We start from the raw sequence: 144,179 nt of genomic DNA, 5'->3' as shown, positions 1-144,179 counted from the left end.
ACACCCTATCAGCAAAATGGGAGTGTTGTTCAACCTTGAAGGACTTGCTCATTCCATCAGCACAACAATTGGGAACAATTTTTGGCTGTCTGCAAAGAAGAGTACCATCTGTATCCAGATAAGGAGCTGTGGAGTTTGAACAAAATACAAGGACTATTCCCTTTAATTCAGAAAAAAAACCCCAGATGTCTTATTGTCTGATCTGGTTACCCCTGAGAATTCTGTTCTCTTTAAGGATATGATTTCTCTCTCATCACACCCAATTTGGATCAAGGTACAACATGGAAACAAAGTAAAGACTGATGGAGTGCTATCTGTGGGGTGGGGTGGGGGGAGGGAAGCAAGATTGGGGGAAAATTGTAAAACTCAAATAATAACTTTAATAAAAATTAAAAAAATAAAAAATACAAATGGGCAAATTAAAAAAAAGCTCCTTTAAAAATAGAATTGACCAAATGAAAAAGGAGTTGCAAAAACTAACTGAAGAATAATTCCTTGAAGAATCAGCTGGAACTAGAGGAAGCTAATGACTCTATGAGACACCAAGAATCAGTTAAACAAAATTAAAAAAAAAACTAAAAAAAGAAGAAAATATAAAATACCTCATTAGTGAAACAACTCACCTGAAAAATAGATCCAGGAGAGACATTTTAAAAAATATTGGACTACTTGAAGGCCATGATCAAACAAAGAGTCTGGATTGTATTCTCCAAGAAATCATCAAGGAAAACTACCCTGATATTCTGGAACCAGAGGGAAAAATAGTCATTGAAAGAATGCATTGATCACCTCCCAGAAGAGATACCAAAATGAAAATGCTGAGGAAAGTTGCGGTCGAACTCCAGAATGATCAGATCAAGGAGAAAATCCTACAAGTGGTCAGAAGAGGAAATTCAAATACCAAGGAGACACAGTCAGGATTACACAGGACATGGCTGCATCAACGTTAAAGAATTGAAGGGCCTGGAATATTACATTCCAGAGAAAAGGGAGCTTGGATTACAACTAAGCATCAATACTTTTTCAGGGGAAAAGGTAGATATTTAATGAAATAGATGACTTTCAAACTTTCCTGATGATAAAACCAGAGTTGAACAGAAATTCTAATCTTCAAACAGGAGAGTCAAGAGAAGCAAGAAAAGGTAAACAAGGGGAGCTATTCAATAAGATAAAACTGATTATATCCCTGCCCAGGAGGAAGATTCTCATAATTCTTGAGAACTGTAACTCCATTAGATGGAGTATACGTAGGCTGAAAATATGGACATAAGTTGATTTTAATGGAATGAGTTTTTAAAAAAACCAAGACATTAAAAAGTAAGTGGTTGCAATGAGATAGGAGGAAGGTGGAGGTAGAATGGGATAAACTATATTACATTAAGAGGTACAAAGTATCTATTGTAATAGAGGAAAAGAAGGGAGGGGATGAAAACTGTTTGACTCCTCTCATCAGATTTGGCTCAGAAGGGATAACACATACATTAAGATGGTTTAAAAATTTATCTTACCCTTCAAGTATTAGGAGGGGAAGAGAGGAAGAAGGAATGGGAGGAAGTCTCCCATAAAACAGAAGCAGATTATAGAATGAATTAAAAACCAGAATCCTACAATATGCTGTTTACAAGAACACATTTGAAGCAGAGAGATACAAACAGAGTAAAGGTAAAAGGCTGAAGTAGAATATATTAAATTTTAGATGAAGTGAAAAAAAGTAGGGGTTAGCAATCCTTATCTCAGACAAAATAATTGCAAAAATAGATCTCATTAAAAGAGATAGGGAAGGAAACTATATCCTCTCAATAGGTACCATAGATAATGAAGCACTTTAATATTAGAAAAATTAGAGATGATAAGCCTCTGGAGAAAATTGAATGTATATAGAAAGGAATATAACATTTTTCCTGCTATATGTGGAGCATAAAGGAAAAGTGATCATTTATTAGGGCATAATAACCTCATACTCAAATGCAGAAAGGCAGAAATAGTTAAAGCATTCTTTTCAGATCATGATGCAATAAAAATCATGTGCAAGAAAGGGCCATGGAGAGATAGACCTAAAATTAATTGGAAACTAAATAACCTAATTTTAAAGAATGAGTGGATCAAACAACAAATCCTAGAAATAAATAATAATTTCATTCAAGACAATGACAATAAGGAGATAACATACCAAAGAAGATTACATACAGTCTAAGCTATTACTAGGGGAAATTTCCAAATGCTTACATGAATAAAATAGAGAAAGAGAAGATCAATGAATTGGGCATGCAATTAAAAAAACTACAGAAAGAACAAATTAAAAACCCCCAATTAAATACCAAATTAGATATTATGAAAATTAAAAAGAAATTAATAAAATCAAAAGTAATAAAACTGAACTTATAAAGTTAAGGAGTGGTTTTATGGAAAATCCAATAAAACAGATAATCCTTTGGTTAATTTGATTTTAAAAAGAATGAAGAAAACCAATTTTCTGGTATCAAAAATGTAAAAGGTGAATCCACCACCAATGAATAGGAAATTAAATTAATAATTTGAAGCTATTTTGTCTAAGTGAGATAAATGAATATTTACAAAAATATAAAGTGTCCAGGTTAAAAGAGGAAATTAAGTTCTTAAATAATCCTGTCTCAGAAAAAGAAATTGAAAGTCATCAATGAACTCTTAAAAAAAATTTCCAGAGTCAGATGGATTTGCAAGTGAATTCTACCAAACATTCAAGGAACAATTATTACCAATTCTACATAAAATATCTGAAAAAATAGGTGAAGGAGTGCCAAATTCCTCCTATGATACCAACATGATGCTGATACTTAAAATAGGAAGAGTCAAGAAAAAAATTATAGACCAATTTTCCTAATGAATATAGATGTAAAAACTTAAAATAAAATATTAGCAAACAATAACAGCAAGTTATCACTAGGATAACACACTATGATCAAGGAGGATTTAGATCTGGAATGCTGGGTTGGTTCAATATATCAGTATAATTGACCATATCAATAACAAACTTAACAGAAATCATATGATTATTTCAGTAGATGCTGAAAAAGCTTTTGGCAAAGCACAGTACTCATTGCTATTTTTTGTTTTTTTGTTTTTTGCAAGTCTTAAGTGGGATTAAGTGACTTGCCCAAGATCACACAGGGCATAAAATTGTCTGAAGTCAGATTTGTACTCAGGTCCTGCTAACTCCAGGGTCAGTACTCTGTCTACTGCACCACCTAGCTACTCCACCCATTCTTATTAAAAACACTGGAGAGGGGCAGCTAGACAACACAGTGGATAGAGCACCAGCCCTGAGTTCAAATTTGACCTCAGACACTTAATAATTACATAGCTGTGTGGCCTTGAGCAAGCCACTTAACCCCATTTGCCTTGCAAAAACCTAAAGAAAAAAAAACACTGGAGAGTACAGGAGTAAATGGAGTATTCCTTAAAATGATAAGAAGTATCTATCTAAAATCACAAACAAGCATTATATTTAATGGGGATAAATTAGAAGTATTCCCAGTAATAAGAGCAGGGGTGAAACAAGGATGCCTGTTATCACCACTAGTATTTGATATTGTATTAGAAATGCTAGCTTTAGCAATAAGAGAAGAAAAAGAAAATGAAGGAATTAGAATGAATAATGAAGAAACAAAACTCTCACTCTTTGCAGATGATAACATAATATACTTAGAGAATCCTGGAAAATTATATAAATTTTATAAATTCAAAAAGTAAAATATAAAAAACTTCTTGAAACAATTGGCAACTTTAGCAAAGTTGCAGGATATTAAAAAAAAACATGTAAATCATCATCCTCTCTATATATTACTAACAAGATACAAGAGATAGAAAGAAAAATACCATTCAAAGTACCTTAAAGACATGAAACCTGCTAAGACAAACTCAGAAACTATATGGAAACAACTATAAAACACCTTTCACATACATAAAATCAGATCTAAATAACCAGAAAAATGCCAATTGTTCATGGGTAGGCCAAGTTAATATAATAAAAATGATAATTCTACCTAGATTAAATTATTTATTCAGTGCCATACCAATCAAACTTCCAAAACATTACTTTATTAAGTCAGAAAAAAATAGTAACTAAATTCATATGAAGGAACTAAAGGTCAAGAATATCAAGGGAATTAAAGGAAAAAATGCAAAGGAAAGTGACTTAGCCATGCCAGAACTAAAATTATATTTTAAAACGCCAGTCATCAAAACTGTTTTGTACTGGTTAAGAAGTAGAATGGTGGATCAGTGGAATAGATTAGGTGCAAAAGAAACATTAGAAAATAGTTATATAGCTGTGTGGCCTTGGGCAAGCCACTTAACCCCGTTTGCCTTGCAAAAACCTAAAAAAAAAAGAAAATAGTTATAGTAATAAGCTATTTGATAAACCCAAAAATTTCATTTCTGGGATAAGAACTCACTTTTTGAGAAAAAATTTCTGGGAAACTGGAAGATAGTATGGCAGAAACTAGGCATAGGCCAACTTCTCACACTCTATACCAAAATAAGATTGAAATGCGTATAGGACTTAGACACAAAAAAGGTAGTATCATAAGCCAATAAGGAGAGCAAAGAATAGTTTACCTGTCAGATCTTTGGAAGGGAAAGAAGTTTATGACCAAAGAAGAACTAGAGAACATTATAAAATGCAAAATGGATAATTTTTATTACATTCAATTGAAAAGTTTTTGCACAAATAAAACCAATGCAACCAATATGAAAAGAAAGACAGAAAGTTGAGAAACAATTTTTACAACTAGTGTTTCTGACAAAGGATTTATTTCTAAAACATATAGAGAACTGAGTCAAATTTGTAAGAATACAAGTCATTCCCTAATTGATAAGTGGCTAAAGGATATGAAAAGGCAATTCTCACATGAAGAAATTAGAGCTCCCTATAATCATATGAAAAAATTTTCTAAATCATTATTGGTTAGAGAAATGCCAATTTAAAATATGGTACCATCTCATACCAATCAGATTGGCCAACATGACTAAAAAAGAAAATGATAAATGTTGGGAAATGATCAATTTTGGGGAAACTGGGACACTAACATATTGTTGTTGTTGTGAACTAATCCAACCTTTCAGAGCAATTTTGAATTATAGATAAAGGACAATAAAATTTTGCATCCCCTTTGATCCAGCAATATACCACTACTAGGTCTGTATCCCAAAGAAATAACAAAAAAAGGGTAAAAAAAATTCACATGTCCAAAAAATATTTATAGCAACTCTTTCCATAGTAGTAAAGAATTGGAACGTAAGGGGATGTCCATTGTTTGGGGAATGACTGAACAAATTGTGATAAAGGAATGCAATGGAACACTATTGTTCTATGAAAAATCATAAAAGAAGGGACTTTAGGATAGCCTGGAAAGATTTGCATGAACTGAAGAGAAGTGAGCTGAACCAGAAGAACACTGTGCACACTAATTGAGTGATCATCAGCTATAAGGGACGTGTTCATTTCAGCTGTGCAATAATTAAAGACAATTCTAAAAGATTTGTGATGGAAAATGCCATTAATATCCAGAGAAAGAACTGTGTAGTCTAAATGCAGGGCAAAGTTTATCATCTTCAGTTTTTAATAGTTATTTTCTGTATTATTTTTTTCATTTTGATTTTATTCTTCTTTCAAGGCATGATTAGTATGGATCTATGTATGGCATGGTTGTACAAGTGCTGCCTGTATTAGATTGTTTTATGTTGGAGGAAAGGGGAAGGAAAGGAGGAAGAAAGAGAAATGTGAAACTCAAAACATGGCAGAAAAATGATTTTTGAAGACTATTATTGCATGTAGTTCAAAAAATAAATAAAATATCTTAAAAAAATCTTCCTAATTAAAAAAAATACATCAAGGTAACAACCCATTTGCAGACTGATCACTAGAGATCAGCAAGGGTTTCAAGATGGATCCACTTTTACTGATAACTTTCATAATGAGATAAAGACAATTGGGATAGGTCCGCATCAGTAAAAGAGTTTTTGACCATTGCATTTCAGTTCCTCCCCAATTGCCTGTATGTGATGCTTAACATAGGAGATAACCTCCCAAAAGGTAGGGATGATAGGTGCTAGATAACAGATAATGCAAAAGCTGTATACTGGGTGACACCTCCCCCAACACTGATCGGCAAGCAGAATTAGGAAACAATGGATTACTGAGTCAGCATCATTTTCAATGCAGGCATGAAAATTGAATAATCAAAGTCTTTGAATAATGAGAGTTCCATGTAAATAGCCCTGGTACATAGGTTACACTGAAAAAAATGTATTTAAAAAATTAACATATTCCTAGAACATGGGTAAATAATTAAGATAAGGTAGCTCAGAACAGAATATAGCTTACTGGAACACTTAAGTTCAAGAGTTATCTTTGACACACATTGGCTCTATGACCTTAACAATTCATTTAACATTTCAATGCCTCCAGGCAAGTCTCTCAGACTAAGTTATTGATGAATTGATGGTCTGCATGAATGAAGTTTCCATAGCAGGAATTCTTTGCACATATGAAATCAGAGATTCATACCCTCACTCTTCTCTCCCCCCACAGAAAAGATTTGCAATATACTTTTTAACTATCTCATTTCAAAAACTCTATAGGTCCAATATAGATGTACTTGAAACCTCTCCCACCAGGCAAATCAAGCAATTTGCTTTTATTTTAAGTAAATTTGTCAGCTTTATTATTATTTCTCTTTACCAACTTAGGAAAAAAAGGCTTTTTTCATTGGCTATTGAGGTGAAATTAAAGATGTATACCAAAGACTAAATCAAAGGAAAGCTCTATCATCTTTGGCACTTTTCACAGGAGCCAGTGTGGAGAAAGAAATGCTTTAAATTGGGGGAGTGGGGCACTTTGTTTTCTTTTGGAGGGGGAGAGACACAGTAGCAGTGGAAATCTCAAAAGCCTTACAATCTATTCTCCCTACTTGCCACATGACTGAAAATATATTCTTCTGTTCTTCTATTGCTATAGGTTTACTATTTCTTAATCTTAAGTGGTCAAATATCAAATACAGAATAGAGCAAGTTCCAACCTTGTGAGTTTCTAAATATTGTAAGAGCCACCAGACATCCAAGACTGTAGTCCAAAATCTTTAGTTAGACCCAAATGTCAAATCCAGTGAGGAGCCAACCTGAAGGCAACCTTCTTGACCTAGCCCAACAGTGAATTTGGTTGGGAGAAATGACTGATATTTTAAGTTGGAATCTATTCTTCTCGGTAATGGGATAAGTATGTAGAAGGGAGAATTTGTTTCTGATTCAGGAGTATACTTTTGAGCTACTATCCTTATTATACTTTCCCAGTAAATAGCCCTTTGAAAAAGTGAATTGATGTTAATTGGTTAAATGATATCGACAAGAAATCAAGTGATCAATTGATAGTGGGAGAGACAAATTTGTTAGGGACTAGTAAACAGTAGTATTACTTCACAATTTCTTAGGTTATCTTCACAATCCTGAAGATAGATATAGTAATCAAATTCTAGGGACTCAATCTGCTAGTTAAAATGTGGATTTGGGAAAGAGAACCCAGTCAATATTGTACAATTGTAAAATCTAGCTCACAATGTTGTGAGGGAAATATGAGTCCTTGAAAATTAAACTTGAGTGTCATATGAATAAGATTCATTATTTTTATTTTTTGTATTTGTGTTGCCTTGTCTAGTTTATTATGATCAGGAGAATTTATTGGGTTAGGGGAATGAAGGGACACAATTAGTGATAAGGGATTTTAGCATCCAGTATTTGGGATCAGAAGATCTAGGTTCAAATCTCAACTCTCATGGGCGGCTAGGTGGCACAATGTTTAGAGCACTGGCCCTGGATTCAGGAGGAGCTGAGTTCAAATTTGATCTTAATAATTGCCTAGTTGTGTGTCCTTGGGAAAGTCACTTAAGCCCATTTGCCTTGCAAAAAACAAACAAACAAACAAACAAAAACAAGCAAATCTCAACTCTACTATTTCATAGCTATACAAGAAAGATACTTATATCAAGAAAGATACTTAACATCTCTGGGTCTCAGTCTCTTCTAAAGTCCTTTCCAGATCTAATCTATTATCCTATGAACTCTCTGGAGAAAGCAGCCTTCTCCTACTTAGTTCAAATCCCCCTTGAAGAGAACTTCAATGGGAGTTAGAGAAATTTCCACTCTCATCACCTCCCTTCTACCTTTTTTCTTCCTTCTGCAGTTCCTTCCTTTTCCCTCCTTCTCCCTCTTCTTTTCCCTTTCCCTTTCTCAAGTTGAGAGCATAATTCAAAAATCTTTCTTTTACTTGTTATCAGAATAAAGATCCAGTCCCAAGATTGGTCTACCTAGCTAAACCCGATTTTGAAGAATAATATTGTTTGTCAAGGGAGACCTGAACTGAACCAATTCACTCCACTGAAAAACCACAGCTTTTTTTCTTTAGGTTCAACCAGTATCCTCAATCTTATTATATCTTGATGCCTCTAAGACAGTGATATTTTTGATTGGGCTCAATGTAAAATGCTTTGACATTTTTCAGAGCAGTTTTTTTTTTTTTTTTAACAGAAAAAGTGACAGAAAGCCTTTTGGATATTTAAGAGCATGGCTTGTCACTCAAGGTTTTATGCCCTATCATTAACTGCAGCATAAACCTTATTAAGTGGATTTCAGGGTATGCATGTTATTTCATGCCCATTTAATATAAAAGAGACCTTTTAATCTTAATAACAGAGGTAATAGTTTTTTTTTTCATCATGAAAGACTTACATGGAAATGAAATTTATTCAAGCTTTGTTTTTAACAATAGCTTCAGGCTGCTTGTTGTTCCTTGTTTAAAATGTAATTTTAAGAAATATTTCCAATTCATATGTCAGCACTTTCTGGAATCAGGGTTGTATTATTTTAGTCCATTGTGTTTTGGAACATTGCAATATAAACACATGACCCAGAGAGGCAAAAAAAAAAGATTTTGCTGCATGAATATATGATGGTATAGTATGTTTTCCATATCTACTTTGTTTACTTCATTAAATTTTTATTAAAAACTCAACATACACATCAATGTAACTAAACTTTCTTAGTAAATATTCACATATAAATTAATTTCAAGAATCATAATTTTTTAATCAATGCCTCTAAATTATTGTCAATACATGCTTTTGTGTTTTAAGCATTTTTTATAAGAAAAAAATAACTGTCCTATTCCTGATCTATATTTTACCTTGAGTATTTTGGGGAGACCTTAGAAATGAACCAAGTCTAAGCTTTCTTTCAATGATTTTCTCCAAGGTATAAGTATAAAGAGCTAGAGACAAGGAGAAACAAGATGTCTCTTCTCTTTAGATTTCATACTCTCCCAGGACTGAACCGAGTTCACTCCTGAGCTTAGAGTTTGAGTCCCTCAGTGAAAGAGGGCAAGTTCTCCAGCCCCTCCTGTCCCTATTATATTCTCAGAAGTGTTTCCTAGTAAAGCATATTGTCTCTCTTTCAAAAATGATGCTTTAGCAGAATGTTAGAAAAACTTCACCAGAAAGTTAGAAAAACAAATATATTTTCTGTTCAACTGGATGAGACTTCATAAATCATTTAATTCAACTGCCTCTTTTAGATGCCAAAAATGTAGATGAGGAGCTGAATTCTCAGGGTTTAAGAAGGGAGTGTGGTGTAATGGAAAGAGACTAGCCTAAGAATCAGAAGACCTGAGTTCGAGTCCCACTGAGGGAGCTTACTATCCATGTGATTTCAGACATATTACCTAATCATATTGGGTCTCAGTTTTCTCGTCCAACTGAACATAAAAGTATTTGCTCTAAAGTTTTCCTAACAAGCACCAATTTTGAAAGAAAGTCAGTATGCTTTACTAGGGAAACACTCCTGAGAATACAATAGGGACAGGAGGGTACTTTCTCTGTCTTTTTGATTGGGAGGGTCCTACCCCCCACCCCATAGAAGCCTAGGAATGATACCAAGTGATGCCAGAAATATTTACACAAACTGCTGAGAGAACAGGTCTGAATAGCTCTGAAGCTTGGAAGGAAAAAAACATTCATTTATTAAGTACCTACCACATGAGAGGCATTGTACAAAGAGCTTTACAATTATTAACTCTTTTGATCCTCACAACACCCCTGATAGGCAGGCACTATTATTATCCCCTTTGACAGTGAAGAAACTAAGACAGACAGAGATTAAATGACTTGACCAGGGTCCCACAACTAGAAAGTGTTTGAGACCGAATTTGATCTCAAGTTTTCCTGCTTTCAAGACCAGTGGTTCTATCCTCTGAACTAACTAGCTGGACCCTTCAGCAACTTGACTGGTGGAATCCCAGAAGTGTAGAGTTTTCATCTTTGACCAGGGCTATTCCCATAGGACATGAGATAGATGAGAATGGTCTCACAGTGAGCCTAGAATGCCAGAAGTACTTTGATTTTTGAGTCTGAGAATGCTTACAGGGTGTTTCCTAGTCCAACCTCCCTCACCCCTTAAATAGTCTATGGCATCCCTAAGCACTGAAGAATACTTTGTATTTCATTTATTAACATCCTTATTTTAATGTAAATAGTCTTTTGTAAAAATTTGAAGGAGATTGGAATCTGGTTGGAGTGGGGGCAAATCAAATCTCACAAGTAATGTTTGATATGAGGGAAAGAGTCACAAAGAGTCATGAGAAATGAGGTCTAATCTGATTCTACCAGTTGAACTTGGGCAAATCACAACCTCAATTTCCTCATCTTTAAAATGAGGAGACTAGGCAAGAGGACCACTAGATCCTTTCAGCTCTAGAGCTTTGATCCCATGATTTATTGTAGGAAAGTTTCATATTTCATCCTTTACAGAAAATAAACCAAAACTTTCCAGAGAACTCAAAAAAGTTTGGGAGGCACTCAGACAGACAGGGCTGTTATAAGGATGTGTTTCAATTAGTGATCTGGGACATCTGGAGCCTGGAGTGCTACCTGGTGATTTGTGCAGAGATTATATAGCCTGAGCAGTTTTTCTAGTCTCTAGTCCTACTGCTATTAATAAATCAAATATTCATCAGACTCTGTCTAAGTAAAGCTTAGTATATGATGAGACTTTTTGCAAATAGGTTTATTGGATCAAAAGACTTAGTTATTTGTTTAATTTTTGGTGGGTACTGTCATATCGCTTTCTCCCAAAGATTCCATATGGCTGAAATTTCTACCAATAATGAATGCATGTCCCTTTTTCCTCCATAAATTGACAATGATTTTCATCACTTTTATCTGTTTTTAGTAATTTGATTTTGAAGCAGTTAGGTGATGCAATGGATAGGGTGCCATGGATAGGGTCTAGAATCAGGAAGACAAGTTCAAATTTGACTTTAGACACTTATTATTAGGATTACCTTGGCCAAGTCACTTTCCCCTTTTGCCTCCACTTTTCTCATCTGGATGAGCTAGAGAAGGAAATGGAAAATCACTCTAATATCTTTGCCAAGAAAACTAAATGGAATCAAGAAGATTTGGACTCAGTTGAAAATGACAATAATTAGATGGTGCATTTCAAGATTTTTTACTGTGCAATTCTTGAAATTAGTGAGTAGTTTTTCAAGTGATTATTAGCGATTTGTTTCCTTTCTGAAAATTATTTGTTCATAGTCTTTTGCTTTTATTGAGAATTATCTTGGTGACTGCTAATTATTTATATATATATGTTTATGTTAGATATTTATTACAAATAATTTTCTCAATATTATATTTCCTTTAATTATATTTTTGTTCCATATGTAAAAGGGATTCCATAAATAATTGATATCTTGAATTTGTGGTTCAAAAAGATAGGCATTTTCCTCTCACCCTTGAGAGCTATATGGGACTACTGAGATCTTTGAGTCAACAGGTAGAATGGCATCATGCCTGAGTGATTAAAGAGACTCAGTATGCAAGAGTGCTAAGAAGAAGACTTCCAGAGATTAGCTGGAAAGAATGAATGGCATGGAGACAATAGGGAAAAGTAGGATTGAGTTGTGGTAGAGAAAGGAGACATTATGGAGGGTCTTTGTCCCCTATAGGAATTTCAGATCTGAAGACAGAATGAAGCTGCCAGTTCAACCACCTCTTCAAGGATTGTAGCACATTCAAGGAAAAAATTCTTCCCTTTTTCTTGCTTCCTCCCTTCCTTTTCCATAAACAGATATGGTGATATACTCTACTTTCCTTACCCTAACATTTATGATAACATGAATTTTTGACTTATTTGAAGAGGACAAGGATTAATTGGTGATAAAAATAAATTCACTTTATTGGGGGAGTCAAAGTTTTGCCTAAATATTAGAAATTTTTCTGAGGAGCTATTGATACTGTGTTTCTAAGTTTTAAATTAATATAAACTCTATAAAGCAATAGGGGAGAAGTCTTTGTGAACGTGAGAGGTCTATATATATAAATAAATAAATAAATATGTGTGTGTGTGTGTGTGTGTGTATATATATATATATATATATATATATATATATATATATATATATATATATATTGCCTGTAGAATAAAACATTTTTAAAAGCTGGTTATTTTAATGTAGAGAATCTGATTAAATATACAGAGATAAAGAGGGTTGAGAGGAGAGGCCAACTGTACTTGCCAAAATGACACCCATAACCACTAGTGTTATACTTGCTTACATTTTTCTACAAAAGTTTTATCAGAATTTTATCAAAATTAACCTCACACACATCCAAGATATCCTTTATGAAAATAAAAGGGAATAGGTAGGATTGTACAAATGAAAATCTAAGGCAGATCATATCTTTTCTTATTTTTTAATTATTTACACATGCATTAATAATCTTTATCTATACCCCCAATCTCCCTTTAATAAACATGAATCATCTAGCAAAATAAATTCTAATATGGGCCCTATAAAGTCTATATTTTGCATTTTCCTTGTAATGATGAGATTAGTAATAAATTCCTCTTAGAATGCTGATTACATTGCTTTTCAGTTACTTATATACTATTGAGATAAGTCCCAAATCCCATTTCCTGATATCTGCCTTCATTTCCACTCTTGAATAGTTTCCTAATTTCATGCTAGTATTACTCAAAGAGGACTCCTGAGGGTCTTCCAAAGCAAAGCTTTGAATAAGGGTTTGTTTTCATCTTTAGATCTAGAAAAAAACAAAGGAGATCAAAGGAGAAGACTAGACAAAGGTGAATAAAAACCAGTTCAACTTGATCAATAACCCAGTGCTTGATAAACTAGAAAATATAAATTTACTAGCTTTAGTCTGGCAAAAAATAAGCTTAGACCAACATCATATCCCATATTCCAAAATCCTTTTGAAATGGACATGTACCCTTAACATTAAATACATATTTACATATAACATAAATATTTTTGAAGAGATGTAGATCATATGTTCTGCTACTGAGCAATTATAAAAAAAATCATCTTTGATTATATAAAACTGAAAAACTACACTACATTGAGGATAAAAAGTTTTTGTTGAGTTGTTTTAGTCATGTCCGACTTTTTGTGATCCCATCTGGAATCTTCTTAGCAAAGATACTGGAGTGATTTGCTATTTCCCTCTCCAATTCATTTTATAGATGGCAAAAGTGGGACAAACAAGATTAAGTGTTTTGCCCAGAGTCATAAAATTATTTTGTATTCAGAGAGATGAGTCTTCCTTACTCCAAACCCTATTTATTTGAGAGACAGCATGACATATCAAATACAGATTTAGCTTTGGAGTCAGGAAAACTTTACATGTTTGGGGTAAACATAGCTTTCTTGGCAGATTTGAGGTCTTTACATTACCCTCAATTTGATTTGGCTCATCTGCTGAGATGAGTATGAGACAAGTGTACCTATGGTACAACTTCTTGGTGCCACAGGTGAGAGTTGAGGAGCAGGTGAACACCAAAGATGGATGATCAGTCTTGAGAAGGTCTCAGCAAGCCCTCACATCAGAGATGCTGGTTTTTCTTGAATATCTCACACACCCTATCAACATTATGGTGATGGTGGGGTAGATGAAGTGTTGGTCTCAGGCAGAAATAGGGGGGTGTAGGGGTCCAATGAAATCTTACCGCTGATCCACACTGGTTGTGTGAGTATGAATAAGTCATTTAGCCTTTCAGCACCCTAGGCAACTCTCTAAGACTGTAAAGTTAGAAAAAAGCTAATGCTCTGTATTAGTGGAAGGGATTTTCACATCAATTCCCTATATCATTGAAAGCAAAAGACCAGATCTTACTTCTTCCCTGCCACCCCAAACAGCATGACTTGGAAAATATTAGCATAATAAATAAATATTGTGACAGAGAATTGTTTAAGATTATTATGCTGAATAGTTTTCCACTTGCAATCCAATGTGATGTCAAATTTTCTCCTCTTTAATTTTGGACCTAGATCATCTGTTTCATCTGTAACAATGGACAAACCCAATAAATTTTATATCCAAGCATGTGCATTATAAAGGGAAGAAGGATTGGCCAATAAGGTTCAATCCTTAGAGAATGGGCAATGCTCTCCCTCTGGGTATATCTGATGGAGGGTCAGTTTCAAAGCATACAACTATTCTGTGACTGTTTCCTGTTAGTTATACAATAGTATAGGAAGAAAAGCCTTTTGAATGTCTTAATGCAAAACTGAGAGTGTACAGATAAAGCATATTAATTTTTTTCTCTTCTCTGGCACATTTTGAGTGAGGAAGAAGAGAATGCTGTAAGCCTCCAGGTCATTAGGGGATGGAAGAAATATCAGCTACAGATTTCTTCTCTTTCCAATTATGATACTTGTGTTTCTCTTGTTCCTGTTGTCTCTCCTTTCCTAAACTTAGGCTAATTGCTATCAGAGATGGACTGGATCAGATATACAAACTTGAGAATTTTGAATGGTCAAGTGCAAAAGTGCAGAAACTAGGATCCCTAGTAGAGTCTTCCAGTAGCCATAGCAAAACTGCACAAGAACCAACATTAAGAAGTGAAATCAGAGAAATTCATCCATCAACTACGTTAAAGCCATAAGCTATGAGGGAGAATGTTCACAGGCACCATTTTAGTTTGAATATACTTTCTCTTTAGGATCTGAGGTGATAGAGGAAAATGGACTCCTCTTTTGGAGGTTTTCATTCTTTAGTTCTTACTATGACTTCTTAAAGCAAAGTGGTATAAATTAGGTAATTAATATTGAATGAGTTATCTGATATGTGGCAGTAATGGCTGTCAAGTGATATCAAGAAGAAATCAAATTGGCAAATTGGCAAGCTAGTAAATAGTGGTTGATATTGTGGAAACACCAGATGGAAGACTCAGAGTGATGGTATTAGAAAGATACCTCAAGACCTCAAAATCTCCTAGAGCTTGTGAGGAGGGTGAAGTTGCCAGCCAAACTCTGGGAACTTCCACTGGAAATGGCATACCATAATCTCAGACATGTGTATCCTTTATCTACTTTGTTTATGAGTAGACAAAAATCTCAGTAAGGATGCCTGGTAACATTCCAAGCATGATGCAGACAACAGGTTATGTACATAAAGAATATTTGTAGAACTGCTCCACTAATAGTCATTTATTTGAAATTTGTACAGGCATTCTCCACGAACCTGACAAATAACTTTTATGTATCATTTCCTTTTATGCCTTCTTTCCTTGTTGACATTTAGTAAATTTTCAAAGTACAGATGAAGAAATAAATCGTAGGAGCAGCCAGTTTCTTATGTATGACTGATGAGGACAAAACTAGTCTTGCCTCAGACCTTTACATGGATCCTCCAGACTTTCAAATTTCTCCAGCCTTAGTCCTCACTTGCTAGAGGTATATAAACATATATCTCCAGCGTTATGGTAAGGATGAGCAATGAACTAAAGTTAAAGAAGCTACTTGGTTCTTTTTCCCCTCTACCAATAGTGCTTAGGCCTCTAAAACTAACATATTAAAGTAAAAGAATGTTTAAATGTAAATATTACCTTATGATGATTTACAATGTAGTCTTCTCTCACATAAATACAGAAATGTTCTTACTAAAAATTCTTTTTATCCTAAATATTAATAATAATACTTTTTAAGTATTTTGCTGAAGGAAGGGAAAGATGGTAACTATGGATAATGATTAAATTTGTCCCTTTATATAACTCTAGGATGAAGGTCTTAAGATTAATGAAAGTTGCCATTAGCATTGGCAAAGAAGGACCCAGATACTTTTATAATTTTCTACTTCTTCCATTTTTAGAGTGAAAAGAACATTATCTAAATAAAGATAGGGGAGATAGCTGATTTTCCTGTTCAATACTGAATTGGACATTGAATGAAGTAGCCAATTCAAGTTTGTTCAACTAAGTCTCACTTCCTACAGATTCAACTAAACATTTTCACATTCCATTTTAAATCAGCAAGAGAAACTGATGACACTCATACTTTATATTTATAAGCACAAAAATTCAGCCCATTTTCTCAACCTCCTTCTAGATGAGAATTTTATCACTAACACCTTCTGGGTTAAAGCTGTAACCACCCCAAAATGAGTCAATTAACCAATGAGTGAAAATTCACACCAATAGCAACTTTTTTCTTCTCCTTTTTTTCTTTTCAGAAAAGTGAAGTAATGGATTAAGCAGATTTTAGATTAGGTATTGATAAACTTTTTTTAAATGAATTTTCATTGTTCTAAGAAAAGGAAAACAATCAGGTGACTGCCACAAAAGTCATAAAAGCAATTTTGTAATTTTGTGTTACTAAGTTTTTCTTTCTATGACAGAAATGAAGCCAATCATCTGATTTTTAAATAAAGAAATAAGGATGAAAATAGTATTCATTGTATAGAGTAAATAAATTTCAAAATATCAATTCTAAACCAATTAAGGTGAGTTAAGAGAAATGAAAAACAAAGTAATAGGTACAAGATAAAAGGAAGGAGGGAAAGAAGAAACCATATTTATATATACATAAACATAAAGAAAGACTGAAGTGGAGACACACAGACACACAAATTGTTTGTGTAGTAAGGAGAGGTAAAACCCTAATTCTGGATTTTATTCTGAAGGGTAACATTGCAAGATTTCGTTATTCTAAAACTTTAGAATATAAATGTTCTTCTGACCCTCCCTTTTTGTTTGAATTGAGGACTTTAAATCTTTCTCTCTCAGGGAGTTAGATAAAGAACTGGAAAGAATCTTAGAGCCATCTTGACCAAACCCTTAATTTTACAGATGAGGAAACTGAGGCCCTGAAAGATTAAGCAAATTATCCCAGGCCACAGATAGTATCAAAGTATATTAGAATACAGGTTCTTTGATTACTGAGCCTCTTTCCAATGCATTGTACTGGTACAAAATTCCAGCTCACTGTCATAAATAGTTTGGGAAGCAGCCCCGAGTAATTAGCAAACTTCACTTAGTAGCCCTAAGGGGAATCATGATTAGATATGGGTGCTTTGACAAGTCATCTGAATTTGGAGGAGAGACATCTGTCTGTGAAACATCAACTTGAACCAACAAAGAATGAAGGGAAAGGACCTACTGATACATAATGCAGGGAAAGATGTTTGGTAGCCACTGGGGGACTTTGAGTGGTTAGCCAAGGACCCCAGGACTTTAGTATAAGAGAAAGCTTAAGAAATCAAAGTGTGTGTGAACAATGATGTGCATTGATTGTCTAGCATCCTGGAGACAGAGAACTGACCAAACTAGAAAGTAAACAAGCATTTTCTACTGGGAACTATGGAAAACTATTGGAGACATGAACTCTAAGGCTACCAGAGAGGACAAGCAATGAAGGTTAAGATGATTAGCAAGAAGAATGACAGACCTGTGAGGTCCAACAAGCCTAGCAATGAAAATGGGGAGCTGTGACAAGGAACAATGACCATCATATCTGCTGATGTCAAGGTAGACAGGACCTGCAGAAAAAATAATTCACAGAAACTGATACAAACATTTAGCCTCTGAGAGCAATAATGATCGTGAGGCTGACCCCTTACAGACATTTTGTGGGAATTGTTATTTATATGGGGTCCTATTTATTTCAAAGAGTTCAAAGAAAGGATAGCTAGGGTCCCAATGGCTTAAAAAATCTTTAGGGGGAAATAGACTCAGAAAGGATGAGAAGCTCTCAAGAATGAAAATCTGATAAAGAAAAGAGGTAGTTGTTTAAAAAATAATGTTGTACATGTATGGTGATTCATCAACAAACTTACACGTTAAAAATTCCTGTAAAGAAGATAGAAGCAAGGTCAAGAAACTGGAAATGAATACAAAAGAGTGGCATGCCCCTATAAGAATTGTATGAGGAGTAATATTAAATTTAATTAACTCTTGAAACATACTCCACAGACTGGATGAAATGAGACCCCAGGTTGTATGTGACCTGTGTTTCCTTTATTCTATTTTATACCATATTAATGTGGAGCTAAATTGAACTCTGTCAATTAAACTCTTCTCTTCCCCACTGCTCCAGTTGTTCATAGTTATAGTGGTTTTCCTTTCTCTAAAAGGCCCAAGAGTTGATATAATCACAAAGCAAGGGATAAAGGCATATAACAGAAATAATAGGATATTATTGTTAACTACATGAAAAATATCACCAAGTCATCCTTCTACAAAGTGTGAAGTTTTCTTTTATTGAATTGGAAGGGGAATCTTCCCATAGGCTATGCCCCTAATGGTCCTTAGAAATCTGAGCCCTTTACTTCTGAGTTAGTCCACACAGAGAAGCCATTTAAACAAGAACCAAGTCCCTAAGAGAGAGATATAAAGATTTCTTGGGGTGAAAGAGGTAAGATAGCCCTTTCCCTTAATTTCTAGTCTCTTTCTTCTCTTTTTTCTTCCTCCTCCCCCACTGAATCTCTCTCATTTTCTTGATATTTCTATTTCTTCTTACCTACTCCCCTTTCTTATTCTCCTCTTTTCCCCTTTCATTTTATCTACTAATTTATCTTCGCTGTCCTCGTCACTTCTTTGTTTGAGGGTTTATTATTTTTACTTTTCAATTAACAAGCATTTAAAATTAATGTTTTTCCTATTAAATTCCTTCTACTAAGTAATTTTAAAAAAACCTTAAAAATTAAGACCTATATACACAGTTGCACAGTCAAACCAACCAAATACCCACATCAGTCATGTCCAAGAATGTATGTCTCTGATTAATATGAATATATGTTTAACATAGTTATACATGTAGAACCTATATTAGATTGCTTTCTGACAGCAGAAGGGGTGAGGGAAGGTTGGGAGGGAGAAAAAATGTGAAACTCAAAACCTTATGAAAAATGATTGTTAAATATATGTATCTCTGCATCTTAAATTCTTCACAGCTCTGACTCTCTACCACTTCATTAGATAGGAACTAAAAGCAGCTGTTGACTCCTGTTCAATGTGAACAACTTTTCTTGACTAATCTTTACTTAATCCCTAAATACCAGTAATCTCATTTTGGTTGCCATAGTTTCCTCCCACTTCTGGTAGTATATATGTAGTTAATGCACATTTCTATCCAGAGTCTTCTTTATCTGTTCCTAGATATTAAAAAGTATGTTATTCTATCACTCTGTCTTAGATTTTTCACTTTATTTTTTAATTCTCCCTACTTCAGTAGGGAGTTTCTAAGACAATGAAATGTATCCAGTAAAAAATTGGCTCCCAATCTACATTTAGGTAGCATTTTCCCAGAGTATTTCATCTAGTCTTTAGGTACAAGAAAATCCTTTACTCTGCATTTCAGGCACAAGTCTGATATAAGCAATTTTATTAATATAGATAAAGAGAATTCCATATTTTTCTGCTTAGTGAAAGAGAATAATCCAAAGATGGACAGAATAGTCACATATGTTTGAAAATATTACTCAAGCCATTTTGGAGAAACAATTGATAAACATGCACAACTCACACAACAGACAAAATTCCATAGCCAACATTTACCAAAGGTTCAAATATTTAGGGAATAGCTTCAAAAGAATGGTAACAAAATATTGGAGACCTTTAGACCGATGATTTTTCAAAGAATGGTCCTAGGACTGTTGGCCAAACATGAGATCAAAATACTTTCCAAATTAATTCTAAGTCTTTGCTTGTCTATTGAAATATTTCTGGCTTTCCAACCTCATAATTATGTGACTGAATTTTTTTCATGTTTCAACCAAAACTACATATCTCAATGGATTGAATGCAGAAGCAGATATGAAAATCTAGCAGCTTTTTTATTAAGCCACATATGAACAAGACATGTCAAATCATGTCACATTCATCAATAATTTTTTTATTTTTGAAACTGGTTATTTTTCATAGAAAATTCTATGCTAACAGGTAATGGGTTTATCATTGACATTTTAAGTGAATTATTAAATATTTTAAGAATTTATTGATTTAACTTTTAATATGGAGAATATAAATAGATAAAACTTTCATAAACAAATGTTCTTTGGGGTCTTCAATATTTTTTTTTGTTTTTTTGCAAGGCAATGAGGTTAAGTGACTTGCTCAAGGTCACATACTTGGGTAATTATTAAGTGTATGAAGCTGGATTTGAACTTAGGTCCTCCTGACTTTAGGGCCAGTGCTCTATCCACTGTGCCACCTAGCTGCCCTGTCTTCAATATTTTTTAAAAGTTTAAGTGAGACCAAGAAGTTTGAAATTGCCCTACAGAATCATTTTCCTAAATCCATCAATTCCTCTTTGACCACTCCCTTCAAGGATTTTCCTTTTCTCCTTACAGAAAGGTAAATTCAAGAGATGCTACCATTAACTGAAATAATAATTTTTTTCCTTTTCTTAGTCTTTTAAAATGTAAGCTCTTAACAGTCAAGGGGTGAGGAAAAAGAGTACTGCTCTGAAATGGATCAATCACCTTGTACCCTAATTCTATCATCTAGAAGAACACTGTCTTCCCATCCCCAACTTTTGCTCACAGAGAAAGTGTTCAAGCCCTGTTGACTTGGTAAGGGGTGGGAGAAAGGGAATTTAGTCCAAGGCATTGTTTTTGAATTGATAGTTAAAAACTGATAAGGATATCTTATGTTGGTAGTACCAAAGACTTTATACTAAAGCATCTATTCTTAAGAATAGCTGGGTGGTACAATGTATAGAATATCATACCTGGAGTAAGAAAGACCTGAGTTCAGGTTTGACCTCAGATACTTATTAAGTGTAATCTTGGGCAAATCATTTAACCTCTCTGTGCCTCATAAGTGTGATCTTGGGCAAATCATTTAACCTCTCTGTGCCTCAGTCACACAAATGGAAGGAAAAAGGCAAACCACTATAGGGATATTTAATAAGAAATCTTCAAATGGAGTCATGGAGAGATGCACATGACTGAAATGACTAAACAACAACAATGAATAGAAACCAGTGTCTCAACCCAAATTTTCTGACTATAAATTCTATAAACTGATTATAAACTCTTTGTGATACACTAGACTGGCAATTTTAGATGAGATGATGATATAGTAATTCTCTATCCCCTACTGGAGAGCCATCCAGAACAGGAAATTGTTAGAAAACTCTGAATAATGAGAAATCTTATCTAAATTCACTGACCAATCAATAAGCTTTTATTAAATTCTGACCATGTGCCAGGAACCATGTGCTAGGCAGTGGGGATACATAAATATAAATGAAGTATTTCCTCTCCTCAGAAGCTTACATTATAAAGAGAGATATAACATGAACACAAAAGAGTATATACAAAGTAAAGATTAATTACATAGGGGAAAGAGTAGTAGGTGGGGGCATCAGTTGTTAAGAGGGAAGTTTTGCACTTGATATGAGTTTAAAAGGAAAATAAGCCTTCTAGGAGAAGTAAGGAGGGAATGTATTCAGGCAAAGAAGGAACTGCTTCTGCAAAGGTACAAAGGCAGAAAATAGAATGTGATGTATGAAGAACAGCAAGGAAACAAGGACAAATCTGGCTGCATTGTCGACCATATAAAGGGGAGTAATATTTAATCAAGATGGGAAGGAGAATGTCCAAAGTTAGAAAAATAGGGTTGATTTGATCTGAGAGGTGACACCCCACTGGAGATTATTGAGCAAGGGAGTGACATAGTTAGACCTATGCTTAAGAAATATCACTTTAGTAGCTAAATGAAGTGTGGATTGGAGACAGGAGTGACTTAAAGCAGGATGACCAAATAGGAGGCAATAGTCTACATAAGCAGTGATAAGGGCTTTTGAGTAGAAAGAAGGGGATTGATTTAAAATCAAAGGATAGTAAAAGATTCCAAAGCATTTATTAAAGCATCTGCATCCTGTACAAGGCAGCTTTTTGGTTTAGTGGAAAAAGAATTGGAGCTAGAATAAGGAAGAGCCAAGTTCAAATCCAGATTCAGACTCACTAGCTGTGTGATTCTGGGCAAGTCACTTAACATCTGTTTGCCTCAGTGTCTCATCTGTAAAATAAGATGGAGATGAAAATGGCAAACCAATCCAATATTTTTGCCAAAAAATAACCCCACACTATACAGGGTCCTCAATTCAAATATGACTGAACTACTGAATAACCAAAAACCCTATATATTCTGACCCTAATCCATCAGGCCAGGTAGTCCAAATATTCCCTCCAGAATATTCTAAATGGTTTGTGGGAAGTCTTTTTTCTACTGCCATTGACTCAAAGCCTCATCAGCTATGTTTTCCTTAATGATTAAGAGCCAGTGAATATCATCCCAGTTCCATTTAACCATTTTTAGCAATCTGAAAGGATCATCCCCTGAGAGTCCAGGGGAATGGAGATTAGGCTTCTAATGTAGCTTAATTTTTATTTAGCACTTAGTCCCACCAAGTTCCCATCTAAAGGTGCTTGAGGGGCAGCTAAGTGATGCAGTAGATAGAGAGCACTGGCCCTAGAGTCAGGAGGACCTGAGTTCAAATTTGACCTCACACTTGATTCTTACTAGCTGTGTGATTGTGGGTAAGTCACTTAACTCTACTGTCTCACAAAAACAAAAAAAAAAACAACAAAAGTGTCCTGACTTCCAGGTGAATCTTTCTTTTGGTTCAGTTCCAAAAGTCACTTTCAAAGGTCACTTCTTGTTTCTTAGTAACTTAGTTCTGCTTTGGCTGCCATACTTGGCCTGGATTCCTATGGCTAATTCTCTCCAGCTGGGGTCTCCTTTCACCTTGAACAGAAAAGAACTAATGCAAAGGCCAAGGATCCAGACTCATTTCTCAGGAGCCATATTACTTTATAGGGGAAAGAAGACCTGAGGCATCTTACTTTATTACAGAATGAAGTAACCAGACACTGAAAGCAAGAGAGTTATTGAGTTCCCCCAGACCTGAATGATGCAGAGGTGATAGTCCAAGCCTCTTTTGAAAATGCCAATAGTTTTGATTATTCACTATATATATAAAAATAAGATTCCTCCTAATGACATGGTTAGCCATATGAAACCAGTTGGTAGGTCTTGCAAGCATGTTCCAAAGTTTCTTCAAGGTATTTCCCTTCCATATCATCATGACACTCTCAGAAATCATCTCCCCAGTATTCTCCATGTTCATGGGGTCTATATATGCCCCAGATTCTGATTATACAATCATATGCAGCTTTTAATATTGCTAAATCACAGTTATAGCAAATCCAAGATTACCCCAACTAAAATTATTTTCTAAAATAGTTATTAGAGGCATTTTAATAGCTATATAAATGTATCATAATTGAACTTCACAATAATATTACTCAGCTGATCACCCATTTAAAACATTGTTCCTAAAGAACTAGTTGACCCTGGTAATTTTGTTTCACTTAACTCTATTTTAGCAATTAGTATAGGTATATAGTACTTAGGTAGATGACATGTCTGTCCCTAGGAAGTATATAATGGTGCAAAGAAAGGAATAACTTGGCAAGGTCTAGAATTTGTGCTTAATCTTTTAAGTAAAATATTATAGAATCATTACTGTCCCATACACTAAGTCAATAAATATTTACTATCATATTATCTTCTAAATACAGAGGATACAAAGAAAGCAGTCACTTCACCCTGCTTACCTCAGTTTCCTCATCTGCAAAATGAGCTAGAGAAGAAAATGGTAAGTCACCCTGGTATTTTTGCCAAGAAAACTTTAAATGGGATCATGAAGAGTCAGACAATAGTGAAATATGACAATACCCAAAGCAGGGGCATGACGAAATCCTGAAATCAGGTGGGAAATGGTGGAATATCTGTTCTTGGCTCTCTCTCCTTAAATAGAGAATCTAGGAGGAATTTTCCAAAATCCACCCTCTCCAATTAGAGGAGAAGAGGAGCCCAAGAAGCAGGGCAGTGGAAAATGGAAGTGGAAGAAAGGTTACAAAGTCTCCTGAATATTCTCTCTTCCTTTCCCCTCTCTCTTTTCTCCCTTCTCTCCTTTTCCAATTTAACTTACCCACTATCCATAATGGAAGAGACTTTTGAAAATGAAGGGTTAAAATAAGTAACTTGAACTATATGGTGCTAATTCTCAACCTAGAGAGAGAGGTTGAAATTTAGAACCAAGGGCATTTCACAGATAGACCCTGAGAGAATAAGTCGTTTCCCCAGTTAATCTGTTTTTCCTTCTACTTGCATGTTACTAGTTTTCCTTGGTTTTTTCCTCTCTCAAAATAACTGCCTAGCATGCCAGACCCACCTGACCTTTTTTTAAAAAAAGCAGTGGGGAAGAAAAACAAAACAAAACAAAACAAAACATGCTGGAGCTTTCTTTTCTCTGATGTTAATTTTTCATTTGCTTAGAAATAATCATCTGAGGGAGTAGTTGACAAAAGCCTTCCCACTCTCTAAGCTGGGTAAGTGGTTATTAATGGTCCCTCTACCAATCTAGGACAACAGTAAGAGGAAAAGCTGTTTTCTTTTGAAAATCTGAAGTTACTTCCCCTCAGTAAAAATTCAGGCAGAATTTTATATATGATATATACATATTTTGTATATATATATATAATACATATACACACAAATGCACATATGTACGTGCACATATATATAAAATATATAAATATGCCATACTATCAAAGGATCATAGATGTAATAATTATAATAATAATGTTGACTGTTGTGTCCAAATGGTCATGACCCCATTTGAGGATTTCTTGGCAAAGATACCAGAGTGGTTTGTCATTCCTTCTCCAGTTCATTTTACAGAGGAAGAAAGTGAGACATGCAGGGTTAAGTGATTTGCCCAGGGTAATGCAACTAATAAGTGAATGAGATAAGATTTGAACTCAGGAAGATGAGTTTTCTGATTCTAGTTTTGACCCACTGTACCACTTTTGGATTTTTAATCCAGTTTCTCTATCTACTATTCACCACCATTCTTCTTGTTTAAAGTCCTATTTTACCAGAAATTACTAAATGCAGATACATTATACCTATGTTTTTCTTATTTACTTCTCATCTACTTTAAAGTTTTATTTGCATGAAATTAGGTAGGAAAAATCCATTATTAGAATAGGGATAGACGTATATTTCTTTATACATTAACTTTTGCTTGAAAAAAATTATATTGCTTTCTTTTTTATCAGTAACTTTGAATTCCTAACTATTAGAATTACTATTGATCCTTCAGTATCAAAGAGGACCACACCAGCTAACCAAGTGATTGATGGTGAGCTGTGCGATGATGTTTATCATAGTGAGGGGTACTCTGTTCAACATATCCTTCTCACTTGCCTTTACCAAAATTGTTCCACCCCATGGCCTGATTGATAGGAAATAGGACTTGAAGATAGTCTGGCTGTTAGGGGAGTTCCTTGGCCTTAAATTGATTTTGCTTCCTCAGGTATCATTGAGACACCACCAGATTTCTGTCCCCATTGTTTGATAAGATCTGTGATTTCATAGATTAAAACATCCAATGGATAAATTCTCCCTTTTATCCGAGGGCCTACAGCAGACAAGGATATCTTTTCACAGATCTGAGACCCAAGGTTTATTATGGAGTTCAACTTTAAGCTTGACTTTTAACCTCATAAAGTTTAAATTTGGAAGGAGAGAAAAGATGATAGAACAAATATAGGCTGTATGTAAAAATGAAACTCTTTACCCCCTTTTTCTATAGAAAATGATGATCTTGAAGGATTGTTTAAAATCCTTTGCCATTCAAAACTCTTCACCTTTTTTCCTTCCTCCTCTCCTTTCTTCTTATACTTTATTACTATATATATATATATATATATATATATATATAGTATATATATATATACTCTGTGGATGAGTTACTCTGTTTCTTACTACTCCTCATACACAACACCCCAATCTTCCATTTTCCACCTCTCTCCCTGCCTCTCCACTGACTGTCCTCCACTGACTGAATGCTGAATGTGCTCCCTCCTCATAACTTTCACTTCATTTCTATGACTTCCTTCAAGAATCAGTTCACATTCCACTTTTTATGAGTCCTCTCCAGAAGCTATTCCCCAATCCTTCCCTCTGAGATGACCTTTTGTTTAAACTGTATATCTTGTATTTACATAATAATCAGGATTCCTGGAACAGCCTTAGCATCAAATACCATCAAGACAAATTTAAAAAACCTACTATGTTTCTGACTAAGCTGTGATGATAAAAAAAACAAAAAACAAAAACAAAGGACCATTCCTGTTCTCAGTCTAAAAAAAGAAGACGACATGAAAACAACTGTACAAACATGCTACATTTAGATAAATTGGAGAAAATCAAGAGGAAACACTAAGAAAGGATTGTTGACTGGATGACCAACTGGGTTGTTTTATATCTTCTGGTATGACTTGACTTGCCACAAAAAGCACTTATCTCTAAAACAATCAGTGCTAGATAATGATGAGGAACAATAAGCCACCTGAACCCCATTTTTACCTCCTTTTCCCCCTTCCTTTCTCTTTCAGTTCAATAAGCATTTATTAAATTGTTTTTGTCCCTTGAGATGCAAAGACAAAAATGAATCTCTTTCAAGGAGCTAACATTATGATAGCTAAAGCAACATGCATATTAAAAAGGAAGTCAAAGTAATTTCTGAGGGTGAAGGGTAAGACACAGGTCTAATACAAAAAGTAGCTTAAAAAATGGAGGGTTCCTGAGGGCACAGCAGAAAAATAGGATACAGTGAGACAGCGACATGAGAGGGAGGGAGATGACGTAGATGAGTAGCTGGGAGCCAGGAGAGGTAGCTAAGGGAAGATTGCTGTAGCCTAAGCAGTCTATGACTCAGAATCCTGAGGAAAACCATAAAATAATAGATCGTCACACCTAGCTACAAGGATGACGTCAATTTGATTATTAATCCATGAGTTAGGGTTAAAAGGGGTATCTCTCTGTCTCTGTCTGTCTCTCTGTCTCTGTCTCTCTGTCTCTCTGTCTCTCTGTCTCTCTCTCTCTCTCTCTCTCTCTCTCTCTCTCTCTCTCCCCCCACTTTCTCTTCCTCTTTTCTTCACCTACACAAATTTTTTTTCTGGGAAATTCTAGATTTTTATATTCAATTCTTCTGCAGTTCTGAGACTGCAGTGGCAGCGGGGGGAGAAGGAAATTAGTTTGACTGATGGCTTAACCTTTCAATTTGTACATGCTGCCAGCCCGGTGATTACACTGACCACTGCCAACCATCCTGCTCATTTTGAAAGCCATGTACCATTTTCATCGTTTTAGAGAGCATCTTAGGAGCCTTTTTCAGTCAGCCATGCCAAGTAATCATTGGTTATTAATACAACATCTAGAGTCTGAAAAGAGCCGCTGTGCAACGCAATTTATGTTGCTAGGAACCAATTGCAGCCCCACCCACCCACGTCTTCTCTCTACAAGGGTTGGATTTACATCAAAATGTGCACTTTTTGTAATAATTGATAAAAAATGTTTAAATTACTACATGTAATTGTAGCTTAGTTTGAGATTGAAATGCCTTATGGTACTACTGTGTTAGGATAGAAAGATTTTCAGTGAAATTTATCTGTTAATTAGGTGAGGAAGAGAGAAAGGGACTCAAAGAAACATGGAAAACCTATTAGAATAGATAATGAGATTATATAAGCACAATCATGAGAGCTGTTGATAAATTACATTTCTTTAGATAATTAAAGGAAAGAAAGCCTTGGTACTGTCATGAATAATTTGACTTTCCCCTATTTTGCAACAGACCAAACAATAAAATCGGACTGAATCTTCAGCCCCATTTCAACCCATTCTCCAGTAGATTGAATAACAAAACCTGACCCAATTATCTACATCCTGCTTAGGTTGAATACACAAAGTCTAGGTGCCTCTGGCAATCTTTCAGGATTCTGTGCTTCCAAAATTTCTCACTCAAGAAGCAACCAGGGAATTTGCAGATCAGTTTTTCTATAGGAACAGACTGTATCCCACTGGTACATCCAAATGACCCAGTATGCAGCAGATTGACAATATAATCTGAGCACGGATGCATAAACCAAAGCCACACCCTGAGAAATGGAAGATGCCTTCAGCAAGCAGTCTTCTTTAGCAGGTTTATAAATTGCTTTTCTTTTCAGTATGAATACACACTGTATTTGATCTCCAGTCACTCACTCCTGCAGTGGATAAGATTTTCTGTGTTTCCAAGGAACCAAGGCTGAAAAAGTCTCTCAAAAGATCATAGCTTAATATTGTTTCCTACAGTCTTGGGTTATTGCAAGGAAGGTATAAGCATGCTTATATCTAATTATACTCACTTTTATGTGATATATATTTTTCTGAGATGGACATCAACTACTTTAAATCAGATATTTTACTTTTAGTGAATTAAGGAAACTTACTGTGTAAGTGAACCCTATTGTGAATTGTTTAGGGAGGGCGCACTGAGGAGATCCTTTTGTAAGCAATTACTCACAGTGGAAAATCAAACTTGAAATCAAAAGACTTGGATTCCAGACATGATTCTGACTCTTACTATGCTACTATGAGTATGTCATATAACTTTTTTGAGCCTCAGTTTTCTTGTAAGGTGAGAACTTACCAAGTCATAAACTGCCATGTTAATATAAGCTACTCATTCATTATGTTTGAGTAGCTGGGCCACTATAACAGGTCTAGAGTCAGGAAGACCTGAGTTTAAATCTGGCCTCAGGAATTTATTAGTTTTGTGTCACTATGCCCTGTTTACCTCAATTTTCTTGTCTGTAAAATAAGCTGGAGAAGGAAGTGGCAAACCACTCCAGTAATCTTTGCTAAGAAAACCTCAGATGGGGTGACAAAGAGTCACTGAAACAAGTGAACAATAGTGCTCATGGTTAGAATGTTATAGCTACAGGAAACTGAAAATCATTTAGTCCATCCTCCTCATTCTATGGTTGAAGTAACTAAAGCCTCCAGAAAGTACTTGTGATTGATTTAAGACCACACAGTTATGTCAGAGTTCAGACTAGCTCCCAAGTGTCCCAATTTCCACTGAACAATAGTAATAGTTAATATTTAGAAAGGGCTTACTAAATACCAACTGCTTTACTATTATTATCTCATTTGATCCTCACCCTAGGAGATGTGATACTATTTAGTTCCTATTTTACAGATAAGGAAACTGAGGCATACAGAGGTTACACAGTTAGTATTTGAGGATAGATTTGAATTTAACTCTTCCTGACTCTAAGCCCATGTACTATCTACTGTACCAGTTAGCTGCTTATTTTGTTACACCACAGATCTAAATACAACACAGATCTAAATTTAGATTTTCATGTATGGGATTTTCTTCAAATACACAGACATCATTATATAAAGTGATTCAGAGAACTGTTAAGGAAATTATTGTTTAAGAATTAGATCAGGCAAGCAGAGGTAAAAGAAGTGAAATCTGGATTTGGGGTGCCAAAACAAAAACCAGTTCATTTTTTAAATAAACATTTAACACCTAATTTCTATCATCCCTTCACTAAGCTATAGGGAGATAGAAGGTGTGGTGAGACTAGGTCTGCCTATAGGTGGGTAATCATTGTATTATCAATGAGATATATGGGGTGTTCAGGGAGAACTAGTACTTCTGCTGTGAGGGCTTGCTGACTCCTTTTCAGAGCTGCTCATCCATCTTTGATGTCCTTCATCCAACTCTTTCACCTATGGTTCCAACAAGCTGTATACTATGTGGTGAGCACACTCAGCATTTATGCTAAACCAGGTTGTGGGTGACTGACAGGCCTTAGATCCATTGGTGAGTTAGGGGGATGTCTATGTGGAGATTTTCCTTGGCAGAATGAACAGATGAGAACTACCTGTTCCAACGAGCAGGAAGACAGCTAAAGCAGGCACTGTGAAACGTTTAGAGCTTGGTCAGATGTTGAAGATGCCAAAGTCATACACTTCAACCTAGACCATTGACAATTTTCTTCACTTTTGTCTTGCCAATGGACTTCAATAACTCTTAAAGACTGAAGAGTCTGTGCAACTCTGTCTCACTTTAAATCCAATTCGTGCACAAGTAAATATATTACTCCATGATATCATGATCCTCTTTGAAAAACAAAAGACAAAAACCATCATTGTCCTTGTCAGACACCTTTCAAAATGCATATATCTAAAAAAGGATGAAAAAAAAAGAAAGAAAAGAGTCATTTTAAATGCAAAGAATGAAGGCAGAAAGAAACACAGACTAGCTAGTTTTGAAAGATACACACACACACACACACACACACACACACACACACACATTCATGTTTATAAAGAAAAGCAAACCTGCAGTTTCATGGACAATTCTTTTATTTTTTTCCTGTTCTACTATGTATTTGGAAATGCCTATTTTATTTGATGTTTATTAAGTTCAGAACAAAAAAAACTTTAAAATATTTGTGTATGTGAAAAAGGGACAAATACATTATCAAGAACATCTATCTCAGTGGGAATCTTAGATTATATTCATTATTATCACAAGCAGTACAGCAAGTCAGTATCAGCTGTTTTAGGGTCTGAGAGTCTCATACCCTAAAATAGCTGATAAATATTATGAGAAATAAATCAGCTGACAAATAAATACTGAGGGAATTCCTTCCCTTAAAGGGCTTACAGTGTACTTGGGCAGAAAGGACACAGCTCAGGAGAAGCATCCAAGGAGTACTAAGACAATTATTAGCAGCTTCCAGCTGGATGAGAGGGACCAAAGGAGAATGATACTGAAAGGAGAAGTGGGAGGGGCCCACAGTTGAACCATAGCCCAGTCCCTGCCTGGATCAGGCCTGGTTCTCAAAGCAAGTCAACACCTCTCTCAACACATAATTAAAGATTCTTTGCAACTTGGCAGCTAATAGAACTAGTGTACCACTGGCTCCACCAGACAGACAGCGTCACCCATTAATCAAAGGCATTAGACTTAACCTGCTAACCTTCCTGCCTCTGATTTCTTCTTCTTCTTCTTCTTTAAATTGCATTATCTGAAGAAACTGAGTTAAAGATTATTAACAGAAAGAGTCTTAGAATAGAAGGGACTGACAAAGATAAAGAACAAGTCATTTCAAAACTTCATAAATCGACAGTGTAGTCAGATCAATTTAAATGTTAAGGTCAAGTGGTTTATTGCTTCTGAAGCTTCAGTCACACCAGGACTAATAAATTGGAAGCTGATAACGTCACTTCATTCTTCTTCCTTCCTCTTGCCCTCTCTGCTGAGGTTAGGTCCTCTAATATATTAATCTCTCCAGCCAACTAATGTCTGAGATCTTTTGCTAAATAAGTGACCTGAGCCTTGTTTGGAGCTTTTTCAGATTTACATTTATACCATTTTCTACTAAATTGTTGAATTGAGTCTTTTGGGCTTCCATAAGAATTTTATCAAGGAAAATCTTCAAATTTTTCCAATTTCTTTGGGAGTGGAAGGATCTTGAATTTAATTGTAAAAATTGCTTCTTGACAGTGTATTGGTAATGGTTATTGTTTTTCAATCAGTCCAGCTCTTTATGACCCTGTGAATCATAGCAGACCAATGCTGTCCATGAGGTTTTCTTGGCAAAGATACTAGAGTGATTTGCTATTTTCTTCTCCAGTGGATTAAGGCAAAGAGAGGTTAAGTGATTTGCCCAAGGTCATATAGCTAGTAAGTGTGTAAAACCAGATTTTGAACTCAGGTTTTCCTGACTCTAGGCCCAGCTTTCTATTCTTTCAACCACCTAGCCACCTCCCAGTTTATTAGAAGAACTGATTAATGATAAATGGCTAGCATTTATGTAGTATCTAAAATTTTTCTAAGTGTCTTAGAAAATATCATCCCATTTTTAATCCTCAAAATAACCCTGGGAATAAGCTCTGTTATCATTCCAAGTTTGTTGATGTTTGCCTTTCATTCTCTTTTTTAAAAAATATTTTGTTTTCCAATTATATACAATAGTAGTTTCTACCTATCATTTTTGTAAGGTTTTGAATTTTACACTATTTCCTCCTTCCTCCCAACAGAAGTCAGTCTGATAATCTTTACATTATTTCCATGCTATACATTGATCAAAATTAAATGTGTTGAGAGAAAAATCATATCCTTATATAGTACATGAGACACTTTTTTAAAAAAAATTGAAGGTAATAGATTTTGGTCTTTGTTTAAACTCCACAATTCTTTCTCTGGATACAGATGGTATTCTCCATCACAGGTACTCTAAAATTGTCCCTGGTTATTGCATTGATGAAATGTATCTTTCATTCTCGAAGAAGACCATGGCATCAGGGAGGTGTTGCCATAAGTATATGGACTGGATTTAAGTGAGGGGGTGTTGTGCTAAGTCAGCAGCCTCATTTTCTTCTCCTGAGCCATGTGGATTCAGTGGCCAGATATGAATCAGGACAACTGGGGATGGCCTTGGATGTGAAGTAATCAGGGTTAAGTGACTTGCCCAAGGTCACTCAGTTAGTAAGTATCAAACATCTGAGGCCAGATTCAAACTCCTATCCTCCTGACTCCAACTGCCCATAAGTGTTTGAATACCTAATACCACTCATGTAGAGGTTAGTTGAACCAGTTTCTGGAAATATATGATGGAAGGACTCTTTCCTTCTCTGATTCAAAGCATGAACAGGTACCTTGTAGCTGTTCCTTTACTGCATAGTGATGGGAAAAAAAAGCAACCTTTTGATTGTCATCTGAGCCAGAATATCCTGTGCATACAAAAGGACCGGAACAAATCAAATGAGCTTTGTCTCTCTCCCATTTCTCTCCTCTCCTCTCCTCTCCTCTCCTCTCCTCTCCTCTCCTCTCCTCTCCTCTCCTCTCCTCTCCTCTCCTCTCCTCTCCTCTCCTCCCCTCCCCTCCCCTCCCCTCCCCTCCCCTCCCCTCCCCTCCCCTCCCCTCCCCTCCCCTCCCCTCCCCTCCTCTCCTCTTCTCTTCTCTCTCTCTCTCTCCAATATTGTAAAGGTGACAGAGAAGTAGAATATCAGAAGTGTCAACAACCTGCTCAGCCCAAGTCCTTGTGCAGTTGAAATCAAGGTGACTCTGTTGCTATTTCAGTCCTTTCTTATTTTAAGTGAAGAGTATAAGGAGATGAAGTTGTGACCTTATGAACTTCAAAGAGCCATCAAGGTTCTGAAACCAGAGCCAGGACTGATTTGACTATCGTGAAGTGAATCAAGACTGAAGCCAAGCCACTGAGTCCTACAAGCAAAGGGGTGACTATAAACATCAGCTATTACTACTCTCAGAAGAGGTAGAATATATATCCCACCCATTCTTAGAGGGGGTGGGATGATTCTAGTAACCACTTTAGCTTTGAGCCTTCTATCTGCAAGGGATGACGATGGTGGATAAAAGTGAGGTTCTAGTTTATTAGATCCTTGGAGTTTTGCTATACTTTGCCAGTAAACAGTCCTTTGCAAAAAACAGTTCTATCTAAAGATTTTTTTTTATTTTTTGGTTAAATGAAACTGGAGAGATTTATATTGAGTGAGGGATACCAGATTGTGAATCATAGTATTAATATTGACAGACCCCTCCTCACAGTAGCTAACCTTGCTCTGGAGAATGTACCTGCTAGTCTAAGAGTGGACTGGGAAAATGAGCCTGGGGTATATGCTACACAAGTAAGATAATAGTTCATTCTTTTTTTTTTCTGATCTGAACACTGTTACATTTTGCCCTCTATCCCCAAACTCCAGAGGAGAATGTCAAGTGGGAAACAAGGATTAAATAGTCTCTTTTGTTGCTGATCATATTCTGGAGGCAGGACACTGCTTCTCCTTGATGATAAACATATTTCAGCTCAATTCTACACATTTTTAAAAATATATTTTTTAAGCTTGGGGGGAGATAAGAGGGAGTAGCATGATGCAACCAAGAAGTCCTGAATTCAAGGCCGTCGCTTAACACAAAATTGTTATGTGAGTCTAGGTAAATCATTTGAATCATCAGAGCATTAGACTAGACGTATCAACTATGGGACTGAGAGTAACACTCCTGAGTGCTGCCAACCTAGATTAAAAATGTAATTTGAAAATATTTAACAATAAATAAAAATAAAATAAAATAGACAATATTAATATCTGGCTTTTTAAATCCTCTTCTAAGTTCAAATCTGGCCTTAGACACAAACTAATTGTGTGACTTTGGACAGGTCACTTAACCCTATTCGCCTTGGTTTTCTCATCTGTGTATAATGAGCTGGAGAAGGAAATGGCAAATCATTCCAGTGTCTCTGCCAAGAAAACCCCCAATAAGGTCATGAAGAGTAGGACATGACCGAAAAATAGCTGAACAGTCACAACAGCACGTAACTAAATATGTTTCAAGGAAATACAAAGAAACACACTTTCAAGAGAAAGTACTATGAGAAATCTGAATTTTAAGGATGATATTTAAATAGTAGTAGAGAAGGTGGTACCCACCCAAGTTTGGTCCATGAAGCACATCACTGCTTCTCCAGAAACTCTCTTCCCCCCTAAACCCCCAAGGCTGCACAGTAACCTCATTAGAGGTTTCAATAGGGAACCTCACTAGCTTTTTCTGCTTTTAGCTCATCAGGTAACTGTTGTCCTGTAATATAGTTGTCTGTTTTTTGTCTGATTATTCCTTTAATCTTAGTTTGTAAAGGTTTGAGACATCAAGAGGATAGTGAAGATGGGGTAAACTATATTGTTTTTCACCTTTGTTACTTATATATATTTTGTACCCAAACAGCATGTAAGGTCTTTGAAGGCAATTGCTTCATTTCTGTCTTTGTATCCCCAATATTCAGCATACAGTAAGCACTTAATAAATGCTTATTACTAATGGAAGGGAGGTGTTGGATTTAGGAAATAACGTTTCCAATGAGTTCAGGAGATTAGCTCTTGCATGGCAGTTACTGCCTTGTCCCACCTCACTACCTAATTAATTACTTTTTATGAAGGCAGACTAGAAAAGGGATCTGATGAAATCTTCCTAGTTGGCCCTGAATGGGGGTCTCTCCAGAGACCAAGAGCTTGCTAAGTGTTCTTTCCATTTCACTGCGACACAAAGGAAGGGTCATCTGTCTGAACCAGCATCAACGACTGGTCACATTACCAGGGCAACATGACACAGTGCTGGCTGGCTTGGTACTCTCCTGGGCCAGGCTGCCAGTTTCCATGGCAACAGGACACTTAGTCTCTCAAGGCAGGCAGAATCTGGGCCTGCTTTCTAGACGGGAGAGAGGGTCAAACAGCTGCAAGGGCTGAAATGCAGAAGATGAGTAAATGCAAGGGAAAGATATTGAAGTCACTGAGTATTTGGAGAAAAGGGAGGGAGGGAGGAATGAATGGTGGGAGTCATGAGAAAAGGGAAATCTAAAAGAAGGGAAAGAATTATAATGTTGAAGAGAAATTGATTTTTATATTATTTGGGAACCTAAGTTAACTGAGCTTTTGCTTTATATACTGCAGTTCCAAAGGAAAAATTCTGGTGATTACAGTTCAGAATCTTCAACATCTCCCCATTTTCTCCTGGTTAAGGTACCTGATAATCACTGGCCTTAATACAGTAATTTAAAATTTGCAAAAGGTTTTATGTGCATTATTTTATTTGATCCTTACAATAAGCCTTTGAAGTAGGTACTATAGGTATTGTTGCCCTTATTTTACAGATGAGTAAAGTGAAGTTCAAAGAGCCTCATAGAGACATGCCTGTAGTCACATAACTGATAAGAATAAGAGACTAAATTTAACCTAGGTCTTCCCAACTCTCAGTTCTGAATTCTCTGTTATTCCAGACTACTCTCATTCATTTTAGTACCTTGAATTTAATTGAGTGGAATAAAAAAAAAAGAAAGGAAAGGGAAGGGAAGGGAAGGAAGGAAGGAAGGAAGGAAGGAAGGAAGGAAGGAAGGAAGGAAGGAAGGAAGGAAATAAAAGGAAGAGAAAGGAAAAGCATTAGACACGGATGGGCTTGTTTGCAAGCAGAAGAGTCAGCAAGAGGCAGCAGCTGTGTAGAAGAGGACTGGATTTGAAATGAGAAAACCTGCTTTCAAATATTGCTATTTAACTACCTGTATTTTCTGCAAATCATCATTTAACCTCTTTGGCATTTAGTTTCCCCATCTGTAAAAAGAGGGAGAGATATAGACTAATTTCCTCTCCAATCTGTGAACTTATAGCAAGCCTGAGACCCAAAACCTCACCATGATGAAGCCAGAAAAAAATTGTAACATAATTCATCCCTAGTATACTGGAGAAAGAAGGTGGGAGTCTCAGCCGACCAGGGAGCAACTAAGGGAAGCCTTGGACAAAGCTCAGATTGTGTTTGAAATTGAACCTTGCTAACATTGCTCTGTTGCCAAGGAGGATAAGGAGACTAAAAAATTTTATATCAAAAGATACACTGAAGGACAGTATAATAATGAATTTTTAAAAATGTAAATTGACAAGTTTTACTAAAAAAGATATAAATAGGAAAGCTCTGAAAAATTATCTTAATTTCAGAAAAAAATACTAAGAAAATTTGATTCCTCAGATTGTCTTGGTTTCATTAAATCAGCCTTTTGCCTGTGGCTTTCTTCAGCGCTCAGCTTAGTTACCATTTCCTTCTACAGAGAGCCTTTTCTTAATCTTGTAATTGTTAGCTCTCTCCCTTCTAAAATTATTTTATATTTATTTATTTATTCACACATATCCCCTAATAGGATATAGGTTTCTTGAGGGCAAGATTGTCTTTTTTTTCCTTGGACATAGAAGAAAGTGTTTTAAAATGCTTATTGAATTGGATTGATTATGGTCTAGTGGCTTTAGGTTATCATCCTTACCTTCAGGTAATTGAAAAAGAATTCAGTTGACAACCAAGAAGTCAGGGCTCTATTTATATGTAGGCCCTACCATCTTATAAATATGACTACTTACATTATATAGAGATGGTGAGGAGTGGGCAGTTTGTGTGATCCACTGGGAAAACAGACATGGATAGGTTTCTCACATTTGCACTGCTAAAGAGAATATATATACATGAAGAAGATCATAGATATATCCAAGTACTTAAGAGTACAGATGGTAATGTTCATCAAAGAGTCATTGCAATAGAAACCTTAGTGCGCTTTAAAGGTCCCCTTTACATCACATTGAAAGGACTCTGGGGAAAAGTTGAGCTAATTCTTTCTAGGGGACAATTGGATTTGAATAGAAGTGGATTTTTTTAAAAAGTCAGTAAATTTGTTTTAGGAATTACCTTTTTTTAACACCCCAATCATTTTCTTGTATACTATTATTTCCCACCTCTAATACTAGAATGCTTCCTCTCTTATTTTAACTTTTTTTTAATTGCAAGGCAAATGGGATTAAGTGGCTTGCCCAAGGCCACACAGCTAGGTAATTATTAAGTGTCTGAGGCTGGATTTGAACTCAGGTACTCCTGACTCCAGGGCCAGTGCTCTATCCACTGTGCCACCTAGCTGCCCCTATTTTAACTTTTTTAATGAAGAAAACATATAATTTCTCTAATTCTTCCTAATGAAAAGAAAAAGAATAAAACCCTTATAATAAATTTGTATAATCAAGCAAAACAAATTTCCCCATTAGTCATGATGAAAAATATATTTCATCATGTACCCTAAGTCCATCATCTCTTTCTGTCAAGAGACAGGTGACATATATCGTTATCAGGCCTCTGGAATCCTGGTTCGTCTTTCCATTAATAAGAATTCTTAGGTCTTTCAAGTAGATTTGTCTTTATAATGTTGTTGTTATTGTACAAATTAGAACTCTCCTTGTAACAAAGGAAATTAGTCAAGAATGTTGACTAATATGCAACTCTATTTCCATCTACCATATTTGTCATCTATACTCATCTGATGTCTAGAATCAAAATGAGTCTTTATATTTATTTTGTGTTCAGTTGTCTTCTTGTGTTGTTTGTATTTATATTATTGTAGTCATCATTTGCTTCATTCTCCTGGTTCAGTCTACACTGCTTCATGAAGTATTTCTGAATTCTCTATTATAGGGTAAAAAATTCCATTATTTTCCCATGCCATAATTTGTCAAATTATTTCTCAATCTTCACATGTAAATACATGTTCTATTGAGCAAATGAAAAATAAGCTTAGAGTAGAATCAATGTTATTGTTTGCAAAATTGTGAACCAATACAAATAAATCCTTATTGCCAGATTGGGCCTATTAGGGAGGTCATTAGCCATATGTGAACCTCCTAAAGAGCTCTGTTGAATCCTATTGACCAGAATATAAAAATATTCCCCTTTAAGTCCCTCTCCAGGACTTACAGGAGTTCAGTGACAATTAAAGGGAGGTGGAGCTGGTGCCTTTCTTCAAACATACTCTATAAATATCCTTATAAGATGCAACCAGAGATTGTGCAGTGACTGTTCAATGCCACACATTTAGGAATATAGAGGGCATCCTTGCCTCTCAGAAGCGACTCTCCTAATAGTCAAAATAGTCAAAAAATGAATGAAAATCATTCTTTGACATTGGCATAAAAGACAGTTAAGGAAAAAAGAACTAGTTATTTGGAATCAGAAGAACAAGAATTTAATCCCATCTCTGACAGTTACAAAGATTTAGACCTGAAAGGCACCTCACAGGTCAACTAACTTAACTCTCTATTTAGAGTCGAGTAAACTAAAGAGCAGAGATATTAAGTGGTCTACCTAAGATCACATAGGTAGTAAGAAAGTTAGGATTTAAATTCAGTTCCTCTGATTATGAACTATCATTCTACAAGATAGGGATAGTAACACTGGTCTTCCTTTCCTCCTAGAGCTGTTGGAAGGAAAGAGCTCAGAAACACTCTGTTTTAAAGGTGGCATTTATTACAGTACTTAAGAGCTGCAGCCAGCTATTTTAAAGAAATAAAATCGATTATTTCCTTCTTAAGAGGTGCTTAGACATTATAAAAGCAATATAACAAAGCTGATTTGATTTTTATCAAAAGGGTTCTTTCTCATGTTATTATTAAAGACAGCATGGTGTCCCAGTAAGGTCACTGATCTGGAAATAAAGAGACCTGAATCTTATGAAGCAAACAATAAACATTCCTTAAGTGTGCCAGGAACTATGCAAATTGTTACAAAGTCACCAGTTAAATAGTTTCTATTGTCAAAAAACTTACCAACTATTGGGGGAGAGATACAGATATAGACAATGAATGTTTTCATTGTTGTATGAGTTATGTCTAATTCCCAGTTAATTACAATCCTCCAATTGATTACATTGATACACATTGATGATCTGAATGTGTGTTTTATAAGCTCAGCTAAGTCCGGTTATTCAAATTCAACACCAGATTGACTGGAGCGTGATGGATTTTTTTGGTCATAGCAATTGCCTAAGACCCTTCATTAAAGCTTTAGAGGGGCAGCAATCTGCACCATGCAGGGGAATGTCCACACTGAAAAAAAAACAACCCAGATACTTGAAATATTAAAAATATATTCAACATTTCATACATTGTACAAATCTCCAAAAAACAACTATTTATATGGACTATGCCTTTGACCCTGTATTAGTTGAAATCACTTTTTATTTCAAATATCTTAGTCTATAAGTAATTTATGAATACACTTAAAAACTGAACACTTTTGTTGCCTAGTATTTGTTAGTACTTTAGCAACACCTAATGGACAACTGACATTATTACATGTGCAAGACAATTTTCCCATATCATGAGGATATTTTAAATATAATTCTTCCAAAATTTAAAAGGTAAAATAGATATTTTTGGGTCAGATAATACTGACCTGATAGCTTATTTTAATTTATAAATTGATTACATTAAAAAAAACTTCATTAGCTATATACTTGGGTATAAACCCAAGTATATTTTTAGGATTCATTCATTTTAGGATTAACTATAGAAAGCAAAATTATAATTAGGAACTGGGTCTATATAATGGTTTGTTGAATTAAATAAGATGAAAATTTTAACAATTTAATTTTTTAAAGTACAATAACAGTTTTTATTATTATTGGTGGTGCAGATAGAGCACTATCAGGAAACAGGAGACCTGGATTTAGATACTGCTTCAGACACTTACTTGTTGAATGATCCTTGGCAAATTACTTCATCTCTGTTTGCTTCAGTTTCTTCATTTATAAAAAGGAGAATAACAAATAGCGCCTATTTCCCAAAATGTTTGTAATTATCAGCCTTAAAGCATTTCAAAAATGAGACACCTTGTTGTAGTGCTGAGGTGCACCATCAGATTAAAATGGAATTGGGAAATATTTAATAAAATAAATAAAAATAAAACATAAAGTTAATGTGTTTTCTAAATCAACATGCAGCTGATAGGGGCCCCATTTCTATCAGAGTTTGATGTGACTGTTGTAGGGGATAGAATATTGGAGTTGGGAAAATTGTGGGTTTAAATTCTGCTTCTGTAAAGTTCTACCTATGTGAAGTTAGGCAAGAAACGTAAGTGATCCAAAACTGAGCTTATCATTTCCCTCCTCACCAAACTGTATCCCACTTTAACTGCTCCATTTTGTTTGTGACACTACCATTCTTAGTTCTAAACCTCGAAATCAGTTTTTATACTTTCCTCACATTTATCACATTAAATCTATTGCCATTTCCTCTACACCAATGTTATCAAACTCAAATAGAAAAAGGGGTCACTAAACCTTAGGTGTAATGTTTGCCCTTTGTTCTCAAAGAAGATCATGACATTAGGGAGGTGGTGATGCAATGAAAAGCATGTGAATTAGATTTGAGGGGATCTGTGCTAAGTCATTTGCCTCTCTCCCCTCCATAGCCATCTGGGTCCAGTGGCCAGATGTGGATCAGGACAACTGGAGATGGACCCAGATGTAAGGCAATCAGGTTTAAGTGACTTACCCAAGGTCACCCAACAAGAGATTGAATTTGAACTCAGATCCTGATTCTAGAGCTGGTGCCCTCTCCACTGCACCATCTGGCTGCCACAAACCACAGGTAAGGATCCCAGCAGACTATGTATTCACACACACACACACACACACACACACACACACACGTGTGTGTGTTCTACTGTTATTTTCATTTATTTTCCAATTACATTTTTAAAAAACTCTCTAAACTACATGTTTGATCTTGTTGCTCTATAATATCTTCTGTATCTAAATTTTAGAGAACTTAGCCTAGTTTCAAGAAGATATGAGTTCAAATCCAGATTCAGATACTTACTCTGGACAAGTCACTTAACCCTGTTTGCCTCAGTTTCCTCGTATATAAAATAAGCCAGAGAGGGAAATGGCAGAACATTATCTTTTGCCAAGATAACCCAAATGGGGTCACAAAGAGTTGGAGCAACTAAACAACTAAACAACAAATTCTATTCCAACTATCTATTCCAGATCTGGCTCTCAGCACCTTTCTTCTGATCTCCTATGATAACTTCCTGATTTCTCTTTCAGTCTCAGTTCTTGCCCCTCTGCATTTCATTCATCCTATTTTATCTGTTGCAATCCTCTTTGCAAAAGAAATAAATGAAAACATGATCCTGACATTCAAAATCATCTTAAACTGGTCATCCCTTATTAAAAAAAAAGAGGGAAAACATTTTGCAGTGGCTAATCAACATGTGAAGAAAGTCTGGCATTATATATACTGTTCTACTCTCCTAATGCCTCACACCTTTTCCAGGAAGGGGGCAGTAAGTCCCTTCTCACCATGCTACCTTTTAAAACCAAGTTGAATCTCTATTTCCTCTATGAGACCTTTCCTACCTTGTGTATTTTATCAGAAGTAGTGAAGTCTCTGCTCAGCTTATTATAAACATGACCTCGAGTAAGCCAATTCCCTCCTTTAAGGCCTCAGTTTGCTCATCTGTAAAATAAGGACTTCATCTCTACTGTAGACATTTCTAGCTCTAAATCTAGTCTGCAATCATTTCTCCCTGAATTCCTGCCTCTTTCATGTTGAAAACATGAAGACTAAACTAAATGAATTTGAGAGTCCCTTTCAGCTCAGAATCCTCCAGTAGTTATTCACAATTCTCCTAGGTATATTTATAATTCTACCAAATACTGTCTCATGTCCTGGAAAATTTAGAATGATATATAAAAAATATCCTGAAAATCAAACTCCTTTATATGGAGCAAAACTATCTGTGATGTGCAAACACATTTAAAAAAAAGAAATCCCTTAGGTACTCAAAGCTTCAGATCTATCATTTCCTTCTCCAGCCCCACTCATACAAAGTAACAAAGATGGAATAACTGGTTACATTTTGTCTGAAATTTATTATTTGTAGAATAATAAATATATGTACATATATGCTTATATTTTGCAACATGCTTCCCTAGCATTACCTTTGAGATAGCTAGTACAAGTATTATTATTCCCAATTCATAGATGAAGAAATTGAGGTACTAAGAAGTTAAGTGACTTGTCCATGATCATTCAGATTGTTTTTGAAGGATTCAAACACCTATACCCTGTGACTTGATGTCTTTACACTAAAGTATTATGCTATTAGAAACTTGTAGTTTGGTTCTTTGAACCAAAGATTTCTCCCCTTTTTCATAGATCTTGGATTCAGAGATGGAAGGGACTTTAGAGATCATCATTTCCAACCTTATCAATTTATGGATGAGGAAACTGAGACCAGAGGTTAAATGATTTGCCCAGTTAAGTGACAGAAGGAGGGTAGGGATGTAGGATCGCAGAATTAGGGCTAGAAAAGTTCTTAGAGTGCCCTCATTTTAGCTCAGTGGATAGAGTGCTGACTTGAAGACAAGGAAGATTCCTCTTAATGAGTTCAAATCCATGCCCATTGTGTGATCCTGGGCATGTTACTTTACCCTGTTTGCTTCAGTTCCTCATCTATAAAATGAGCTGGAGAAGAAAAATGGAAAACCATTCCAGTATGTTTGCTAAGAAAACCCCAAATGGAGTTAGGAAGAGTTAATAATATTTGTCCTTCATTTTTGAAGACCACAACATCAGGGAATTGATGTCCTGACAAGGACATGAATTGGATTTGGGTGATAGAGTGCTATGCTCAGTCACCAGCCTTACTCCTCTAGAGCCATCTGGGTTCAGTGGTCAGAAAGAATCAAGATGACTGGAGATGACCCTAGATGTGAGGCAATCAGGGTTTAAGTGACTCGCCCAAGGTCACACAGCTAGTAAGAGTCAAGTTTCTGAGGCTAGGTTTGAACTCCTCTCCTCTTGACTCCAAGGTCAGGGTTCTATTCAGGGCTCTATCTTGATGTCCTTCAGGAAGAGTCAGACTAAACTAAAATGCCTGAATTTATACTATTATTATTATTATTAACTGAAATAGTGTGCTATTAGGGGTCTTTCTGGATGCTGTCTTAACTCTTGGTAAAATTAGATCAAAACAATTTGAGTCAAAGAAGGAATTCTTAATAACAAGTGCTGATCTAAAACAGTGATTTTTATTTAATACTCTTGTAAATAGTAAAGCATTTGAATAAGTAGACACAACAGATATTCACTAGTAAAAAAAAAATCCCATCTTAATAGAAGAAAAGAGTGTGATTGCTAAACCTTCTGTGGTACAATGGGAAATACCAGTCATACTGATATCTTAATTTTTTTCATTGCACCACAAACCAGCATTGATCCTTTCATTTCTCTACTCAACCTTGTTTCACACATTTTAACAGCTTAAAAAAAAATTCAAACTCCCAAAACTCTGACAAAAAAAGTTTATCCAAAAATACACAGAAGCCCAAAGTAAGAAAAGGATTAGAAAGTAGAGGTTGGGGGGGGGGGGGGCTAGGGGGCAGCTAGGTGGCACAGTGGATAGAGCACCGGCCCTGGAGTCAAGGAGTACCTGAGTTCAAATCCACTTCAGACACTTAATAATGACCTAGCTGTGTGGCCTTGGGCAAGCCACTTAACCCCATTGCCTTGCAAAAATCTAAAAAAAAAAAAAAAAAAAAGTGGAGGTTGTAAGATTCCTGCCCCTTGGACAAAGGTTCTTTTTTTCCCTAAGTAATTACTGCAGTCTAGAACTCTACTCTGCTTATTAAATGTGTTGCTTTGCCTGGTTTCAATACCATGGAGCAAGATCCCTTCATACAGGGTACCCCATGGTGTCCAACTTTTCCTGCCTCTTTTTGTTGTTGTCTTTCCTTTTAGATTATAAATTCCCTGAGGACAGGGCTTTTTTATTTTTATTAATTGTATCTCTAGGGCTTAGCATAAGGTCTAACATTTAATAAATGTTTATTGAATTGAATCAGATTAGATTCCATGGTTGCAAAATATAACCCAAAGATTGAATTCTGTTTTCTATTGCATGTTCTGAAATTCTAATCCTTTCTCTCCACCCAGATAATGAAGTAGCTTTGTACCTGCTCTGTTCACCACATAAGGATTACTCTGTATTTAAAATGAGATCATAGAAAAGATAATACTAAAAATAAAGTATAAATTATAATGTTCTACAATGTACTTCATATATATCATTTGATCTTCAGTGATCAACATTGTGATATAAGCAGTATCTGTAAAAATACTTGAGAATTAAAAATAACTATTTTAGTGCAAATTATTGCTGCTAAAATCAAACTTCATTTCCCCTCCCCCAACCAAACCCAACAAAACTATGAACAGTAAAACAGTAAAACAGAATAGTAGAAAAAGTAAGACTGAAACAAGTTTCTGACTTCTACCATTAATTACCTTCTTGTCCATGAACATATCAGTAAAGTTCTCTGTTGGTTTCCTTAAAATATAGAATTAAAGAAAAGAACTAGAAATTCCCAACATCCCTTCCAGCTCAATCATTCTAAAATTTTATCATTTTGTTGCAAGAATTTTTTTTAATTTGCCATTTTTTTGAAGTTGCTAATAAGTCAGTAAGTGGATGATAAAAAAAGAAATAGACCAAATGATCATAATTAAAAAAGGAATTACTGCAAGATATTGAATGCCAATTCAATATCTTGCAGTAATTTGGTATCACAAGATTTTTTTTTTGTTCTAGACTTTACTGGTGTAGGGAACTTTCAAGAGGAAGCTCTTTTTACAGTGCAAATGAGCACATTCTCAACTCTCCCCTCTCCCTTACTCCATTTATTCAATCATTTGACAGATCTTGTTATTCCTACCTCCACATCTTTCAAAATTGTCTCTTTTTATCCACTTAGGCAGTCACTACCCTATTTTATTCACTACAGTCAGGTCTTGCTCAAGTGAACTAGTTATTGAATTAATCTAATCTCTCCTCAAGTCTTATGGATTGCCCCACTCCAATCTGCTCTCCAAACTACCAAAATGATTTTCCTTAGAGTTCCAAGTCTGACTAGATCAATCCTGGATCAAATGAACTTCAATAGCTGTTTTCTTTAGGGATCAAACACCCCTGGCATTAAAAGCCTTTCACAATCTGGTTCCCACCTATCTTTCCAGGCCAATTACAAACTCCATCTTTTGTACTCATCAGGGTACAGCCAAACTGCTTATCTTATAGCTCTTTAGACATGCCATTCTATTTCCCATCTCCCATGTGTGGAAAACCCAGCCTCTATGAATCGCTAGTTTCCTTCAAGATTCAACTCAAAAGCATTGCCTTTGACCAGTGCTTAATGCCTTTCTCCCCACATTACTCTCTATTTTGCAGAATTATATATGAATAAAATGAAATTTAAAAAATTTAAGTGTCTGCCAAACACCTTGCTAAGCTCTTGAGATTCAAAACCACAATCATATATATTTACAGGGCTTACTACTGCCCAGAAACATAAAAATGATTAATTGATGCTATAACTTAGTGAGAGCTGCCTAAAGCACTAAAAAATTAAATGATTAGATCAGGGACAGAGAGGCAGAATATATCAGAAATAGGACTTGAATAGGAACTTATTAAGGACTTGAAGGAATAAATACAGAAAATAGAGGAAGTAGAAGTGAGGACTCGACTGTAGTAGCATATTGAGTAGGAGGAAAGATATGATCAATTCTGTGATTTAGAAGAATCTCTGGCTGCTGAATGAAGAATGGACTGGAGAGAGAACAGATTTGTGGAGAGCTGACCCACCAGCAGGTTCTTACAATAGACTAGGTATGAGATGAGGGCTTGCACTAGGGTCTAACAGAGTTCATGAACGTGGAGGTGGGTGATGGCAAAATCAAGAGCATGACCATCTCTGTGTGTGCCTGAGGTTAGGTGGAAGAGTAGGCCCTGGGAAATAAGTGGGTTGAATCTAGGTTTAACTCCCCCGTTTGAAGGCAAGGGTTAGAGGAGAGAGAAGGTAGAATACAGAATTCAATAAGGAAGAAATATTTGTCCTATACTTCTATAGAAAAGGAATAGCTAACAGGATTTGGATTGGGTAGTAGATATGTATTGCATGAACCCCAAAGGAAGTTATTGAGTAATGACGATAATACTTGGAATTAGAAAAGGGTAAAAAGTACTCCAATTCCCCCAAAGTGACCTGTGAGTAAAAGTACAACCAGTTCTATTAAGGGTGGCCAAGGAGGCTGCTATATCATCTGGAGAAAACTCAGATCTCAGTGTGAACCAGACCACTGGGACTTAGGAGTGGGAAAGAAATAAAATGAAAGAATCTGGTGCCTATGGAACATAGGAACATGGCACATCTGGTAGATTTCGAGACTTTGGGGAAGGAAGGTTTGAGGAAAATGGGAAAAGGAATCAGTAGTGGGAAATGGGATTTGGATGATGATCTGTGGGGATTCAGAATTACTGAGAGGGTATGACCACGAAGAAATTATTAATCATTCTGTGAAAAAGTTAGAAAGATTTTCAAGTCAACAGTATTACAGTCTCAGGATGGACATTTGGGAGGAGCAAGAATTTGAAGCAGAAGTGTTGATAATTCTCCTTTCCTCAGGGAAGGAGACCAGGCTGGAAACTGAATGAAGTCTCTCTCTCCCTTCACCTTAAAAGCAGGAGACAGGAAAGGACTACTTTTCCCAAGGCTGGAGATCAGGCAGAAGACACACATGACGGAAGCACCTGCCTTGCTTCTTTTCTTCTATCCAAACCTCAGCCTTGTAATCAGGTTGGCAGTTTGTTGTAAAATAGGAGGAAACCAGCTGGGAAGAGCTTTAAATGCCAAACAGGGTTTGTAGTTGATTCTAGAGGAGACTGAGTGAGATCTGTTCTTTGGTAAGTCACTTTAACAGCTTGGGTGGGGGGGAATGGGTCTAAATGACGAGACTCTTGGGGGGAGAGGGAGAGACTATTTAGGAGGAAACTAGGTTAGAAATGAAGAGGGCTTCATGTAGCCGTGAGTGAAAGGAATATCTGAGTAATGATGTGGAGAAGAATGTGACAAAATTTGGCAACTGATTTGGTATATGTTGAGAATGAGAGTGAAGAGTCAAGGATGACACCAAGGTGTTATTCATCAAGCGTTTAGTAAGGCAATATTCTGGGTGTACTGGGGTTACAAAGACAAGTGAAATAGTTTCCTTCCCTCCAAGAGCTTCCATTCTAGAGAGAGAGGGAAGGGGAGAGGATGTGATGTGCATACATGTAAGCACACACAGAAACGTGCAAAATAAACACATGATCTTTGGGGAGAAGGTGCTGGCAGGGGGTGATCAAAAGAAGCCTTAGAGAAGCCAGCATTCAAGATGAGCTTTAAAGGAAACCAGGTACTGTTAAGGGTAAAGGGGGCACTCTGGGAAAAGGCGTGGAGATGGGAAATGGAGTATTGTATGTGAGGAACAGCAAGAATGAGCCAAAGGGAGTGATGACTGTAACGATATTGGGAAGGCAGGTTGGAACCAGAAGAGAGAATTCACCACCAGGGGATGACTTTTTCAGTCACAGAATCTCTCCAGGGGCTGGTTGTTAAGTTTATTAATAGGTGAAAGAAGTACTCAATGCAATTACAGATATTTTGAAATATTAGTGCATACATCTATGGCTTACTTGAACTACTATTTTTCTGTATAAAACATTTCAAATACAAAAAGTGTCCTTCATAAAGGATGTTTTCACGTAGCCTTCACTCTATATACACATTTTATCATAAACACAAACAATTCCATTGTCATTCATAAATACAAAATTTTATTTGGACTTCATTAGTTTAGAAAGACCACAATGTGTTTCAATGCCACGACATTCAAGACACTCGAAGTTATTCAAATATGTTACTACTTATTTACTTTAACTAAACAAAGTGCAGCTTAATAAAAGATATACCAAAGATAGAGTTCACAAATTCATTATCAGACTCCCCTCCTCCCAACCAACCTCCCCCCCCCCCAAAAATAGAATACAGTATATACTGGACAGATCATAAGCTTCACTTAAAAAAAAAAAGGTTTTTGTTGTTGTTGTTTGTTTCTACCATTAAAAAGGACCAAGATATCAGGCAAATACATATATGTTCCTTGATATAGGAAAGTATCTTCAAAAAATTCCTTTAAACAGGATTTGCTTAGGACAACAGTGTTATTTTAACATCTGTAACATTCTCAAATACATTTCTTTTTACTTGCTCTCTGTGGTTCTTAAAAGTATGGTATATAGTCTGTTCATTAAGAAACTGTGACAGCAATATTGCTATCTTAGGTCGAAGTCAAGCTTAATATTTCTAACACTAGTGTTATGCTATCATTATTAACATACTATTAATAAATATTTTAAAAGGATGGAAATCAAATGGATTTTTGCTTTACTGTAGAACTGCTCCAATGCTACAAAGATGCTACAGCTGAAAAAGTCTTTTGAATAAAGGAAAAAAAAACATGACTTATGGAAGCTTTATTCAAAAAAATTCTTCAGTTTTTACAAATTTATCTTTAAAATAAGGTAGCAAAGCACCAAATGCTCTCTTCATACCAGAATAATTTCTGCCATTTTAATATAATTGACAAGAACTATTAAAACATTTATCTGAAGTATTATAGATTTCATTTCTTCCCTCCTTTACATCAGGAGTACTGCCGTTTCCCCAGTGCCTACACAATATTTATAACACTGAGATAATGAGGGAAATATACAAATGTGGGTGTGGGGACATGTGGAACATAGTGAAATCCTAAACAGGATTAAGTATTTGCATATTTACAGGTTAGTATGTAGTTCTGACTTGGATAACAAAGTGCGACATGAAATTGTCAAAATGATTGTAGTGCAGAGTCGAACAGGTACTCTTCTCCCTTCCCAAGATTCTTTTTTACTCTGTCCCTAAAGAAGCAAATCAACAGCAACGGACATGGGGTCTTGGTGGAGGCAGTTCCGGTGGTATTTCTGGTTCTGGTTGTAAGGAAAGGATGCTGTTCGATAATTCATTCCTTAAAACATCCAGAGGCATCTTTAAGATGAGAGGGAAAGAATGCTTAAGTACTTAACAAAGTTATCTTTATACAGTTTTTCAAATAATAAAAATTAAACAGAAGTGTAAATCCCAGTGATCCACAAATAAATAACGGCTGTATAACTCCAAACAAGAATTGTTAAGCCCTATTTCTATTGCTCTTTAGGGTTTGCAAGGTTGTTTTTAAAAAATGACTCCATGAAAAACTTTGCTTCACATCAAATTAAAGCCCATTTGGACCGTTACTTGGGGGGGGGGGGAGTTAAGAGCAATGCTTCAATTACTTTTTGGATTAATTGGAATGTTTTTCTACAAAACCACAAGAGAAAGATAATTTGGGACATTGGTAAAAGAAAACACTATATTTTCTTGCTAAGACTTATATTCATTATACTTCCACTGTAGTTTCCCTGTGGTATCAAAGTCCCTTGAAGGTCCTGAAGATCATCCCAGTGTAGGGTACACTCTGACAGCTCCTGAGAGTCACTGTCAAGTTTGAGCAACAGTCCTAGTCTGTGCTCTGAGGACAAATCTAGTGAAGACTGGACAGTCTCATCACAAGGCTGCCCACAAGATGCTGAATGCTTCATGAAACACATGAAAAACACATGGTCCAGTTCAATGTTAGTCCTTTTACACATCTACCATGTTAGTGGTGTGTTAGAAAAGATAGCAGGACTAAGAAACACAAATCCTTCAGGACGAGAAGGCATGGGACTAGCTGTAGCTTATATCAGTGGAGAGAAAAGCCATACCCATGAGGTCATGTTCCACTGAAATAGAGTATTAATTTAATAAATTAAGTATTAATTTCCTTTATAGACAGGTTCTGAAACCAATAAATTTGTTATGTTTGAACCCAGAAAATTTTACATTAAGTTAAATCAGTTAAGTAAAAAAATTTTTAATGTTTGAGTAAAAGTATAATCAACACATTCAAAAATGATTTATAACTCCTTGATTTTAAGACTTTTACGAATCTCCATGCTGCATAACATTCTTTTTTTCCCTTCATACTACTTTAAAAAAAAAATCAGAAATGATGAAAAGATAAGTATCATGTTAAGAGTATTTAATACTCTGGGGCAGCTAGGTGGCGCAGTGGATAGAGCACCAGCCTTGGAGTCAGGAGTACCTGAGTTCAAATCTCAGGCCAGATTTGAAATTACCTAGCTGTGTGGCCTTGGGCAAGCTACTTAACCCCCCATTGCCTTGCAAAAACCAAAAACCAATACCTGAGTTCAAATCTGGCCTCAGACACATAATAATTACCTAGCTGTGTGGCCTTGGGCAAGCTACTTAACCCCCATTGCCTTGCAAAAACCAAAAACCCCCCCAAAAAACTATGTAATACTCAAGAGGTACAAAAGGGGCAGCTAGGTGGCACAGTGAATAGAGCACTGGCCTTGGAGTCAGGAGTACCTGGATTCAAATCTGGTCTCAGACACTTAATAATTACCTAGCTGTGTGGCCTTGGGCAAGCCACTTAACCCTGTTTGCCTTGCAAAAAAAAAAAAAACCCTAAGAAAAAGGGGGGGGGGGGGTACAAAGATCATGCCTTACTGAGATACTGTGTAATGAATTCATTTCAATTTCAAGTAAGGAAAAAGAGTAAATGGAACCTGAGCACAGAGAATGTTCCTTTTATCATATCTTGGTACTCTATTAAAACCTCAATATTTAAATACTTACAGAAATGTGTAACATGATATCTCTGCCCTGCATTACAAATTCTTATATGGCCTAAATGACCCAAGGGTACTATATCTTCAGTGATATTTAAAGTACAGATTAATGACATTAATACTGTATCTGGTTCTGGTCATTCAAAAGAACAATGTGAACTTTAATTTCCATATCAGTCTTTAAACCCTCTAAAAACCCAATAGAATAACAAAAAGAATTTTACCTTTTTCAGAATGTCATCAACAAGTTTTAGAAATATTTCATCCACATTGAAATTATCCTTGGCACTTGCTTCACAGAATCTCATCCCAGTTATCTGTTGTGCAAACTATGAACAGAGATTTTTTAAAAAATTAAAAAACCCAATCTCTTAATTGTTGGCAGCAGCATGATGCTGAGCCCTAGCTCAGTTATTACTTAGTTGTATAACCCAGGTATACAGTACTTCTTTAAAGTTTCTATGTATCCTCATCTGTAAAATGAAGTTACATGTTTCCTAAATATAAATTCTTACATTCTGAGAGTAAAAATTTTCCTTAAAGAAAACTAGCTATACAATTTTGGCAGATTTGAAGTTGTGAAATTTGCATATATTTTTTCCTATTTATACTGATGTCCTTAGTGACAGGCTGCAAAGCTTACAAAGTGCTAGAAAAGAAGCCTAAGAAAGCATGATTAAAGTAAAATTGCTTCAAAATGACATACAAAAATAATGTAAATGAAAGGCCAAATAATATAAAACTAGAATCACAAATATTTTGTGTGCTAAAGCAGCACTTTCTCCATCTCTATATGAATTTAAGTGACCAGATGTAAAGGAAAACCAATTATAAAAACTGAATATAAAACTGTTAGAGCCCCCAATTCCTTTTTAAGTCCATATCCTGCCCATTCTCTCTTACCTTTTCACCCTGTTGTCTAGTGATTTCTCTGTCAGTTTCACAATCCAACTTATTTCCAACTAATAAAAGTTCTGCATCTTCTGAGGCATACTGTGGAATTAAAACAGAATAATTCTCTACATATGAAGATACAAGCTTTTTCTTTTAAATAATGGCTAGAATCTGGTAACTCAGCTTTTAGAAATTTGAACACACTTCTTTTTGTAGAGAAAAAGAAGATTCAAACTCTCACTGGAAATCTATGTATTTCAGTCCCTTATTAAGAAACACTTTAGGGGCGCCTAGGTGGCACAGTGGATAAAACAACAGCCCTGGAGTCAGGAGTACCTGGGTTCAAATCTGGTCTCAGACACTTAATAATTACCTAGCTGGGTGGCCTTGGGCAAGCCACTTAACCCCATTTGCCTTGCAAAAACCTAAAAACAAAAACCAAACAAACCAAAAAAACTTTGGTTCTGAAAATTCTAAATATATTGAGCATATTTCTTTTTTAGGTTTTTCCAAGGCAAATGGGGTTAAGTGGCTTGCCCAAGGCCACCCAGTTAGGTAATTATTAAGTGTCTGAGGTGGATTTGAGCTCAGGTACTCCTGACTCCAGGGCTGGTACTCTATCCACTGTGCCACCTAGCCGCCCCTTTCTTTTTTTTTTTGACATGTGACTAAGGAATCTCTGTTATGTTGTGGCTTTAGGACAAAAACCCCCCCCCAAAATCAAAATAGCCAATGAAGTGAGTATACACTAGTGTCTCAATTTATGCCTTGATCCTAACTGCCCAACTAAGTCTAAAGTGACATTACAAACTTTTGCTACAGAGGTGAGGACAGTCAACCATTTCTGTTGAACACAAAAAAAGAATAAAGAATTATATTTTTTTGAAAGTGCATATTAATATGTTCACTAAAATGAGTAGAACATATGTTATCTGACTTTACACTATTGCTATATGTAAAGTATGTAGAATGGATGAAAAGCTGACCTTAAGAGGATCCCAAAGATTTGAGTGAGTGGGGAAAATTCCTTAACCCCAAGGTATTCAACACAATGTTCTAATCTTACACAGGAGTTTGCTGATCTGCAATGGTAAAGGAAGTACTCACAGAGGGAATTACCCATACTGGTAAAATCACAGCTTTGGATTCCCAAAACTCCAACTATATTTAGAACACATAATTGTAGTTCACAATTTAAAGAGCTTTAAACACATTTTTTTGATTGGGTAAAGGTGGTTAAAGTAGACAAGGCAAATAACTAAATTTCAATTTATTTTTTATTTTTAGAAAATGAGTTTCTTATTTGGATAGTGAGGCTGTATACAATTTTAAAACTTTTATCTTTAAAGGGCAAAACTAACTAATTTATATTATTTTATGAGAAATATGCAAAGCCTACCTTATCAATCATTTTCATCCATTTCGGTAGATCATCAAATGTCTCTTTCTTTGTAATATCGTACACTAATATGATTCCCTTGGCACTTCTGTAATAAGCTGAGGTAATGCTGTTGAATCTCTCCTGACCTGCTGTGTCCCTAGGAAGGAATGACAAACATTGGCACAAGGATTCCATAATAATCCATAATAAATAAACAAAATAAAATGCTCTATATTTGGTATAAATTCTATATACCAAAATCTCAGGTTGACAATTCTTCTTAATAATTATGGCCAACAAAAAGAATAGAATAACCCTCAGAATGTTTCCCTGATGGAGGGTTACTACCTACTAAAAAGAGGACACATTTAATTATAGAAAGAAACCGAGAAAGGAGATGGCCTATGAATAAGAAGCAACAATATGTTCAGAGTGAGTTTTTTTTCTTCTTAAAGGCATAAAATCTGTGATAGTGATGCTAGATCACATTGCAGAGTGTGAATGCAGGACTTCAGAGAGAAAGTTTTCATTTAGTAGAAGAAAAAAAGTTAAAACTTTCACAAAGTATACTGAAAATAAACAATAACAAAAATCCCAACACATAGCTCACAGGCAATGTAAAATGGCAATGTGTTGTAATATAAATTATATAAGTGGCTGAAATGTAAAAATATAAGTGACTGAAAACAATGTAATTTGATCATATATAAGAAATACAGGCATTTATAAACATGATGAGGACAATGACTTTCATTTTTGTCCCTCTATCCCCAACGTTTGGCATATAATAAACACATCATAAATGTTTGTTGACTGATTATTCATTTCCTTTTTATTGTTTAGGGTTTTCAAAAACTGTTTTAAGATCCTGGATGCATCAAAAAAAAACACCAAAGTTCTTCAAATGATTAGTACAGTTACTATAAAGATAAGCAGTAATACCAATTTTTCCTGAAACTGACAGATGTACCTTATTCACTTTTTTCTTGGTTTTGTGCTAATATTTAAATGGGTATCAATCATCAACCATAATCACACAGCAGCCTTTAAAATGATGTTGTTTAAGGGTCCCTTAAAACAAGGGCTGAATGTTTTCTACACTCTTTCTTACAAGATCTATGAGGATACTTTTAAAATTTCTGTAGTTTCTAGCCTTCATTGAAGGAGTATGAATAGATGGATTTTTCTTTATAGAGAATACATTCATGGATATACAATTTATCCTCAACTATCTTAATATCTGAGCTCTATTTCCCCTTTATGTATTGGAAGATTATTCCCTTCAGTCCTATGAAATCAGAATTAGGACTCAGAAGTGGAATCCTAAGAAGAAAAGTTATTAGTACTTCAATTAGAGGGTCTTTGAATCTCACTTAAAGAACAGCCTAATAACCATCCTCTTGTCAGTGGCCAGGCAATTTTGAGACATAACTCCGTGGGAATACTCATAACCCACAATAATAGGTTACTATCCTATAAATCTATGTAGTTTTAACTGCATCTTGGTTTTTTTCTCCCTTTAACATGAAAAACTAACTGAAGTTTCTTCTTCATGCCCCAATTCAACTTCATATGGAAGGGTTTACCTAGGCCCAAATGGCACCACAGCACCTGGGAACATAGACAGATCTGCCCCCACACCCCTTGCTAGCATACCTTAAATAGATGGTGAACATTACAATTCTCTAATTTTCATCCTACTTAACTAGTGATAGTATTCTAAATACCCCAAAAAGTATAGAATGGGAAGCAAGGATAACAGATAATGCCAGATAATGCCAGTCACTGTTCTGGAATCCCTAAAAAGGAAAAGAGTACAATCCCTTCTATATGTCAAAAATAAAACTAAAAAGTTGGGAAGTCCCATGGGAGCTGCCATATCTCCCTCCCAATCTGAATGCAGGCATGGAAGACTGCAGCACAGTCCAGTACCCCTACTTCTCACCACATCTAGGCCCAAGAACATACTTTAATAAATCTCATTTCAATATGTCTTGTGCATTTTCTCCTTTTTTTCCTCCTAGTACAATCTTTTGCCTTTTGCAGAGGCCTTTGAATCAAATGAAGGAACTGAAGTAGGTAGAAGAAATTGTTTCCAGATTTTAAAATTCTTTAAAATACATATACAGGTGAAGGATCATTTGAAATGCTGCAATAGTAACCCTAATTTAAATGATTTTTGCTATGAAAATGCAAAATTATGGTCCAGCATTCCACTCCTCTAGCTAATGACTCAGTTCATATAAAGAGATGCATAAATGTTTTGTTTGTGGGACCATAAACTTTGCTCTAGTAGACACATACACAGAAGGTTGCTGGTGGTGATCCTGAAATCAAATCTTATTTTCTTAAACCTCAACATTAAAAATAATCTTTTACTTAAATAAATGACTGTGCAATGATCTAGTAAATTGGCTGTGCTTCCTTAATTCCTCAAAAGTATCTGTTCATGTAAATGCTTTTAAGTAGAGAAATGGTACTGGTCCATCTTCATTGAGAGTTTAGAGGTTGGGTGTATTTGGCAAATTAACCCAGCAATTTTAATGATATGCTAACAGAACCCTTAATTGTTACAAGAAACTATACTCTGGGTGAGCTTAGTTATTTTTCTCAAAACCTAAATATGGGGGGAAAAAGTAGAAGTCTAAATATTTAGGAAAAAACAGCAGGTTGAAAATTATCACAGTAATATCTAAGAAAAAAATTGGCTAAGCAAATTAACACAATAGGAAATACTTTATGGCCCCATTCTTTTTTTCCTAACCTACTTCTGATACACTGATTATGTGACATAGGTCAAGTCACTTAACTTCAGTATACTAGGTAACTAACTTATTAAGACTCTTAGAGAGACATTTCTGATTTGCCTTGGTAAATGGGATTCCTTAGACTAATGAAATCACAGGTATGCTCCTTATCCCTTTTACTTTTCTTTTAAGAAGAAAGTATTTCATACAAAGTTTATTTATTAATTAAAAGTAGTCTGGAAGTACCACTAAAATTGGGAAAAGGTTTTAGTTACTTTATACCTAAAAGAATAAAGTAGTCATTCTTTTTAATATATCCTGTAACTCAGGGGCAGCTAGGTAGCTCAGGGGGCAGCTAAGGGGGCAGCTAAGGTGGCTCAGTGGATAGAGCACTGGCCCTGGAGTCAGGAGGACCTGAGTTCAAATCTGACCTCAGACCCTTTATTTAGCTATGTGACCTTGGGCAAGTCACTTAATCCCCTTGCCTTAAATAAAATATATTAAAAAATATATCCTGTAATTCATATGTTTCACTAACTTAATGCAAATTGGATGAAAACTATCGCTGTTTTAGTTACTCCTTTAGTCAAGTAAAAAGTTATTCAGTTGTTTTAGTTGTGTCCAACTTTCCATGCTCTCATCTGGGATTCCTTCTCCAGCTCATTTTTCCAGAAGACGCAAACAGGGTTAAGTGACTTGCCCAGGGTCACACAGTTAGTAAGTGTATGAGGCAGGATATGACCTCAGAGAAGTCTTTCGGACTCCAGGGATGGAGTCCTATCCACTGTTCCACCTAGCTGGCCCAAATGAGAAGTAGAACATATGCAAATTAAGTATAACTTAGCTGGAGAATACTCGTACTCAGATATTATAAAAAAAAATCACTTGGTATATGAAAAAAGACACAAGGAGTGAAGTTTTAATAAAAGCCACAATGGACTTTAACTTTTGAGAAGGAACTGCCCAAATTTTGACACTCAATGGAAAAGTCATTGCTGGCCTGTCAGAAGTTCTAGAATTGGGTGATGCTATATGTGTATGGAGACCCCAGGGAGGTAAAGATTTCAAAGGGAAACAAGTGTAAAAAACAAATCTACTTCTTGAATTTGAATATCATAATTAATAACTACTAATGTAAGAGTTATCAATTCTTTAGTAGTAGTGAAGTATCTGTTAAATTCCTGTTAATTTTATTTGGTGAACTAGTAGACAGAGTTAATGTACATATCAAAGAATACAGCTTACTTTTTACTGCAGAGCATCTTATTCACTATTCACAGAATATAATAAAAGATTCATAGATTATAAGCTCAAAATGATCTCAGTGTTCTTCTTACTAAAGGTGAGGTTCTTGACCTAGGATCTAGAGACCTCCAAGAAATCTACGAATAGATTTCAGAAGGCCTATGAATTTGAATGAGGAAAAAAAATTACATCTTTATTTCACTATAATTGCTTCCCTTTGTAATTCTATGTAACGTATTTTTTGAATTTAAAACATGATTCTGAAAAGGGATTGATAGATCCAAAGGGATTCTTCAAACTGTCCATGATATACATAGGTCAAAAAAATCTAAAGTATAGAATGATAAAAAATCAAAAGATGAACTTCCACATTCCTTTGGTTATCTCTGATTACATACATCAGTGTTTAAATAATATTAATTTTCTGTAATAAAAATCAGTCAGTAAAGTATTATTAATTGTTTTCTCCAAACATGGGTTCATGCCTTTTAAAGATTTTCTTATTTCAAAAGCTTCTTTTCTTGAATTTTATCTTTATAAAGAAGATTTGGGGCGGCTAGGTGGTAGTGGATAAAGCACCGGCCTTGGAGTCAGGAGTACCTGGGTTCAAATCTGGTCTCAGACACTTAACAATTACCTAGCTGTATGGCCTTGGGCAAGCCACTTAACCCCATTTTGCCTTGCAAAAACCTAAATAAATAAATAAACAAACAAACAAATAAATAAATAAATAAGATTCTCTGCTATCTATCCTATATGGTCTGAAAAATTAGGAAATACCATTAATGTCTCTAACTTTTCTAAGCCCTTTTCAATTCCATGGTACTAATTCATCTTTCATAATTCCTGGTATATAATTCTAGACAGACAACCAATAAAAATTACTTCTTTGCATATCCCCAGGCTTTTCCCCCTCTGCTTTTAAGCATCTGAGAAAATTGAAAAGATTTGTGCACCAGGTAGTTTAACTTCAAATCTTCAGAAAACACCGGTAATTTTTCTTTAATATAACAAAATACCCAATGTTTTAACTACATTACAGAGCAAAACTATTCCCATCAAGGATATGGAATTCAATTTAAAAAACATTAGCCACCTACTATGTATATAGAACTAACCTAAATGTTCAAGATACCAAAAAGAACAAAAGTCTTTGTCCTCAAAGAACTTATATTCCACCAGGCAGGATAAAACATATACCCAAGTAAAAACTAAATTTGTTATTCAGTTGTTTGTGATTTCATTTGGGGGTTTTCTTGGCAGATACTAGAGTGGTTTACCCTTTTCCTTCTCCACTTCATTTTAAGATGAGGAAACTGAGGAAAACAGTGTTAAGTGACATACCCAGGGTCACACAGCTAGCAAGGATCTAAGGATGAATCTGTACTCAGGAAGCCTCATCTTCTTGACTCCAGGCCTGTACTCTATCCACTGCACCAGTTAGCTGCCACTAAATATTTTACTCAAAGTAATTTTAAAAGGTAACAAATATGCAACACTGTGGTGGGAGGGGAGGGGAAAGAGGTGGAAGTCATAGTAAGTTTCATGTAGGTGACACTTCAGCTGTGTTCTCAAGAAAGCTCAGAATTCTTAAGGCAGCAAAGGCAAAAGGCACAGTCTGTACTCATCTCCCTGGAATGCAGAGCATCTGTGGGAAGTGATGTGAAAGAAAGATTATACAGTCAAAAGTCAGCCCCTGCCCTCTAGGTACTTAGTCTGGGGGGGGGGAGGGGAGGGAGACACAAGATGAAAACAACCATGTATAAATAAGAGATAAAGTGGAAACAGTTAGCAGAGGGCAGGCACAAGCATACAGGGAGATTCTGTAGAAGAGCACTGAAGGAAGCCAGGTGGTAGAGACAAAAAGGGAGAGACCTCCAAGCACAGGGAGTTTCCAGTGAAAATGGAGATTACCTATCTCATCAAGAGATGGAATGTTTTGTTTGAGGAACAGCAAAACAGCTCTTGTCACAGTGGTGGGGAGGGAGGGATAAAAAAGGAAAGGTAGGAAGGTGTCAGTTTATAAAGGGCATTGAATGCCAGACAATTTTTTAAAAGGAGGGAAGAAGTTAAATAGGAGAGGGCTTAAAGGGCTAGGCCACAAGAAGACAGATGGATAGAAATGAAGATAAAGAATAGGTTTAGGAGTGTAAGGCAGAAGTAGAGAAAAAATAGGAAACTGCTGCAACAAACAGGAATTTTGGAGTCAGAATCATGGTGGTAGAATAGTGCTGGCTGACAATGAGATCAAGGACATGAGGAGAAATGAAAAGGCAGTTAGGGGAATAAAAAGTTAACCTGCAGTGAGGAAGATCTTAGTTCAAACAGGTGTGAACCTGGGCAGGTCACTTAAGACTCTGAATCTACTTTAGTTTCCTCATCTATAAAAAGGGGGATAACAAGAGCAGCTACCTCCAGGGTTGTGGGGATAAAATAAGATCATGTTTGCAAAATGTTTTTGAAATATTGAGTTCTAAATAAATGGTATTCTCATTAAGATGGAGACCATGGAAACTGAAGAGGTCAGTGACCTAGAAGAATATGCTATACAAGGGTCCATCAACATATATACTGAAGTCCCCAAGCACGAAGGCAGAACCTAGGGTGAGAGAAACTTTGTGCATCTGGTACTGAATTCCTGAGAAAGAAAGGAGGAAGAATGACGACTAGAAGAGACACCATAAGACTGTTGTACCAGTGTTGTTTTCAAACTATATTTTCATCTTTTGGTTCTGATTTGAGGCAGGGTTTCAACATACTCTTGAATGTCCATGTCACAAAAAAATTATAATAGCATGAGGTAGTATATAAATCATTTGAATCAAAAATGTATGTAGCTTTAATTGCAAAAGAGGGAACCATTAAGTCCTACATTTTTCCTTATGGTTTTTCTACCTATTCAATCCATAAACAATAAGTAAAAATAATTATATAATTATTAAAACATTTAACCTATTTCTTCAAGTTGCATATGAAGAGCAAAAATCATAATTCTGAAGGGTAAGGAATAAGCATTTATCAAGTGCCTACTATAGACTAAGCACTTAACAAATATGATTCCATTTTAAATTAAGTGGTATACTTAATAAAGTGCTTTGCCTATTAAGGGCATAAGAAGTTAAAACTCATGCTGACAACTCCTATGTATGGATAACATATGAAATAAAGGAAAGCAAATACAAACAAAATTGAATGTTAGAAAAGGTGATATCATTTAATCATTTCATGAATGGTTAATCCGATTTTTAAAAAAAAATTAATAACAAGAATTCTGAAAATGTGAGCAACTTAGAGCAGGGGAGTGAATAAAGGAAATGGCAGTAAGAGGCAACTGTCTCAGAAGAAAAGTTTTTCTATTAAAAAGAAAGTTGGTATTTTGTGAATGAGCCTATAATAAGTAGTGTCCTAAATATTAGAGTATACAACAAGCCTTTATTCTAAAACTATTTATCTTCCATAAAATGAAATTCAATATAAAGGTCATCTTAGTCTCTAGCCAAAGCTTTTTTTATTAGTAAAGTACCAAAAGATAATAATCATTAAGCAATCTTACATAGGTAAGTTAAAAAAATTTAAGGGATCCGATTATTAAAACATTAAGTACTTATAACTTTTTAGATAAGCTGCTAGCCTATTAAGGTAAGGAACAATCTCTATTGATTAATTATATCAACCATCAAAAGGTTGGTATGAGAATTATAAGACTCAAAAAGATCTTTTCATAAAACTCATTCATTACATCAATAATACTTAAGGTACCCATTTGGGCATTATGTTTTTGTGATTGATATACAAAGTAAGTTTAAATAATGTAGTTTTTACTTTAGAGGTAATTACAGAAACAACAGTTTATATAGGAAAAGTTTTTTCCACTGTTTTTGGATTCTATCATTCAAAACCTGCCAAGTTAAATCTTTCCTAGTTTTCCCTCTGAAGTTGCTTTTTTAAAAATAGTATTTTTAAATATTAATTTTTATCAGAATTTGCTGCTTTTTTAGACATGATCTAATTCCAAAAGATACTTAGGACTTGAGAATTAAAAACAAAAACTAAAGTGAGCTTAAGGTACCTACAAATGACTTTAAAAAAAAAAAAATATATATATATATATATATTACCTCAGACAACTCCGGGAGGCCACTGACAAGCAATGTTGGTTCTGCTGTAGCCATGTCCCCAAAAGGGACACAGATGAAGAATGAAGACATGCCACTAACATTCAAGCATTAGGTGACCGGTGATGCCAAAGATGAAGCAGCAATTAACGCAGATGGAAGCAAACAAACACATGGTGTGACAAACAGAGTTGAGGTTGACCTGCCAAGAGGAGTTAGTAAGCTGAGTACACTGCATCTATGTCATTAAAAACAAAATGGTATAATAGAAAATCTCAATGGTGCTATTTTTAAGCCACCACGAGATTTCATTCCTTTTTTTTCCCCCAAAGAACTTCCAGCACCAGATGTAGTTTCTAAGATCGGTGTATTAAGCAATGTTAACAGTTAAAAAGCTAGCTAGCAGCTTAAAAGGTAGCTAATAAGCAAGCCAGTTTATTCTTTCATTATAATTGTAATTTAAGTTATACTAAAATACTAGCAAAGGATACAATATTAAAATTGAAGAGTAAAAAAAGACTCTCCTGAGATTGGATTCTAGCATCTCTATATAAATGAAGCAACATCAAAATTATGGTTAGAAGGGTTACATATATCATTATTATATATCATTATAAAACACTTCATGCTAAATTATTCAAAGTGCTTCAACTTCCAAGGGTCTATTTTCTTTTTTCCTTTTTGACATAGTATGGCTTTGAGTACTGGAATTTTCTTTAGATAGTGTTATGAAATTTAATGTAAATACTAATAAAATTTTAAAAGTTAACATTTGACCTATTTTTATTTCACTCATGACATTTTTATTGTGCATGTCAAAGAAATAAAATAAGGAACTAACAACAAGGCCTCTTTATTATAGTAGCTTTCACCTGTCTAAATGCCTTATTTGTAAGAAATGACAAAACTGTGAACATTATCTTGTCTGACTAAATTTTTTTTTCCAATAGGTCAAAATGCTATTTTATAATAAAAATAATGCCTTCTTTTGCATGAAACTTTACAGTTTAAAAAGTGTTTATAAGAATTCTGCTATTAAAAAAACTGAAGCTGAGTCAAATATTGCCTCATCACATGATTAATATCTAAACAGCACCAGTCTTAAAAGGAATGCCTTCTGATTCCTGAGTCCAGTGCTTTTTTCAATTCAGTATTGTACCTTTACTTTTTGTAACCTCACACTTAAAATAAGCTAGGTCACTTTAGAGGTGCAATAATAATAATAATTCTGAGAAAGAAACAATCTAAGTTCAATATGTTTTGAAATGGGGGAAGAGGAAGAAAATGGAAATACAGAAAACCAGCTTAGGAACAGTTAATTTTATTAGACAAGCATATGGATCCATGTTAAAAAAAAAAACACATACACATACACATAGACAAACACACATTGCTGGATGCATAGGTGCACACTGTTTTACTTACCAGATTTGTAATCTAATTTTCTTTCCCCTTAACTCTACTGTTTTGATTTTAAAATCAACACCTATGAATAAAACAGAGTAAAGAGGAAAAATAAGAAGCCAAAATAATGAAAATAAAAAAAAAAATAAAAAAACTTATTTCTCTATTTTACATGTTAATTCCTAATTATAGAAGAATATAAAAGTCCAATAGTCATATCATCACGAGCCATTAAAGACAGGCAGAAGAATGGTACTAACCTTTAAACTTAATTTGTTTTTCCAACTCTGGTGAAAATTCAGTTGTAAAATTCACTATGCTTGATATTTCATGAATTATTCAGTATTTATTGTTCTAAATTACATAATTTCTTATTATTAAGATGCTGCTTCATTAAAAATATATGTAGAATATATATACATACATATATATGAGAATTAATAAAGTTATGGCCTTATGAAGTAAACTATGGACTAATATTAACTCAGGAAAATATTTCCCTCAAGTAACAAACATTTTCTTAATTCTAAATGATTCTTTCAAATTTCAGTATTAGATAAAGTGATAATTCCTTATAAATACTCTTATTTGTATGTATAGAAAACTCCTGGTGTTTTGTGGTATAATGGGTAGGATATTGAACCTAAAGTCATGAAGACCTGAATTCAAATCCTGTAAGATATCTAATAGCTGTGTGATCTTTACTCCTTTTGCCTCAGCTTCCTAAATTATAAAAGGGGCATTAATAATTACGTCTACCTCCCAGGGTTTGTGTAAGGACCTGAGATATCTAAAAAACCCTTAGCATGGTATCTTGCAGACAGTAGGAGCTTCATAAAAGTTTACTCCTGCCTTCTCCTGGAAAGGCACTCCCTCTACCAAAGCAGGGGCACCTTCTCCACCCCTTCTAAATCTGGTTGCTTAGAATGCTGGGATGTTAAGTGACTTGCCCAGAGTGACCCAGGTGATATATTTTGGAGGGTCTTGTAGTGACTATGCATTATCTTATTTGAGATTCACAACTGTACTTGGGGTTATACTATAGATATTGCAAAGTTCTGTTTTACATATGAGGAAACTGAGGCTCAGAAATTAAATAGCTTTCCCATCACCACATAGCTATGTCTTGACCATTGTTGCTTTTGGGAAATGAGCTCTTAAGTTCAAAAAACCTGCCTTGGAACTGTTAACGAAGCAATGTAACCAAGTAGAGAGAATATTGGAACTTCAGGGTCAGAAAGAGCTACATTCAAATTCTATCTCTAACTCTTACTAGCTCTGTAACTTGGGAAAATCATGTGATCTTTGATCTTAGGCCACTGGTATGAGATCCAGGCCTTACTGACACTACCCCCAAGTATATTTCTGTTGGGTCACTTTGAAGAGTCATCTGTTATATCAGTTCCCTTTGTTAATTTTTAAAAACAATTTCTGGGGGTAAAATTATTGGAAATAAAAGTAGTCATTTTACTTTCATTTGCCTTTTTAAAAATCAATTCCCCAAAATTCAAGATTGAGGAGTGGCTGGACAGTTCATTTGACAAAGATCTGGGTATATACTTTATTGCATGCATCCCATGTATCCTCCATAATATGATATGGTAGCCAAGAAAATGGATGCAACCTTGGACTGAATTCAGAGAGAAAGTGCATGAGCAGAGAATAAGAGCCTTGGTTTATCAGATATGAAATACTGTGTTCAGTTCTGGATGGTATCTCTTAGTAATACATTTATAAGCTGGAGAGAATACAGAGAAAAAGAAATCAGAATGGTGAAGGTGTCAATGTGAGGCTCTCCAAGGAAAATGGGGATATTTAGGTTTAAGAAGAAAAGAGGGAAAAGATATGACAGTTGTCTTTGAAGTCTATACTGTGTGAAAAAATGTAAAGACTTGTTCTACTTGTCCCCAGAATGTACCAAGAGAGAAAATGGGTAAGTGTCAAGGGGGCTGATTTAGGCTTGTTATTAACCAAAGTTTTCTGAAAATTAGAGCTGTTCAAAAAGCTGTTCACCATTATACTTCACTGGAGATTGTCAGATAAAGGCTATGATTATGTATTGGATAAGTTGCAAAATGGAGTCTTATTAAGGCACAGAGATGGCCTCTGAAGTCCCATCCAATTCTGAGATTCTGATTCTGTTTTATGTTTATGTAAAATATTCAAGACTGAGGTGGTAAAATGATGGATGGCTATATGAAAGGAAAGAAAATTTGCCTAATGTGTCAAGACAAGTTCAAAGTAGTGTCTAATTAAAAAAAAAAGCTTTGGAAATATTGTTTTAGAAGCCGAGAGAAAGGATCTTACCTCCCTAAGGATACAACTTGCTGACTAATGGACTAACATTTCGGAAATGAATTTGACTCAATGCTTATTTAAGTTCACTAATTTCAACAACCTAGTTTGTCAAATGAGAAGAAAAAAAGGATTTATTGCTTACAATTAAATGGTTTAAAGTGAAAAAAATCTCTTAAAAATAATTAAGTTTAAATTTTGAGATTTTAAAAAATAACCTCAGTTTATAGAATTAAAATTTATAACACTTATGAGATAAAATAAGTATACATTTTAGAAAGTAAAACTATAATTAAGAAGGACTGTCTCAAAAGAATGTTTTCCAAAATTTCTTTTTCTTTTTTTTGAGACTGGGTCTTTCTCTCACTCAGGCTACAAGTTCAGTGGCTACTTACTGATCTGATGCAATACTGACCGAGGGCCAGGAAGTTTTAACTGGCTCATTTTTCTAATCTGTATGGTTTTGCCCATCCTCAGATATCTGGCAGCCTTTTAATCCTAGGAGCTCACTGCATTGATGGGGGGCTCAGTTTGGATACATATTAGATTTTAGCTTTACTACAGTTCAGAATAACAAACTTAATTAACCAATATGTCCAGCATTAAGTATTATACATATGTGTCACCAAACCTAAGTTCCATTTTTCTAACCATCTTAAAATTTTAAAATCTGAAAATTGTTATTTACTGACTCTTGAGCCATTCTACTAGAGAACCCCTATATATTTGTATGTATGTATGTATGTATGTATGTATGTATGTATATGTATGTATACTCTTCAAATGCCCTAAATTCTTAGTTCCTCAATCTACTGCATTACTGTACCCTATTCCTAAACTCTACTTTAGCTACCAAAAGAGATGGTCTTGCCAACACCCAGAATTTTACCCACACATATTCCTTTTACATATTTGTGAGCTACAATCTAATCATAATCACTCCATCCCCATAACCTTCATTCCATTTTGAATCTTCATCCTCACCATTAACCCCCACTCAATACCTCTAATCCCTCAATTCTTTCTCAGGTCATCACCTCTCTCTTGCCTGCACTCTGCCCTTTCTCTATCTTGACCCTTGGTGTCTCAATTAAACTCTACAGCATTGTCTAAACTCATGTCCCTTGCTTCCTTAACTTATCATCTATCATGTTTTGCCAAGTCCAAATCATATCTCTGAATTATTTCCTCCATCTGCTACCTTTGCTGTCCTTCATGTTTACTGAATGACGCTGGAAAAAAGATTATAAAACTGCACTGACTGGATCCACTAAAATTTTGCCTTACATAATTCCAACTAGACCCTCAATGCAGCAAAGCAGTACTTTTACACCTCCAAGTCATTTTCTCACTCATCAGAGAACTATTCCAACTTTTTCATCCCTTCTCAAGTTTCCAATGACACACCAACACACCCTCTACACTCTCAGGTGAGAAACTTGCCTCATACTTTGATGAAAAAACTGAGGCCATTCTCTAAGGCTTCACTCACATGACATCACACACATCTTTCCTCACGATCTACTCTACTCCAATCTCATATGAACAGGTGGACTGTTTCCAAGGTTAAGCCCTCTACCTACACAAATAAAATTATTCCATTCTGCCTTCTTCAGAAGATTTCTTATGCTATCACTGCCACTCTCACTAATCTTCAATCTCTCCCAGTCTACTAGCTGCTTCCCTATTGCCAACAAATACTTCCTTATCTCCCTAATCCTTTTTCAAAAAAAAAATCCTTCATTTGATCTGCTCATTCCCACTAGCTATGGCTATATCTCTTTCTTTTTGTGACTAAACTGCCTTTCTCCTCTTTTCTTCCTCACTCTCAGTTGTACTCCTTCAGAATATATCCTTTAAAAACTGCTGTCTCTAAAGTTACCAATGATTTTTTAAATTGCCAAATCTAATGGATTTTTCTCAATTCTCATTCCTTCTGACCTCCCTGAATCTCTGAAATTGTTGGTCACCCTCTTCTTCTTGAGACTCCTTTCTCTCAATTTTTGTGACATTATTCTTTCCTGACACTCATCCTACCTGTCTGATCACTCCTTCCAGACTCCTTTGCTGGATCTTCATCCAGATCATGCCCACTAATTGTGGGTGTCCCTTAGGCTCTATCCTGGGTCCTCCTCTCATCTGTCTAAATACTATGATGATCTCATTGCTTCACGTGGATTCAATTATCATCTCTATTCAAAAAGAGTTAGTATGAAAGTTACTTTTGGGAAATCAGAAAGTCCTTTCCTCTAAAAATTACAAAAAGAGCAGTTAGGTCTATTATGATATACTTTGCTTCCATTACCCTAAATGGGTCAGAAGCAGAGTAATATAATATAATAAATATGATTAAGTATAGCAAACTTAAGTATAAGAGTGAAGAATCTTTCCAATTTATAAAATGAAGATTCTATAGTAAAATGATCTGAGAGTTCTCATGTAGGATGCCAGAAACCTATCTTCTGTCTCTGCTCCAAACCAGTTAAGGTGAGATTGAATAATTCTAAATTAAGGAGTAAATCAATAAACATGTATTAAGTACATACCATGTGCCAGACCTAGGCTAAATGAAAAGGCCAGAAAAAAAGTAAAAGAGTTCTTGCTCTTGAACTCACAATGTAATGTGAAGATAACATGTGAAAAACTATGCACATATAAGATATATATACAGAATGAAATGAAAATCATCAACAGAAGGAAGGTGGGAGGAAAGGGGACTAGAAAAAGATTTCTTCAGGAGGGAGTTTAAATGGGCCCTTGAAGTAAGCCCAGAGAAAAGACAAAGGAGGGATGAAACTGGGAGCTGGAGTGTCAGTGTCACTCAAGAGTATATAAGGGGTGGGGAGGAGAGGGTGAGTACATGTAGATACAGAGATGGTCTAGGAAGCTTAAAGTGGGGTGAAGAGCTTTGAATGCTAAACAGAGGATCTGATAATTGCTCATGGATATAAGATGGAGCCAGTAGAATATATTGAACATGGGAGGTGACACTGTCAGCTCTGCTCCTCCTATCTGACAATTAAGTGGAGGACTGACTGGAGTGGGGAGACTGGACAGACAGACCAAGCAGCAGAGGGTATAATAACAAGCTAGGTGTGGGGTGATGAGGACCTGCACCAGGATGGTGGCAATGCCAGAGGACAGATAGGAGTGTATTTGTAAGATATTACAAATGCAGACATCCTTAACAATACAGAAGCTAGGAAGAGGAAAGGGTTTGGTGGATAAGATAAAGGATTCAGATTGGACATGCTGAATTTAAGATATCTGAAGGATATCTATTTTGAGATAATCAAAAGGCAGTCAGAGATGAGAATCTGAAGGTATAGAAAGAGGATCATTGGCACAGAAATGATAATCAAATCCAAGGGAGATACTGAGATCAATAAGTATATAGGAAGAGGGGCAGCTAAGTGGGGCAGTGGATAGAGCACCGGTCTTGGAGTCAGGAGTACCTGAGTTCAAATCCGGCCTCAAACACTTAATAATTACCTAGCCGTGTATCCTTGGGCAAGCCACTTAACTCCATTGCCTTGAAAAATCTAAAAAAAAAAAAGTATATAGGAAGAGAAGAGGGTCTAAGACAAGGCCCTATGTGACACACCATGAGATCACAAGTAAGACCTGGATGAGTATCCAGTAAATCAGAATGAGAAGAATTGTAGGAAGAGAACCAGGAGACTAAGAGAAGAGTATTAAGAAGAGGGTGATCTGTAGTAACAAAAGCTTCAAAAAGGTCAAGAAAGTAGAGGATTAAGAAAAGTTAAATGGATTTGGCAATTAAGAGTTCATTACTGGGGCGGCTAGGAGAATCTGAAGGTATAGAAAGAGGATCATTGGCATAGAGATGATAATCAAATCCAAGGGAGATACTGAGATCATTAAGTATATAGGAAGAGGGACGGCTAAGTGGCGCAGTGGATAGAGCACCGGCCTTGGAGTCAGGAGTACCTGGGTTCAAATCTGGTCTCAGACACTTAATAATTACCTAGCTGTGTGGCCTTGGGCAAGCCACTTAACCCCATTTGCTTTGCAAAAATCTAAAGAGTTCATTACTCCGAAAAACCAGTTTAGAATAAATGATGAGATTGAAAGGCAGACAGAGGCATCTAAAGTGCTTGACCTTTTTGCAGCTTGATAACCTTCTCAAAGGTATTAGGAGAAGATCTAGACATTTCATCCTAAGGAAAAAAAGGAACTGGATGGGGATAGTACTGAAATCTCTATGGGTGCTTAGGCTGAAGTATTGCCTATTCTCTCTCTCTGAGTGTGACACATACCCACCCACCCACCCACACATTCAAGTGTGTGCAAATGTGCAGGCCTTTGTCACCTCTGGTCTGGTCTTCTGCAGTAACTTCCTAATTGGTTTTTCTTTCTTCACTGATTAGTTCATCCTCCAAATAAAAGTTAAATGTTTATTTTTAAAGTTTAAAGTCCAGGTCTAACTATTTTACTCCTTTGATCAAGAAGCTTTATTGGCATTTCATCCTAAACAAATTATGAACTCCTCTTTAGAATTTAAAGCCCTTCACAATTTGTTCTTATTTCATCTGGAAACTAGATGGACAGCTCTCCATGATCTCTGTATGACCATTAAATCCCATCCTCATTTATGCTTGAAAATTTTTTATAAATGCTATGTTTTTGTTACTAATGAAGATCCATTCCATGCCCTTGACACGACAATACATATTTAGTTGTTTATAATGATATTCATAGAACTAAATATTTCTTTTCAAGGACTTACTATTTAGTAGAGTTCTATTTGAAGTGATTTTTAAGTCTCCTGCATTCAAAGTTATTCTTTTTCTTTGCAGGAACATTCAAAGTTGTGCCAGAATATAGTTTGAATAGGAAAAGTAAATCAGATTATCAAAGTACAAATGGAATGAAATATAGAACATCAATCCAGGTGTACTTACTACTAAAATAGTAAGGACCGTAACTTTATTAACTCATAAATGTATAATTTTGTTACAGAAATGATAATTTCATTTGAATTATAGATATATAGGATGTAAAAATTCTCTTAAACAAAGTATCCATTGCTGAATAAACTATGCTGCATGGATATAAAAGAATATTATTGTTCAATAAGAAAAGACAAAAAATAGAAAAATGAGAAGATATATAGCATATACATATACTAATGCAGTTAGGAAAGTAAAATTATGATAACAATACATACTAGTATTTGCTAAAAAGTCAAGAAAAAATCACTTAAAGGGAAGTCAAATTATAAGAGTAATGACTAATTACAATTGCTAGAGAATAAAGAAGGGAACATTCTTCCCATCTCTTAGTAGAGAGACACTATTTAGGTTGAACCATTTTCTTTTATTAAAAGGTGAGTTCATTATAAGGATGAAGTAGGGGATAGGATTGATGTAGAAATGACGTTATGTAATAACAAAAGGCATAAATACAACTTTTTGAAAGGGAAATTAAAAATCTCTATTTAAACTATATATATATATACATATATATACATATATACAAACACACACACACATATAGTCGGTTTTAATTGCACTTGATTTGAAAACTTCAATATTTTGAAAACTTGAATTTGTTCTAGTACAATTGATGCATTAGGGAATAGTTTGAAGATAATTAGAATTTATTATTTGCTTAGGTGTCATTTCATCCTCAAGAGATGCACTTCACAATAATATAGAAGCTGCAATTATTTTCCCACTGTTTGTCTCTGTCATAGGAAGACTTCAATGGATAGACTAAGGGACGGGAGAAGAGGAGCCACCAGCATGCTTTGAGCCCATGGAGAAAGGAGATATCTTGATTAAGTACTTCTGCACTTGCTGACAGTTGGGGTGTGATCATCTTCTTCAATCGGGAATGAGGTGAGAACCACTGGGGAAAAAGGAGGTAGTATGAGTGGAACAATCTCCACTCCAACCCCCACCAAAGTAAAGTATAACCCAATATGTGGTAGTGTGGGGATTTCTTAAGGAATTAAGTTTGGGGTCCATATGCACATGTAGAAGTCAGCCCCCTTTCAAGGTAAAGTGCCCCATTTATTGTTATTTTCTGGGATAGTAGGAGCTGTGGATGGAGGAGGGCTGGTTGGCATCCATTCTATAATTTTCCCATGGTTGCAGCCCTTTCCAACTTCTTGACATGTAATTCCAACTTAGTCATGCTCCCTACTTCCCCACCCCATTTATTTATAATTATGCATTTCTTAACCATTTAATAGGTATAAAATTGTGCTACCACTTTTCAAAAGTTCTTATCTTTTTGTTGTCACTAATAAAAGTTTTTGGATCTTGTGCCTCTAACTCCATTTTCCCTTACCAGCCTTGTGGTTTTTATTTTTTGATTTTTGCATAGAGGCAATTTTTAGGAAAGTTCATTCTATATCCTCAGAGAATCACAGGATTGTAGGTTTAGAACTCAAAGCATCAAGTTCAACTTTTTTTCCCAAGTAGATGATTCTGAAATGTAGGGAAGTTAAATTGACTTGACTAACACATGCTAAAGAGGTGGGACTAGACACTGCTTGCCTTTCCATTTCTCATACAATCCCTTCTTTAGAAAGATCACCGTTTCTGCTTTCAAAACTTTTTCTAGGACTTATCTACGCTCTTGTTCTATACTTAACCTCACCTGGATCTTAAGAGCACTTGAAACAAATACCACCTCATTGATTTTAGTTTTTCCCAACTTCCTGTCATGTCAACCCAACTTAGTCATGCTTCCTTACTTCCCAAAATTCAACACAGACTTGTGTTGTGACTAAGTCTTTAAGAAAGAATAGCATTTTAAAAAAGGGAATAAAATCTTGGAGAGTAACACTGTCATTCTGCAGTGAATTAGCTGTCATGGTACAGAAAGATCACTGAAGAACTGAGAGAAAGGATGAAGAAAAGTTCCTCCCTGTGTTTGAAGACAATGTTCAGGACCTTGCATTTATTATTTTGTAAAGAGACATTAAGAAGAAAATTACCATTCTAACTGAATTACTTATAATTCAAGGATTTGGGTTTGCTGAGAATATTCCATTCTTTTTCCTGATTTTTAGCATATAGCAATGACATTGGTTGTGAATTTTCCTCATTGTTAATATACTGTTAAACATTTATGTCTGTATTATTTGTTACTATGTAAACTGTTAAAGTGTAACAATAACACTGATATTTATCCAGGCCTATGAGATCAGGGTTTGAAAATTAGAGATGAATGAAAGCTTATGGTAGAAACAAAAATTGTCTAGATTATCTGGGGATTCAGAGTTAATTTATGAAAGAGAGAAAGAGAGAGAGAGAGAGAGAGAGAGCGAGAGCGAGAGCTTGTACATTTATACCAAGGAACTATCAAGATATTCTCCCTTTAGTCTTAGAAGACTGAATAAGAATTAATAAGGAAATGAGTTATTAACAATTAATAGTGGTGAACATTGGTGTGATTCCTAGGGCATCTACCTGACACCCACCTATGTTACTAGAAAAGTCAATGTCCCTAAAAATCTCTTATACTAACATTCAGTATCTTTTCAGGATGTAATTGGCTTGATAAACTCTAAAGCACTCATATTAGAGTGCACCTTGCAACACTGTACCTCTCCTTTTTAATTGGATGATATAAATTTCCTAGTTTCTCCTAAGAGTGGCAAAATAAGTACTATATTAGATTTTATTATTTTGAAGAGTCTCAATCATGGTGATAGGTCCACATATTTAAACAGATAAAGAACATTCTTGTCTTAATAATATTATGATATTCAATATGAAACTTAAAACAACTGACTTCTTTAAACTATAAATCAACTTTTATATTGACTGAAATACTATATTACATGAAATTAAACATAGCAATAAAGCAGAAAAAGAATGAAAATTGAAACAGCATGGAATGAAAAAGAACATAGGGAGTTAGAGGACCTGGGTATGAAGCTGGCTCTGGCACATTCATTTACCTTAATAAAATCTATTTTAGGATATTAAACATTTAGAGATCAGATAGCCATCTTGGATCAGAAAACCATATTAATGCATTCTGTGAGTTGATCATCAATTTAGTATTTATATCTTCTTGGACATCTGAATAAATCTTTTTTTTTTTTCAGATTTTCCAAGGCAATGGGGTTAAGTGGCTTGCCCAAGGCCACAGGGCTAGGTGATTATTCCATGTAGCCCCGCAGCCCCATCTGAATAAATCTTAAAGAGGCAAAAGCTAGTTACTCAAGACCAAAGGGCTACTAAGTTTAAGAGATGGAATTTGAATGAGGGTCTTCCTACCTCCAAGTTCAGCAGCCCAGCCATAACCCTAAGATTTCTTTCTATTGTGATACATGATATTCTAAAATTGAATGACAATAAAAATTAATCATTACTTGATTCCAAAAGTGGATATTGACATCACAAAATGTTCTTACACAGAATTCACTGTCAGTGAGAAAAAGACATAGAAAAAGAACAAAACTTTAAGGTATTTGAATTTTAGACTTAAAAAAGGCATTAGAAGCCTAAAAAGTTTGATCAATTCAAAGTGTAATGAAACCTTTCTCAAGAAAGATCTCCGAGACAGAGCCAAAGGTATCTGAACACAGACTGAAGTATACTTTTTTCCCTCTTAAAAAAAAATGTCTGAATACTCAAGACAGAATGTTTTATGTGATTGGTCAGGTTTTAAATAATTTTAATTCTACCTAAAAACCTGAACAATTTGTAATATGCAAAATACCATTCTTTGAAAGATGATTTTATCCTGTTTTATTTATTAAAAAATTAGTTTTGCACATTGGTTTGTATAGTTCATTGAAGTCAATTACACATTTTATAACATATGCCTACATAAAACCTCAAATGTTAACCAAGCAACAGCAGTTTCTAATTCACATTTGCCTGAGTCACCATATTACATCTTGGCAATATGACCTTTATACAAACTCCTAGATAGAACATGGTGAAACTTCAAGGTACTGGACTTTCTGAATGAAAAAAAAAATTATGGATAGCTTTTCTCCATTCTTTAATAAAAGAAACACTTAAGCAGAAAGAACAAGAGCTGGGAGACTGCATAGAAGTCAAGAAAAAAAATACTTATTTTGTATTTTTGTACCACTCCCTCCATCCCAATAGCAAATGCTTATCTTGGGTTTTTGGAGGAGGGGAGAGAGAACTAAAACTTACTCTCAGAATGAAGACATTAGATTTTTCCTTTTTTCCTGCTACCTATTGGGACTAATTACTCAGTTCCCTGATTCACTTATATTGCTTCTAGATCATCTGTTGAGACCAATAGGTATGGACCATATGGCAAAGTCTTTATCCACACACATTCTCTTTCTACTACCCCCAGGATCCTTAGATGGTTTCCAATACAGAAATCTGTCAAGAGAAGGGCTGAATCCAGTAGATATGACAAAGAGTCTAAAGCCAAAGTTGCAATAAACATATCAGTTATGATTAAACAATATAATCTAGAATGGTTTATGGCTATACTTAATGCTTATTTTGCATTTAATGTCTTCTTCATAGAATTCATAGCAAAATGCGAGTAATATAAGCCACAAATGGTCAGCCAGCTTTGACCTAAATACTTCTCAAACAGCTTAGGATCCTCAAAGGCAGAGAAGAGGAGAGAATAAATTCCAGGCAAAGGGACAAAAATCTGCAAAATTGGGGAGATGAGATATGAAATGGAATGATGGATATAGGAAATAGCAATTAAGTCAGTTTGGTTAGAATACAGAATTTGTGAAGAAGAGTAAGGTGAAAGAAATCTGGAAAGACAAGCTGGAGTTAGACCATGAAAGATTTGATGCTAAGCAAAATATTTTATACTTTAACTCAGACTTGACAGAGTACTACAGAAGCAAATTGGAAAATACAATGAAACCTGTGCTTTAGGAATAACAATTTGGCAGCTATGTCAAAGGAGAGATTGCATAGGATAATAAATAGAAAGGCATAATCAATAAGTCACTAAAATTGTCCAGATAAGAATGATAAGAGACTATATAATAGGGAATGTAGGAGGAGGGAGAGAGGAGGAGGAATGAAAGGAAACAGAAGGATAATTCCAAGATCCTAAAATCTGGGCAAATGGAGAGATGATTCTGTCCTGAATGAAATATGGAAGCTTAGAGGAGAGTTAGTGGGGGTGGGGGGGTGGGGAGAGGAAATAATGAGTTCTATTTTTTGACATTGATTTTGAAGTGCCCATTGGACAGTTGTCCTGAAGACAGGGAAAGGAACTCTGCAGAGATTTAAAATACAGATTTCACATTCATTTTAATAAAGATAATAATGGAATCTTATGATAGCTTAAATCATTAAGGGATACTATAAAAAGAGAACCCAGACCAGAGTCTTGGGAGACAGTCATGTTTAAATGGACAAGAGATCTGAAACTGAGAATGGGCTAGACAAATACATAGGGAAAGAATAGAGTCATAAGAGTAAAGAGAGTATGCAGGAAGAGATAGAGATCAACAGTGTCAAAAGCTCTAGTCCTTTCAATCAACCCACATATGTATGGCATGTTTGAGTAAAACCATTTTGGTCACTTTTTGTCCAATATACACTGAATGGATATTGGACTAAAAATTAAAAGATTTATAGAAGTCTTCTCTTTTATATATTCATTTAATTAAGGCACTGAACAAATTATGCTATGAGGAATAAAGGTTTATTTAATTGGTTTGTTGTCTAGGTATTTTAAAGTAGTTTGGGTTAATCTATTTGTCTGAAGACTATCAGGTAAAGTAAAACTTATTTTAAATGATTCCTCTTTCCCCCAAGAAATAATACACAAATGATTCATAAAAGGTCATTCTAAGATTAATCTATTTGCTGATGACATAAAAGCTTACTTTTAGAATATCCATGGGAATCAGAAAAGAAACAATAGATTCAGTAAAGTTGCAAGATACTAAAAATAAAGACCAAACCCCCCCAACATTTCTATTTAGCAAAAAAAGAAAATCCAGAAGGGAAATACAAAATGGAAAAAAAAAATCCCATTTAAAATAATCACATGTTTAATTAAGAATTGAAAACTAAAGCAATGCCTATCAGTTTGGAATGGTTAATCAAATTCTGGTATATGGGAGAATACTATTGTGCTATATATTACGAAGGGGATAATTTCAGGGAAACCTGGAAAGAATTGTATGTTCAAACTAAGAGTAATGTGAGCAAAACTAAGAGAACGATTTACACTCTAACAATATTGTAAAATGAATGACTTTGAAATGTATGAACTTTGATCAATATAATGATAAAATCTGACTCCAAGAGTACTGATGATAATGAATGCCTCCCACCTCCTGTCAGAGAGGTGATAAACGAAATATTCAGAATGATGCCTACATTTTTTTTAACATGATCAATAGGGGAATTTGTTTTGCTTATGTATATCTGTTACAAAGATTTTCCTCTTTTTTTTCCTAAAGGGGGAAAGTGAGGAAAATAAATGCTTAAATGAAAAAAATTAAATTTCATTTCAAGACTCTCCCCCAATAAAATACATAAAATATCCAGGACTCAAACTACCAAAGTACACTCAATTGCTCTAGGAAGCTATAAATAAAAAATGGTCCTCAAAGAACTAGAGGAATATCTGAAGTTTGGCTGTGTCAATATAATAGAAATACTATTGCAGTTGATTTATAGATTTAGTGCTATAGTAAACCAGTAAGAGAATATGTAACAAGTAAAATAACAAAGTTTATTTAGAAGAACAAAACAGGGGCAGCTAGGTGGCACAGTAGATGGAGCACCAGCCCTGGAGTCAGGAGTACCAGAGTTCAAATCTGGCCTCTTACACTTAATAATTACCTAGCTGTGTGACCTTGGGCAAGCTACTTAACCCCATTGCCTTGCAAAAAAAAAAAAAAAAAAAAAAAAAGAACAAAACAAATCTAGAATATCAAAGGAAATAATTTTTAAAAAGAAAGAATAACAGTTTACAATCTTAAATCAAATTATTATCAAAACTATCTTATACTGGTTGAAAAATAGAAAGCAGACCAATGAAAATCATTATTAGCAAGGATGAATCAGAAGTCACTGAATTCAATAACCCCCCCCAAAACCCCAAAACATTAATTATCTATCAAAATATGCCCTATTAGGCTAGGAGTCAAATTCATCTGGAAAAACTGAAATTAAGAAAGAAACTAAGTCTAGGTTAACTACTTAGCCTATATAATCCAAAATTGGTATATAACCTGAATATTAAAGGTCCTATCTTTAAAAAAAAAATCAAGAAACTGTAACAGTGGTCTTTCAACTACTTTGCTCAAAGTAAACTCTTAAACAACAAAGAAGTAATCAAAAAAAATAAAGCATAATTTTGTTCATACAAAATTCAAGTTTTTGAATGAACCCAATACACCTAAGACAAGAAGGGAATAGCTAACTGAAAAATAGTTATTTTTTAAATCAACTGTCTCTGATAAGGGTCAGATATTTGATAAATAAATCACTAAGAAATATTTAAGATCAAAAGTCATTCTCCAAGAGGTAAGAAAACAATATACATATTGACTATAACCTAAAGTAAAAAGAACAATGTAAAAATCTGGTAATTACAATAACCAACTTAATCCAAAATAAGAGATATGAGAAGGTACTTCTTTCTTATAAAATGATGAATGGGGGTCTATGATATAAAAGGAACACTGCAGAAAAATGTCTTCCTTTTTGATGTCAGTTTTGGTGAATCCCCCCCTCCCCTTTTTTTCCTATGTAATTAGGAATGGCACTGTGGAATGCAGTGAGAATACATTTGGACATGTATTTTGAAAACAAAATATTATCAATAAATTTATTTTGTTAAGGGATCTGAGCAGTACTAAAATCATAGGATTTTAGAGATAAAAATGATCTTCTAGTACAATCTCTTCACTTTACAATTATGCAAGGAAAAAAACACATGCTACCTCAAAGGGTTGTCAGATTCCCATCACTTGGGAAATATTTAAGTACAGGCTAAATAGTAACTTAGGAAGAGGATGGAAGTAGATACTTCCTGAGATCCCTTTCTGTTTTGAGATTGTATACAACTTTTGACCAGATGTGTTAAATGAATTTTTATAGGTTAAAAAGCTAGAATTAGAACAAAGATTAGAATTCAAGTTTTCTGACTCTCAATCTTGTGTTATTTTCACTACCCCAAATTCTCTTCCCCCCAAAAAATAAAAAGTAGGCAAAATATTAATTCACACAACAATAGGAAGTGAATTATATACTTTATGATCTAAAAAACTAGGGGGTCCAATAGATAAGAGTTCTAGGCCTGGAGTCAGGGAAGACAATCTTGTTGAGTTCATATCTAGCTTCAAACACTTTTTTACTATATGACCCTGGGCAAGTCACGTCACCCTTTTTACCTCAGTTTCCTCATCTGTAAAATGAGGTGGAGAAGGAAAGGGTAAAATTATTCCAGTATCTTTGCCAAGGAAAACTCCAAATGAGGTCACAAAGAGTCAGACATGACTGATATTATTGAACAGCAAATCCTGTAAAAGATAATCATTTTACACACAACAAAATTGAGATTCAAAGAAATCAACTGGGTTGTTGAAGGAAACACATCTAACAAGCTCAGCTTCAAATCTAGGTCTGAATCCAAAACTTTCAGCAAGTACGCAGAATAATTCTTATACACAATTTGCTTCACTGTGCATGCAACAGACCTTTTTTTAATTCTAAAAGGCTAGAATTAGGACAATCTTTCCCAAGTTTATTTCACCTGAAGTTCATTCACCTGCTAGCCATTGAACAAGGGTAAGAGAAAGATCAATAACTCATGGGAACTGAAAAAGCAAAGCAGGGCTTCCATAATATCCTTTGTACCCATCAAATGAGGCAGAGGCCCAAAGTTGCAGGAAAGTTCACAGCACAGAAGAAAGGACCACAGATATATATATATAACAAAGGCAATGGTCAAAGGTATGTATGTTCCTTTGCAAGGCAGACTGTCTTCATGTCTGATTTTAAATTTGAGAAGCTGCCACTGTGTTTTCCACATAACATTTTTAAACTGTCAAAAACACTACAATAAAATTTCATAATAAAAAAATGCTCTCCTTAAATGTCTTATACAAAGGCAGTTTCAATAATATAGTATTAATCTTTAATAGCTTAAAAACTGCAATGACTTTGATTATAATCTTTACATAAACAGACATGGAAATAAGGAGACCTAAAAAGACTCATTTAAGGTCCCATAATTCTTAGTTATTTACCATTTCCTCTTAATCCCCATTTATCATTACCCTACTATTTTTTATTTCCATTTATAATAACATCGTCACAATGGCCCTTTAACTCTCCAAACTGGCTTCTTTGCCTAAATTGGGTCCTTTGAGGCTCAACTTAAAACAACATTCCATAAAAATTTCCCGAACCTCACCAAATGGAATTGATCTCTAGACTTTTAAGATCTGCTCTTAATGCATGCCTGCATCATTCACCTAGAATTTTATTTACTTATGTTCATGGAATTTCCCCATCAATTCCTGGGACATAGAGGACATAATATTTATTTACTGACCGTCAATAGAATGGTCAATCCTTTTAGGGCAAGGGTTATTTCTCTTTTGTGTTTGTATTCCCAGTGCCTGGAATACATTGGACATTTAATGAGTAATTGTTACATGAATGATCATTCCATATACTGTTTTCCTACCAATAGTTAGAAAGAAAGGCAACTTGGTACAGATGATAGAGGGCTAATCTCTATCAAGTCTCAGCTACACGAGGGACATGATCAATGGCAAGTCAGGGCTCCAATTCTCCAAGGTAATTACGTACTTTACAGATGACCTGCTAATCTGTCTTGGTAAATTTTCCACATTTGAGTTCTTTACACAAATGGAAAAGCTGGATCATTATTTTTCTTATGCATATGGCTGATTCAATTCAAAATATCTGAAAGTGAATTCACCTTTCCCCTTAAATCCACTACTTTCTGCACCCCCTTATTTCTATGAACTCATGAGTTGTTATGAAAAGTATTTTGTAAACCTCAGAGTTTGTTATAAATTAATAATTATTCTGTCAGTTATTTTCCCAGTTATACAGTCTTGAAACCTTAAGAGTTAGCCTTGGAGTCTATCCAGTTTCAACTTAATTCTTGGAATGTTACCCTCCTCTCCCCTACTCAATCACAAACTCCAGTGACTCCTTATCACCCCCAAGATCAATATAAAATCTTGTGTGGTGGTCTAAGTCTTCATAGCTTGCCTTTTCCCTTTTCAATCTTCTCACTCTTTCCCCTTTTTACTCTTCCATTCAATGACACTGGAACTCCCTTGTTGAACTTTCAGCTTCTGCTACTTTAACTAGATGTCCCTCAGGCCTGAAATGTCCTCCTTTTTCATCTCTTCAGACTCCTGGCTTCCCTGTTTTCCTACTTAAAATACCACCCTCTTAGCAGAGGTGTCAAACTCATAGCCGTAAGTAGCAGAGGAAACTGCCAAGTGAAACCAGATCCAAATTAAAAAATAATTAGGAAACATTTAACAAAATAAAAATACAGAATATTTATTTGTAGTTTTCTGAATCAATATGCGCAGGGATCCTTTTCTATTTGAGTCTGACATTACTGTTCTACTGGGACCCTTTTCTAACTCCCTTTAATTCTAGTGTATATGTTTTGTTGATGATTCCCAATTTATCCTGTATATAGACTTGTATATAACCTATATTTGCTATTTACAGTTATTTGCATGCTGTCCCTGTCATTCAACTGTGACCTTCCTGAGAGCAGAATTATCATTCATCTTTCTTTGTACTTTCATCCATTAACATAGTGCTGGTCCCAAGGGCAGTTAGGTGGTACAGTGGATAGAGCACTGGCCTTGGAATCAGGAGGACAGGACACTTGATCCTTACTAGCTGTGTGACCTTGGGCAAGTCACTTAACCCTGACTGCCTGGCATCCAGGGCCATCTCTTAGATGATTCTGGAGGAGAAAGGGAACTGATGACTAAGCAACGCACATCCAATTTATGTCCTTGTCATGGCATCACCTCTCTGATGTCTTCAAGAATGAAGAACATTGCCTGTCCCATAGTAGGCATTCAATAAATGTTTATTGACTGACTAGGAAGTCTTTTGAAATTTCCCTCATAAAGATCTTCCTTTCAATTCCCACTATATTCCCAGTGAATTGTTAATTTCCTAATTGGTCTTCCAAGTGCTATTAGATTAACTGTCCTAATGAACTATTTTGAAGATCACAATGCTCAAAAACTTTTAATGACTCTTCAAAGTTCACATAACAACAGAGCCTATAGGGGAACCCTACAATAAAGCAAACTGGTCTTCCTTCATTAAGTCTTTATTTACCAAGTTTTCTCTAGACCAAATTCCATCCTTATCTTGCTTTGAACAAGGCAAACTCTTTCAGCAAAGACCAGTTCTAATCTTTCCAGTTCCACTTTCACAAGTGGATGCCAATAAAACTGGTCCTTTAGATACAATTGGCATATTAGTTTCTTTCTTCTAAGTCCCTAGAGGTCAAAGTGTCCTAAAATGTTTTTGTATCCTTTGCACAGGTAGGCCCTGAATTAATCCGGGACAATGTCATAATTTTGAGTAACCCCAACTCAGGCAGTTCTAGCATATCAGGAGCATCAGGGTTCAATGCCCCAAATGTGGAATCCAATGACTTACTAATAATGACTTGTCTTTATACCAGTGTACACAAATGTAAATTTAAGGATTGCTATACCCAGTTAAGTATTTAAGGATGACCCTTAAAATTAAGGAAGATAAATATGTAAACTTGCAACTGTTTACTTAACCACCACAAAATTTGATTAAACTTCATTAGATTTTTTTTTATCATTCTCACCATAAAAGCTCCAACTTATTTGCAGCTAAATCAGACTTTTAAACAAATAAGTGCCAAAAGAGCAACTCTTACTTAAAAAGGAAACAAAGGAAATGGGAGGGAAGCTCAAACACTACAGCAATGAAGGGCTTCAAAACAACACCAAGGAAAACAAAACCTCAATATATGTGTGTGTAAACATAGATATACATATACATATATATATCTTTTTTTAACCAGAAAATTTAGATTTTTTAAAAAATATGTAAAATATGGGAGCTTTTGAATTACAATTTAAAATGTTAAAAATTATCCTCATAAAAAAAAAAACCTGTGTAAATATTTTCTTTTTCTTTTTTTTGGCCCAAGGCCACACAGCTAGGAAGTATCTGAGGCCACATTTGAACTCAGGGTCAGTGCTCTATCCACTGCGCCACCTAGCCGCCCCTGTGTAAATATTTTCTAAGAAAATGTTCAGTCCTGAACAACAGTTTTATAATCACGCACATTATCTGCAGGTTCTGTCCATCAGGATTGGGTACAGATTTGTGTTTTAGTTCAAAAAGTCTGGGAAAAGAAAAGTAATAAAGAATGAATTTCCAAATAAATTGGTACTTTCTGGGATTTCCGGGGCGGCTAGGTGGCGCAGTGGATTAAAGATGGGGTCAGGAGGACCTGAGTTCAAATCCGACCTCAGACACTTAATAATGACCTAGCGGTGTGGCCTTGGGCAAGCCACTTAACCCCATTGTCTTGCAAAACAAACAAAAAAAAACCCTAAAAAAATTGGATTTCCAAAGGTTACTGTAAAAATCTAATAATGAATATTTACTCTTTCTTGAACATTCCCTGGGGAAATCCCTCAGTTCAGATGATTCAAGGTGACTTCCTTTTTGTGTCGGAGGACCTCCAGCCTAGCACCTGATAGATAGATCTAAATTACCTTTATGGGATTTCCCACAAAAACAGTTATTAGTTTCTCGATTTGCCCTTCGGTTGTCTTAGGACAATTTCATTTCCTGATCTATTCCACAGTCACTGGGCTGTCATTAGTCACCGTTAGTCAAGCAGGACACAAAGTTGGTTCTTTTATCTCCTCATCTGCACTTTGAAGCGTTCTTTATGAACCTGCACTTTCCTGACATTCGCCTCCATTTCCTGGTCCAAGAAGCATCAGCAGCCCGTTCTGGGCAGCTGAGTCCAGTCTTCCCCGGGACTGGGCCGAGGGGCTCTGGCTCGGTGCCCGGGCTCCACCTCTGGCAGTGCCAGGCCGCGGAGCCAGGGCGCGCGCCGGCAGGTGAAGGCTCTCCGGTCTTCAGCCCCCCCACTGGCCCGCCTGAGTCCCGCCCCGAGGATCAAGTGACCCCCCGCCCCCCGCCCGAGTCACCCGGGCCGGGCCGGGCCGCTGCCCCCCGGGCCGGCGGCGCCCAGCCCTCTGCCCTGAGCGTTGGCGCGGGGGGCTCGGCGGGCCTGGGCGCCCACCCGCGTGGGCACGGGCCGGGGCGCCGAGGGGCAGCGGGGCTCCGGGGCCCGCCAGGCCTCCCGGCACTCACCCACGGTGGACTTGCAGGCCTCGCAGAAGGTGTCGTCCGTGAAGCGCTCCATCAGGCTGGTCTTGCCCACGCCCCGCGAGCCGATGATGATGACCTGCAGCTTGAAGTCGGCCGGCCGCGGCGGCTGCTTCCTCCGGCGGGCCTGGCCGCCCGACAGCGCCGGGGAGCCGCCGGCCGGGCCGGCCCCGCTCAGGCCTCCGCCTCGCCTCTGCGGCGCGGCCCCCCGATCCATGGACACATACGGCGCCCCCCGGGCCCGGCCCCCGGCCTCCGGCCCCGCCGCCTCCGGCTCCCGCCGCCGCCGCCGGCGCTCCTCGGGCCCCCGGCTCCTCCGGCTCCTCCGGCCCCGCCGCCCCGCGGGCTCCGGGCAGCAGCTGCCCCGCCGGCCGGCTCCCCGAGGCCGCCTCGCCGCCGCCGCCGCCGCCGCCGCCGCCGGGAGAGGAAGAAGGGAAGCAGCTACTCCGCAGCAGCGGCAGCAACATCCCGGACGAGGAGGGGCAGGAAGGGGGCCGAGCCCCGGGAGGGGCGCGGGGGGGCGGGCACAGAGCCGCCGAGCCGGCGGGAGGGGCCGGCCCGGCCGCGGAGCCGGCGAGAGCGGGGAGCCAGCGCCCCCTGGCGCCTGGGAGGACGGAGCCGGGGCCAGGGCGCCGCACGGGGGGGCCAGGGCTGAGCGGCGCCGCGTGCTCTTCTGGCCCCTCCCTCCCTCCTCCCCTCCTCCCCCTCCTCCCCCTCCTCCCCCTCCTCCCCCTCCTCCCCCTCCTCCTTCTCCCCTCCTCCTTCTCCCCTCCTCCCCCTCCCCCCCCTCCTCCCCCTCCTCCCTCTCCCCTCCTCCCCTCCTTCCCCTCCTCCCCTCCTCCCCCCTCCTCCCCCTCCTCCTTCCCCTCCTCCCTCTCCTCCTTCCCCTCCTCCCCTCCTCCCCTCTCCCCTCCCCCTTCCCCTCCTCCCCTCCTTCCCCCTCCCCCCTCCTTCCCCGCTCCTCCCTCTCCCCTCCTCCCTCTCCTCCCTCCCTCCCTCTCCCCCTCTCCCCTCTTCCCCCTCCTCCCCTCCTCCCCTCCTCCCCTCCTTCCTCTCCCCCTCCCCTCCTTCCCCCTCCTCCCTTCCCTCCTCCTCCCCTCCTTCCTCTCCCCCTCCCCTCCTTCCCCCTCCTCCCTTCCCTCCTCCTCCCCTCCTTCCTCTCCTCCCTCTCCCCTCCTTCCCCCTCCTCCCCTCCTCCCTCTCCTCCCTCTCCCCCCTCCCCTCCTTCCCCCTCCTCCCTCTCCCCCTCCCCTCCTTCCCCCTCCTCCCTCTCCCCCTCCCCTCCTCCCTCTCCCCCTCCTTCTTCTCCTCCTCCCCTCCTTCCCCCTCCTCCCCTCCTTCCCTGCTCCTCCCTCCTCCCCTCCTCCCTCTCCCCCTCCCCTCCTCCCTCTCCCCCCTCCTTCTTCCCCTCCTTCCCCCTCCTCCCCTCCTTCCCCCCTCCTCCCTCTCCCCCTCCCCTCCTCCCTCTTCCCCTCCCTTCCTTCCCCCTTCCTCCTTTCCGCCCTCTCCTCCTCCCTGCCTTCCTCCCTTTATCCTCTCCCAAACTTGTTTCCTCCTCCTTCTCCTCCTCCTCCTCCTCCTCTTCTTTCTCTTCTTCCTCTTCTTCTTCCTTCTCTTCTTTCTCTTCTTCCTCTTCTCCACCTCCCTTTCTTCTTCTTCCTCTTCTTTCTTCTTCCTCCTCTTCCTCTTCCTTCTTCTTCCTCTTCTTCTTTCTTCTTTCTTTCCTCCCTCTTCTTCCTCTTCCTCTTCTTTTTCTTCTTCTTTCTTCTGTTTCTTCTTCCTCTTCTTCTTTTCTCCTCCTCCTTTCTCCTTGTCCTTCCTCCTCTTCTTCCTCGTCTTCTTTTTTCTTCTTCCTCTTCTTCTACTGTTTCTTCTTTCTTTTCTGCTCCTTTCTCCTCATCCTCCTCATCCTCCTTCTTCTCCTTGTCCTTTTTTCTCCTCTTCTTCTTGTTTCTCCTTCTGCTTCTGTTTCTCTCTACTATTACTTCTATTCCTCCTTCTCCTCTCCTCTCTCTGATTCAGTCTCTCTGTCTCTGCCTCTGTCTTTCTCTATCTCTATGTCTCTGTCTCTGTCTCTGTGTCTGTGTCTGTCTCTGTCTCTGTCTCCCCCTCCCCCAATACCTCTGTCTTTTCAACTCAATTAATTTCTTTAGCCAAAAAGGGATAGTTTGACTCAACAGTTAGGGAACATAGCTTAGACTCAAGAGAACCTAGCTTTCACTATATGGATTAATACAGTGCTTTGACTCTGGAAACTTTGATGAATATTGGCATTTAGACCTTGGAAACCTTTCGAGGATGGCAAACAGTCCTATGAGACCATAATTTTGCAAAAAATTTGTACATTTGCCTTGGTAGAAAAAATATCCTCCTTCAGAAGTTCTCTTTATTAATCACATCTGAACTTCTTGGCCCTAAATGTTGAGCCTATAAAAACAACAACAACAACAACAAAAAAAAACAAACCCTAGCCTCTGCCTTCAGTGAATTTTCATTATGAATCTCAAAGGCAGCTCCTTCTATTAAGTCTAAATTGTGGACCTTGACACTGACTTTTGGAACACTTTTTATATATACTTTCTGGAGTGAGAGGGCACCAGTTTAATATGAAAGGTAGTTTAACATTAGAATCATATCTCTGGAGAGCATAATCCTATCTTTAACACTTTTGACTTGAAATGTCACTTAACCCCTCTAACCCTTCTTCCTCCTCCTCCTCTTCTTCTTCATCTTTCTTTTCTTCCTTTCTTCCTTCCTTCCTTTCTTTCTTTGTTCTCTTCCTCTTTTTCTGTTTCTTTCTCCTCTTTATCTTTCATCATTGGGATATAATATTTATATCACCTACCTTATAGCATTGTATTGAGGATCAAATGAGATAATGTATGTTTGAATATCCATAAATCCCATATAAATGCCAGCCATTATTATTTTGGAAGTAGTATTATTTTACATGTTACAAAGTCAATGATACTTATTGAGATACCAAAAAAATTTGAAAATCTTGAGGTAGAATCATATATGTAACTCCTATTTGAAGATTCAGAAAACTGTCTTTGTTCATTTGTTACCCCTGGATGTTGAGCAAATTCACTGCATAAACAGATCACTTGAGAACATAGAGTTCTAAATATGATATGACCTGGCACATTTGCAAAGAATGATTAAGTTACCAACTGAATTTCAACTCTGGTCTATATATAGAATCCATATTTGGCAAATATAAGACATGTTTTCAGCAAGTCTAATATATGAAAATCTTGATTCATATAAAAGATTCATATAAAAGCTTATTTTTTATTTTTATTATTTTTTTTAGTTTTTGCAAGGCAAGCAGCTTGCCCAAGGCCACACAGCTAGGTAATTATTAAATGTCTGAGGCTGGATTTGAACTCAGGTACTCCTGACTCCAGGGCTGGTGTTCTATCCACTGCACCACCTAGCCACCCCTCCCCCAATATAAAAGCTAAATTAGGGAACTGATAACCTTTTAAGAGGGTTCCTTTAAATAGGAAACCCCCCACCCCAGTGTTTTAAAAATTCAATTTTATCTCTTAAAACTCTTTCTAGCTCTTAAGAAGTATAATTCTAATTTGCCATCATTTTCCAAAAATTACTGCAAAATTTTTCAGGATATTTGTTGATCAAAAAGTAAGAATTATTAGTAAAAAGAATCTTAAACTTTACATTGTATCCATTTCAATATATATATATATATATGTATATATATATATATATATAAACAATGGCTGTTACAGATATATAATTGCTAATGGCATGGTTTCAGGGTCTCAAAGTTTGTTAGCCTAGAATATAGAACAGTAGACAGAACCCTGGAACTGAAATCAAGATTTAAGTTCAAATCCAGCCTCAGACATGTCCTAGATGTGTGACTCTGAGTAAATCAATTATTAGCCTTGTAAATCTTAAAATTTAGGGTTAAAATAAAATGACAGAAAATATAGGTTAGACATGAATTTTATTCTCTAAGATTTACCAAGACTCCTTCAGATGGAGGCCATCTATTCAAAAAAACCATCTCCAACAGAGGGAGAGAGGAAGTACTTATACATAAATAAAGAATAAGGGAAATCATTAACTTCCTAGGAGAACTGCACAGTATAAGGCTGTACAACTCCTTACCTGTAAAATGGAAATAATATAGTAAACACTTAAATGCTTGTCATCTTCCTTCTCTGTAGGTCTGTTGTTCAGTCATGTCTAGCTCTTCATGTTCCTATTTAGAGTTTTCTTGGTAAATGTTATCTATTAAAAGAAACAAATCTGCTGGAGTGAGAGAAGAATTAGACACTTTATTCATGGATTTTGCAGGACACAGGTGCGTGAGGCATAATGTGGTACAATAGTGTCTATTATTATATAGTTTTAGAAACCCTTTTCCCTCCCACCTGGATTTTCAGAGGCTCTCAGAATTTGAATTTCAGTCTAAGAGGCCCGCCCATCCTATGACATGTTCCTAATATGATCGATACCCCCCATCATATGATTTATGTTATATTGATGAATCTCAATCATTACAGGGTGTGTGTGGGATAATATTCAAGTGCCTAATTGCCCAAACTCAGTTGTGTTAGGTTGAAACCTCTATGACACCCCTGACTGGTTGGGGACTGGTTTCTTTTAATCTTGGGTTTGTCATCTTTGGATTAGAAGAGCTCTACTAGTTTTGTGATTGACTGGAGCCATTCCCCTTTTGTAATGAATTTCTTAGGCAGCTTAGAAGAGACAATAACACCCCACATTCCTCACAGTAAAGATAAGTGGTTTGCCATTTTTTTCTCCAACTCATTTTCCACATGAGGAAACTGAGGCAAATAAGGTGAAGTGACTTGTCCCAATAGCTAGTAAGTGTCTGAGGTTGTATTTGAACTTAGTTCTACCTGACTCCAGAGCTGGCAATCTATCCACTAAGCCACTGCACAGAATAACAGAACATAAAGAGCCTTTACCTGTTGAAGAAACTGAACCCCAAAAGAAGTTGACTTCACTATGGTGGAATAAATAATAAATGACAAAGCCAGTACTCAAACTATGATTTTCTGATGCTAAATTCTGTGTTCTTGACATTATAACATTTCCATTAATGTGCTTACAATTCTTGCTTTGTTTTTACTTAGAATATCCCTTCCCCCCCCCAAAAAAAAACCCCCATGTCACTGAACTTGGAATTGAAAGAAGATGTGATTGAAAAATAGAACAGGAATCAGTATCCATCCTGCTTAAGAGCAGCTGAACTGATCAGGGAGGAGCCTTGGGAGGATTCAAGCCACAGTGTCCCTCATCTATGAACTCTTTGCTGTCTTGTGTGGACACTTGGGAAGCATGCGGAGTAGCCAAAGATTGTTGAAAGTTGAGAGCATGTTTGGGTGAGACTTGATCACTGAGACAGTTGAAACTTTTTCATATCTTCTTTGCTTTTTAATGAGTATTTAGCCTGAAGTCACTTGTTCTCTATTTAACTGCCAAACAGTTTACTTCCTGATTCCCTTCTGCTCAATTTGTGAAGCTGTAAAAGACATGCATCGGCTTGTCAAAGGTAGCAAGCACTTAAATTTAAACTTCTATTTCCCTATTGACCCTTTTCATTTGCTTCAATAAATGCAACTGATAAAACTGATGACCACCAACCCTAATTGGTATGGTTAAATAGTAGGGGGTGATCAGAAGAGAAAGATTATTTGTTTCTCTTAAAAATATAGATATTTTCTCTCTCAAGTGAAAGTTGAATCAAAGAAGAAAACTCTGTAAACCAATGGGAGGAAGAGGATGTGAATCTAGATTATCCCCTAGATCAGGCATTCTTAACCTTGGTTACATGAACGGATTTAGAGGAGTATACTTGTCCATGAACTTGGGTGAGAAAAATATTATGTCTTTTCCACTAATTTATGACTTCCTTTATAAACCTATCTATTTTATTTTAGTCATTTGTAACCCAAGCACTAAAGCTCATTGGTTTGGGATACTTCCTGATAGATGGAGATCAACTCCCTGGCCTGGGATAGGGTAGTGAGTGCTATAAAATATGAGAGAGAAGAGCTTTGCCTTTAGACTTGTGAAGAGAGAATAATTGGGGTAAAGCTGACTTGAGAGAAGCTAGCAGCCTACTACACTATCTCCAGGCTACTACATTAGTGTCTTGGGGAATTTCCCCTTTGGATGAGATTTAAAACTCATTTATTGAGCTTAGTGACCTCATTCCCAATGGGAAAACTACTTTACTCTTTATTTCCTGGAACATCTTATTATATGTATACTTTCTATGATTTCTGCTTCCCTTCCTGGCAGGAATGAAAGTCTCTCTTTGAGATACATGACAGAAAAGTTATTAAATAGGTCTATTTAATATTTAATCTATTTAATCAACCTTCCTTTGAGTTACACAATAATATCCTTTTGCTACATGTAGAATACAGTCTATTTAAAAACACACATTTTAAAATCTAAGGAACTGTACAACCTTCCTCAGACTGCCTTTAGGGGTCCATAGCTTCCATAGACTGCCATAAAAATCGTAGTTGTTCATCCTTCCTTCTTCTCAAAGAGATCAATGCCATCATGAAGGTGATGTCTTGATTTGTACAAGAATTGGATTTAAGTGAGGCAGAGCTGCACCAAGTCATTAACCTCCCTCTTCCAGTGTCATCGAAGTCTAGTAGCAAGACAATAGTCAAGACCATTGGTGATAGCCAAGGATGCTTTGAGCAACTTTGACCTTTTTTAAATTTAAGGTCTTTCCCAGGTCTCAATTTGTCTAAAGCAACGCCCATTCAATGACTAAAGGCTAGGTAGGAATTGAGACAAAAGAAGGCCTAGTTCATCATCACAAAAGTACCAATCAGGAAAGGTCAGACTCTTTCTGACTAGAACAGAAAACAATTACTATTTACAATCATTCCAAGTCAGCAAAACCTTTTATTGGTCTTTCAATCAAAGCAGAGTGATTTGGGTTTAAAGGCATAATCAAGTGGTTTAATTTGAATTACAATGATTTTTTAAAAAGTTTTATTTTTCAGAGGTATATTTCAAGAAATCATAAATGAAAACTGTAAACTGTGCAGAATAAAAAGTAAATGGTCCCAGTTTTTTTTGAAAAAAATTAAATGAATAAAAAAATTTTTTTAAATCTAGTCCCCAAACTCCCAAACGTCTTATAAAATAAAAGCAAACAAAAATTATATTCCTCTGGACAGAGTACCCACATGTAAGGGTATGTCATTCTCGAATAGAGAGAGGGACCATTTGTGATAAGAGGAAGAGAAAGAGGAAGAAGAGGAAGAAGAAAGAAAAATTGTTGCAGAGAAAACATTAGAGAAATATGTTCTATAATCTTTATCTTCTGTGCTAACCATTTCAAAAAACTAGCTAAGCTGATCTCTTCCCATTGTTCAAAGCTATCTAACAGAAACTATCTAAAGCATGCCCATACCTTTATCCCATTATTCAAAGTTATTTAACCAAGAAGAGGGCTGTGGACTCTCATCCTCTGTATCTTGCTCACAGCCTCAAAGGCTATCCATCCCCCCAAGGGAAGATGCTGAAGCACTGAAACCTACTTCTTAGTCCCTCTCTAGCACCACCCTAACTCCTCCCTTACCCTTTCCCAGCACATATACCTGCCCTGCTCCCCTTTATAAACCTGGTCTTTTCCCTGCTAGGGACTTATCTCTTCAGGGCCTCAGCCCAGTTGCAATAATCTTGCAACTGTCCTTAATTTCATCTCCTTATGCTACTGTTTTTACTTTTTTTGTCCCTAAATACTTCTGGATCAAGAGTCAGTCCTTTGTGAATTCATTCATACATTCTCAAACCATAGACTAGACCACCCCAAATTTCTCTTCTCAATAACATGGTAAAGATAATTAGTACAAAACCCAGACCATAGTAGAAGTGAAGCACACATCTAAGAAATATGTGTGACAAAGATGTAACTTAACATCTATTCTGGCAGTCCATCTTCTTTGATGAGACTCATAGAGGTACATGACATACCAAAAAAAAGTTAAGTAACTCTGTCCTAGACCTTATACAAAATTATGGAAAGTCAAAAGAATAAAAGAGCTGAGGAAAATCCCCTACAGGGTGAGGTCTGGGGGAATTGGCACCTTCTTGGTATTGCTGCAACTGGCCAGCTAGCTTGGGATCACTGCTGTCCCTGTCTGGTGTTAGAGTTCCCCTAGAATAAAACATAGACACCACTAAAGTGAGGTTATTATTGCATCTAGGTTCCATATTATATATGGCCTATATGAATTTGGAAGATGACATAGTAGTCTTAGTCTTTGTGGGGAAGGGCAAGACCCAGTAGGCTGCTTAACTGAAATATCTCCTCTCCCCCATCACCCCCAAATCAGGACAACTCTTCTCTTTACCTTTGTCCCTGCTCTATCATTTTCTTTCTTTCTCACTGCTTTCCTACCAATTTCCATATTTTCATATTTTTAACAAAGTTAATGAGAATTTCAGTAAGTTGGGCTCTTTCTCATCATCAGTCTACAGCTCAACTCTCTTTTCTGGATGACATTGTGTTGCTAGCATTCCAATTGGAGAAAGCAGTGTGAAAAACAAAAGCTGTCACTTGTTCATACTTCTCTCGTTATCGTCTTATAACTTTTTTTTTGAGGTTTGACTGGCGCAGAGAAAAATAAAGCAAAAATATTAGTAAACAAACCCCAATCTAAGCAAGAGTTAGTCTCCAGTAGATTTTTTTAAAGAAAAAATGATAATTAATAAATCTGCTAAATCCTTAGAACCGGAGCAGATAGATATCTAAGTATTTCCTTGATGATCTTTTTTTTTCCCCCACTGGGGATGATGAATGGAATTGGCAGTCAGATACCAAATTCTGTTCCTATTCTATCCACAGCTCTTCCCCAATGTGACAGAAATGCACATTTCTACAACCATGGAGTAACTGCAGACTCACCTATTGACTTGTTTTTATAGATTGTCACAAGAAATTTTTTTTTAAGGATAATAATACCTGTCTGAGTGGAACAGAAAGTTTTGTTAGACAACACAAGATCCTATTAGACTAAAATATTGGCTTTAGAGTCATTGAAATTATTTTGTACATTGAGTCAGGATGATTTTATTATCATCTTTTTTTTCTCATAGTTATTCGATATGTTATATGTTTACTTACATGCTTTTATTATTTTAGTCTCAGATAAGTAATGTTTAATACAAGTCACTTTATCATCAGATCTGCCCTCTGTATCTAAATGCAAGCTATATCCTAGAGGTTGCTTTTAGTTTTTCTTATTTCTACTCTAGGTATTTAACATTTTGTTTGTCCTAATTAAGTTAAAAAATTTTTTCCTCAAGCTTTAGATACCATATTATGTATTTTTCTTATTATTTGAAATGTTATCATTGTGCCTGTTCACATGACATATGATTAATCTTTTTTTTAAACACTAAGTTTTTTTGAGGAATTTTAATATTTCAGCTTTTACTTTGCCATGTTCCTAATACATGTTCAGTCAGCTTAACCAACCATTCATTCTTTTCATGCCATTATTTTGATACTATGGCACTGAAAGGTATGCTGTTTAACACACAGGACAGAAGAGCGCATCTACATAGATGTGACAAAAGTAAGAATACCAAATTTCTGGAACGCTGTCCCTGTTATATCAAAGACTTTAACAATGCACAAATGAAAGCAAGAAAATGGATGTTTACAAGTATACATTCAATACAATAAGCATTTTAGTGCCTACTATGTACCAGTCGGTCATTGTCATATGCACTGAGGATAAAAATAAGAAAAAATTCATTCCTTCTAAGAATTTACAATTTAGGGGCGGAGCCAAGTTGGCGACAAGAAGGGATCTAGTCTTAGGAGTTCTCTGATAAAATTCAACAACTAAGGACTCTAACTAAACTTTTGAGAGACAGAACCCACAAAGGGACCCAGTGAGGCAGTTCTCCTACTCAAGGTAACCTGGAAAAGAGCAGAAAGGCTCTGCTCCCCGGGATTGGAGAGGCGGCCTGCCAGAGGGGTGGCCTGCCAGAGCCAAAGAACTTCAGCCTCCTGGAGGCAGCCCCAGGGCGCTGGGAGTCTCAGCTCACAGCAGCGGGGGAGTCTTCTGAGCTGCACCCCAAGGAGCACTGGGCACAAAGTGGGGTAACAGAGGGGGACCTCTGCCAGAGCGAGCAAGTGGAGCCCAGCCCTCAGGGCACACAGCGAGCAGTATGGTCTCCCCCCCCCATCCAGGAAACAGAAGCAGGCAGTGCCATAAGCAGGAGCCTCCAGGGCATGAGCCCATTGAGCTGAGGGAGGGGAGTGAAGAGAGACTGCAGAACTCTGTCCTCTGCCCCTGGAACAGGACTCTGGGGCTCTGACCACATTCAGATCCTGATCCCAGTCTAGGCCCCCCCATAGAACAACAGGGCCCCCCCCCCCACCTCGGCCCATGGCAGAAGGGGGCGCTTATGGTCATTCACAGACCAGGAGGGAGGACAGAGCCTCACACACTGAGACCCCTGTGGGAGTGTCCCAAAAGCTCAGGAAGCACCCCCAAACCAGGCCCAGGCCAGGAAAATGAGCAAGCAAAAGAAACAAAAGGAAGACTATTGAGAAATATTTTGCAAATGAGCCCAAGAAGGATCAAAATACTTAGTCTGAAGATGAGGAAGCACAAGCTCCTGCATCTAAAGACTCCAAGAAAAACAGAAATTGGGCTCAGGCTATGACAGAGCTCAAAAAAGACTTTGAAAATCAAATGAGGGATTTGGAAGAAAAACTGGGAAAATAAAGGAGAGAGATGCAGGAAAAACATGAAAATGAAGTCAGCAGCTTAGTCAAGGAAATCCAAAAAAATGCTGAAGAAAATAGCATGATAAAAACCAGCTTAGGTCAAATGGATAAAACAGTTCAAAAAGTTATTGAGGAGAAGAATGCTTTAAAAAGCAAAATTGGCCAGATGGAAAAAGAGATAAGAAAACTCTCTGAAGAGAACAAATCCTTCAGACAAAGAATAGAATTCAGGGAGATTGATGAATTTACCAGAAATCAGGAATCAATACTTCAAAACAAAAAAAAAAAATGAAAAATTAGAAAAAAATGTGAAATATCTCATTGAAAAAACAACTGATATGGAAAACAGACTTAGAAAAGATAATTTAAAAATTAATGGAATACCTGAAAGTCATGATCAGGAAAAGAGCCTTGACATCATTTTCAAAGAATTACTACAGGAAAATTGCCCTGATATTCTAGAAGCAGAGGGCAAAATAAAAATGGAGAGAATCCACCGATCCCCCCGAGAAAGAGATCCCAAAAAACCAACCCCTAGGAATATTATAGCCAAATTCCAGAACTCCCAAGTTAAAGAGAAAATATTACAAGCAGTCAGAAGGACACAGTTCAAATATCGTGGAGCTGCATTCAGGATCACACAAGACTTAGCAGCAGCTACATTGGAAGCTTGTAGGGCTTGTAATACAATACACCAGAAGGCAAAAGAGCTTAGAATGCAGCCAAGAATGAACTACCCAGCAAGGCTGAATGTCCTCTTCCAGGGAAAAAGATGGACTTTCAATGAACCAGGGGAATTTCAAATGTTCCTTTTGGAATGGCCAGAGCTGAACAGAAGGTTTGATCTTCAGATACAGGACTCAGGTGACACATGGAGATTGGAGGAGAGGGGGGAAATATGAGGGACTTGATGATGAACTGCATGTATTCCTGCATAGAAAAATGACACTGATAATACTCATATGAACCTTCTCAGTTAATAGAGCAGGCAGAGGGAGCTTTTATAGTTGAAACACAGGAAAAAGCTGAATTGGAAGATAAAATATGGTGTAAAAATGGAGTCAATAGAAAAAAAGGGAAATGGAATGGGAGAAAGAAAAAGGAGAGGGGGAATAGTCGAAGATATTTCACATAAGATTTTTTTTATTACAATGAGCTATTGCAATGATATGGAAGTGGGGAGGCAAGGGGGAATGAGGGAACCTTTGCTCTCATCAGAGATGGCTAGGAGAGGAAACAGCATATATACTCAATGGGATATAGACATCTGGGGTAAGATGGAGGGGGGAGCAGGGGGAAGGGTTGGGATTTGAATAAAGGAAGAGAGGATGGACCATGGGGGGAGAGTGGCCAGATATAACACATTTTCTTTCTTACTTCTTGCAAGGGGCTGGGATTGGAAGGCCTGCCCAGGACCACAGGGCCAGGTGGATTCTGGGCCTAAGGGGTGGTATGGGGGCTCAGGGCTTCTTGGCCCCAGGACCAGGGATCTGTCTGCTGCGCCACTCAGCGACCCTACAGCAGAGTCAGAGTGAAAGGAGAGAGAAAATAGAGTGCATGGTAGTGGAGGAATAAGAAAGGAGGGAGTTGCGATCAGCAATGGCAACAGTGGAAAAATATGGAAATAACTTTTGTGATGGACTTATCATAAAGAATGTGATCCACCCATGACAGAGTTGTTGGTGTTGGAAAAAAACAACAACAAAAAAAGAATTTACAATTTAATATGTCTGTCTACAAAACACAAAAAGGGAAGTGAGCACAAAGCATGATGATGATAGTTTGGATACCAAGCAGAACAACTGTTGACAAATGAAGAGACAGCAAGATTTTGAACCTCTCTAAAGGGAGGCTGTGGGAAAAATTTTTGTCTTTTCCTCCAACTCTCCTATCAAAGGGGAAAAAGTTAAAAAAGGGACACTGCTGAGGTGAGAGCAGCAAAGCTGAAGCAATCTCCAAGATAATGAATTTCCTGGTTATGAGTTTATGGGAGGGGCTGCTGCTGCTGCTGCTGCTGCTGATGGTGGTGGTGGTGGTGGTAGTGGTGGTGGTGGTAAAGGTTGTAGTGAAGGTGAAAATTAGAGTTAACTAGTGACAAATGACGAAGGTATTCTACTTTTGACTTGGTTGATCATATTTGAGTGTGGTAGTCTAACAAAAAGAATATTGAACTCTTGAGTTGGGAGAGACTCAGATTTGAATCTTACTTCTGACACAAGCTGTGAGACTAGTCATGGGCTTGTCATGTACTCACAGGCAAGTTAGGATTTCTGACCCTGAGATAATAATACCTCTTGTACTTATCTTACAAGGTTATGAAAGGATCAAATGATATAATGTAGACAAGTGCTACATACATGTCAGCTGTTATACTCAGGAGATGCCCCTGGGTTCATGAGGCCTTTGCCAATGTAGTACAAGGTCAGGTTCAGTAGAGTACAAGTTAATAAGACTTTACCACAGACCCAGGGAATCAAAGTGAGTTTGGGGTAGTGGTAGAATCACTTCCATTCCCCAAACATAGGTATACTGGAGGGAATTTCTTCTCCTTTATGATGATGGGATTACTGATGAAAAAAAAAAGAAAATCTGTTTCCATATTTGCATCATATCCATTTATCCAGGGATCTATCAAATCCCATGTCAAGTCTTACACAATCCCATTACCTTTATATGTCTCCCCTGGGCCAGCTTTATTATACTTGAATATATTGCTAACTGCCTGCCTATTGCTTGGACTGGGGAACCCTCAAACAAATATGAAACCCAGGACCATTATTAATGGCAAAACACATGAGTTTCCTTCGGTTATTCTGGGATATCTATCCTTCTCCCCTCCTAAATTTATTCAAAATGCCAACATTCCATTTGCTCTTTTTTTGAACTTTTGATAATTGCCCATCTTTTCTTCTTAATTTCTCTCTCTCTTGACCTAATATGACTTGAGAAATCAGAATATTTAGGAAATGCTATGCAACTTTTGGTGAGAGTCTTAAAGCAAGGGGCAATGAATGGTAACCTTAGCATTCTATATTTCAGTGTCTTATATGAAAGTGAGAAAGAATTCAGTGGGAAGAAGGCTTTTGAAGACAGTTGGGGGTTCACAGGTTTAATTTTTAACTTGAAAGTTTTGCTTTGTGAAAGGCATTGAGATCTCTAGTTCATATATTTTAGAAGATTACAGAACCTTAAAGTTGTAACTGTCTTTAGAGATATTCTAGTCCAATTTGTTTGTTTTATATATAAGGATACCAAGCCTCAGAAAAGTGAAGGAAGTGGTGGAGGTTGTCAATGGAAGAACCAAGATTTCCTCAGTTTTTCTAACTCCTAGTTTTGTGTTATTTCCATTATACCACACTGTTCCTATTCCTCTGTCCAACCTACACTGATGCCAATATATGCCAAACGGTAGCTCTCCAAACTCAAGCTGCTGTAGTTTATTATAGTTTTGCTATACATGAGTTACCAGGATCCAGCATTCTGGATTTATCCACACAATATACCAGCTAGCACTTCAACCCCAGATCTATCAACTTGAGCTTGGTTCCTGCCTGTCCTCAGTGTTTCTTCATTTTTAGAACAATGATCAAATCAAGGGTATGTTAGTCTGCCTTTCTAGGTCCTTACTCAATATTCCTTTAACTTTTCTCAAAGTAACCATCCCTCTATCTGTGTTATCTCCCTCATTAGACTATAATCTCCTTGAGGGTAGACTATTTTTGTGTTTGGATTCTCATTCTTCAGTACAGTGGTTCATACATAATGTGTACTTCATAAATAATTCTAAAATTCATTCATTCATTCCCCTTTCAGTACTACCCAACTTACATATAGTCTAAGGCTATGATTAATTTCCACTAATAATTTTTTAAACATTAAATGGTTCTAGTCTACATTCCCATGGGATCCTAATTTCTCTTCTAATTCTGTAGTTTCTGATTAGAGACTGAAGTCTTAGCAGCTTTCACTCAGTTTTCTGGACCTGGTCATCACTAGGGTAACCTAAAGGCCATATTAGTAGAGAATTATTTTTTCTACTTCTTGGTTTTTCTGGGATTTTGGCTTCAAAGGCAAAAATTGTGCAACAGACTTTCTTGGATCAGCATATTCACCTCCCAAAATCTGACTATTCCTGTAATGATTGTCACTCAAACTACTAAGCAATAGGCAAATCTGATATTAGGGCAAGTCAGTTATCTTGGGGAACTCGGCTAGTGTCTTTCTCAATATCAGTTCATGATGCTCCCTAGGAAACTCAATTAGAGAATATGAATAGCTTAAGTACATCCTTTTCTTTCTGCCTTCTCATTGTTTATCAGGCTTCTAGGATGACCCCAATCTAAACATATACTGTCAAACTCTGTTTCTTGGAAGCCAGAGAACATGAATAATCTACTCAAGAAAGACCACAAGGAGAGAAATAAAATCATGAAGAACTGCCTTTGCCCAAACAAACAAATAAACAATGTTCCCTCCTCCTTGTTCTAAGATAAAGGAATTTTAAATGTCATTTTAGCCACCCTCATCATATGACAGAAGAGAAAACTGAGGCCCAAAGATGCTAAATGACTTATCTAAAGTCTCATAGATGGCAAATGTGCAAAGCAGGGATTTGAACCTGTCTACAAATTCATCACTTTTTCTAACTAAATTACTCTTTTCCCTTTCTGAAAATTTCCCAAAGTCATTTAGGTCTATACTTTCCATTTCTCTTTGGCATCTTCAAAGTCTAGACAGTACAGAGAAATTTTTAAAATTTGTTATCATATATAATATAAAAGGTGCTATAATAGGGAGAGTACCATTAGTTATCCTCAATAGATGGTGGTTGCCTAGAGTTTGTTTTTGAACATTTTTACCAATAGTAAACTCATTATCTCACAAGATCACTTACTTTAATTTTAGACCTATTTAATTATTAGTAAATTTTCCTTTAATATTGGTCCTAGTTCAGCTCTTATTGAGCTTTAATATAATAAAGCCCTCTTTAGCCTTCTCCGTGAAGCTTTCATTGACTTCTTCCAGCTAAAGATGATTCTTCTTCCTATAGTGCCTCACTTTTTTTATAACTTTGCACTTGTCATATTCTATCCCCCCCCATTTTATCTTTGAGTTCCAGGCTTTAAAATCTAGTAGAGTCTAGATGTTTAAAATGCTTGTTGAAGAAATGCTCGCTGTAGCAATGAGATAAGAATAAGAAATTGAAGAATAAGTAAAGGCAAGAAAGAAAGAAAGAACACTTTTATTTATTTATTCATTTTTTTTACAGATGATATGATGCAGATCATATCCCTTGAGAGTCAACTAGAAAACCAATAAAATAATAGATAACTTCAGTAAAGTTGCAGGATATAAAATAAACTCATTAGCAACATCAACTCATCAACATTTCTGAATGTTATTAAAATCTGGCTAGAAGAGACAGAAAGAGAAATTCCATTTAAAATGAACCCAGAGAGCATAAAACATCTGTAAGTCTATCTGTGATGACACACACAGGAACTATATAAGCACAACTACAAAACACTCCACACAGAAGTATTAATTGCTCTTGGGTAGACCAAGTCAGTATAATAAAAATAATAGTACTACCTAAATTGATCTTATTCAGTGTCATACCAATAAAATTATCAAAATATTACTTTATAGAGCTAGAAAAAAATAACAAAATCTTGGAAGAATAAAAGGTTAGTATTTCCATGGGAATCCATGAAAAAAATAAGAAAAGAAATCCTAGCAACAACAGATTTCCAATACTAATACAAAACTATAATTGGCAAAAACAATTTGGTCCTGAATAAGAAATAAAAGGATAATGAGCAGAACAGATTAGGTACACAAAAGTCAGAAACAAAAGTAAAGTAAACATGTTTGATAAATTCAAAGATCCCAGATATTTGGGCAAGAAGTCACTATTTGGCAAAATCTTGGGAACTTTTAAAAAAACTCACTGAGAAATGGGGGAGCATAGTCTAGCAGAAACTAGGCATAGAGTAACATCTTACAGTGCATTAGTTCTGATATCATAAGCACACTAGTAGAGCTTGGAAGAAATTACCAATAAGATATATGGATAGGGGAAAAGTCTATTACCAAATAAAAGATAAAGAGTTTCATGGAAGAAAAAATGAATAATTTTGATTACATAAAATTAGGAAATTTTTTAACCCAAACAAACAAATTCAACTGAAATTAGAAGAAAAGTAGGAAGCTGGGGGAAAATATTTTTATATAAATTTTCTTTGATAAAAGTCCCATTTCTGGAATTGAATCAAATTTACAAGAAAAAGAGTCATTTCTCAGTTGACAAATGAACAAAGCATGTGAATAGGCAGTTTTCAGAAAAGAAAAACCTATCAATAGACTAATTATTAAAATTTTTTAAATTATTAATAGAGAAATTAAAATTAAACAACTCTAAGATATTACCTCATTCTCATCATATTGGCTAAGATGATAAAAAGGGAAAATGACATTTGCTGGAGGGGATGCAGGAAAATAGATGGGTACTCTAAACATGGTTGTCATTTTTCCTTTGAGCTACTTCAAGTTTGCCTTTGTCATAGAGTGCAATACCCTTACTGATGAAGGCACGCCTTGCTGGGTAGTCCTGTGCCAGTGTCTCCCAAGCTGTATAATCAATTCTAAAGTTCTTCAATGAGACCTTCATGGTGGCTTAGTGAGCACTTGTCCTGTGTAAGTTCTCCATAAAATAGTTTTTTTGACAAGCATATGCCTGACATTCTTACAATGTGTCCAGCCCGTGGTAGCTGCATTCTCTTCAGTAATGTTGGAATGCTAAGCAGTTTATCTCAAGAAAGGACCCCAGTGTCTGGTATCTTCTCCTGCCAGGTGATCTTCAGACCCTTTTTTTTACCTTTTAGTTTTTGCAGGGCAATGGGGTTAAGTGGCTTGCCCAAGGCTACACAGCTAGGTAATTATTAAGTGTCTGAGGTTGGATTTGAACTCAGCTACTCCTGACTCCAGGGCCGGTGCTCTATCCATTGTGCCACCTAGCTACCCCTTCAGACTCTTCTTAAGACAATTTAAACGGAAGTGATTCAGTTTCCTGACATGGTGCTGGTAGACAGTCCAGGTTTCATAGTCATATAGCAATGAGGTCAGCACAACAGCTCTGTAGATCTTCAGTATGGTAGTCAGTCTAATACCTATTCTCTCCCACACTTTCTTTTGGAGCCTCCCAAATACTGAGCTAGCTCTAAGCAATGCTTGTGCCAGCCCCATTGTCAATGTATACCTCTCTGGAAAGGACACTGTCAAGGTAAGTGAACTTGTCCATAGCACTCTCTATTTGCTGTAATCAATAGCTCCATATATGAATAGTATGGTGCTGGCTGATAGAGCAACCTGTGTTTTCTTGGTGTTAATTGTTAGACCAAAATTAGCACAAGCAGCAGAGAACCAAACCATTGTTGCATCTTAGATTCAGAGGCTGCAGTGAGTGCACAGTCATCTGCAGACTGAAGATCATGCACCAACAACTCCCTCCACTTTGGTCTTGGCTTGTAGCCTTTTCAAGTTGAAGAATTTGCCATCAGTGAAGCAGCTGACCTTGAGACCATGTTTATCCTCATTGAAGACATTTGATAACATGGTTGAAAATATCATGCTAAAAAGTAAAGGAACAAGGACACATCCTTGTTTTACTCCATTGGTGACTGGAAAAATTCGAGAGCATCATCCACCATCCAGAACCTGGGCATTCATGCCATCATGAAATTGATGTACAATATTGATGAAGTTCTTTGGGCAACTAAATTTTGACATAATTTTCCATAAACCCTTGTGACTGAAGGTATCAAAGGCCTTGGTCAGATCTCAAATGTTCTATACAGACTTCTGGTTGGTTTCTGGCATTTTTCCTGGAGTTGTCAGGCAGCAAACTCTATATTGACTGTTCCTCGACCCTTTCTGAAGCCACACTGGCTCTCAGGAAGGTGATCAACTTCCAGGTGAAGGATCAGCCTATTGAGAAAGATTCTGGCAAGACTTAGCAGGAATGACTAAAAGAGAAATCCCCCTGTGATTGTCACAGGAAAATCTATTCCTATTCCCTTTATCTTTATAGAGATGTATGATGGAGATATTCTTGAATTCTTGGGGGATAAATTGGCCTGGAAAATTTCAGTCAGTTTTTGGATAAGCAATGGACCCCCCATCTTGTAGATCTCAGATGGAATAGAATCACTACTTGATGCTTTGCCACTAGAAAGTTTAATGGCATTCAAAACCTCTTCTGTTGGAACTTCAGCTAGGGCCTGATTGACTTCAACTTGAGGTAAATGGTCAGTGGCTTCCGTATTGATGATGGTCTGTTAAGAACACCATGAAAGTGTTCAGCCCAACTCTCTAGGATCATGTCCCTCTCATTAATCAATGTGGATCTATCATTAATGAGTAGTTTAGATGCAGCATATGTCTTTGGCCCATAAACAGTCTTCAGGGCATTATAAAAGCATTTTGGTTTGTTACTGTCTGCATGGAATTGAATTTCATCTGCCTTCTTACTGAGCCTATCATTAATCAATGTGGATCTGTCAACATTAAGTAGTTGACATGCACCATATGTCTTTGACCTATAAAAAGCCTTGAGGGCCTCATAAACACATTTTGGTTTGTTTCTGTCTGCATAAAATTGAATTTCATCTGCTCTCTTACTGAACCAAGAGTCCTGCATCTCTCTAAGTTTCATTTGGACTTTACTTTTGATGAAATTAAATGCTGCCTTCTTAGAAATGGATGAACTATCCTGCTGGTAAATCTTGTGGAGTTCTTGTTTTTCATTTAGTGGCTTCTCTATTTCCCTATCATTTTTATCAAACCAGTCTTGGTATTTGTGAGTGTTCTGGCTCAGATGAGCAAATACAATGCTGTACACTAGATCTCTGAAAGTTGCCCACTCTTTTTCTGCTCCACTGTTACCAACTGTGTGTTGGCTCAGTTTTCCTCCAAGTTAGCAAAAAAAAACTATTCTAATTCCTTTACATTAATTCTTCTAGAATTCATTTTGCCTTGGCTCTGCTGTTTTGGTTGAATATGAATATTTAGTTTAGAGAGGATGAGTCTATGATCAATCCAGCACTCTGCACCACACATTGCCTTTATCACTGTCACAACCTATTTGTCTCTTCTCCTTACAATCACATAATATAATAGATACCAATGTTTGCCATGAAGCTGCATCCAGGAAGTTTTTTGTGTTAAGTAAACAGAAGATAATGTTTGTGATGAGAAGATCATGAGATGCATAAATCTTCAGTACAAGGTGACCATTGCTGTTGTTGTTTCCAACTCCATTCCTCCCAAGGTCTCTCTGTCATGTCTGGTAATCTGAGCCTACTCTAGCATTAAATTCACTCAGAATTATAAGCTTGTCCTCTTTTGGTACATTGTTGGGTCTCCAGGTCTTCATAAATTTTTTCTTCAACTTTATCACTGTTTGTCATGATGAGAGCATAGGTACTGATGATGGTGGCATAGCTTTTTCCTGGAAGAGGCAATCACATCACCATTAGCCTGTGGTTTACTCCTTTTGGTAGGTATCCAAGAGTGCTGACTAGATTAGTTTTGATTGCAAAACCTACCCCAGCTTCACGGCATTCCCTTTCACTGTGACCACTCCACAAAAACATGTATCTGGCTCCAGCTTCAGTAAGCTGGTCTTCATTTGCCTGCCTTGTTTTACTCAGGTCTACTATTTGGACACCATACCTACTGAGTTCTCTGGTAACAAGAGCTGTTCATCTTTCAGGTCTATTGGATCTTGTGTTGTCTATAAGTATTTGTACATTCCAAGCACTGATGGAGAGTGGAATCTTCTTTGAAAAAGTTCTTGTAGGTTATTTTTGTACATCAATCTCATTGTGGGATCCTCATCTGCCACGATAATCAGGCCAGGGTTGCATAAGGTAAGCAGACAATTTTTAAGGCATCTTTTCTAGGCCCTTCTTTGCATCAGGAGGTGAGCAGTATAATCCTTAAAAGGATTGCTCAGTCACCCAGGGAGCAGCTGAATCCCACTGCTGCTTTCAGGGGGAGAAATGACCCTATGGTCTGGGCTGCCTGTGTGCAGGGTTGTGACTGCAGCTCCCAGTGTATCTGCATCTACAGCTTTGAATGATGTCTTTTGTTGCATGCATAAATTGTATTTAAGTAAGGTAGAGCTACACAAAATCGATTACCTCACTCTCTCTTCCAAAGTCATCATGATTCAGCATAGCAAGACAGAGTCAAGACAACCATCAACTGGTGATGGCTTTAGATGCAGTGGATAAATTTGGTGTTTTTGATGTCTAAGCAAGCTCTAGGTGCTCCACAGCACCAGTTTCAGCTAGCTTTATGACCATTAGAACAAACTGTTCTCCTCTGCCCATTCCACCAATGGAAGACTTTACATGCTTGGGGTAGACACCTCCACTACTTACTGATGAGTATGAGACTCTGTCTGTTACCCTCAACCTGGTTTAGCCTGCCTGCCAAAACAGTTTACTGGGGTGTGGCCAATGTGCATACTACAACTTCTTGGAGTCACAGATGAGAGTTAGGTGGCTCAGGTGTACATCAAAGGTGGAAAGCAACCCTCACACCAAGGTACTAGTCTTCCTTAAACACACCCTACACCTATCATTATAACTATGATACTAATGAGTATTATTTTCTGTACTTATTGAGATCAAGGTTTCTATTTTATTGAATCAAATTCCCACTCCCATTTAAAAATTCTTAACATATTTGAAAGTGACTGTTATTGGAGATTTTTTTTTTCTCTCCAGGAAATTAGTATTAAGGAAAAAGTCTAAAAGGCAGAGATTCTTAGAGCTAGCCTCAGTCCTCTGAGGTCACCCAGTTCAATACCCTCATTTTTCCAATGAGGAAGTAGAGAAAAGCTGAGAGATAAATGACTTGTCTGAGTTTACAAAGCCATCAACTCCCAGAGACCAAGTTAAGCCACTATTAATTATATTTCTTGATTAGGCAGAGTGATGAGGCATGCCCATGCCTAAGGTAGGGTGAATCAAGGATAGGCTATGTTATCATCCTGCTGGCAGCAAATAGTAGCATCTTGGTAGCATTAATTATAGAATAAGGGTGGGAAGGTAATTGCCTCTCCAACACACCCTCAAATTGCTCTTCTTGGCTTATTTCTCATCCAAGGCTGCCCTTGGCATTCAGTTTAACCTTCTTCACTTAAAAAAAAAACAATGTAAGTTGCCATAAACTTGTACCTCTCTCCCCATGGCCCTGAGATCAAGGTACTTAAAAGAGTCTGACACTAGTGTTATCTCTTTATGAGAAAATTTCTCTCACCATTTTTTTAATAGAATAATTTGGGTGTTAGAAGATACATTGAATTCTTTGGAGGGTTTTTATTTTTTCTCTCAACACTTTATAATAGTAATTTTAAAAAATCCCTTTCCCCTTTTTATTTTTTAGTTATTTGTAAAGGAATTAATATTATTCCAAAAACCTTACTTTAAAACTATTCCTTTACCTTGAGTAAAAATATATAATGATGTTCTCAATTCATCACACTTTAAAATATACAGATTAGAATTCTTTGCATTGCTCTGTCCTATACAGTTAAAACTATAGATTCAGTTCAAGTTAGATATTTCCCAGTTTGTAAATAGTAGCTGTGAATAATCAAAAGGGAGACTCCAAGATTAGCAAGAATAAGATCTTTAACTTCAAAGGATTACACAATTTTTTTTTATTATCCCACTATAGGCTATAGTTTAAGAAGTATTGATAGAAAGGATCTTAGAAGTCCTTTAATCCAACTCTCCATCCTACAGTTAAAGGAACTCCAATCCTCAAAGTTGAAGTACATAAGGGATTTGAACCTAACACTGCTGAAATATGTGGCTTATAACTTAAAAGGAGGAATGCTACATACATACCAGTAATTATGAAACAAAATAAAACATGATCTGTGAGCTAGTAAGGTATAAAATGAACTACAAGGTCAAAGGAAGGAAAGTTATTTTCTAATATGAGGCTCAGGAAAGTTTTCATGGAATGGGTGGCAAGAGAAGATAGAAGTTCTAAATTTCAAAATTAAATTCCCCCAAGACTTCCCGAGAATGGTAAGGAAAATTGGGGTCAATATAGAAAATATTCTTTAGTGTTTATTCCAAGTAAGCAAGTATATAGAAAAAGAAAACAGTACTATAGAGTAAAAAACTTAAAATAAGACAGAAAATTTGCATTTATATCAATCTCTATATTTTTAATGATTTATTTCCAGTATTTTCATTTGGATTTCCAGTAATAGTTGCTATATGGAAAAACTAATCCAATGTTTTATCTTTATTTTTCTCTGAAACAAGACTCTCAGACTTTGATTAACCCCAGGGAGTCTATATTTTAAAAGTGAACATGCTTACTGGTGTTAATAGTGTGAAATTAGTCTTCTCCAGTGTGACACTGTCTCTCAAGTAGAGTTTCACACAGACAAACCACAAGGCTAAGTGAGATTGCTCAGACTTGGTGTTTATGCAGAATGTTAGACCCAAGATAGTTCATCATATAGATGGTACATATTTTTCTTACTTGCTTCCTTAATTTCATCCACATAGTGTGAAGTTATTGTTTCCCTCTGTGACTAGTCACTTATTCATGAATAATATCTCATTAGAGATGAAACTATTGTTTTTCTACTACAAAAATCCATTTTTCATATTTAACATTTTAAAAGTCTTTTTAAAACCATTTCTTTCAGATTTAGGCTAGCCTTGCTGATAGCTGGGCATTTGCCTAATGGTCTAATCTGCATTTTTTTCCTGAGGTAGGAGCTATAATTGGAAGCCAGATACCATGCTTTGCCTTCATCTTACCCACATCCTTTTCTCATTGTGACACAATGGGACAGATAACACAAAGTCTCTGGAATCTCTGCAACCCATTGGTTTGTCATTATAAGGATTTATCAAGCTCTCTGAGGAAGTGGGGCAATCCTATCTTCATACCTCATTACTTCCTCAATTTCTGTTTTTTTTTTTGTGCTAACCTTAAAAGAAGTACAGTGGAAAGAAAAGCATTTCTGTCTTTCTTATGTAGTATCTGTTCATGAACTCTTAATTCCAGGGGTATTTAGGAAGGTTCCTGGGTGACTCTTTTTGAACATATGGCAATATTATTTTCTGGAGTTCTTTTTTCTCCTTACACTAAGACCAGCAATTTCTAGTCTCAAAGGCAATATGGTTTTTGCCCAAATTGTCCCTTGCTACATCCTCCATTATGGTATTAATTGCTAAAAAAAAAGTTCATTCATTCAAAAATAATTTTTTCGTCCACCATGGAAAAGGCACTGTATTATGTACTACAAATAATGAAAAGATGTATAGGACAAAAGTCCCAATTTGGAGAAAATTTCAGTTTAATTGATGTGGGGAGAAGTAGGAAGGAGTAAGAGAATTTGGAACTTTAAACTTTAAAAATATTAAAATTTGTGTTATACATAATTAGAAAATAAAATATCATTTTTTAAAAAAAGAAATAAAATACTAGAAGAATTTTAAGGAAGATGATTTCTGCCTGGGTTGATGAGAAGAGATTTCATGAGAGAGTGGGATATGAACTGGATTTGAAAATAGGGATAATATTTAATCAACACAAATGGAATAATTGAGGGAATGAATAGCATGGAGAATGTATTGAGAGCCAGAAAATACAAAATGTATGTGGGGAACAATGAGAAGATCAGGTTACACAGAAAAGTAGAAGTTAAGGTTGGAATGGGATATTGGGGCCAAATTATGGAAGCCATCCAAAGTCAAGGAATTTGAATTTTAATCATAGGAAATAGATAACCCCTGAAGATTTCTGAACAAGAAAGTGCCAAAACCAAAACAACACTTTAGAAAAATAAATTTGTCAACAATAAATAGAAAAGGATTAAGGGAGAAAGATATGAACTTGAAGAAGTTAATTATTCTATTGCAATAGTGCTAGTTAGCCCTGAGAGTCATAGCTTTTGATGCAGGGAAAAGATGTAGAGAATTATGAATGTAGCAAAAAAAAAACCAGAACCTATAATCTTAAATACTGTTAAATCTTGTTAAAAAGGGGGTTTCCTGCTCTTGAGATGTAAATTGACTACTATTGTTTCATTGTTTAATGTAAAATTTGTATCCTGATCTCCTCAGTCTTCTTCAACTCCCTACCTAATTTCTATTGGTGGGGGAGGAATTCCCCTTTTATTTCTGGATAAGGGGCTAAGACCATAAAATCTGAGTTGGACCTCCACTCAGGGTCAGTAGCTTCTCACTCTCTTGCCCAGACTATTCTTTTATCTATGTCTCTCTCTTTACCTATCACTTACTTTTGTGTTGTAACTTCTTTTAATAAGTCTCTATTTTCTTCCACAGCTGCATTCCCGGGTTTGAATTGTGATTGTCACAGGCAATAATCAAACAGTAACATTTTTGGTGAGCCACAAAGGGACTTCCCACTCAGACTGGGAAACTGGATTGACCTTCATAGGTGTGAAGTACACCCCCTTTAAGATCCAAGATTTCTATAAACGTTGGAAAATTACATTGGACCTCTCTAGTCCTCCTTCTGTGTGGGTCCCTTCCTTGCCCCCACCCCCCCACCCGAGGATAGCGAAAGAAGATTGAGTTTTGTGGGTAGTCAGCAGAGGTATGGCATCAGACCTGCCCATGTTTTCCTTAGACTACATGTGGTTATCAATTCCAAGCCCCATTCCCTAAAGGCATTAATTTAGGCCCAAGAGACCCCACCCTTGAGAGCTGGGGTAAGAGGAAGCAGGCAGATTAGATTGATTGACAAGTCTAGTGGTCAGTTAGTTAAAGAAAAAAAGGGAGGAAAAAAAGGGAAGACAATTAAAATAACTTGAGAATGCATTCAACTCTTTAAAGGAATTTAACTATTGATTGACTATTTCAAAATCTTAATATATATATATGAGGTCCCTCAAGAAATTTTTTTTTTGTTTTAGATTTTTCAAGGCAATGGGGTTAAGTGGCTTACCCAAGGCCACATGGCTAGGTAATCCTCAAGAAATTCTAATTGATTCTAAAAATTATTTTTTGACTCATCTTAATTGGTATATTCAAAAAATATAATATAAATTTATGTGTGTATATGTGTGTATGTGTATATTTAAACATCAATCAGATGTTTTCACATCTCTCCACTGGCCTGGAAAGGTGGGAAAATATTTCTATATTTTGAGGTTCTGGTGTTGACTAGGGTGCCCTAAAATCTCACTTTGGTAAATTTGAAATCTTTATACAAGAGAGTTCTCTGTGTTTGTGTCTGTGTCTAAACTCGTGTGTGTGTGTGTGTGTGTGTGTGTGTGTGTCTGTGTGTGTGCGCGTGTGTGTGTATGTGTGTGTGTGTTGGGGTGTGTGTGTGTCTGTGTGTGCGCGCGCGTGTGTGTGTGTTGGTGTGTGTGTGTGTGTGTGTGTGTGTGTGTGTGTGTGTGTGTGTGTGTGTTGGTGTGGGTGTGTGTGTACTTCAGATCTGAAATAGTTACAGTAACCTGAGTTAAATGTTCCTCCTTTTAGTTTGGGTTTTGAATTTAATTGTTTGAAAAAAGTCTAATTTAAAATCAAGAAATTAATAACAGAGTTGAGATCTGAGTCTACTCCTTTACTAGAGAATCTTAATACCAATTGTGCATTTGATTGACAGCTGTATTCAACTTATGTTAATTGAGACTTTAAGGTTTATGAAATGTAGACTTTCTGCCCTCAAGAGGCTTTGAAAAGGAGGCTAGGAGACTTCTGGAAGGAAAAGACCCCACCTTGTGTTTAAAAATAAGAAACGACTAAATCGGAGAGTAATTTAGTCACTTTTGAGTTCAAAGTATTTGAAAGTTCTGTAACAAATCTGGGAATATATACATGTTATTAAGAAGGACAATATAATTGTCATAAATTGTATGTCAAGGAATTTGGGAATACTGAAACATATAATTATGTTGTCAGGGATATTTACTGATTTCTTTTGGGAAAGAGAAATACTGTACTAAATTTTGTAATCTGATTTGTTGTGATGTTAAAATTGATATTGATAATACATTGTCAAGAATCTCACAAGGTCTTTTGTTGGTAAAGGAAGAAAGTTTGTAATAATCTTTGTCTCTTATCACATGTTTATGGAAAGGAATATATATATATGTATATATGTGTGTAAATATATGTGTGTGTATGACTAAAAGTAAAACCTACTTAATATCTGTTATTTGAAAATAAGAAAATGTATTAACATTGCCTAGTGTTTATAGCATTTTGCTCTTGTTCTAAGGGGAATGAGATGTTTAAATAAGAATCTTATGTTCAATGTAAATTAATAATGTATGTTTAAATTTAAAGAAGTCAAGAATGTGGACTTTTTCATGGTAGCTGCAGACAGCTGATATGGGGGGCTTTGACATGACAGAACAAATAGCAATTGTGTGATCCCACTGTAAAGTAACTTATTGATGAGTAAGTTGTATTTATAAGTTATGTGATATTCTTTCGTAACTGCAGCGATTATATTTGCAATGTTTGCTTATCTCTTGTGAACATATAAACTATTTGAATACCGTAATGTAAAAACCTGGAATCCACATGTGATTTGAAGGGATGGTAAGGGAAATATCACAAATTATGACCCCTTCTGGGATAAATCTGTGGATTCATGAATAATGTAATGATGAAAATATTATTTTGTAAAATTTAATACCTCATATGTTGACTTGAATGCCTGGTTGTTTTTACTATTTTTTTATTGCATTAGAATCAATAACACATGCTAGAAATTTAAGGTTGTGGTGGCTAGGTGGCACACCGGCCCTGGAGTCAGGAGTACCTGAGTTCAAATCCCACCTCAGACACTTAACAATTACGTAGCTGTGTGGCCTTGGGCAAGCCGCTTAAACTCACTGCCTTACAAAAAAAAAGAAACAACTAAAAAAAAAGAAATTTAAGGTTGCCTTAGATGTTCTAATGGTTATGAAGAATTCTGAAAGTAATTATTTGTATTTTGAAGATGGCTAATAGTTAAAAGTTTATGTATAGAAGTTTCTAGCTACATATTTAAAACTGGGACTAAAATGTGATTATTTGCTTTGAGGGGAAAAGCACCCATGTAACATGAAGAAGATAAAATAATGATGATAATTTGAGATTTCTCTGTGGCAATCTCTAGCTAATTGTTATGTGAGTAAGTGTGGAGATGATGGACAACTTCCTAGCCAAAAGGAGATGTTTAGTTATTTTAAACATAGTTAATGACTAAATGGGTTCATTACAAAAAAGTTGCTTTTATAAAAATATATAAGGGGTGGCTAGGTGGCTCAGTGGATAAAGCACTGGCCCTGGAGTCAGGAGTACCTGGGTTCAAATCTGGTCTCGGGCACTTAATAATTACCTAGCTGTGTGGCCTTGAGCAAGTCACTTAACCCCATTGCCTTGCAAAAAAAAAATAAAAAAATAAAAAATATATATATATATATATTCAGCATTATATGTGTATTGAGATTATTGCATTTTTACATCTCAAAATCTGTTTACTGAATTTCATTTTATAGCAGTGGTACATGAGCAACAATTGAATTTTAATTTTCCCTGTATCTCTTATACTAAACTACAATTTGGCACACTCTTGGTTCTCTTTAGTACTCAAGTCACCTGAAGCTCTGGTTATAGGTGATTGTTATATCACAATGTATTGATAATTGATCTGTTGTCAGGTATGTTAAAATAGAATGACAATATGCCAATGAATCCATTAGCCCTGTGGGGCTTGGTGTTAAATACTGTAGATGGAGTGAGTAGCATTTGAAAGAATGACCCTAGCCTCAACTGGGGTAGGATTCTCTTAAAGGAATCTGGCAGACCTGGAGCCTGACTCATTAAAAAAGGATTGCCTGTATGACTTCTGCCTGTAAAGGGCATCTAATTCATAAGGGAACATGTCCTTGTGTCCCTCTCTGCTCTGTAACAGCAAATTGTCATGATCATTCGGGTGCATCATAATTAAGAGAGTGAGCCATTAGAACTCTGTCTTCTAAATTTTAATATTTTGCCTTGACCTTTTAACATAGCATGTGATTTTTTTTTCACAAGTTCCCTTAAGAAAAAGAAATATCAAGGGCAGCTAGGTGGCGCAGTGGATAGAGCACCGGCCCTGGAGTCAGGAGGACCTGAGTTCAAATCCTACCTCAGACACTTAATAATTACCTAGCTGTGTGGCCTTGGGCAAGCCACTTAACCCCATTTGCCTTGCAAAAACCTAAAAAAACCAAAACAGCAAGACAAACAAAAATATAAGAAAAAGAAATATCAGTATGGCTGTTTATATCAGGATAATGCCTATTGGTCTTCTTTTTTTAACTGCTTTAAAAGAGAGATCCAGGGGGTGGCTAGGTGGTGTAGTGGATAGAGCACCAGCCTTGGAGTCAGGAGTACTTGGGTTCAAATCTGATCTCAGCAGACACTTAATAATTACCTAGCCGTGTGGCCTTGGGCAAGCCACTTAACCCCGTTTGCCTTGTAAAAACCTAAAAAAAAAAAAAGAGAGAGATCCATTTTTCAACTAGAATTTTTGTTCATAGTAAACATGGCCTAAGCTAAAATAGAAAATTTTATTGCAAATTACCTTTTGGATATATGCAGTTTAAAATGCTTATTCAGTACATTTGTTTATACTATTTTTGAGCTTTTGTTTACAACTTAATGTGACATCCATTAATGAATCTGTGTTATATTGGAACCCATGTTCTTTTAAAAGGTATTTTGATACTGGCTTAGGATCATAAAAGTATAATTCTTGCTCTTTATAGACCTTCTAGTTTTTTCCTAATTATCGGACCTCTGTAAAATAGCCTTCTCTGTTAAAATATCTCTGGTTTTTGCTTGCTCAATTTTTTCCTGTGCATTTCCTTTCTCTAGCTGTATATCTCCAAGACCAGCCTCTGTAGGATGCCAGTCAACTTGCCGGCCAACCATTCTCTAGACCCTGCCAAAGTTCTCACTGCAATATATTCAACTCCAAATGGACTCTGAAAGGCACAGAAGAATCTGGGTCCCAAATAATTTTGAGGGGAGAAATGATGCAGGAAAAGATGTAGAGAATTATGAATGTCGCAGAAACAAAACTTATAATTTTAAATGTTTTTAAATCTCATTAAATAGGTGGAGGTTTTGACTGTCATTGTTTCATATGTTTAATATAAAATTTGTATTCTAATCTCCTCAGTCTTCAACCCTCTATCTAATTCCTTTCAGGTAAGGGGGGGGGGGAGGGAATTCCCCTTTTGTCCTCTGGATAAGGTGCTAGACCATAAAATGTGAGTTGGACTTCTGCTTGGGGCCAGTAGCCTCCTCTCTCTGTCCCAGTCAACTCTGCTTGTCTGTTCTTTTAGGTTTTTGCAAGGCAAATGGGGTTAAGTGGCTTGCCCAAGGCCACACGGCTAGGTAATTATTAAATGTCTGAGGTAGGATTTGAACTCAGGTCCTCCTGACTCCAGGGCTGGTGCTCTATCCACTATGCCACCTAGCCACCCCCTTAACTGTTCTTTTATCTCTGTTTCTCTTTTTACCTATCACTTTCTTTGTGTTGTAACTTCTTTTTAATAAATCTCTATTTACTTCCACACCTGCAATCCCAGATCTGAATTGTGATTCATCACAGGCAGATAATGGAACTCAAGCATGTGGCAATACTTTTGATGCAGGGGAAAGATGAAGAGAGTTGTGAATGTAGAAATTGAGTGGAGATGTAGGTCGACTATCACCTACTCTTGAGATGTGAATGGACAAGAAGTAGAGAATTATGAGTATAACAGAAACAATTTGTAATCTCAAATTGGGTACAGATTCCCATTACTATTGATTCATTGTTTAGTATAAAATTTGTATTCTTATCTCCTTAGGCTTTACCCTCTACCTAATTCCTAGAGAAGGGGAATTCACCTTTTGCCTTCTGGATGAGAAGCAAGACATAAAAACCTGAGCTGGACTCCAACTCAGGGCCACAGTCTTCTGACCATGGCCCAGACAACATTGCTTGGTTGTTCTCTCTCTCTCTCTCTCTCTCTCTCTCTCTCTCTCTCTCTCTCTCTCTCTCTCTCTCTCTCTCTCTCTCTCACCTTTCCTATGTCTTGTAACCTTTTAAATAAGTTTTTGTTTTTCTTTCCACCCTTGGTTTCCCAAGTCTGAATAATGATTCCTCATAGGCAGAAATGAACTCAAGTAGCCAGTGGCTACACTTTGATACTAGTGATGTGAGTAGAAATATGGGCAAGAATAGGAGAAACTTAAGGATTTCAATACTGCATCTTTTTATTTTCTAATTCACCTTTAGATTTATGCTAATATTTATACTCTAAGGTTAGGCTACAAATGATATAACAATCTGAAAGAAATGATTTTTTTCTTTATTCTATTTAATAACTAACTACTCCTCTTTTCTGTCTCCTCATCCAGAAATCAACCAGTGTGTGAAATCTTGGGCAAAGATTTACCTAGGCTAAGAAGAAATTAAAGACAATTAAAAATCCCAAGTTTTGGCAAATGGGTGATTGTTGTTCATTGTGTTTACTTACACAGATTTGGAAAACTGTGAATTCACCCTTTTGACAGACATGATATGGAAATTGGCAAGTCTTTTTTTGAACAAGATTTGGGAGTTCATATACCTCAAGGCCCTCATTGAAAAATAGATCATCTCTCATAATATTTATTTTCTCATTTCTTGTTAACCAATCAGAATTGCTTACTATCTTTAGCAATACCCACTCTTCCAAGGGCATATAAACCATCATGAGGGGGTCTGTAGAATTCAAGATCAAGCATTATTAAAAAATGATCATTTACCCAGAAACTATGCCTCAAACTTTTAAAATGTCTCAAGTGTGTATATAAAACTGGTAGAAAAGATCCTTTTGTAACCTATAAACATTCCCAGGTGGAGAAGATTGACAGTGTTTCTTCTATTAACAGTTGGGGCTATTTCTTGTAGCATCTGTCGCTGCAGGTTAACTGCATTTTTCACTGACAAGAAGGGACTAAATTTCTACTCAAGCAGGAATCTTTATCTTAACCCTCTTTGTTCCTAATCCAATGTAATCACTCTGCCTGTTTCCCAAACATTGATAACCTTGTGAAAGTAAAGCCTCAGTTATTGAGAGCTCTTGGGAAGGGAGAGGTGGGGGGTTAGTATTACCAAAGAATTGCAGATTTTATATCTGGAAAGACCCTAGGAAATTATGTAGTTTAGCATTTCCTGAATTGTTTTCCACAGACCTTTGTTCAATTAGTCAATCAGAAAGCACTTATTAATTTATTAAATTAAATTTGCAGCATTGCTGAAGGAAATGACATTTATGTAGATACTAGATTGGAGGGAGAAGACATTAGCTGGTAGGCAGAATATGGAAAAACTTCAATGAGACGAATCTGATCCAGGTATCTAGATGATACCACAGATAAGAGTTTTGAACCAGGAGTCTGGAAAATGCAAGGTTCAAATCTGGCCTTAGATACCATCTCTGTAATCCTGGGAAAGTCATTTAACCTCTGTTTATCTAGTTTTCCTCATCAGTAAAAATAGGGATAATAATAGCCCCTTACTTCCTAGAGTGGTCAAATGAGATAATATTTGTAAAGTTATTTGTAGCTTTTATTTTCTAGCTGTACTAAATTTAATTCAAAAAATTTTCCAAATTATTAAAAATTTATTTGTTTATTTAGAATTTTACAAATTTTCCCCTAATCTTACTTCCTTCCCCCCAGCTCCCACAGAAGACAGTCTGTTAGTTTTTACATTGTTTCTATGATATATGTTGATTTAAGTTGAATGTGGTGAGAAATCATATCCTTAAGGAAAAAAATAAAGTATAAGAAATAGCAAAATTAAATAATAAGACAATGGGTTTTTTAAATTAAAGGTAATAGTCTTTGGCCTTTGTTCTCCATTTAATTTTAATTTTCTTTTCCTCAATTACATGTAAACAAATTTTTCTTTTTTTTAGGTTTTTGTAAGGCAATGGGGTTAAGTGACTTGCCCAAGGCCACACAGCTAGGTAATTATTAAGTGTCTGAGGCAGGATTTAAACTCAGGTACTCCTGACTCCAGGGCCGGTGCTCTATATACTTCACCACCTAATTGTCCCCTCACAGTTGATTATCTTAACAACATTTTTTTAAATTTAATATTTATTTATTCTCATTTTGTACCAATAATGTTTTTTATACATTAATAAAATATTCTTGTTTAAGAATAAGCAAAATACCCCTCCCCCCCAAAAAATATAGACTCACTTGAGCGATAAAGTGAAGGGGGAGAAAAAAATAAAAATAAAAATAAAAAAAAATAATAATTGTAGGTATAGCCAGGTGGTGCAGTGGAAGGAGCACCAGCCCTGGAGCCAGGAGCACCCTAGCCCATATCCGGCCCCATACACTCAATAATCACCCAGCTGTGTGACATGTAAGCCAGCCCAACCCCACTGCCCTGCAAAAACCAAAAAAAGAAAAAAAAGACCCAAAATAAAATAAAAGAGTAATAATAGTAGCAGCGGCTGGGTGGCAGACAGAGCATTGGCCCTTGAGCCAGGAGCATCCGGGTCCAAATCTGGCCTCAGACAACCAATGATCACCCTGCTATGCAGTCCCAGGCAGGCCACCCAGCCCCATTTGCCCTGCACCCCCCAAAAATAATAATAATAAAAAAATGTGCTTCAGTCTGTGTTCCAACACCAACAACTCTGTTGCAGGTGGATCACATTCTTTATAAGTCCATCACAAAAGTTACTTCCATATTTTTCCACTGTTGCCATTGCTGATCACAACTCCCTCCTTTCATACTTCTCCACTACCATGTACTATATTTTCTCTTTCCTTTCAGTCTGACTCTGCTGTAAGGTAGCTGAGTGGTACAGCAGACAGATCCCTGGCCCTGGGGCCAAGAGGTCCGGAGCCCCCATACCACCCCTTAGTCCCAGCATCCCCCTGGCCCTATGGTCCTGGGACAGGCCATCCAATCCCAGCCCCTTTCAAGAAGTAAAAAAAGAAAATGTGTTATATCTGACCACTCTCCCCTCATGGTCCATCCTCTCCTCCTTCATTCACATCCCCCCCCTTCCCCCGTCCCCCCCCTTCTTACTCCAGTTGCCTATACCCCATTGAGTATATATGCTGTTTCCTCTTCTAGCCACCTCTGATGAGAGTGAAGATTCCCTCATTCCCCCCTTGCCTTCCCCCCTTCCATATCATTGCAATAGCTCATTATAATAAAGAAAAATCTTATTATATGAAATATCTTGGCCCATGCCCCCCTCTCCTTTTTCTTTCTCCCAATACATTTCCCTTTTTTCTATTGACTCCATTTTTACACTACATTTTATCTTCAAATTCAGCTTTATTCTGTGCTTCATCTATAGAATCTCCTTCTACCTGCTCTGTTAATTGAGAAAGGTCATATGAGTATTATCAGTGTCATTTTTCTATACAGGAATACATGCAGTTCATCATCATTAAGTCCCTCATATTTTCCCCTTCTCCTCCACTCTCTATGCTTCACGTGAGTCCTGTATCTGAAGATCAAACCTTCTGTTCAGCTCATTCCAGCAGGAACATTTGAAATTCCCTTGGTTCATTGAAAGTCCATCTTTTTCCCCGGAAGAGGACATTCAGCCTTGCTGGGTAGTTCATTCTTGGCTGCATTCTAAGCTCTTTTCCTTCCAGTATATTATATTCCAAGCCCTACAAGCTTTTAATGTAGTTGCTGCTAAATCCTGTGTGATCCTGACTGCAGCTCCACGGTATTTGAATTGTGTCCTTCTGGCTGCTTGTAATATTTTCTCTTTGACTTGGGAGTTCTGGAACTTGGCTATAATATTCCTGGGGGTTGTTTTTTTTGGGATCTCTTTCTCAGTGGGATTGGTGGATTCTTTCCATTTCTATTTTGCCCTCTGCTTCTAGGATATCAGGGCAATTTTCCTGTAGTAATTCTTTGAAAATGATGTCAAGGCTCTTCCTGATCATGACTTTCAGGTATTCCAATAATTTTTAAAACATCTTTTCTAAATCTGTTTTCCATATCAGTTGTTTTTTCAATGAGATGTTTCACATTTTCTTCTAATTTTTCATTCTTTTGGTTTTGAAGTATTGAGTCCTGATTTCTTGTAAATTCATCAATCTCCCTGAGTTCTATTCTTTGTCTGAAGGATTTGCTCTCCTCAGAGAGTTTTCTTATCTCTTTTTCCATCTGGCCAATTTTGTTTTTTAAAGCATTCTTCTCCTCAATAACTTTTTGAACTGTTTTATCCATTTGACCTAAGCTGGTTTTTAGTATGCTATTTTCTTCAGCATTTTTTTGGATTTTCTTGACTAAGCTGCTGACTTCATTTTCATGCTTTTCCTGCATCTCCCTCATTTCTTTTCCCAGTTTTTCTTCTGTCTCCCTCATTTGATTTTCAAAGTCTTTTTTGAGCTATGTCATAGCCTGAGCCCAATTTCTGTTTTGCTTGGAGTCTTTAGATGCAGGAGCTTGTGCTTCCTCATCTTCAGACTAAGTGTTTTGTTCCTTCTTGGGCTCACAGGCAAAATATTTCTCAATGGTGTTCCTCTTGTTTCTCTGCTTGCTCATTTTCCCAGTCCAAGCCTGTTTTTGGGGGTGCTTCCTGAGCTTTTGGGATACTCCCACAAGGATCTCAGTGTGTGAGGCTCTGTCCTCCCTCCTGATCTGTGAATGACCATATGTCCCCACTCTGCCACGGGGCTGAGGTGGGGGGCCCTGCTGTTCTATGGGGGGGCCTAGACTGTGATCAGGGTATAAATGTGGTCAGACCCCCAGCATCCTGTTCCAGGGACAGAGGACAGAGCTTGGCAGTCTCTCTTCACTCCCCTCCCTAATTTCAATAGGCTCATGCCCTGGGGACTCCTGCTTACCTGCTCGGGCTGCTTCTGTTTCCTGGATCTGGGCTGCCCTGGCCATGCTGCTCGCTGTGTGCCCTGAGGGCTGGGCCTCACGTGCTTGCTCTGGCAGAGGTCTCCCTGCTTTTCCCCCCAAGTTGTGCCCAGTGCTCCCCCGACATAGGTCACAAAACGTCCCCCCCCTGCTGTGAGCCATGGCTCCCAGCACCCTGGGGCTGCCTCCCCGAGTCTGGTGGGCTGCCCCTCCGACCCCGGGTAGCAGAGCCTTTCTGCTCTTTTCCAGGTTACCTTGAGTAGGAGAACTGCCTCACTGGGTCCCTCTGTGGGTTCTGACTCTCAAAAATTTAGTTGGAGTCCTTAGTTTGTAAGTTTTATGAGACAGTGCCTAAGACACAATCCTCTCTTGTCGCCATCTTGGCTCTGCCCCCCCCCCCCCATCAACAATGTTCTTCTGATCCTGCATCACTTTCGATGAATTCATATAAGTGTTTCCAGGTTTTTCTGAAATCACCTCTGTTTTCATTTCTTCCAGCTGCCTCCTCAAACAGGGATTCTGTTGTCATTTTCACAATAATATTCCATCACAATCACATACCTCAATTTATTCAGTCATTCCCAAATTGATGTGCATCTCTCAATATCCAATTCTTTTCCACTACAAAACAGAGATGATATAAATATATTTGTACATATGAGTCCTTTTCCTTTATCTTTGTTCTCTTTGGGATACAAATCTAGTAGTGGAACTGTTAGGTCAAAGGATATCTATGGATTTATTACCATTTGGGCATAGTTCCAAATCGTTTTCTAGAAGTGTTAGACAAGTTCATAACTCTATCTGTATTAGTGTATTTATTTTCCATACCTCCTCCAGCATGTATCACTTTCCTTTTCTGTCATATTAGTCAATAGATCTGAGGTGGAACCTTAAGAGTTATTTAAATTTGCATTTCTCTTATTAGTAATAATTTAGAACATCTTTTCTTATGTCTATATAGGGCTTTGATTTCTTTTCCTCAAAACTACCCATTTATATCCTCTATTTATCAATTGGTGAATGCCTCTTATTTTTAATAATTTTGATTCTGTTCCCTATATATCAGAGGAACTTGTAAAAATCCCCCCTTTCCTCACAATTTATGTGGATTATTTGTAAACTTTAAAGTACTATATAAGTGTTATCTTTTATTAGGATGATACTGAACTAGGGTAGTGGTTGTATGAATGGAGAGAAGAGGACAGATTGAGAAGTATTTTAGAATTAGAAATGAGATTAACTAACTCAGTCTCAGTGGTTACGTGGAGTGAGTGAAAATGAGGAACTGAGGATAACATCAAGGTGGACAAAATGGATGACTAGAATGATGAGGATGGCCTCAGAAATAGTTAAGTCCAGGGAATAGGTAGTTTTTCCTGCCTTAAGCAATACTTCTGAGTATAAAGCCATCAAAGAAATAGGAAGCATTGAATCTAAGGGAATATTAGAATCAAAAGAATATGAGAGTGAAGTGAGAAGACCCAAGAAAATAATTTATACAATAACAAAGATATTGTAGAGACAAGCAACTTTGAAAAACTTAACTCTGATCAACATCATGAACCAATTAGGATTCTGGGAAGCTACTCCCTTGCTGACAGAAAGCTAGGATTGAAGATGCAGTTAAAACATACATTCCTGGACATAGTAAATGTAGGAATTTGTTTTACTTGATCATGCAAATTGTTACATTTTTCCTTTTTTATTATGGGAAGATAGGAATGAGGGAAAATAAATTTTTGTTAATTAAAAAGTAATTTTAGAAATACAAAAAAAGCATCCAAAACTTTAACTTTCATTCTGGAAGAAGTAATCCTACAGATGTAATTAATATAAATTGTCTTACCAGAGTCTCAATTCTAGACATAGAAATTAAGTCATTTAGAAATAAAAGGGGATGGGAGTTTTTTGGGTGTGAAAAGAGAACCATAAGTTCAGGACATTGAAGAGATGTTGCCTAAGTGAGAAAGAGGCCCAATTGTAGCATAACCTTCTTCTCCCCCTCAGAAATTGTATACATCTTACTAGGTCTTTGCCACACCAAATCTCAGAGAAAGAAGAGATAATTGAGATATGTGTCTAGACTAGATTGACAGGTGGAGAGACAATTGGCAGCAGGCAACAAGCAAGAAAAGAAGAAAACATGAGTTTGTCCTACATTCTTCTTGCTACTTCCTATATTGCAAAGTTTTCCGTGTTAGGACCAATCAAAAATACCACTTCTCCTGCTACTAATGTTTCTCTAATGCCTACTCCTTAATTTCTCCTAGGGCTAAGAACCAAGAGCATACTTTTCATATTCTAATCTAAAATAGACCTAGTAAGAACATGAGGAATTTGAGGTATTGTACAAATTTAAAATTCTGGAGGAGTATGAAATAATTAGATCTATCTCCAAATAAGTTTTCTCTCCCAAGTAATTGCTCTATTTGCAAAGCCCTCACCTTATTTATTTAAAGCAATGGGGTTAAGTGACTTGACCAAGGTCTCACAGCTAGGCAATTATTAAGTGAGGCTGGATTTGAACTTAGGTCCTTCCAACTTCAGGACTGGTGCTCTATATACTGCGCCACCTAACTGTTCCTCTCCCCATTATTTAGATTCATTTTCTGTGCAGGCAGGAATTTTAAAAATGGGGACAAAACAAAGCTCAGATATGGTCATGAACTAGAGCTGAGCATCAGGGATTTTACCTTAAGGATTGGATATTTCAACTAGTTTTGCACAACAGTCAGTAAAAATATATCCTGTTCATATCTGTCCAACTTTGGGAGAAAAATTAGTGTGACATGGAGGAAAGTGAGTAAACTAAAAAATCTGTATTGGCTTAGTTATGGTAGACCTGGTTTTACTTTTTCTTTTCCCTCTTTTTTTTATGTACTCTTATAGAAGGAAATTAGTATTTGTAAAACATCTATTTGTTGTTGTTTGGTTGTTTCAATTGTGCCCAACTCTTGGTTACTCCATTTGAGATTTTCTTGGCAAAGAATGGAATGAATTGTTATTTTATTCTCTAACTCATTTTACAGATGAAGAAACTGAGGCAAAAAAGGTTACACGAGTGACCCATGATCACAAAGCTAGTAAATGTTTGAGATTGGATTTGAATTCAAGAAGTTCTTGGTTTCCAGGTTAGTGCTCTAACCATTGTATGACAAAGATGCCTGTGGCCTGTCTGTGATGTCCCACAAGTCTTCCACAGTCCATTGTCAGGACTTGTACTGTTCTGGTGCCAAGATACTGAGTTTATCTAAAAGGGGATCTGAATTGTGTATCATGAAGATATTCACAAAATCAAGTATCTGATCACTGAAGATTAGGATCAATTGTCCATCAATGGGGAATATTGCTGAGTAAAGAACACTGTTATGACTGGGAGATTTTAGCTATATATTATTACTCCTCTCTCTTACCTGTCAATGCAAACTAACTTTTAGAAGATAATGAGGCATTTATTGAAAAATCATAATATTAACATTAATTTCTCAGCACTCAGGTTCCTAAGAACCTCCAAATGGAATACAGAGAAAATTTAACTAATACTGAATTATCTAGAAATATTCCAATATCTTTCCACATGAAGGTTCTTAACTGAAGGGACCTTTTGACCCAAAAAAGGAGGTACCAGGCCTTTACTGCTTTCTTTGGATGCAATTCTAACTCAGAAATCCTTGGGACTGAAGAGAAGGCATGATGAGCAATGAATTTTGGACACTTCTCTGAACTATAAAAATCACACCTTCCTCAATTTTGCTCATAATGGTTCTATTTTCCCACTTACCCCAAAAATGTAAAAAAAAAATGAGGAGAAAGCTGCTATAGCCCACCCTGATTTCCTTCCTAAATATTGATTTCTATAAATACCTAATTTCTGTCTCAACACTAGTCCTGGATAATTCATCCACCCTCAGTCTCCTTCTTTTTTTTTTTAAATTAAATTTTATTTAAGGCAGTGGGGTTAAGTGACTTGCCCAAGGTCACAAAGCTAGGCAATTATTACATGTCTGAAGTTGGATTTGAACTCAAGTACTCCCAACTCCAGGGCCAGTGCTGTATCCATTGCATCACCTAGCTGCCCCCTCAGTCTCCCTCTTAATGAAATTCTTCATTTATAAATATCATTATTAAATTTCAGGTCCAAAATGCTGTTATTTCTTTCTAAAAATAAAACTATAGTGAACAGTAGTGGTAAAGTAAAGAACAACTGCTTCAGCACTAAAGTGCTAGACAGTTCCAAACCTTCTCAGGTGAATAGCAACTCTGTAAGGTTTAAATGACCACTTTAGACTGTATGATTTAAATAGCTTTTATGTTTCAAGGTAAATTAATGAAAGTTATCTGGAAACTTATGCAACTATATATCACTATTAGGTTTCTATTGCTACTTAAACTTGTGTAATAACTGATTTTTCTTCCCTTGGATAGTGTCATGGAGCCTTAATTTAAGCAGACATCAAGAGAGTGTGGACGATAGAAGAGCCTGGTACTATCGTGCATGGCATGGTCACAAAAAGTTGGACATGACTGAACAACATACTTTTTGCTGCAATGAAAAACAGTGTCACCAGGTGGCACTGGTGCTTCATTCAGGTGGTCAAGGTTCAAACTAAATGACATATTTTATCTGAAATTCAGACTCAAACCATAAATTTTTCAATCATTATCTACAAAATTATAACTATTTAAAAATCTCAACTTATATTTAAGGCATGTATCTGGATAAATATAGGGCAAAATTTAAAGAAAAAATCTAAGGCAATTTAATATTCATTAATCTTTACTGTTATGATTCTTAGTCCTATCTCTCTTTTGCCTTTTTGGCTTTAGAGAAAGTGAAACTTATTTCAATTCCAACTTATTTCCATAATTCTTTAAAGCTTCTATAGAGTTCCAGAACTCTAGCTTCATCAGATATTAGTGCTTTCTCAATGTCTCCTATTTCTCAGCACTTAGTGATTTTTTGCTTCTACACCCAAAAGAGCTTTCCTGTTCCCATCTCCTGCTTTTATCCTAGCAACCTAGATAGAAACTGAGAGATGAAATCAAGGGAAAGGGTTTGAGACTATGCAAACCCCTAATGACTTTTTACCCCCTTCCTGCACTCTATTAAAAGATTTTTTTTGGCACCTTGCTTCTATGATTTTTTAAGAGCCATTAATTTCCTTCAATTACTGTAGCTTAGTCATAAGATACCTTCATATAGGGATATTCTAAAGTACTAGGAGTATCTCATGGTAGCAAACACTAACAGCAATGCTCACAAGTCTTTTACAGATTGTTCCTGACACAGTTTCAACTTGAAACTATTTCCTAAAATGATTGGTATCTTTTTTTCAGATAATTTAAAGTATACTTTAAACAAGGTTTTTGAACATATATTCAAATCAAGATAATCACAAATGTAGAATTATATAATGCAGAATACACCTGTGAATGCTAGTAGTTTCAGAGGAAAGAAACCCTTAATTATGATTCTCTATCTCATTTTCCAGGTTTTGTTCAGAATCAGATCCTTTTTTATATTTCACTTTCTTCTTGGTCATTACAGAAAGTAAAAGGTAGATGAGAATTGAAATGACAGGAAGTGAAAGAGAAAAATAAAGCAGAAATAATAAAGGATGCTAGCATTTTCTTTTTACTCCTTACAGATTCATAGAATTTTAAAGTTAGAAGGTACCTAAGTGGCAACCTATCATGATTCATACTGGAAAGGACCCATTATAACATGTAACATTAAAACAAGTGGTCATCTAGCTTCTATGTAGAAGACATCCAATGATGTCTGGCTCCTGAGAGAGCCAGTTCTACTTTGGGACAGATCTATTGTAATTTTTAGAAAGTTTTTCTTGACAAAAAATCTGAATTTGTCTTTTTTTTTTCATTTCTATCAATCACTCCTGGTTCTACTCTCTGGGTCAGATAAAACAAGTCTTGAACACAGCCATTGCTTCACCTTTTCTCTTCTTCAAGCTAAATACCTCTAGTTCTTTCAGTTTTTATATGAAATGAACTCAAATCCCATTACTATCATCCAGATACCCTCCAGCTTTTCAATGCCCTTCTTACACTATAGTACCAAAGAGTAAATACAATAACCCAGATCTGGTCCAACCAGGCTATAATATAGCCAGACTATCACCTCCTCATGCCTGGAAGCTATATCATCATGATGCAGTCCAATATTACATTCAGTTTTAGCTACCATATCACAATGCTGACTCATATAGACTTTTCAGTCCACTCTAATCACTAGATCGTTTTCAGTCAAATTGCAGTCTAACTGTGCTTCCCCTGTCTTAAATTTGTGAAGATCAAATTTTGGTTCCAAGTGCAAGATTTTATATTTATCTCTATTAAGCTTCATTTTACTAGATTCAGTTTAATGCTCTAGTCTATATCTATTTATATTGTATATATGTAATATATAGATAAATTAGATTCAACCTTATGCTCTAGTATATATTATTTATATACTATATATGTATATATATGTACACACACACACAAATGTATTGTGTCAGTGTGTGTGTGTGTGTGTGTGTGTGTGTGTGTGTGTGTGTGTGTGTATGTGTGTGCATTAAGGTAGCAATCAGTGAATAAAGTTCTACACCTGGTCAAGAAAAGGTGAGTTGAAATCAACCTTAATGATCCTGGACAAGTCATTTAACCTCTATTTGCCTCAGTTTCCTCATGTGTAAAATTGGGATAATAATAGCATCTATTTTGTAGAGTTGTGAGGGTCAAATGAAAAAATATTTGTAAAATGCTTAGCATAGTGGCAAGTATATAGTAGGTACTATTTAAATGTCAGCTATTATTTTTATTGTTTTTTTTACATTCTTGTTTTGTTTTCTAGTATATTAGTTTTACATGAACTACAGATTTGGTATGTGTGTCATCTATACCTTTATCTATGAAAGTAAAAACAATAATTAAAAAACGACATAGATCAATGGGTAAACTACATTGGAGACCACATGTCAAGTTGGCTCAGAACCAGTAACACTTAATTTTTGAGTTTGGTCACATATAATTGTATCATCATAACAATCATCATACATTTTTATTTTTTCCCACAAGAATGAGGTTTTATCAAATGCATTGCTAAAATTTAGGATAAACTATAGTTAATCATAATCCTGATATACCATTTCAGAACTAGTCAGAAAAGCAAATAAAATAATCTGCTATGATCTGCTCTTGACTGGCTCTACCTAATCATGCTTTCCTTTTCTAGACTAGGAAATCACTAACTCTTTAACATTCTGTTCTAGGATTTTCTGAGAAATCAAAGTCAAGCTCATTTTCCTCTAGTTCTCTTTCTTTTTAAAAAAATCTGAAATGCTATTACTCTTTTCCAGTTTGGCAGAACTTTCTTGTTTTCCCTGACATATATCTATATCTATATCTATATCTATATCTATATCTATATCTATATCTATATATCTATATATATCAGAGATACATTTGAGTCCAGATATTTCTGAAACTGAGGATAGTTCCTTATCCATATTATCATACTGCCTTCCTGGTCAGTGTCTGCCAATGGGTGTGTGTGTGTGTGTGTGTGTGTGTGTGTGTGTGTGTGTGTGTGTGTGTCTGTTATTGGCTGGGTAAACCTTTCATTGTTCTAGGCTAGTGGTATCAAATTCAAATAGAAATAGGGGCCATCAATCTTTTTAAGGTTTCCAGTGGCTGTCTATTGACTTTGTTTTAAATTTTATTGCTATCCATGTGTTATTATATTATTATTTATTTTAAAAATATTTCATAATTATCCATTACTAGGAATTTCATGATCTATATCTCTGCTCCAGGCTATTCTAAACCAATAGAATCTCAAGTCCAGTCCCTATCCCAATCCTGATTATACATAAGGCATTACAAGTGCTGGGGGAGATAAGAAAGTAAACAAAACACAGTCTGTTGTGTTTCCACTGGTGTCAACTTTTGAGTCTTGGGCTATTTCAGATACATAAAGTGGTGGGCAATCAGTCATCCTTAATGGAACAAAAATGAGGAGAGCAGCTCATTAGGGAGTTCAGGCATTATCAAATAATGTCAAAGCACCAATGCCAAAGAAAAGTTTTCACAACTGTAGTAATTTATATCTGGAGAAAGAGAGAGAGAGAGAGAGAGAGAGAGAGAGAGAGAGAGAGAGAGAGAGAGAGAGAGAGAGAGAGAGAGAGAGATAAAATCAAAGGCAAAACAATGGGAAGGAAAAAACCCAACAAAGACAATGTTGCACTCATGGCAACAAATTTGAAGTGAAACTAAGGTCAATAACCAAGTTTGCCAGAAATAAGTTGAATTGGTCTGAGACAATATAGATATCCAAAGAAGAAGCTTTGTTGAAATCAGGAGCTTACTTAAATCTGTCAGATGAGCTTGAGGAAAGGTCTGGGGTTCAAGAACTGAGTTCAGTACAAAGTAAGCAACAAGGCATTGATCAAGACTAAAAAAATAGGTCAAATTCACATTCTTTGGGTACATATGAACTTGCTCTAATAGACCTTTCTGTTAGAGTCTTCCTTCTGGCTTCCTCTGGAGTCCATTTACCTGGAGAGTTCATGCTGTTACTGCTCCTGTCATTATATTTCTTAGTGATGGTTGATAGAAGGGAGAACTGGGCTCAGTGATTACTTTGTTCTGGTTGAGAAAATCGCTGATAGAAATCTATTAGTCCATCAGCAGGAGTCCACTCAAAGAATTCAAAACAAAATTTATAAAATAAATAAATATAACCAGCTGTTAAGGAAATATAATTTTCTTCATCAAGAAAAAATATCCCTCAAGACAAAAAAAAATAAAACAAAATAAACAGGTCCCTGTAAAGTATTAGGATCTGAATGCCAGAAAAATATTTGCAATAAATACATTCTATTTATCTCTGAAGGAAATTTCTCTAGTGGAGAAACACTTGTGGAATAATGACCAGAAGGAGAGTCTGGAGAGTTATAATTATTTTGTATAGGTACAACTATTATTGGAAGTGGAGTATAGTGGGTAAAGAGCTGATTTTGGAACAAGAAAGATCTGGCTTCATGCCCTGCCTCTGACATATACTGCCTGTATGACCTCTGGACTAGTCAATTAATTTTTCAGTGCTCAAGACCCAAGGAGTCAGACTCAAACAGAAGTGGGGTCACTAAACTATTGGATGATCCCTGGGGGCTCCTATTGACTTAGAAAACCATATATTAACAGTATATATGTTCTATTGTATTTTTACTCAACTATTTGGTTAAATATTTTTAATTATATTTTAATCTGGTTCTGATCACAGTAAACACAGTTCCAGTTTGTCACACACTGAAAATTAGGCCAATTTAAAAACTGTTTAAATTTTATTTCCTCTGTGCCACCCCCACCCCCCTGCCACACTGCCCGCCCTTACTGCCTACTCAAATAAATGTATTTAACTTCAGAGGAATCTGAAGGGTTGATTGAGACATAGGCTGCTGAACATCAGGCAGCTGAGAATTTTCTTTCTTTTTTTTTTCTTGGAAGTTGAGAATTTTCTGTGTTTGCTGGAAAGATCACATGTCCTTGAAGAAACAAAATCCTTAACCATAAACTTTTGTTTGCAGGACTGCTTAATCAAGCCTAACTGAAGTGGAAGTGTTTTGGACATGTTAATTTTGAAATGTTTATGGGATATCTAGGTAGAAATGTCTAGCAGGTAGGTGGTAATGTGTGATTAGAGCGAGAGCGAGAGCGAGAGACTAGAACTGGAAATGGAAATCTGGGATTCATATTCATAGAGATGATAGTTGATATTTCCCTTAGGTAATGCAAGAGTTATTATTCTTCTTTTATATATGAAGACCTGGAGACTAAAGAAGTTAACTAATTTGATTACAATTGGTCACACAGCTAGTAAGTGGAGGATATTCCATGAGCAATAAAGGGGAAACAGGCACAAGGTTCCAAGTACAGTCAATTTATTAACAAAGCTAGAAATTGCCAATAAATTGAATACAAGGATCCTCAGTAGCTGAGGTTACATTAAGGATTTTAAAGAAAGCATTTTAATAGTCAATAAGGAGGAACTAATCAAAATACATATTCATGAGATTAATAAATATTCAGGATATTGGTATATATTCATAGGATATATAGGGATAGGGATTATAGAGATGATAGTCAAATGCCCTGATAATCAGAAAATGTCCTTCCTCTTTCTAACTGACTACCAAGTGACCAATTACTACCTTAATAAGCAATTGAAGTCAAGCTGTTAGAACAGGGATGGGGGAACCTTTCTTCTGTCAAATGCCATTTGAATATTTATAAATCAAACATTTAATTAATTCGCCCCTAAAAAAACACTTAAATTTATTGAATTTCTGACACATGGCAGTGTCAGACCAAATGATTTCACAGGCTTAATATCTACCCACAGGTCAGACATCACCCTTCGCAGCTCTAGAAGATAGAGGGAAAGTCACCGAGTTATAGATTCATATAGACATTTCCTTAGAGAGAGGCAGAGATTATTACCTTGAGGCAGGAAATGTACCAAATGTACCAAAATGTGCCAAAGACACATTTTTCTGCTTCTAGGACAATTACAATCTGCCCTCACCTTATTTGAGAAAACAAATTACCCAAGACACCCTGGGGTAATTCAGTTGGATCAGATCCTATAATTCAAATCTTTTTAGTCTTATATCTGATTTCATTAGGGCTGGGGCAGTCAGAGGGTGGAGTGACAATTTAGGGCCTAAAGGATGGGGAGGTAGAGGGAAGAAAAGGCAAGGACAGGCTGAACAGGAAGAGGAATGAGTAGAATGAATGGGTTGATTTTCCAGATATATTAAATGGTGGTCATAGGAGATACTGTAAGAGTAAGAATTGGAATGGAGAAAAGTCAATAGAAAATGGAAATAGAGATCTGAGCTAATTAAAGAATAAAAGGAAATTAGAGAAATGTGAATCATAACTGAGAAAAAAGTTGGATAAAGAAATGTCCTGATATTGAAGAACAACTACTAAATTCTTTTGTATAACATAGGTCATTTTACTTTTATTTTAGGAAGAGAACTGTGATTATATAAAAAAAAATCATGATACTGATTTAAATATCAAAAGAAAAAATATTAACATGATAATAGACTAGTACTTGCAGGTGCTCTTGCAAAAAAGGAGAAAAATTGATCTTTAATTTTAAATACATCTGATTTCAATACAGCTGTTTAGTAGCCACAATCAATCTGATGATGAAGAAAAAGGACTCAGCTAAGTGGTTTCCTTTTCACTGTGTTGGTATTCAACTGTGCTATATATTTATTTGGACCAATTTCTTATTCTCCAGCAATCTGAACTACTGACTTTGTTTTGTATCATTGTCAGCACAATGGCTTATATTTGTATGCTACAGTTAATAAAATGCTTTCCTTACAATATCCTGTTGAGATAGGTAATGCAAGAGTTATTATTCCCCTTTTACATATGAAGACCTGGAGACTAAAGAAGTTAACTAATTTGATTATAATTGGTCACACAGCTAGTAAGTGGAGGATATTCCATGAGAAATAAAGGGGAAACTGAGGCACAAAGTTCCAAATACAGTCAATTTATTAACAAAGCTAGAAATTGCTAATAAATTGAATACAAGGCTCCCCAGTAACTGAGGTTACATTAAGGATTTTAAAGAAAGCATTTTTATAGTCAATAAGGAGGAACTAATCAAAATACATATTCATGAGATTAATAAATTTTCAGGATATTGTTATATATTTATAGGATATATAGGAATAGGGAAGTATAACAAATATAAGGTAGTAGTTTCACTTGTAACATTAGAACTGTAGGTGTTCTTAACTCCATGTGACTTAATAAAAGTTCAGTTTTCTCATTGACTAGCATTTCTATGATTAATGAAGCAACCCAATGATATTGTATGACAGCATTGGGAAGCAGTTTCTAAATTTTTCTGAGTCTAAATGAGAAATGAACTTAAATACAAAAAAAGAGGAACTTAACAAAAAGGGGAAATGTTATAAAACAAAGGGGACGTTAATTTAACTACTTATTAATAAAAGCCAGCTTAATTTAAATTTAATAATTCATAGCAAATCTTAGCAAAAAATCATCAGATTATCTTGATTTATCATACTTTGCAATCTGCATTTCTTATAGAATCAGGATATAGATCTAGGTCTTGTGTCTTATCTCAGTTGCTCTTTCCAAGACACTTGACCAGTTGAAGTGTTTAAAATTACATTTCTTCTACAGAATGCAAAGACAGGGGAAAATTAGTATTTTCCTCTTTTTATATCATTTTGGGTTTTGGGGAGAAAGATGGTAGGCTAGGTGCAATTTCATAATTCCTAAAAGTCGGACATTTCATTCCTGATACCTCTGTGCTATACAGAGTCAGTATAGTTTCATATTCATTGCCTCTTGCTCTTATCTCCTCTTCCACTAGGAGTATCTCCAAGATTGCTAATTAGAGATGTCAAAGGTGTCTTCCAAAGACCCTAAATGCTTAGCTATTAGCCCATTGTTCTTGGGTGACATTTTCAATTCTTAAGCTATCCTATTCCATTCAAAGGGTCTCTTACCAGGGAAGAATCTGAGCTAACCACTTGTAAGTGGCAAGGTAGGCTTTTTTAAAAAAATTTCATAGAACTCACCTATTCTCTTTGGTCCCTCATCATCAACAAGTTCCTGAAAATTCCCTTCATCAAATAGGAACAAATTAATTTTGACTTTGGTATAAATGTTCTGGCTGGTCAGAACCTCCAGCTCACCTTCAATATGGGCTGCCATCAAATTCTTCTAAATGGTCTGAAAACACTCATTGGCCTTGCATGATGTCTGAAATGGAGTTTGTAAAGCCTAGTCTTTGTAGGTCATGAAACAAACCCTTCCATCTCTCATAGTTGTAGTAACATCATAGACAAACTGGAAAATCCTACCTTTCCAATAATAAGAATGACACTGATGAGAATAAGAAATAAGAAAATGTTTCTTTTTTCTTTCCTTGAGAAACTTTAGAAGCAATCAATTTCTTTAGTTCTTTCCTGAGGATTTCTAAACAATACTCAGCTTAAAAATGGAGGCTTTTCTTCCTCTTGATTCTGTAGTGTCAATAATCTATCAAACAATTGGACAAGTCATCATGGATTCACTCAGCCTTTTTCTTGAGCGTAAAACATCAACTATGTCCTAATCTGAGGGCAAGGAAACCTGGATTTTATCTATGAAAACAAGAAGGAAAAAAATTATCATCATTCTTTCATTGAGTCAACTTAAATCAGAGGAGAGAGAGAGAGAGAGAGAGAGAGAGAGAGAGAGAGAGAGAGGAGAGGTAATATAATAAATGCTTTAAACCAAATAATCAATAAACATTTATTAAGTACTTATTATAAGCCAGATAAGATTTGTATACCCAGAAAAATTTAAGAATCTAGTTCTGTCCATGTTAGAAAGATTCTAGCCCAGATGATGGAGAAATTAGTCTTTTCAGTGATCAAAACATAATTCATATAATTTTTACCAAATATATTTAATGAAACAATTCCACATTATTCATATTTCTTAAAGGATAGTATAAGGATTAATGCATTTGGTTGCTAGGTATACTGATATTAGTGTTAGGCAGAAGTATTAACCTTGAGGAAGACAAGAATAATGAAACAATCCCTACTCATAAGAGACTTTGAGTCTAATGGAATAAATAAATACATCAGGATTTATGAATTCTCATCTATATTCCCTCTCCACTGATGGAAAGTGAATCTCTCTCTCTCTCTCTCTCTCTCTCTCTCTCTCTCTCTCTGCCTTAGTAAATGGTCTTTTCAGTGTCTAGAAAAGAATTAAGAAGCTAGTGGCCACTCTCCTGGTCATTTTCATTTCTGAACATAGCTAGCTTGGGCTCTAGGTAAACAACAGAGATTATCATCATGACTGTGTTTACTTGAAGCATTTCTACCTTAGTAAGACCTACCAAAATACCATTAGCATAGCCTCCAGTAAATTGTGGAGGAACTCTAGATCACTCAGAGTCATGATGAAATTAAGAACAAAACCATAAACATTTGAGGGAAAGTTCAAAACCAGACCTTCCTGATTTCAAGTCCAGCAACCCTATCTATTACTACTATGAGAGCCACTACTTTGACTCTCATAAACAAATCACTGTTGAGTTAGAGCTGTGTTGAAACCAATTATGGTTAGGGCTGATGACTTTAAGGTCCATTCATAGTAAGCAATAGTCTCAGGCATTCTGTCACATTAATTATAAGAAGATAAAGTTTCTGAAATCTAACAATAATAAAATTAAGCTTCTTTTTCTCCTCCCCTTCTGCCTCTCCTCTTCCTTTTCCTTCTCCTTCTCCCCCTTCTATTCTCTTTCCCTTCCTTCACCTCCTCCTCCTCCTCTTCTTGTCAAGGAAGAAGAAGAACTAAGGCTAGAGCAAAATATATTTTTTTTTTGTTTATCCCTCCTTTGTTTCCATAGAACACCTTCATTCTCCTTGATCTCAGCTCCTCTCCCTCCTTTTCAGGGAGTTTCTCCATGTTCTCTCAGCTCTTTTTGTCTGCTTTTACCTGGTACTACTTAGGGTGACTTTAGAAGGACCGCCATTTTGGAGAACTCAGACTGTATTTCTTTAAATTTGAATTCCTGTATTTCTTTAACTCTGACTCTTCCATTGTTCTTGAAAAGAGTTCTTTAGAGGCTAGTTCATGAGAGAAGCCACAGCAAGGAGCAATATAAGGACATTTGGAGAAGAAATGAATGCTCTAAATGACTTCTCTATACAAATTCCCCATTGCTGATGAATTCATGATTTCTGTACTTGCTTATGTTCCCTTTTAAAGGGAACCCCAGGTTTATGGGGAAGGTGTTTGGTGCTATTTTTCTTATGACAATTCAATAAATGTCTTCTCTCCTCCCTCCCCCCTGCCCCCAATTGTGTCCCTTGATTGATTATTGAAAGATAAACATATCGATTGGAACTCATAAGTATCTTGAATCTGAGGTACTTGTCTTCTGGGTGCTGCATACATTTATATGATTTGCTTTTTACTTTAAATTTAGGACATGAATTCTGTTGAGTTAGCCCATTAATATGTATATCTCAGACAAGCCCTTCAGGTGGACATTTCATTCAAATGGATGCATTTTGTACTTCTAATATTTCAGATAGCACTTGGCACCTAATAGGCATTTGATAAATGTTTCTTCCTTTCTTGATTGACAATGAGCTGAACTCAGAGCTGAGCAAGAGCAGATGATTAGGATAGACAGAATTTGAGAAATTATATAGTACCTTCAACTACTCAATTGCAAAAGTCTATCTCTAATAAGTATTCTCCTTTTAATCCTACATGACTACAAATTCTATCTTACCCTGAGATGACTTCAAGTGCGGCTCAAATATAAAAAACATGTTCAATATGTTATCTTAAATTTCTATTCTTATTTTTCCATTAGCAACAAGAGAGAGAGACTAATTTGGCCTTGAGATTCGAGTACTCTTCTTGGTACATTTCTTGAGAGCTCACACATTCAATGCAAATGGAACTTAATAATAGGTAAGAAAGGAAAGAGACATTCTTCCAAGGGTTAGGCTAGGTGGAAGAACTAAGACTATAAATCCTTATTTCTCCATGTAAAAGATTTAAGTGAGTCTTGTTAGATATACTTCAGGATCCAATGATCCATATTGTATAGCTGTGCACCAATAAAAAAATCAAGGTTCACTTTTTTTTTTGGCAAGGTAATGTGATTAGATGATTTGCCCAAGTTCACACAGCCAGGTAATTATTAAGTGTCTGAGTTTGGATTTGAATTCAGGTCCTCCTGACTCCAGGGCCAGTGCTCTATTGACTGTGCTACCTAGCTGCCCTCAAGGTTTACTTTTAATAGTAATGTGAACTCATAAGATGTAGTTTTAGGACTATATATATCTATAAAGTACCTTGAAACTGAAGTACTCATCTTCTGGGAAGACAATAGGGTGCTGCATATATTTATATAATTTGCTTTTTGTGATTTTGATTTTACCAACAAGTTGCTGTTATAATTGTAATTGTTTAAAATATAAAATAGTTAGAATTTTAAAAATGCGTAAGTACTATTGAAAAATGAATGAGTAAAACACAGATCTGATATTTTTAAAACACAAATTTGATAATATCATTATTCTACTAAATTTTTTTCAGTGGCTCACTGTTACCTCTAGAATAAAATTCAAAGTTTTCAATCTGACATTTGAAGTATTCCACAATATGGCTCCCATCTACCATTCTATTTATTTAATATTTCCTTTTACTTCTCCATTACAGCCAAATTGGTCAGCTATTTCCTATAGCCAATTCCAATTTCCCACCATTGTGCTCACCTTCTATATATGGTATGCCCTGATTCCTTCAATTTTTTAGGACTTTCTTCTTGACATTACTCTGTATTACTTTGTGTTTAATTATCTACTTACTTTTCTGGTAGAATGCAAATTTCTTTTGAATTGGGGATGATTTGTTTTTGCCTTTCATCTCCAGCATGGCACGTAATACATGCTTGTTAGAATTAATTGTTAAGTAGTACAATCATAGAATTTTGGACGGGGAAGAGACTGAGAAATCATCTTGTCAACCCCCTCATTTTCCAGGTGAAAAAATAGTGCTCAAGCATAGGTCTCAGAGAAGGTGAAATGACTAATTATTGACAGAGCCAGGGTTAGAATTTAATTCTCCTGACTTCTAGGTCAATATTCTTTCCACTGCTACACTTTTCATATTTCATATAATACTGGTGATTGGTGTCCATAATAGTAGAAGGTTATATAATTATTGCTATAATTGTGAATAATTGCTATTAATAATTACCCATACTATTAATAATTACCTATGTAAAATGGGTGAAAATAAAAAATTACCCATTTTTGATAATGATATTACTAAGTTGTTCTTTTTTATATCCTGCTTTATAATTTATAAAATTTCTATATTCATTATCTTATTTGGTCATTAGGATAACCCCATGAGATAAATAGTGCAAGTGTTATTATCCCTGGTTTATAGGTGATAATTGATAAGGAGCAAGTTAGTAGTTCAGGGATTTGAGCACTGACCTGAAATCAGGAAGACTCATCTTCCTGAATTCAAATATGACCTCAGACACTTACTAGTTGTGTAATGCTAAGCAAGTCACTTAACCCTGCTTATCTCAGCTTCCTCATCTGTAAAATGAGCTGAAGAAGGAAATGGCAAATCTCTCTAGTATTTTTGCCAAGAAAACCCCAATTGGGGTCATGGAGAGTATGACGTGACAGAAATGACTCAGCAACAACACAGATAATAAATCTTAGTCTCAAAAAATTGAGATGACTTGTTCAAAGTCACACAACTGGTAAGAGGCAGAAGTCTAGATTTTTGTTCCTAACACTTTACATAACTGCTTAGAAACAATTTAATATACAAATTGTAGACTTCTGTCCCTTTCTTTTGCCCCTTTTCTTAGTTAAGATTGCTATAGTTTATGTCTATGCAAACTGTCTAACATTTCTTTCTACCTGGAAAGGAGAATCATTTCCTCCATGAATAGATTCTAAATCCAACATTGTCTAGAAAGGAAAAGTGAATTGGTACTTGGCTTTCATGGAGGAAACACAAATATAGTCATAAAATTAATGGGTGGAGAGAATTTGACCATTATGAAAATACATAAGAATAAATATAACGATAATATAAAATGATATAATATGACATGACATGACATGATCTAACATGGCATGGCATAATGCACTATAACATAACATAACATAGCATAACATAACATAACAACATAACATAACATAATATAACAACGTAATATAACATAATGTAATATAATACAACATAACGTAATATAATATAACATAACATAACATAATATAATGTAATAAATATAATAAACATGATATGACATGACATGATATGACATGACATGACATGATATAATGTAATGTAATATGATATGATATGATGTGATATGGTATAATATAATACAATATATATAAATATACATAATATATATAAATAAGTGTATACATACAAACACACACATACACACACACACATATATGCAAACACACATTTATTTATGAGTGGCCACCTAGATAGAAGAGCTAAATCAATGAGTCACATTCTTCAATAGGAAGTCATTATCAAGATGGGAAAGACATTGAAGGAAGAGATGGGCAATCTTTTAAGTGATCTTTAAATAAATTCTTGACTACATACAGAATTGTATGGTGGGAATAAATTAAGAACAGGAATCCTTTGGAATCTGGTATGTGACCTTTCCACTACTGATTAAAAACATGGATGGCAGACTGCCTATTTCATTTTTAATTATGGGCATTGTGACCTTTTGTTTCCAGACAAGCTGCCACCACTAGGTCATAGTTATCTTTTGATAGGGAGGGAATAAGCATTTATATAATGCCTACCATGCATTTTGCTAAGTGCTTCACAAACATTATCGCATTTGATCTTCACAACAACCATTTGAGGTAGATGCTAGTATTATTCCTGTTTTATAGTTGAAGAAACTGAAGCAAGTGGAGCCCAAGTGGCTTGTCTAGAATCACACTGCTACTAAGTATCTGAGTCTGGATTTGAATTCAGGTCTTTCTGATTCTAGGCCCAGTCCTTTATCCACTACTTTACCTAATTGCCCTTTATCACCATAAGAGAAGAGTACCTTTTTATTTTTAATGCCGTTTATTCTGTTTATAGTCATTCAACATTACTCATCTGGTAGAAAGCCTTTACTGTAAAATGGAAGTGCAGAATTAGGTGTTCTTTGAAATTTGGAAGAATAAATGAGCTAAATAGGTTGAGGGAATAAGATCCGACTGGTTGAATATTCCATCTCCAACCCAATAGTAGTTTCTATTTTTCAATATGTCAATGTTGTTCAGCTGATTCTGGCAGGAGAAGGGTCTAAGTTGGCATCTTCCTTTGGAGAAAACATTTTAGAAACCTTGTCCTTTGTAAGTCTTCAAAGAAACTAAAAAATGTTTTTTCTTTTTTTTTTTTTTCAGAATCACCAATGGCGATCTTGGAATGACAGTGGGGATCAGGTTTTGGAAATTTTAAAACCCTCTTAGATGTTAATTCCTGGGTTAATTTAGCATATTGGAACAAATATGAAACTGTTTTAAAAGGAGCAGGATCTGGAGTCAACTGGAATTTCCCCTGGAGAGAAAACAGTAGAGATGTTAATCCCATGGTCTGGGGGGAAGGGGAGAATTATACATCAAAAGAAACTCAGTAAGATGTATTTTAAAACTCTATTTTTTTTTCATTTTAAAAATGTTCATACAGAAAGAAGTGGGCAGCTAAAGTATGGTGGGTAGAATCTGGTCCTGGAGTTGGGAAGTTTCATTTTCTTAAATTGAAATTTGACCTCAGACACTAGTTGTGTGACCCTGGCAAGTCACTTAACCCTATTTGCCTCTGTTTCCTAATCTGTAAAAACAACAACAGCAAGGAAATGGCAAATCACTTAAGTATTTCTGCCACAAACCCCCCCCCCCCCCAATGAAGTGATGAAGAATTGGACATGACTGAAAATGACTGAACAATAATAATTCATGTGGAGTTGTGATCTGGTCTACTCATTCTGGAGAATAAATTGAAACTATGGCCAAAGGACTATAAAACTGTGCATATCCTTGGATCCAGAAAAGTTGGTATAAATTCTGTAATCCAAAGAGCTCCAGATAGCAAAGAACTGGAATTCAGGAAAATTTTCATTAATTGTTGAATGATTGAGCAAATTGTGGTATTGGATTGTAATGGAAATGAATATTATTGTGCTATAAGAAATGATGAAAGGGATAGCTTCAGAAAAACCTGGGAAGATTTACATTAACTGATGCAAAGTAAAGTGAGAAGAGATAGGAAAAGATTGTAAATAGTAATAAAAATATTTTATCAATCAACAGTGAAAGATTTAGTTACTCTGATCAATCCAATTATCTAAAACAATTCCAAAGGACTCATGATGAAAAATGTTATTCACCTCCAGAGAGAGAATTGATGAACTGAGTGCAGATTGAAATATTTTTTAGCTTTATTTTTCTTGCCTTATTTTTTTTTTGCAAAATAGGTAAAATGAAAATATGTTTTGAGTGACTACAGTTGTATATAATGGGTATCATATTTCTTGCCTTTTCAATGGGTGGGGAAGGAGTGGAGGGAGAGAGAGAATTTGGAACAAAAATAAAAAAAGAGGTAGTCAATGTAAGTATGCATTTATTAAACCTTTACTTAAATGGAGGTTTAATCCAATTATAAGGACTTGATGCAAGAATAGAGATAATAGAAATAAGTTTGCATAAATAAGTACAAGAGCAGAAGTTATAAAAAAAGCCCAATTGCATAATAAGTAGCATATCACTGAATTTTAAATAGGGATTGCGTGTAAGGAATGTCAAATGGGTGTAATAAGTACAAAACCCTTTAGACCTCATTTGCAACACATTGTAAGATTGTTCTCTTGGGATATGTTGAAAATCAATCCCTTTAAAGCTGTGTGGCCTCCAGCACAGAATTTTTTTTATTTGAATTTGAACTTGGATAAGAATACACAAGATCAGAAAGAGGAGATGGCTATCCGGAGATCCATCCAAGTGCCCAAGGAAGAAGAATCATTGAGTCATTGAGTTTATAAAGGGATTTTCTTTGGAAAATCCTATAAATATGCTTTTATTATGATTAGATCAGAGGATTCAGACTAAAAATGGATCTTAAAGATCATTAAATCAAATCCAGGTCTCTCAATTTATAGATGCAACACCTGTGGTCAAATGATAAGTAAGGGAATGAATAAAAAAATTGATTAAACTCTTACTAAGTGCAAAATGTATTTAGTGTTGGAGATTTAATTAGAAAAAATAAGGTAAATCTCTGCTCTCAAAGAGTTCACATTACAATAGGAGAAATATATACATAATATATGCAAACATTGGTGCATACATATGAATATATCTCTGTGCACATACATATAATATGCATACATAGACACACACAATAGAGTATGAGTCCAGAGCATTTCCCCCTCTAATTGCATTAAACCACCATTTAATAAAGGTTTAATAAATGTATTTTTATTACTATTTCTTTTATTTAAAATTTTTATGTTTACTTTATAAATTTTCTCCCTTTTCCATAATCGAGAAGGCAAGAAAGAAACTATTATACATGTGAAGTTATGCAAAACATTTTCACATAAGCCATATTACATATAAATATATATATTTATATGTAATATGCATGTGTGTATATTAGGTCAGTTAGGTGACACAATGGAAGACTGGAATTCAAATCTAACCTCAGACCCTTGCTGACTGTGTGACCCTGGGCAAGTCACTTGGCCCAGTTTGCCTCAGTTCCTCCGTTGTAAAATGAACTGCAGGAGGAAATGGCAAACCACTTTAATATCTACTCCAAGAGAACCTCAACTGGAGTCACAAAGAATTGTACACAACTGAAAAGAGTGAACAACAAAATATTTGAGGTTTCAGCCCCAAGTCAAATAAGCCCCTGTGGTTAAGTGACTTAGACAATCACACATCTAGTAAGTAGCAGAGTCAGGATTTAAGCAAAGGTTTCTAAGTCCAAATACATTGTCCCTTCCACTAGATCTGGTTGTCCCCAGAATGGACAACCATCATGCCACTGTAAAGAACCTAGATTGAATCTGGAATTTAGAAGTTTTTGGTTTTACTTGAGTGAATTTCTCAAAGTAATGCCATTAATCAAGATTACATTTATTTTCTCACCACTTCCTCCATTTAAAAAAACACATATTCTAGTGTGACATGGTAGTAACAAGGATAGAATAGAGTGAAGAAATGATGTTTTCAGAAATTACTACCCCATATAATCTACTTCTGACTGAAGAAAGGAAATTAGCACTTAAAGCTGCCAGAGACCCCAAAGGTCGCTTCATAGAAGAGATTCAAGGTTGGGACATGGAATCCTCATATGTCTCTCTATGTATTTTCATACATACATATATATATATATATATTATTTATACATATGTGTATGTAAATGTAAGTTATCTGAGTATATCTCTCATTTTGAGAAAGTCTCTTTACTTTTTAAAGAAATAAATAAGGTATTTTGTACTTTTTAGCTTTCAGGGGACTCAAGGAAAGGAAAAATACTGTTCTCCTTTCTCTATTAGAGTTTTAGTTGAGCTTAGTCATGGGAAAGAGAACTGAACAAGGAAGCAAAAATAAGGTGGAGACACATGGGAGTCAAGATTTTCAGGACATTTGAAAACAGTTAGCTGGAGTAGAGAGATAGGTCTGACACTCAACAGGTCCCTTATCTCTGAATTACAGAAACCCAGAGGGCCATAATTCAGAGCAGAAAATGAAAATACAGTACTCATTATAGCCTAAAGTACAAAGCAAAAAGTATGAATACTGAGGTTACAGTGAAAACAAACTTGAAATATCAATCAGTGGAGAAAGGGTGGAACTTCCTACAGCCTTGAAAGGCAAAGGGCTCAGTTCCTGGCTTTTTCCTGTTCTTTTCCTTTTGTCATTTCTGAACCTTCTTTCACCCTTTTGAGACCTTATTGGAGAGTCACTAATATTGTGTATATATGTGTGTGTGTGTGTGTGTGTGTGTGTGTGTGTATGTGTATGTTTTATAGATATATGTATTTGTTTAACATCATTAACATAAAATAACACATACACATACACATGCACACAAACACGGAAGTCTTAATGGAGGAGACCTTTGGGATCTCAGGCAGCTTTGAATGCTAACCTCCTTTCTTCAATCAGACTATTCCAGGTGGAAATATTGGGGAATATTAGCTCTTCAACCTCTCTATATCCTTGTTTCTACCATGTTACATTAGTGAGTGCATTTTATTCAAAGAGGAAATGGTGATTCCCAAATAAAATCTTGATTCGTGACACAATCTTGAGAAATTCATTCAAGGTGAAAACAAAGGGATGAAGTGTTTCATCTTCCAGGTTTCTGCTACTTTTCTTCTAGGATTCACCTAATTTTAGCATCATCTGGAAGTAAGGTAGACCTTAGCCCCTTTTCCTTCTCTTGGTACTTCCTCTTCCAAAGCTCCAACAAGATCCATTCAATGTCCTAGTCTCAGCTAAAAGCAGAGGATTTCACTGATGAGTTTAAATTTTATTTATATTGATTTTTTGTTTTGTTTTTAAACATTAATTCCATTTTTGGATTTATTCTACCACTCTCTCTTATTCAGTAAAAATCATCTTTTGCTGCAAAGATTCAAAAAAAGGGAAAGGGACAATCAAATTAGTGAGTATTTTTGAAGAACTTAATATGTGCTAGGAGCTTTGTTGAATGTTCAATATATAAAATAAACAAAAATGACGGTCCTTGACATTAAGGAGGTAACATTTTAAAGGGAGTAGACAAAACCTGAAGAAGAGCTGAAAGGAGAATAGAGGGCAGAAGGTCAGAGAATCAGGAACAAAGTTGGGAGAGGAGAGAATGAGTGAGTTTCACAGTTTTAGATATTTCTTCAAAAATGGAAGTTCCAGGAAGAACTAATTAATTAGAGGAGGGAGCCCCTGGATTTATAAGATCTTCTAGGATAAGAAGATTGTAGAATCAGATGTATCATCTTCTTCTGTACAACTTGCAAATTTATGAAGTGTTCCAAATTTTCTTCTTCAGTTCAGTTATATTGGACTCTTTTCTGTTCCTCAAATAATACATTCTATCTCTTGGTTTTGGTTTATTCACAGATTGTTCCTAATTTTCTCTCTCTCTCTCTCTCTCTGTCTCTGTCTCTGTCTCTGTCTCTCTCTCTCTCTCTCTCTCTCTCTCTCTCCTCAGTCCCACTTACTGACTTCCCTGATTTTCTTTAAATTTCCATAAAAAATATCATTTCTTTGGGTGGCTAGGTGGCGTAGTGGATAAAGCACCAGCTTTGGAGTCAGGAGTAGCTGGGTTCAAATCCGGTCTCAGACACTTAATAATTACCTAGCTGTGTGGCCTTGGGCAAGCCACTTAACCCTGTTCGCCTTGCAAAAAAAACCTAAAAAAAATACCATTTCTTAAAGGGTAAAAACACCACTTGTATAAAAATATTCATAGCAGCCCTGTTTATGGTGGCAAAGAATTGGAAATCAAGTAAATGTCCTTCAATTAAGGAATGGCTTGGCAAATTGTGGTGTGTATGTCATGGAACACTATTGTTCTATTAGAAACCAGGAGGGATGGTAATTCCAGGAAGCCTGGAGGGATTTGCATGAACTGATGCTGAGTGAGATGAGCAGAACCAGAAAAATACTGTACACCCTAACAGCAACATGGGGGTGATGATCAACCTTGAAGGACTTGCTCATTCCATCAGTGTAACAATCAGGGACAATTTGGGGCTGTCTGCAAAGGAGAGTGCTATCTGTATCCAGAGAAAGAACTGTGGAGTTTGAACAATGACCAAGGACTATTACCTTTGATTTAGAAAAAAAAATTGATATCTTATTGTCTGATCTTGTTATCTCTCTTATACTTTATGTTTCCTCCTTAAGGATATGATTTCCCTCTCATTACATTCAATTTGGGTCAGTGTATACCATAGAAACAATGTAAAGACTTGCAAATTGCCTTCTGTGGGGGTGGGTGAAGGTAAGCAAGATTAGGGGAAAAATTGTAAAACAAAATAAATAAAACCTTTAAAAAATAAAAAAATACAATTTCTTATAGAAAACCTTCCCCAATTCATCTTA

General features: G+C 36.2%; 1 protein-coding gene across 1 annotated transcript; it reads right to left on the bottom strand.

Moving 5' to 3' along the window:
• Window positions 1–47,445: 47,445 nt before the first annotated feature.
• On the bottom strand, window positions 47,446–84,190 carry RAB12 (RAB12, member RAS oncogene family). The gene is given in 7 exon segments (XM_074207353.1): window positions 47,446–49,538; window positions 51,451–51,555; window positions 52,130–52,219; window positions 53,520–53,658; window positions 63,034–63,094; window positions 83,676–83,920; window positions 83,922–84,190. Coding segments are annotated over 7 exon segments (990 nt in total). The 5' UTR covers window positions 84,158–84,190; the 3' UTR covers window positions 47,446–49,424.
• Window positions 84,191–144,179: the final 59,989 nt, after the last annotated feature.

Source organism: Macrotis lagotis, chromosome X, assembly GCF_037893015.1.
Source record: "Macrotis lagotis isolate mMagLag1 chromosome X, bilby.v1.9.chrom.fasta, whole genome shotgun sequence".
NCBI lineage: Eukaryota > Metazoa > Chordata > Mammalia > Peramelemorphia > Peramelidae > Macrotis > Macrotis lagotis.
Note: the sequence above shows the minus strand (reverse complement) of the source record. Positions and strands in the feature narration are given on the sequence as shown.